The 136,813-nt window shown below is 39.6% G+C and overlaps 4 protein-coding genes across 16 annotated transcripts in view; 1 reads left to right on the forward strand and 3 right to left on the reverse strand.

The window, feature by feature from the left end:
- Nucleotides 1-16,751: 16,751 nt before the first annotated feature.
- ly6pge (lymphocyte antigen 6 family member pge) lies at nucleotides 16,752-21,248 on the reverse strand. Its single transcript, XM_074676347.1, has 3 exons — nucleotides 21,009-21,248; nucleotides 19,296-19,412; nucleotides 16,752-17,381 (listed from the first exon to the last, which is right to left on the reverse strand). The coding sequence occupies exons 1-3, from the start codon at nucleotides 21,067-21,069 to the stop codon at nucleotides 17,188-17,190; spliced, it is 372 nt and encodes a 123-aa protein (XP_074532448.1). The 5' UTR covers nucleotides 21,070-21,248; the 3' UTR covers nucleotides 16,752-17,187.
- Nucleotides 21,249-24,111: 2,863 nt separating this feature from the next.
- Nucleotides 24,112-91,982, reverse strand: tacc2 (transforming, acidic coiled-coil containing protein 2). 9 transcript variants are annotated; one of them, XM_074675751.1, is made up of 21 exons: nucleotides 88,402-91,982; nucleotides 81,541-82,590; nucleotides 70,438-70,737; nucleotides 47,470-47,576; nucleotides 45,750-47,160; nucleotides 45,563-45,598; nucleotides 43,111-43,168; nucleotides 42,808-43,012; nucleotides 42,456-42,505; nucleotides 42,263-42,372; nucleotides 40,516-40,666; nucleotides 38,506-38,652; nucleotides 37,478-37,537; nucleotides 35,960-36,025; nucleotides 35,340-35,486; nucleotides 32,608-32,684; nucleotides 30,603-30,646; nucleotides 27,347-27,507; nucleotides 27,137-27,243; nucleotides 26,793-26,913; nucleotides 24,112-25,057 (listed from the first exon to the last, which is right to left on the reverse strand). In XM_074675751.1, exons 1-21 carry the CDS (start codon nucleotides 91,965-91,967, stop codon nucleotides 24,992-24,994), a joined length of 8,040 nt encoding a protein of 2,679 aa, XP_074531852.1. In that variant the 5' UTR covers nucleotides 91,968-91,982; the 3' UTR covers nucleotides 24,112-24,991. The 9 variants fall into 9 exon arrangements, with proteins under 9 accessions (XP_074531852.1, XP_074531861.1, XP_074531855.1 ...); XM_074675760.1 differs by lacking the exon at nucleotides 70,438-70,737; XM_074675754.1 differs by lacking the exon at nucleotides 45,563-45,598 and having other exon boundaries at nucleotides 43,111-43,156.
- Nucleotides 91,983-127,198: 35,216 nt separating this feature from the next.
- Nucleotides 127,199-132,991, reverse strand: nsmce4a (NSE4 homolog A, SMC5-SMC6 complex component). Of its 5 annotated transcripts, none has more exons than XM_074675939.1 (11): nucleotides 132,911-132,991; nucleotides 131,893-132,129; nucleotides 131,723-131,803; nucleotides 131,419-131,549; nucleotides 131,153-131,301; nucleotides 128,406-128,505; nucleotides 128,208-128,298; nucleotides 128,030-128,124; nucleotides 127,729-127,777; nucleotides 127,548-127,633; nucleotides 127,199-127,437 (listed from the first exon to the last, which is right to left on the reverse strand). In XM_074675939.1, the coding sequence occupies exons 2-11, from the start codon at nucleotides 132,092-132,094 to the stop codon at nucleotides 127,375-127,377; spliced, it is 1,047 nt and encodes a 348-aa protein (XP_074532040.1). In that variant the 5' UTR covers nucleotides 132,095-132,129; nucleotides 132,911-132,991; the 3' UTR covers nucleotides 127,199-127,374. The 5 variants fall into 5 exon arrangements, with proteins under 5 accessions (XP_074532040.1, XP_074532043.1, XP_074532042.1 ...); XM_074675942.1 differs by lacking the exon at nucleotides 132,911-132,991 and adding an exon at nucleotides 132,626-132,749; XM_074675941.1 differs by lacking the exon at nucleotides 132,911-132,991 and adding an exon at nucleotides 132,393-132,484.
- Nucleotides 132,992-134,962: 1,971 nt separating this feature from the next.
- LOC141795397 (uncharacterized) overlaps nucleotides 134,963-136,813 on the forward strand; it is a 2,159-nt gene continuing 308 nt past the window's right edge. The window contains exon 1 of the mRNA XM_074676250.1: nucleotides 134,963-136,813. This exon is cut by the window's right edge and continues 308 nt beyond it. Within this exon, the coding sequence (XP_074532351.1) occupies nucleotides 135,106-136,785 (1,680 nt within the window). The 5' untranslated portion in view covers nucleotides 134,963-135,105 and the 3' untranslated portion in view covers nucleotides 136,786-136,813.

Consider the following 136,813-nt stretch of genomic DNA (forward strand, 5'->3'; position numbering starts at 1 on the left):
ATTTAGTTTTGGACCTCTTCAGTTTTCATATCCTCCACACACATTTTCCCACGATGGAAGGTCTGTCTCCTGAAAGCCTCAGAAGTGAAGTCTTTAGTTTCGTTAGTTCATGTAAAATTAGATAAACACTGCAAAACTGAAATCTTATCGAGTGTTTTTGTCTTATTTTCAGTAGGAAATGACTTTTTCGACTTAATTTGAGCCACATTCACCTGGTCAGTCCAGAAAAATGTGTGATTTAAGTTGTTTAAAGACAAAAATGAGATCTGAATTGCTGTAACAAGTAAGAAAAATCTGCCAATGGAACAAGAGAAATCTACTAGAAAAAATTGCTTGAAACTAGAATAATGTCTGAATACAAGTAGCTTTTCTCTTCTTCCATTGGAAGATTTTTTTAACTTGTTTGAAGCAATTCAGACCTTATTTTTGTCTTTAAATAACTTAAAACAAGACATTTTTCCCAACTAGTCACGTGAATTTGGCTTATTTTGAGTCTAAAAAGATATTTTTTACTGAAAATAAGACAAAAATACTTGTTAAGATTTCCATTTTTGCAGTATGTTCAGACTCCTTGACCCATTCATTTCAATGGGGCATTCCTTAGTGGTACAGTGTCAGAAAACATTTGGACATGAAATCTTTAAGAAATAGGTTTTTTTTTTTTTTAGTTTTTACACTTTTTGTGGCATGAATTGTAAAGTGTTGAGACCATCAAGTATTATACATGTGTTTTTGAAGAAAATGTGTCGGAATATTAAAAAATTACTCACATTTCTGACCATTATGGTACAGTGTTGTCTCAGGGTAACAAACCCCCCAAGAATATCTTTTTTTTTTTTTTTCATTTTTTGGATTTTTTTTTAAAGATTATGTTTATTTATCCTTTTTGAGACAAACATTATTATTATTATTATTATTATTATTATTATTATTATTATTATTATTATTATTATTATTATTATTGTTATTATTATTATTATTATTAATTATAATAATAATAATAATTTTTATTGTTTATATTTATATTTATCATTTTTTCAGTATTAACAAGTACATTTTTTCTTCTTTAACTTGTTTAAAGCAATTCAGACCTCATGTTTGTCTTTTTATAATTTCAAACAAGACATTTTTCTGGACTGGTCAGGTGAATGTGGCTCATATTAAGTCTAAAAAGGCATTTACTCCTGAAAATAAGACAAAACCATACAATAGGATTTCAGATTTTTGCAGTGTAAAGCTCATTTTCTCCTCCACCATCTCTTTCTTCACTGCGTCGCCCCCTGTGGGCCGGACAGTAGCATCAGCTCTGTTCCTCGGGCTCTTCGAGGTCACCAGCAGGCCCCGTGTTTTGGCTCAGGTCCCTCCCCTCACCCTGCTCCTGAATGGTTCCCCTGATTATCTCATAGTTTTGCTGGATATTCCCTCATCTCCCCTTTAAAAGGACTTCATTACTTCCAGCTCCCCAAACTTGTCAAAACCAATTTGCTTTCCTATTATTCCCTCAACTGATTCCACCCCGACCCCTCCTCTCAGCCCTCCCTCCACAAATCCTCGACCCTCTGCTTCCCTCAATCGAAACTCCCGACGCGACCTGTGCAACCTCTAAACCCGCTCTACCCCCATCCTGTGGACTCCTGTGATTCCTCCAGGCCCCGCCCCCTTCTGTGCCACTCTTATCTGTCCAAACTGCAGCACCTTGTCCTTTCATCTCCCGGCAGAGGAACAAGCAGACGTGGACGAGCCGGTCACAAACACGCTGACGAGCCTTTGTGTGAGTGAAAGCAGACAGTGAGTCACTGACGACTAAATAAAACCTGAGATCAACCGACCTGAAAACGTTTGGGTTGCCAGCTCTGGCAGCACTTCCACCATCATATCCTGCACAGCCTCTCAGCCCCCGCCTGCACCCACCCAATCCATCCCTTTCCCGTCAATTAGCGCCTCACCAGTGACAACACAGAGGATCTTCATTAGCGGAGAATGCTCAATTATATCAGTTGATATTCCTTTCCAAAACTAATTATCCCAGTTGAATGGCACGGCTGACTGAGCCTGCCCTCACCCCGGGGCGCAGCGGTTACTGATGTGATTTGGTTTTGGCTCCGAGCTCTGCTTTCCTCTCCTCTCTTTTGTTAACCTCTTTTCCCTCTGCACTCATTCAGCTCAGTCTGTGCTGCCCTCTCAGAAGAGACTCTTTATCTTCCTCCTCATCAGTTTCCTTCACTGTATGTGAATCTTTACACATCAGCTCCCAAAGATGTCCTTTCCTCTATGGTAAAATTTACAAACTTTAAAACCCAAGTAGCTGCAGGACCCAGGGCGTCTAAACTCAGGCTGAAGTTTTGATTTTACTCAAATAACCAAACAACGAGGGTCTGGGTTGTTCAACTTTGGAAAGCCAAAAGCAGCAAATCATGTAACTCGATGTCACTTTCCTCTCTCTGCTCCGGACGCACATCGATGATGCCCCGAGATAAATAATGTGATTGTTTTGTTTGAAGCTCGCTTTGGGCGAGACGGGACATAGAGGAGGACTTTGCTCTCAAAATGAAGCTTATGCTTCAAAACCACAAGCTTAGAGGAAAATATTGTGAAGTATCAGGTTTTGGGTGATTTTAAAACTTGTGCATGCAAGTTTTTTTGTACTTTAACTATTTTATTTGGGGATTTCTTGTTGTTTAATGCGCCCATAAGGGGATTTCATGTGCATGGGAATAAATATAGGTGTTTAGAGAGCGTTGTGCCCTTAGCTCTTATTTTGCAGTTCAACGAAAGATAAGAAAAACTTGTTCCCAATAAAAAAGTTGTAAAATGCAAGAATAGAATCTGTGTTTAAAGATGCTGTGAGGAGGATCTGTTTTAATGTGACTTCCTCGCCCCCTTCTGGCCTGGAGTCTCACACACACTGTCGTAAATGACTCTTAGCGACGTGTGTGTTTTTTTAGAATTAAATGGAGATCACAGTGAAACAAATTTTCTTTGTTCTAGACAACTTTTACTGGATACAACACGCCGAGGTAAGGTATTTATCAGTACAGTTACGTAACGCTGTTGTTTGAAACGTGACAACAAGCAAATGTTGTAGTAGTCGGCTATATGTAGTGCTATCGGTAGCCTGCGCTCCGACGTATCTGTAGGCTAACTTGACAACAAGTAAGCACTGTTAGCTAGCTGGAGTGATCATTATCACAAACAGATTAGCCCTTTTAGCCTTGAACTCGTGCTCTATCTCTCTCCTGTTTCTCTTTCTTCTGCTCTTCTGTCCTTTTTCTGTCTGACAGTTAGGCTCCAGTGTCCACCATCACTACAAAATTAATCACAGAAATCGTTTTCAGCATAGAAAAACACAGATCTCTCTTCTCTCTACCAAACTTGCGTGTTTCCACCAAGCAGACCGGTTCGGTTTGTCTCGGTACAGAGCAAATTTTGTGGTGTTTCCACCGACTTATCCCGGGACAGATCCCCAAATAACCCAGACGAGCCGTCCCACTTTTTGGGACCCTTTCGTATGGGTGCCAGACTGAACCGATCCGCTCTCAGAAGGTGGAGCTACAACATTGCAGACCGTTGATTGGTCAAAAGAATCGTCAGCAGATGCAGCTTTCTGCATCTGGCTTACACTCCGCCTACCACAAGAGGGCACAGTTTGCTGTACCAAACTGTGCCAAACTGTACTGAACCGAACCGGACTGCTTGGTGGAAACGCGGCCTTATACGTGCTGTGGATCAATCCAGTCCTGCTTGACCCAATTGGGAAGCTAAGAAGTAGCATTTGGGAATAACCTATATTGGCGCTGATAATCTCATTGTGGATTAGGATAAGGCAGATATCTAGAAGAGAGACTTTTTCAAGACCACTTGGAAACTCCTCACAGAAACTTTAAATATATTAAAAACTGAAATATAGAAACCTCTAATCTTGTTGTTGGTCAGTTTTAGGTCAATTAAAAACTTCTCACATGAGTTTTAGAGTAAAAATCTCTCGAAATGGAGCGCAAATGGCCCAGTGGTTTCAGTGATGATGATGTTCACCCTTATGGTGGTGACCCAGGTTCGAATCCAGCCTGTGGCCTCTTTCCTGCATGTCCCTCCCCACTATCACCCTGTTTCCTCCACTATCCACTGTCCTCTCTCCTATCCAACTAAAGGCATAAAAAAGCCCCAAAATTACTTTAAAAAAAATAATAAAACTTTCGTAGTGTAGGCGAAAAAAGTAACGATAACAATGTCTAAAAGGAAAGTTAAAAACAAAAAAAAAGGCATACCAGACTCAAATGTTAATTTAAGAGAGTAGGAATAAAGCCCAAGTCTCTTCGGAAGTAAGAAATAATTACAGGCTCTTGTTTAACTAAAAATAAAAGAAGAGAAAAAAGAAAGAAAAAATATTCGCAGCCTCTGTCCTGCTCTGAAACGAGGAACATGGATCATTTTCATTCACTCAAACTCAAAAACAGTTTGCAGAGACATCTGAAAACAGCCGCCAAAAGTAAAAGATCTTCTTTTGGCATTTTTAGCGCTAGACTTCTTTGAAAATCTACTTCTTGGGTTCTGTTCATCGTTACTTAGCCTGGTCTCCTCTTGTCGAACGCTAAATTAGCAGACCTGCTGTAATCCCACAAACAGACGTCCTCTCCATTCAGCCCTGCTCCTGTTCATCCTGCGGGGATAACAAAAATAGGTTTCCTGTGAAAAGCTTAAGCTGAAAGAGAAAAAGCCGTAAACACTTTCTTCACAGGAGAGAGGAAACTGGGAAGGAGGCGAAAACTGCCGAGAACATATGGTGGAGACGCAAGATGCTGTACGTTGGCGCGGAGCGTGTTTACTTGGAATCGATCCACTAATAATTAGCTATGACATCTGAAATGTGTTGTTTATTGGGAACATTGCTCACATTGTTTATGAGATCTGCTGGCAGCGCCGTGTTGTTACCAACTTTCTTTCATTTCTGGAGTACTTAAAAGTTAAGACGTGTAAACAAGTTGCAAATAAATAAGCACTTTGTCAGAGGTTACAGCTGAAGTAATTACAGGAGAAAATGGAGCAAAGGGTGCATCGTCGTTGTTGTGATGATCAATTTAAAAAGCTTCATTTTTCTCTCATCCCCAGCTCATAACTTTCACACCTATCAGTTTTCTTCATCTCCTCTCTGAGGCGCTTCAGGGGGAACATTACTCGCCGGTCTAAACACGCTGTAAACTCTCCGAGTGGATGAACTGTTCCCTGTCAGCGCCGCGCTCTGCGAGCTCCTCTCTGCCCTCGAGCCAGGGACCGGCCTCACAGAAGGTGGGCCATTTAGTCACATTTCAAAGTAGCTCAGGCAGAGGAACACACTCATTAAACATAATTCTTCTTCTCCTCTTTCCCCCCGGCTCCCTCTTCGTCCTCCCCCTGCCCTCCCCTTCCCTCCCTCTGCATCTCTCCTCTTCCCCGCTACAAAGACCCAAAAGCCCTCATGGTTCTCCGTCCGGAGTCCGGAGGTAGATCACTTTAATTCTGCTTCACAGATCTTTTTCAAAAAGACCTGAGACCCGGGGACCTCAGAACCGGTGACCGTTGGATGAACCCGGGCGGACCAGCCAGGACCCGGCGCTTGTAAACACAGCCAACGTCTCACACGCTCTCATTCCCCCCGAGCGCTTTTGTTCCCTCCCCACAATGGCACAAGCATTTGATGTTGGGCGGTGTGCGTTCTTTTAGCCGGGATGTGTTTGTTTGTTTTCAACCACTGCTCACCGTGTCCACTCCAATCAGAGCTATCGGCTGTCACTCGGCTGGGAGCAGCTGATCGATGGTTTTAAAGCAGATTTCTGGCCTGAAAACACAACTTGTTCAGTTCGTTTTTTTTTCAGGGTTTGTTTCTCTGGGGACTGAGTCCAAAGCTCGGCGCTGCCAAGACAGTCTGACTCGTCTTGGGACAAATGCTGCTTCTCCAATGAGGGTTGTGTCCAAGATGAACAGAGGGGTGTACACTACAAATCAAAGCCAACATACCCAGGCTTTCTTTGAGTTTGCTGGCTCAGCACAACCTAAAATCCCAGCCAAAGCCATTGTGGTCATCGACTTTCTGCGCTAACCCCAGGCTTTCCTTTCAGGATCTGTGTGTAGTCCCATTAAAGGGCTGCTAGGACGATAGGACGCGCCATTTGACAGATATCCTGCAGAACGAGGAGCAAGTGAGTCAGATTTTCATGATGAACTCGCTCAACAATAAAAAGAGCCGACACTGCTGCTGCATTTTGAGCCAAGGAAAAACTTCTGTCTGCATGAATGTGCAGGTTTTTAGGATGTAGGTTTTTGTGTTTTCTCCTTTTTGTCTGTATATATGTGGACAGAAGAAAGGAACGCTTTGAAAAACATAAACCACCTGTGAAAAACATTTTTTGTATCCATGTATCATAACATCACGACAAACAGATATTACTGCACAACTCTGCGTACACTGTTTACCATCCCATCTCTCAAGAAGACGCTCAACACAGTCACTCAGTTTTCTCCAGGCCTTGCATGCTAGAGCGAAAGTTTTGGACTTTTCAATTTTGTCTTTTAGGAACAGAATGAAAATAATCATTTGTTCATTCATTTTCCAAACCGCTTATCCTGTTCAGGATCCCCGATGGCTGGAGCCTATCTCAGCTGTCAATGGGCGAGAGGCGGGGATGTCCCAATCAGATCACGTGATCAGAAATCGGGGCGGATCATGAAGTTACAGACTTGATCAGAATCGGACATTATATCTTGATCAGGATCGGTTTTATAGAATAGAATAGAATAGAAAGAAGTCTGTTCAGTCTCTGTCTCCTGGATCCTGTCTGCTCTGTTAGCCATGTTTGTGAATAGCTTGATGCTACTTTACCTTCTGGTATTCCCTCTGTTGCTGGGTTAGCACAGCTAGCTCGTCCATCTTACTGGAGATAGATCTTACATTCCCAATAACGATGGATGGAAGGACAGGTCCATGTCGTCACTTCTTAGCTCACACCTGAGAACCAGCACGTCATCCTCACCTTCTTCTCCTTACCTTGTGGGAAACATTCGGCCATGCACCAGTTAGCACTGACATGCTACAGGCTGCTAACAGCTGATTTCACATGTAAACAATGCAGCCATGGTTACATGTAGGATCTCCAGACAAACACAGGAGAAACAGTAGTAAAAGTATCACTGAAGACGAAACCAGTTTGGTGTCCATGACCAACAAATGAACAATACAAAGTAATGATCCACTCCAAATACAAAGACAACAAAAAAGAGACGTAAAAGTAGCCTTAAAGCCCATATCCCTGCCATCTCCACAACCTTTTGCATAAGCCTTTTTCTTCTTTCTTTTTTTCTCAAAATTTGCAAGTCCGAAAACAAACTTTTTGCTTTTTCCCGTACGTGTGTCATGTTTGTTTGCACCAAAGTCACATTTTACTACGCGAGATTTGGACCACACACTGTAAGATCAGGAGAGAGAAATCTTTTGCGATGTGTCTTTTGCTATCATCAAGTGTGTGCTTTCTAAATGTGTGAAGTTTTGAAGAATCCTGTAATGTGTACCAGCCTTAAGTCACATGACTTGAGTCCACACCTCTGGTTGTCTGCACACGTGGCTGTAGCTAAAGTCATGCAAATTCCTGCATTTTTTTTTTTTCTTTTTTATGTCTTGTTTTGGTCTAAAGTGGCTCTCTACCTCAAAATCTACCTCAAATCTGACCCAGATTCATCCACAAAAACCAGCACTGAGACTCACTGAAGTTATCCTACATAATGAATAAAATCATGAAACAAGGATCTCAGTATGAAAAGCACAGAGTCCTCCCTCCAGGTGCTTTTCCTCTCAGAGGCCTGTTCTGAACTTTCAGACTCTCTTTCAAGACCAGGTGCATCTCAGCATCACCTGCAGAGCTAAAGATACCAGAAAGTTCTGCAGCCTCCATAGCTTCATCAGTTTTAATGTGTGTTCCTGCTCTGCAGTGAGAAACCAAAGGTGTGACCAGGTGCAAATATGAAACAATGAGGGGAGGAGAGCTGCAGAGGATGTCACATTCTCTGCATCTCTCACTAAACGTGTTGAAGTTCCTGTGATCAGACACATCACGGGTTTAGCATCATGTCAGCTGGGACTCGATATGATGTCTTTCAAAGAGAATATCAGGAGAAGTTCTCCATCAGTCAGAAGTGATGGAGGCACAAACATGTGGCAGGGAGACTCAAACAACCATTAACATGTTTTATTATGTTTTCTGCTTTTTTAGTCTGTTTTTTTTAATGTGTGTGCACCTTTAATTCAATATGCGATGCTGTGAAAACACGTCCAACAAAGAGCGCAGCCTGATGGAAAGCAGTCCAGAATGTTCTGTATGTTAAGAGCCTGGAGATTACATCTATTATAAGCCTGAGCTGTACAATAAAAAATGATTGATAGATAAAAAGGAGTGTAAGGCTGTGATTGACAGCTCTGCAGAGAAATGCAGCTCCTGTGGCGCTGTGTGCACCAGATAAGCCGAGTAGAGGAGGATCAGCACGAGAAAACAACAAACACCAACATGAGGATCATCGAGTCTTCTATTAACTTCAGGGCCTTCTGCTCTGCTGTGGTCAGTACCATCCTGAGTGATCGCTGAAGTTTTGTCAGTCAGTTAAATGTCTGCTGATTTGCAGAAGGCCAAAGATCTTGAAACAGTCTCACTTTTCTATATTTGCCTTGATTTAAAATGAGATTATCAGCAGGATCAGTTTTTTTCTGAATGCTGGTTCTGAGTCTCTGTGGTTTGGTCAGATTTCCCCAGAAGAACAGGAATCCATTAACAGCACGTAGTCTGATCGTCCCTACAATGACACGATGCCAGTCTGGAAAGTTTAGTGGTGAGAAGAGAGATCTGTCCCTTAACTCTGTTGAAAACGGTTTCTGTGGGGAAATTTGTAGAAGTGGTTGACACTAGGGCTGGACTAGTAAAAAAAAAAGGCAGTCAGAGCAGGAGAAAGTGAAACAGGACGTGATAGAGCACAGGCTAAAAGCTAAAACACAAGCTGAAGGTTAAAAAATAAGCTAAAGGCTAAAACATAAGGTAAAACTTAAAACACAAGTCAAAGGCTAAAAAACAGGCCAAAGGCTAAAACACAAGCTGAAGGCTAAAACATGGGTTGAAGAATAAAACATGAGCTAATGTCTTAAACATGAACTACAGGCTAAACACAAGCTAAAGGCTAAAACACAGGCTGACACACTTGCTTAAGACCTAAACATGAACTTAAGGCTGAAACACCGGTAAAAAACACTAGCTTAAGTCTTGAACACGAGCTAAAGGTTAAAAGGGCTAAACTGTATGTGCTAATGTTTGTGCTAAAAGCTAAAACACAAGCTGAAGGTTAAAACATAAGCAAAAGGCTAAAACCAAGGCTAAAGGCTAAAACTCTAGCTAAAGGCTAAAAACAAGCTAAAGGCTGAAACAAAAGCTTAAACACAAAACAGTAGTCAAAGGCCAAAAAACAGGCTAAAGGCTAAAATACAAATTTAAGGCTGAAACATGGATTGAAAGATGAAACAAAAGCTAAAGTCTTAAAAGTGAGCTACAGGCTTAAAACAAGCTAAGGCTAAAACAACGGCTGGAACGCTTGCTAAAGGTTTAAATACAGGCTAAAGGCTAATACACTAGCTAAAGACTTCTACATGAGCTAAAGGCTTGAACACAAGTTTAAGGCTAAAACACAATCTAATGCTAATATGCTAGCTCAAGGCTAAAACACAAGCTAAAGACTAAAACATAAGCTGAAGGCTAAAACACTAGCTAAAGACTTGTACATGAGCTAAAGGCTTGAACACAAGCTAAAGGCTAAAACACTAGCTTAAGGCTGAAACACAATCTAAGGCTAATACACTAACAAAGGCTAAAACATAAGCTAATGCTTAAACATGAACTAAATGCTGAAACACAATCTAAGGCTTAAACACAAGCTAAAAGGCTAGCTAAAGACATAGAACTAAGCGGAAGGCTAAAACATAAGCTAAAGGCTTCAATATGAGCTAAAGGCTGAAACATGAGCTAAAGGCTGAAACATGAGCTAAAGGCTGAAACACAGGCAAAAAAACCCACTAGCTTAAGTCTTGAACACGAGCTAAAGACTAAAGGGCTAATCTGTTTGTGCTAACGTTGCCTCCAACCCACAGTCAGCAGTTATTCTGCAGTGGTCTGTTCAAACTTGAGTCTATCAATTAAATGAAGAGTGAGGTTACGTTAGCTCTGATTGGTAGATGGGCTGTTTGTATGATCTATTCTTAATTTTTGCTTAATGCGCAACTTTGCAAGAGTCAAAGTCTAACGGAGAGGAAGTGGAATTAGAGTTGCTGTGGGAGTCCTTCCAGTGGCTTTTCGTGGAAAATTTGCACCCCTTGTTTACTTATTGGAGTGTAGACAAGTAAAATAAAGGAGACTCCCTGTCGCACACATCAACTGTCGTCACAAGCTAGTGAAACAGCCAACACAGCATGGATGTAGATATAAGGCTAATACATTGACCAAAAATAAAAAAGACAACCTCTGGACAACTCATGGAAGCATTTCTGCCGGAGAGTCTGTCAATAAGTCTGCAATCTCTCCAGGACACCGAAAAAACAACAACAACAAGTGATTAGTTCTTCCTGATAGCAGCAGAACACACTTTCCTGCACAGCACACACACACACAGTGTATGGGACATCCAGTGAGCCCTGTCAGGTGGACTTTACAAACCGCCGTAGAAACAAGTTTTCTGCAGCTTCCCGTAAAGGGCAGACAGCTCATCGCTTTGATGACTTGAGGTGGGATTTGTGGTGATAATGTCTTCAGGTGCCAGAGGATTGGGATTAAACATACTCCAATTTAAACAGCAAAGTCGCCATGGAGATGACCTTCAGTTGGAGCTCAGATAGCGTGTTCGTGGGGGAACACGGTGACCGGTGTTGTTGTCCTGAGACGCTGCGTCTCAGCGGGGGGCTTTGGCAATGATTGCAGTTTCAAATCCTTCATCAAGTTTTAAACTCTGTCCAAGAGCTCGTCTGTGGGAGGAATTTACAGGTGACATTTCACTTAACGATCACACAGGAGGGACATCACACAGTGCAGCAGCAGGTCCTCTCAGGAGAGCCATGAGCATAACACTGTTGAACAGTCTGAAGTGAACTGCGTGCCCCAAAAGACAAACTGCAGACACCCCCACCCACACCTCAGCACCACCTTAACCCTTTGTCCCTGCATCAAGCCTTCAAGTTCCAGCACCTCTGCTCCTCTTCCACCAATTACGGTGAAAGAATCCTCTCAAATAAAGCTGATGAGGCCTGACGTGGGGCCGCTCTCCCGGCTGTCTGCGGACGTGATCACCCACAACAGGCTCCGGCCGATCGGGCCCACGGACTCACGGTTTGGGGTCAGTGTCTACCCCCGTCCGGGGCAGCACGTTCACACTCTCACACCTGCCTGTCAAAGGAGAGAGCCGCAGGAACAAAGCAGACAGAGAAAATCCAGAGAAGGCTGAGTCTGAGCACAAACAGACAAAGAGAAAAAGAACAATTTTAAATAAAGTACAAACCCCGGCAGACATCATTAAAACAGAACAATTATTATTATCTGTATTGACTCGAGCCAATCTGAGCTGTACCCTCGAGGCGTAGTTGGTAAATATGAATTGAAACAGTCTCCTGGATTTGACTGCAGTTCCTGTCATTGGTGTGTCAACACTGCCTCACAGTGGCAGCTGGGTGAACTGCAAGAGCTGAAACAGGAGAAAGAGGGTTCACTTGATCAGATTTTCCTGATTTTAAGAAAGAAAAAAAAAATTGATTCTTCAAGAAAGCCAGTAAAGTTGTGTCTGATGGTTAATGGTTTGAAATCAGGATCTTTAAATTTTTATAACAGCAAGAACTCCAGAGTTAACACTCTGAGTCACTGAACAGAGTTTATTTGTGACACCATCAACTAAATATGCAAGTGCAGTGTTTTCAAGGGGATTTGAAAATTATTTTTCGATAGCCTCATTCTTTAAATAAGGCCTTTTTTATGACTTACAAGAATAGAATATTAGAGACAAGATGAGTTATTTCAGTATTCAGGTCAGATTTGTTCAAAGATAATGAGTAGATTTGAGCAGTGAGACATAATTTACAAAGTAGAAGTGTTTCCTTTTCTTTCGATCAGGGTTCTTCAACGTTTATAAGATCAAGGACCCCCCTACTGATGGGGTTAGAGCAGGGACCTCCATTTTATTTCCCTTTATTCATTTATTTTTTGATTATTTTTATTTATCTATTATTTGTATTAAATTTTATGTGTTTATTTATTAATTTTGATTTTTTTTAATGTATTTATTTATTAAATTTAATTAATTTATTTTGATATTTTTATTTATTTTTATTAAATTTATTTATTTTGAAAATTTAATATTTTTATTTATTTATTTATTAATATTCTTTGTATTTTTAAAGTTGTATTGGGGGGGGGGCTTTTCATGCCTTTAATGATAGATTTTTTTGAATAGTTTTTGTATCTTCAACGTAGTGTTTTTTTTTGTCTCATGTTAGCTGCTTTGTGTTTTATTTTGTTTCATATTTTCCTGTGCAGCACTATGGTCAACAGTGCCTGTTTTTAAAGTCGGAGTGGATTAACAGATAGATGAATTATTATCACTGATTGTTAAAGAGTAAAGGGAAAGTAAAGGGAATGTACCTTTACTCACACATACTCAATTTAATCCGTTTTTTCTTTGTGGTTGAAAAAACACGAAAAGGAAAGTTTACATACTCACATAGATGAGTTGCGCTGCATGAAAAGTAGCATCCTGCTGATGAAATATTCAATATGTTTATGTTTTCACACTGATCCTTCTCACTTTGGCTCTGCTAACTTCATTTCCTGTGAACTGCTGCGTCTGAGCTGATCTGTAAGCACAGAGTGTGCTCGCTCCAACAGATGTCAGTCTGATGTCTTCAGGTCTGATCATAAATGTTAACACGGCTCATCCTGTGAGCAGCTGCTGTTTCCCACCTGTTGTTTTTCTGTTTGCAAATATGGGACTCGTGTCAAGATTCATGTATTTCAACAGCCGCTTGCGACAAATATGAAACATGTTTCTGTTTTTATGGTTTGATGAACATATTTAATCAGGAACACGGAGGATTTTGACAGTGCTGATTTTGTTTTGGGTGACATCCTGTAACAAGGGACCATAAAATCAGTTTTAGCTTCAATATACAAACAAAATCATCTTTTTATAACCGTAGTTATATGTATCTTATCGTTACTCTACACGGTCACATTTTAGGGTTTCAACACTTGCATTTAGTTCAGTGTAACAACAATGACTCTTCTTCTCCTTTAAATGCTGAGGCATGTTTTAACTTTTTTATATGTTTAAATTACGATGAGTAAATTTTTAATTATTTACTTTACTTGACTTCCAGTCTGTGATGTATGGAAGCCCAATTCCACCAGTTCAAATAATAATAATAATAATAATAATAATAATAATAATAATAATAATAATAATAATAATAATAATAATAATAATAATAGTTAAACATATTAGATGATAAAATCATAATTATGATATAAAAAATCAAAATTGTTAGATTAAAAGAACATAATTATGAGATAAAAAAAAGTTGAAATTATCAGAAAAAGAAGTTGAAACTATGATATAAAAAAAAAAAAATATAAGATACAGAAGTCATGATTATGATATAGCAGAAAGGAAGACTTTCTGACTTTATTATCTCGTAATTGTGACTTTTTTATTGTTTTTGGCTTTTTTTAACTGGTGGAAATGGGTCTCTGTAGTGATGAGTTAATGAAAAACAAACAGGCAATATTAGAATAACAATTGAAAATCTGTTCAGCTGTCACTGTGATATCTCGAACACAACAAGTGGACGACCGTGACGTACCACTGACCTCGACCTTTGACCCACATCCTCTAATAAGTTCATGCTCAGTTCAAAGCCATTTAAAAGCTTCGTTATGTCACGTACAGGAAGTGGGACTTGAAGTTAAAGTGGTCTTGACCTGACCGCCAAAATATAATCTGTTAGTCCTTTCCTGTCACTGGATCTTGAAGCAAATGTAAACTCCCTTAAGGAGAAGGCTGATACTACGTGATGTTTTCAGGTGTTTGGTCCCAAATCAAAGTTGCGCCTTCTACAAAATGTCAATTTCACTGAAAAACTGAAGTCTTACTGAGCCTGTTTGTCAAATTATTTCTTAACACCAGGAATAAATCTCCTTTCAAGCCTCTCAAAGCCTGAAATAAAGCCCACGCTGCTTGTAGTAATTAATAACGCTAAAATGAAAAGATCCAAAAATTGAAAAATGATATTCTACTTTCTTTTGATCACTTTTATGTGTGTTTCAGTTTTATTTGTTGATGATGCTGTGTATGGAATAGTTAAAAGTAGAGTCTGCAAGATTTCCTTAAAAATGAAAAATGAACTTTTACAGGAATAATCCTGTTCAGTAGTCTCCTCTGGTCCTCCATGTGTGTCAGTGGCAGTGTCTTCCTCTAACCCCCTCCTCTGCCTGGATGTTGATGTTTTGGTTATGTCGTGACATTTCTGGGCGGAGAGTGGCTGTGCTTACCTCAGCCAATCACAGCGCATCTAGTGCACAAGTAACTTTGTAGATTAGCCAGTGGTAGAAGCTAATCAGAGCAGCTACGATAGCGGACGTAGCACAGAGAAAGAAAAACAACCGAAGTGAAAAAAAACACCAAACAGACAAAGCTTTTTCCGAAACTAGAGTTATCTCTTCTTTCACTCACTTTCAGGAGCTTGGAGAGCAGCACGGGATGAAGAGCCACGTGAGTTAGCTTTCTGCTAACAAGGTATATGTTAAATACTTGTGATTAGCTTGTGCCAACATGCTAAGTCAGGCGCGTGGCTCTTGAGTCTCTCCCACGTAGAAAAGCACCTGCAACAGGTGGTTGCTGGGCTAGTGAGTGTGTTCACATAGTCATGTTCGGAGGCTGTGGGTGTGGGCTGCTGCTGGCACTGAGCCAAGGAGGAGGAGCCTAGTTGGAATGTTATGTTAATAAGAAAATGACTATTGGATGGTTGTATTTACATTTAATATAGAACATTTTAATACTTTTCTCTGTACATCCAGGACTATAACTTACACCCTATGCCATTGAAAAATACATTTCACCTTTATGTGAAAAATCTCTAGCTGCTGAGATAATGTGATACATAAAAATGCGACTGCATTCAAATTATATCCACGTACATAACAAAATGAACAAAAGTAAACATAAAAGACAGAATTGTGATAGATTTATGTGTGATGTGAGAATAGACTGCACAAAAAGAACCACCATCTGTCCTCAGCTGTTGAGATTAACTTCACAGGATTACCCACATTGCTCATGTTGGTGGAGGCGGTCGGCGACTATCTGTGAATTATCTATAATTAGGGGAACATTTCGAGTCCATAGGGTATACTTATCAGTTTTACTAAATATTAATTTCAAGCAAATGGGTCATTTGGCTGATATTTCACTTTTATTTAATATAGGAAGTTAACAGGATCCGTTATTTATTTAACAAAAAATACAAATCATGTGTAGGAATTTGCAGTTTTTAGGTGTGTCTGAGAAATCTGTGCCAACTGTGTTACCCATTGATTAAAAAAAAAAACTATAAATCAGCAATCACCAAAGTCACATGACCCAAATCAGCTGAGGTCCCATCCTTTTTGGTGTGAACCTTGAAGAAAGTGTGTCATGTTTCAGCTCCTCCTCATCAATATTTCATCAGAATGATTGTCTGTACATGGGGCGCATTAACTGTTCATCAACTGTGTTACCAACATTTTCTGCTCTTCTTACTATAGATGTTATAAAGACCAAACTGTGAAGAAAAGGAGCAGAAATATGAGCTGATGGAGGTCGAAACTTATGTCGATAACACAGTTGACAAAATAAGGAAACAACTTCTTTTTTATTACTTAAATATTCAAGAATACAATGGTTAATAAATTCAGTATATTTCAAGTGTATAGTTTGCAAACAAATGGAATATAGAGCAAAAAATAGAATACGGAGCAAAAAAAAAAGTTGTTTTTTTTATTTTCTTTTGCTCCGTATTCTATTTTTTCCTCTGTTTTTTTTCCTCTAAAAAAAAATGTATTTTTTTATTTTTTAAAACTTTTTTGTAACCTAAAATGTTCCCCTAATTATAGACTATTGTTTTGAAAATATTTTCCACCCTGATGAAATAATTTCTGCTTCCAAGAAACAGGACAGTAACAACCAAGGTGACAAAGCCAAGCCATGAAAGGTGAATTTCCAAATCAACAGGTGTCAAAACAGTGGCTCTACCCTCTTTTTAATCCAGTCTATCGATAGCGGTAACAATAAATTAAAATGTAACATCTCCTAACGTGAGTTCCAGTGAAAGACTCCATAAATAACGTGCGCTATCGGTCACGTAATCCTCTCTTTGTACAGTATTCACAGCAGCCCCTGACAGGCGACCCTCAGGGCTCAGTTTAGAAACACGGTAATTCTCTAAGAGACTTCAAACACAGCAGATTAACCTCATCGGCACCTGACCACATGCATGTAAAAGGCTTACACGGATTTGCAGCGTGTGAGAAGTGTTTTCTCGCCATGTTCCAGAATATCTCTCACGGCTCGTCAGATGTGTGACTGACAGGTAGCGGGCTAAAGATGTGACGGCACAGCAGCTGATCGAACGCTGGGAGCCATTTTTAGCCTCAGTGACATCTGCTGCCACGCTGAAATAATTGGGTAAAGGTGGGATGGGTGAAAGAGGAAGAGCTGTAAAACTTCAATTTGAAAGTGATCAGAAAAACACACACTGAGTTTTGTTCCTATTATCCAAAAGTTTCACACTCTTTGCTCTGAGCAGTAAAGTAGAAATCCAAGAGCTACAACACGTCCTTTCAGCCCAGCTCTTCCCTCATCACACTACTCGTTATTGGCTTAGACAAATCTGTTACAAGATGCATCTACTCGAGCACAACTCTGTGAATCCCGTCCCGAAACTGTTGGTTCATTCCTCACAGTCACACCTTGGGCTCCTCTGCTGCAATATCAAAGTAAAACCAAAGCAGAGGGGACGCTGTGGGAAATCAGGCGGGATTATTTGGCATAATTGGAGTAAGCACTGAAGTTGGCGTGGATGGAAACTTCCAGGCATGGTTTGACTGAGCTGGACGTCTACTTAAAGAAGCACTGGATCAGCAGCGGCAGGAGCAGCAGCAGATAATTGAGTCCTGGCAGCGGGCAGGCGAGGCTCGTCACATTGCAGTCGTCGTTGTAGCAGCAGTGGACTCGAACGCCTGGCGATCTGTAGCCCTGACTGTTGGCCTGACTGCAGAAGGACTTGTAGGAGCACGACTTCATCACACCACCTGACAATCAGACGGAGGGAGGTGACAGTTATGATGGGTTAGCAGCTGGTTCATGTGATCTAATGGTGAAGCAGCTGCCCTGACTGATGCTCTCCAACGCTGTTTTTGATTGTTTTTGATTGTTCAAACCACCTACAGTCAGATTTTAATCCAAAACGGCAAGGTTGATGATCAGAAAATTTTACGTTTTCTGCTTTTTGCATGGTCCTGAAAAGCGATTGGTATTGATAAGATTTTATCAATAACAGTCCCCTTATCAGTTCCTCCTGTGAATTTTCTCTGTAGCTTTAATAACATATAAATTGGTTTATAAGTAAAAAAATATGAGATTGGTCACTGGATCTGGACATCTTTGGATGTAAATATGTAGAAATAAGTAAAAACCTCATGTCACATTAGCAGTAGTTTAAGCTGTTTGGAACCTTGCTGTAGTTATAAAGTCAGCTATGAGCCTGTACTTAACATTTCTGTCATTTGCCTGTAAATGTTTTGACCCTGTGTTATTTACAAAGAGTAACTGTGAAATGTTTCTGTAATGAAAGTTGAAATTCTATTCTTAGGGGCCCTCAACAACAACGGTTTTAAGGTGAAGCGCAAAAGTTTTGTTGCGTTTCAGCCTCCCGTTTACACGGAAACAGTGTTTCAGTCAACTTGTGTTTTAGCCTTTTCAGATGAAACCTTGTTCTGTAAACAGGGCCTGAAGCTGAAGTTATATCAATGTATGCTAACTGCTAGCATATCAATGCAATTCCCCGTATACAATAGCATCAAGATAGCACTATTTTGTTCACATCGTTTTTGGTAAATGAGCATTTCTCTGTGAGCCCAGTCCTTCAGTAAAACTTCAAGCTTGAAATCTTGAATCAGATTTTCTCGGGGAACTGTTAGCTAGCTGTTAAGCTAAGTTAGCTGTGGCAGACTAGTCCACACAAGGTCCAGCAGCTTTGGGATAATGTAGAGAACTGATGAGGGGATTGTTTAGCATAAAGGCTAACGGTATCGATGGATTCAAACATTTCTTATCAACTCTTAACAGGAAATTATTATGAAATAAGTGCTAGTGACAAACTCAGCATATAATTCTAACAAATCAAACTTACTAAATAAATACACAACATTAAAAATGCAAAATTTGCGACATTTATAGAGACTTGGTACAAGACATTGAATATATGCATACAATATTTATTTTGCACATCTGTCACACTGCAAAAAACTGACATTTTATCAAGTGTTTTTGTCTTATTTTCAGTAGAAAATATCTTTTTCGACTAAATAGGAGCCACATTCACCTGACCAGTCCAGAAAAATGTCTTAATTCAAGTCATTTAAAGACAAAAATGAGGTCTGATAAGTTGAATGTGGCTCATATCGGATAATTTCAGACAATTTTTACTTAAATTAAGACAAAAACACTTGACAAAATTTCAGGTTTTGCAGTTTATTTTAAAATAAATAAGATTTTTTTTATTAGACAGAGTAGCCAGTTTCACTTTGATTGAAGCGCTTCAGTTTTTCTCTCATTCAGACTTCTCTTTGTTATCACACCTGACATGAGCGAGGGAAATCTGCTGCATCCACAGCCTGGCTTCTCAGTCATTATGATAAATAATTACAGTATGTTTCATTACAGGAGTTAATTAAGTGGACTTGATTTGGAAACAGGAGTCGTCTCTGTACTCTGAACACATGGTGTCCTAATTAAAGTTATCGATCGAGAACAAGGAGCAAGCAAAGCTCTTCATTTCCTTAAAAGCCTCAGGACCCCCCACTGACTGTGCTGTGTCTCCAGACAGAAGCCTACCTCCATTAAACACACACACGCACACACACACACACAGTTTCAAACACAAACAACAGACTCTTATCTTTCTATCTTTTCGCTGTGGAGCAGATAAACTCATCTGGACTCACTGTTGTGACCGACCACCACGGCGCAGGCGTCAGAGTAGCTGGGGCAGGATTTGGAGCCTTGCCGGTTGCAGTCTTCGTTGTTGGAGCCCATGCAGGTGAAACATTGCAGAGCTTCACCTGCAGGAAACAGACACAAAGCAGACTTTAATACACCGACAACAGATTTTATATTGAAGGATGTTTTTGTACAGAATCTGTCAAAAATTCTGTCTCCTCTTTAAAAGTTTTTAAAATGTGATTTTATGATAGAAAAGTTATTATAAACTTCACAGAAAAGAAATCTTCACGTCAGACTGAGTTGTAACTGCAGCTCATTACAGGAGACACACGTCCCTGAGGTTTTAAAGGTCAGACCTCTGATATTTTCCAAGTGGACAGATGAAATTACCCATGTGAGTTCTTTTAAAATACGTCTGTGACATTAAGAAGAAAAACACCTTCTCTCAGACCCACACACTTAGCAGAAATGCTGCAAATGATACCGCTGACAGGTTTGTCCTTTGAAACACAAATTTAGACCTCGGTATAAGACAGCGAGCTGCTGCAGCTCCTCCATGGAAAAATACTCGATATCTTGTTCTTTACTCAAGCATTTAAGATAATCTTGAGTTTATTTCATGCAGTTTTATTCCTGACATCCATACGCTTTATTAAAATTAGTCAAAGGCTGACAAAGCCACACCTGGGCAGCTCTGAGGTGTGACTAAATGAAGAGAAAGCCCTCCCTAAATCGAGCAAATAACAAAAAAGAGAGCCCTCTGCTTTAAAAATAAATCTTCCTAACCTTCAGCCAAAGCTCCAGGAGTCCACTTCAGCGAATAAACGACTCAGATGTCTCCTTAAAGCCTTCCAGAGGAAGGAGCGGCTCTTTTAGAAGTCGCTGACCTTTGAAACATCACTTTAACACTTCCTTTTGAAAAAGCATCATCCGCCTGGGAAATTGTAAAAACGGCTTTTCAGAAAGTGCCTTTAAGAGGATCAAACAGAGCTGCTCTTATAGGAACCACGACAGCTTCAGGCATCTTTTTGTAGACGTGCACGTCTTGTCTTACACGTCAAAAACAACCTGCATGAGCTCCAGACGTTTGTTTCAGCGCTCAGGTGTGACGGGGAAGGAGGGAAACATGTTTTTAAAGAGCTGTAGACGAGCAGAGGTGAATGTTTGTCATCAAATCACCAAAACAGCCCCATGATGCTTCAGTTAACTTCATATTTATCAGCTGCTCTGGAAATAAGAGCTGATCTGTTTCTTCTTCTTGTGTTGACATGGCACGGCAAATGCCCCCTGCTGTTTTGGAGTTGACCCCATTCTATCCCTGCAGCACAGCCGATCTACTCACATGCTGTAAGCATTAGCCTCCAGGCCTATTAAGGGATTAGCTGCCCGGATTGCATGCTCGTTACAGAGAAGGATGGCGGATTGAAGGGAAGCAAAACTCAATAACAGAGAAATTAGCAGCAATGAGCAAAACCAGATCCTGACTTCTTGGAAAAGTCTTCCTGCAAGGCATCGTCTTACAAACCCAGATGTTAGTTTTTCTGGGTTTTAAGAGGGATTCATGTAAAAGATTCACCATCAGGACTGAAACTAATCCCAAGAGTTGTCAGGGAAACATCCAGGCTGCTGCAAATGACAGGCTGACAACAGATGGAGCAAAGATTTCCAGGAAAGAGAAGACAATGAAGGTTATAAACCACAAAATGAGTCCTTACTGTGAGTCGCCAGCAGAATCAGAGAAAGCAGCAGTAGTGGAGAATACCCGACAGCCCTCATGGTCCCTGGTGGTCCCTGGTGGTCCTCTGTGGTCCTGATCTTACAAAGAAAAGCAGGTTGTTTGCTTCAGAAGCCCTTTGAGCTTAATCTGAGGTATCTGATAAGTTAATGTCCCTCCTTCACCAAGCGGTAGATTAGCAGCCCTCCACAGAGGCCTTCAGCTGGTGGAGCTGCTTCTTCAGCCTGGATGGAGGAATACACACACACCAGGGTTCATCCTGCACCTTTCACCTCTGGTCTGACCACGCCCCCCTTCAGGGACCAGCCCTATCTGGTCTCTGTCTCCGCCTGCTCCACGTTACATCATGCTGCTGCAGGAGTGGACGCTAAGAAAGTCACCTCTGAACTGTGGATGGCTCCCTGACCCCGCAGGTGTCAATCCAGTCTCTGTAATGCCCACTGAGATTATAGAAGAAGAAGTGTTATTTTAATTTATAAAATTGTATATGTAATAGCTCAGTTTTTTTTTTAAATAAATTTGCAAATATTTAAAAAAGAAATAAAGAAAGAAAAGTTTTTTTAAAAAATTGCAAAACTTTTAAAAACTTGAAATTTCAAATATTTGAAAAAGATTTCAAGCAATTTTAAAAATTCAAAAAAGTTTTGAAAAATGTTGAACAAATTTGAAATGGCAATTTGCAAAACTTTCCCCAAAATTAAAAAATAAAAAAATTGCAAATGAATAAATAAAATTGGAATTTCAAAAAAATTTGCAAAGTTTGCTATAAAAAATTAAAAATAAAATAAAATAAAATAAAATAAAAACTGCCAAAATTTCAAACAAATTTGTTATTTCAATTTTTTTCCTAAATAAAAAAAAATGGATTTAAAAAAACTGCAACAATTTCCAACAACTTTTATTGAGGGTGAAATATAAATGATCCCTGAGCTCACTTCCCTAGAGAGTAAAGTTTGTTCCTGTATTCATCCAGCCCCTAGCATGGCCCTGAAGTCTTTATCTCCCTCTGAGTCTCTCCCCATCAGTGATCTATGTCCCCCTGCCTGCCTACTAATTAACCAGTTCCCACACGTTCAGCGGTCCAGTTGGTACTGAGGCATATCTGCTGATGTGTGATGCAGTTTATTGGTGATTGTGGCAGTAATTAAACTCCAGATGAGCAGCTTTTGCAGTTTTAATTGTTTGGCTCTTCCTGAGGATGTGAAGTTAAAGCTTCGTCTCTGAGAACATCCGCAACTAATGTTATTAAAGCAGATGATGATGATGATGATGATGATGATGATGATGATGATGACGATGATGAGACTAAGGATGTTGCTGATGTTAATTAGGATCTCCATGGTGATGATGATGATGATGATAAGGCTGGTGATGTTGCTGTTAATTAAAATGAAAACACACACACACACACACACACACACACACACACACACACACACCAGTTTCCATCAGCGTCTTTGCAGCACTTGCGCTTGTTGTTTTCTTCTTTTAAGATCTTTGCTCGAGCTAAACTAACTTTCACCTTCTTGTAACTTTGTATGAACACGTCAGTAAACTCCTAACTCTGTATTAAACAGACTGAGAAATATTTAATTTATCTATAATTTACCGATTTTTAAAAATTGTCTGTTTTCTGTTATTCAGACAGAGTAAAAGTATAAACACATATAAACAGAACTAAAAAAACTCTTTTTTTTTCTTTTTTTTCCTCATTCTCCTAAAAAAACGTTCATGCATTTCTAACCACACAGCAAAACCTAAAACTTAGCATTTTTCTCTTATTTGAAGTCAATTTATGTCAATAATACAATAAAACCCAAATAATACAAACTACATTCCCCAGATTAAATAATTTTAAATAAGATTAAATAAATCTCAGTTCAAGAGCTGTGAAACAAAAATCAGGGCCTACATTTCTCATGAGAGTACAAAATATATCAGCTAATGGTGTACGCAAAGTGAGCTTTCTTTTTGTGGAATGATAGTATTTTTATTTAATTTGCGTACATTGTCTGCAGTTTCTTTTTACATCATGTTAATGTAAACTCAGGAATCCAAACTATTTTATCTTTGTTTCTGCTGGCCCTGACTTGAATACTTTTATTCTTTATTTCTACTCTTTGTGTTGTTTGATGCTGATACGGGCGTGGGTCCTAAGTGGAATTTAAAGGATAAAAAAAATTCTTTATTTGTTTATTGTATCTTTTTGTGGTCAATGATGAACAGACAATAAACATCATAATAATATTTTTCCTAAGACTTGGTAATCACACAATTAATAATATATAATTTCAATAATGAGTCTTGTATCTTTCTAAAAACTAAATTCTTTCACAAGTGTTTGATATTTTTTATTCTTTTTATTATTGGTGATTACTGTGGACACTTTATGGTGGGTTTAAACAAATAGGAGTATATCTGGGATTTAATCCTTGATAAATCTTGTGGTTTGGAGTAAAACAACTCATGAAACTGCACACTATAAAACCCCAAAGATATACAAATTATATAAATTAAAACAACAAATTGACGTAAAATAAAATATATAAGGCCTTTAATTTAATTAAAAAAGGCAATATTATTATGAAATATTTATTATTATTTTTTTAATATCAAATACCAAGTCATTATGATGAAAAATGACACTATGAAACAAAACTTTACTTTGTAATTTTTTTTATTATTTCATAAAAGCATGGAAATGAATAAAAAATAATTATTTTGAAAAACATGATTTAAAAAAAAATGTTATGAAATATTCGATTGTAATAATTAAATATCAAATAATAACAAAAAAAATCAGAATAATATTGCTTTTTTTTAAATTTATTCCAATTTAATGGTCATATTATATTTTTTAAATCTGTTATTTAGCTGTTTTTTTTCAAATTTGTATTCATTTTAAAATGTTTATTTATTTAACTATTAACCTTATGGGGGATCGATAATCAGCAGGGTCATTGCTCAACATGAGTAAATTTTACATTTTCTGATCATGAGAGCATGAGATATCACGAGCATTAGCCTTTCTTATTATGAAGGAGAAAATTGTGTGCATTGAAAAAAACCATCCCAGACCATCAGGCTGTATTGCCATCTTTTATTGCACTTTGTAAGCAGATGCTGTACAGGAGCTGTGCAGAGGAGTTTCTCCTCAGTGTGACACAACGACCATAGCAGGACTCGGACATCCAAAATTAAATAACTCCAGGTCACAACGGGATACAGTCACAATTAGTTTGCTTTATATCAAAATAAAATCCAAAATATAGTCCCACAATTTCATCCAGAAAGCTATGATAAAGAATGACGATTATCTACAAGGTTACAGGAGGAGCGCGTGGAGGACGACAGATTAACTATCAAAAAAGATGCAGAGGATCCGCTTCATACTGGGATTATGCTACAGTACTCTATATACAAACATTAACAGTATAAGTTGTCTTACATGCAGTAAGGTACGGTGTGGATGGTGTTTTCTGGGTGGTGCGAGGATATTTGTGACTGATCTGAAGTGTTTGTTACTCGTTTTCAAAGTCTCCGTCTCTCAGATTAGGAGGAAACAACAACAGGAGCAGGTAAACAGTCTTCTCCCTCAGTGGCTGTCATGGCAACATCTCATAGATAATTTAACCCACGAACAATGCTCACACTCTCACACACTCACACACACTCTCACTCACACACACATTTATAAGTGATATGATACATTTTCTAAAACTTGAAACCAGACCCCTGATACAGAACGAAACACTGACACATCAAAAAATGTACAGAGTGATTCAGAGGAGCCGCTCCGGTGGATCCTGTTCACACAGAGTCAGAGTCAGTAGGAAATCATGGTGAAGACGGCTTCGTCTCTCAGAGTCCATCGGTCCTTTACAGAGTGGGAAATGTTACTTCGTGGTGTGTAAACGTCCACTTCTCGTCTCTGTGGGGTTTGGCCTTGGTGAGCTGTGGACGCTAACTCTTCCCCATCTTTGCGATCAGCTCGTCACAGATCTTCGTCAGCTCCTCAATCTCTTTGTTCTGGAAAACAGACGCAATACACACAGTTAAAACATTTCAGAGCAGATTTCTTTTCACCTTAAGCCAAGCAAACACTGTGCGACTGTCGGCTTCTTTTGAGCTAATCTGACTCTCGTGTATCTATTTTTTGGATTGGGCTGAGGGATTAACACCTCATGACATGCTCCTGATCACAAATCCGTTGATCGCAAGAAAATCAAACATGTTTGAAACCCTGGGCGCTCCTCGGGAAGGTATCGCAGTGGAAGCAGCGCCTCGAGCCGACCGGCCTCAGCCTCTCGCACAGAGCATGCACCATCTCTGAAGTGACGTCAAAACAAGAAACAAGAAAATAAAAAAGCAGGAGTATCAAAAGTTACGCTTAAGTAGTTACATACATGCCTTCTTTTTCTTTGTTGTTGTCTCTCTGCACAAATTGGCACAAATTACCAAGGCAGCGCGTTTGTTTTTGTTGAGCATCTTCTGTATGTGTCTCCCACTTCCTGGTTCCTCTTTTGTCTTCTTCTTCTCCTCTTTTTGACGTAGCGGTCACAGATACAAGAGTCCAGCTTCTTGAAACTTCTTTAAAATAATGTCCAGATTCATTGTCGCAAGTCACAATTGGTAGGTTACTGTTTTTTTTCCAGTTCCTTTGAAATTTACTCCGAATTTCAAGGTAAGAAGGTGACAATTAGCAAATAATTCATGTGAAATTAAATCACAACCCACCACAAAATGTTTTTGGAAGTATCTCAATGTTTCTGCTGTTTCCAGAGAAGCAGGTGATAAATAGCTGCTCAGTTCTTGAAAACAGAAGTTAGCTTCATTGTTTCCTCTGATAATTCCCTTTGAAATGTTCAGTGAATAATTCAGTTTCCCAATAAACAGTTGATAGTTATTTATTCAATTTCACCAAGTTCTTTAGTACCCAGTTTGTTGAAATGCATAATTGAGATCACATGCAAAGTGATTTACCTTTATGATTAGGCCTATAATGTTTGACAACTGAAGACTTCAGATGAGATATTCACCCAGAGTGGGGTTGTAAATCAGCCTTCCCTGATTGTGATAGACACTGCGAGTACAGGCGAATCTGGCCAGAAGTTATGAGCTAATTTTCACGAAATTCTCATGAAATTTCAAAGAAATAAGAAAAAACTTTGTCTTATTTTGACCTAAGTGGGATGAAATTTGCAGACCTCTAAAGTTAAGTGTTACCGAAGAAGAATACGGAGTCTGATGTGTGGTTTATGGACGTATAGTATGAGAACCATGGACTGGAAAAAAAATGGACGCCATCTTGCTCTGCTTGAAGTGAGGTCTCGCTGAAAACTGCTCCCCCTGGTGGCTGGCTGCAGTATAGGTTACAAAATCCATCTCCCCAGTCATTCCAGATGGGCTGTGGTCAAACTTTAAAAAATTAATTCACCTGGTAGAAATGTTTCTCACGTCTGATTGTTGTGGTGATTTGAAGATATTATTTGGCTGCCTTGTATTCAAGTCCTTTTTTTCTGAAAGGTTTCGTTTTCATTAGTTATACGAGGTTAAAAATGAGGTTTCACGTCACATTTAACGATGATTGACAGCTGACGCTCTTGTGTAATTTTGGGGAGGTCAAAAAATGTCACACAGTGTATGCCCAGCTTTATATTTTTACACATTTTTATAGATATTGAATAATAATAATATAAATAATAAGTTTTAAAATTAGCTGATACTATAGAAACACTGTCTGTGAACAAAGCCTTAGACTGACCTTCTGTTCCAAAGTGCGCTCCAGTGAGTCCACCTTCATCTGCTCCTTCCTCATGCTGGCCTGGTAGGCGGCCTGCTCCTGTTTGGCTTTGGCTCGCACCTGAGCGATGTCTGAATTGGCCCTGAAATAAAACAAATGAAGCAAAGACATCTCAGCCACCTCAGTGTAACTGAATGTGCGTGGACAGTCTTAGGAACCAGAGGAGGAGAGATAACGAGAGTTTCTGAAAGGATTTAATCATAAACTGAGACTCTGAGTTACTGGACGCTTCGTTTCCTCGCAGGGAAAGATAAAACCGTCATGGACGGATAAAGATGAGATAACCAGAGTGTGATTAAACTCACTTGTCGAGTTTCTCCTCGGCGTGGATCTTCAGGGCCTGATAGCGCTGCTCCTCCTTACGGACCCTGGACAGATACTCCTGAGCGCACTTCTTCAGGACCTCTTCATTCTAAAGACGACGAGAGACACTTTAATTACTCGCCAGAAGGGACGAAAGCGGTTTGAGGAGACTTTCAGGGCCGATCGCTCTGAGTAATACGAGCGTTAGTCACCTTTCTGTAGCCCTCCAGGACATCTTTCATCTTCTCGTAGCGTCTGAAGAGGTCGGCCAGAGACTTCTCCACCGAGTTGAGGTCGGCCAGCGCCTGGTCCTTCTCCATGATGAGCTGCTGGATGGTGTGATGAGACAGAGACTTCTCCTTCTGGTCGTCCTCTGACGGACACATACAGAAAAGGTCGGGTCTGTGAGCTGAGAGGCTGATTCACATGTTATACACTGTTTAAACACCGACACACACACACAGATACAACCAAACTATCTCTGACAGTTTAACAGAATGGATTTGTGGGTTAGTGTGATTACACAGCTTTTAAACGACGCTCTATGAGCAGATCTGCATGCAAACAAACACTGAACAATGGTCAAGTTTAAAGAGATCTGCAGAGATGAGGAGCAACAAAGCACCAACACTTAGTTACTTTGCTTCAGTAGATATTTCACACACTCCTCACACACATATCTACTGTACTCAACCCTCTCTGTGTGGACTATTATTACATGTGTTGACAGAAAAGCCACAGAGACAGGGCAGCTTCGCCTGGAGTGACTCCTAGATCCCAGTTATGAGATTGTGAAGCTCCCACAGGACTTCAGACCCCTCCTCACTTTCTCTTTCCTTTCCTGTCACAAGCTTAGACGTGCAACCTGCTTATCTCACTAATGCTGCAGGGGGACTGCTGACAGCGTGAACGCTGCAGGAACGTAAGCACAGATATGCACGTGAAGGTTTCCACGATGCTTGAAACTGGAATTGTTTTGGTTTTAAAGAAGTGTAAATATAAAAAAAAGTGAAAGTGTGCAGCTATTTTTTTTATAAAGGCATCTAAGATACAATTGTTCCCTTTTTTTATTTTTTAATTCACATGCAAACTAAACATGCATTAGAAAATACAACATTAGGATCATGAATGTAGTTAATCATATGTTAAAAAAATGTCTGTATCACTTTAAATGAGAATCAATCTTTATGGGGCTACTATTCAGATTACATGAAACAAAAACAAAAAAAAAAACACTCACAAAAAAGTTTTGTTTTTTCATTTTAGGAATCTCATTTTATTTTTTAGTAAATATCTACAATAGACTTAAAGATGCTGTGTGGAGGATCTGGCCAAGAGTCTTACACACACTGTTATAAAGATGTGACTTTTAGTGAGGCGTGTGTTTGTTTTGGGACTAAATAGAGATCGGATCTAAACAAATTTTCTTTGTTAAAGACAAATTTTTACTGGATACAACGCCATGAGGTAAGGTATTTATCAGTATGATGTATTAGCTGGCTTTATGTAGTGCTATCGGCAGCCCGGTGTTATGACGTGTCTATAGGCTAACGTGACTACAAGTAAACACTGTCAGTTTGTACCGTAGTTAAGTAGCTGGTATGAACATTATCACAAATAGTTTAGCCCTTTTAGCCTTTAGCTTGTGTTTTAGCCTTTAGCTCATGCTCTATCTCTCTCCTGTTTCTCTTTCTTCTGCTCTTCTGTCCTTTTTCTGTCTGACAGTTAGACTCCAGTGTCCACCATCACTACAAAATTAATCACAGAAATCATTTTCAGCAGAAAAAAACACAGATCTCTTTTCTCTCTACTAAACTTCATCAGCCGGCGTGGTGTTGTCATAGAGACTTAGACACGTCGCAAATCAATCCAGTCCGGAAGCTAGGAAGTATCATTTTAAATAACCTGTAATCTGTAATATTGGTGCTGATAATCTCATTTTAAAGTTTGAAATAGGATCAGGCAGATATCTAGAAAGGAAACTTTTTCAAGATCACTTTGAAACTCCTCACAGTCTCTTTAAGAGAGGGCAAAAGGAAAAAGAATAGATACATACATAAGAGTAAATAAATTAAAAAAATAAAATAAAATAAAATATTAATAAAAATAAATTAACAAATAAATAATAATAATAATAATAATCATAATAATCATAATAATAATAATTTTATTATTAATAAGAATAATATTTTTATTATTATTATTGTTATTATTATTAAAAATAACACAATAGTGATAGTTAAAAATTAACTTAAGACTTAATAATCATAAAATAATATATATACATATATACATAAATACACACATATATATGTGTATTTATTTATATATATGTGTGTGTATATATATATATATATATATATATATATATATATATATACAAATTTTATTTTCATTTATTTTTTTTATTTTTTTTTATAAATATTGAACATTTCCTAAATAAATCGATTGTAATAATAATGACATTAATCAAAGTAAAGAAAGTTAAAAAAATAAAAAATAAAAGTTTGCAGCTTTTGTAATGACAGACTATTGTGCTCAGATTTGTAAAAACCCTTTCAAAATAAAGCGACATTAAGGTGTCTTTTTGAATCATTTCATCAAACTGCTGTCAGTGACTTTGGTTTGTGTTTGTTTTGGTGTTTTGTTTTACCGTCCTACTTTCTTAAAATAACCAAATGTGTAACTTGAAACTTCCTAAGTTGGTGCACAGATCTCTGGGAAATGTACAATAACTGTTTCCACCTTTAACCAAACTACAAACTCTTGACAAACAGGATGAAATGAAACAACTGCACAAACAAATGTCATTGGATGAGATGAAGGAAGGGGGCACGTCTGCTCCCCTCCCTGACGGACGAATGGAGAGATGCGAGCGGACACAAGTGAAGGACAACGCCGCGTTACTCACCTGGCATGCCTGTCAGGGTTATCAAACAGTGAGGGGGCAAAGATGGGAGCAGAACAGAAAAGAAGGGACTGTGTTAAGTCAAGCTGGGAGGGCAGGACAGGTGACAGAGCCGAGTGTTAGACAGAAGCAGAGACAGACCGTTCCTTTCTGTGACGGTGCATTAATGAGAGTAAGCAATCAAATCAAGACGGCTGCAGAAATCAAATTTTCAGAGATGTCCAGAGGTGGTGACGTGGATGACGGTGAACCTGCAGCGAGATTTTAATGAGCCCAGAGAAGCTGGACGGGAGCGTGCAGAGGTGAGCGCCGCCCTCTGGAGTTATCAGTTCTTATCAACCAAACATGAAAGCAAGCACGAAGCAGAGCGAGCCGGAAAAAACGTCTCACAGGAAGACCTCTGTACGGGATATTTGGCTCAGTTTGCAAATCAACAAGTGCAGCGAACAGCTGGGTGAAATTAAGAGAAAAATAACATGTGCTGCAAACTCAGCGGGTCCAAACACCTGGGATAAATGTTTGGGTCTAAGGCGACGAAGAAAGATGAACACTGAACTCACCGATCATCTGAGCGATCGTCTTCTCGTACTCTGCAACTATTTTCCTGTGGAGGAGAAGAGGAAGATGATCAGAAAAGGAGCTCATCACTGTAATTATTATACTACACTGCAGAAAAACTTAAATCTTATCAAGTTTTATCGTCTTATTTTAATAAAAATTGTCTTATTACACTCTGTATGAGCCACTTTTAACTAATCAGTCCAGAAAAATGTCTTTTTTTTTTTTACTTATGTAAAGACTAAAATGAGGTCTGAATTGCTTGTGACGAGTAAAAATAATTCAGCCAATGGAACAAGAAAAAATTGCTGGAAAATTTGCTTAAAACTAGAATAATGTCTTGTTACAAGAAATGTTTCCCTTGTTCCATTGGCAGACTTTGTTTTTACTTGTTACAAACAATTCAGACCTCATTTTTGTCTTTTAATAACTTGAAATCAGACATTTTTCTGGACTGGTCAGGTGAATGTGGCTCTAACTACGCCTAAAAAGACATTTGCTATACTGAAAATAAGACAAAAACACTTGGTAAGATTTCTGTTTTGAAATATTTGTTTAACCTTGCACCTGTAATGGAAAAAAAAAACCAAAAAATAAATTTAAAAAAATTCAAAATAATAAAACTATTACCACTTAGATCAAGAAAGGGTTTCTTTTGATTCTTTTCTTTTTTTTATTGTACTTTTTTCATTTTACGATTAAGGGTTGCCTTTCTCATCATCATTCGGTACAAAAAAATAAAAAAATAAAATTAAAACATGAAAATAAATTTTTTATATATATATATATATATATATATATATATATATATATATATATATATATATATATATATATATATATATATATATATATATATATATATATATACATATATATACATATATATGTATATATATACATATTTTTTTTTGTATATTTATATTTTTTTATGTTAAGAAAAATGAAGTAATGACAAATTAAACTAAACTAATGAAAAAGTTATGTGTCTGACTTTTTTTTTTAACTCCTAAAACAGTTTGATGTTCTACTTCTATTATTTTACAGATGGAGATAGAGTGTGAAAAGATATGGGATTTACATGAAATGAAACTTGCAGTTAATCTGTATATCTCGATATATTTATAAGAATATTGTACAAGACTATATTTTACAACTGAAATTTAATCATTGAAAAATATTTAATCATTGAAAGTTGATTGCAGAAAACATCCTGCAATTTTAAGAAATGTTCTCAGAATTTATGTCATCCTGCAGAATTTTGCCTTCCTGAGAACACAGAGTTTTAATCACCCTCAAATATTGACTTTTCATTAATCAACTTGGACTCTGCATCGAGTCTTTCTCCAGAAGTTCCCCGCTCCCCGAGCCAATAGCCGTCACGGTCCAATCGGACGCCTAGTTTGGGTAAAAGCAGGTTGCCAGGGGTAAGAGGATTGATTAGCCGTGCCTGCCCCTTAGCCTCTTAGCTCCTCCTTATCCTGAGCCCAATCAGTCAAATGAAGTAAGCTCTTTCTTATCCACACTATCTGAGCTGCAGCCAGCTGGCCCACACCCACCACCTGCCGAATAAAAACAGGGTTTGGGTGGCTCGCGTGGCGGCCTCTGTGAACCTGAACGAGCAGCTGTTTGTTGGATTCATTGATCATCTGTCGACATAAATAAAAACTAAAGATGAGATTATCTTCTTGACTGGGTGTGTTTACAGGAAGCAGACGGAGTGTAACCAAACTTCACACTGAGCGTTTCTTGATGAAACTCATCGACTCTTATCAACCACATCCATCCTCTGTTTTTCCACCGCAGTCTGAAACCAGGAATCAACTCTTCCTCCGCTCTGATCGTAAAGCGAGTTAAACCATTAAGAGGTTAAACGGTGACACCAGGAGCAGTCTTAAAAAAGAGCCTGGGCATTAACTCAGAGTACGATCCAGCAGACACACATGCAGGTGTTAAATCCGTGCTGCTGTGTCCTCGATTCGTCATCGAGAGATGTTTACTCCTCACCTCATCTCCACCACCTCCTGTCGGCTGTCTTCGTACTTCCTCTGCCACTCCAGCACTTCTTTCTCCTTCGACACGATCTGAGGACAGAGCAGGTTAGAGAGTGGGAGTTAGAGGAACCGTTAACAGAAAAATACAGGATCATCTCACTTAGTGAGCTCTAAGAAAACTATGACTCATCACAACCAGCGACTGAGACTCAACCTTTACCGCCTCAAATGTCAAAAGCATTTTCCACTCTCCAGTGCAGATTTGTAAGATTATACTCTTCATCTTCTGAGAAAGTCTGACACTGTACCAGTCATCTAGTCATTCTGAAAAAATAACTTTAAAGACACATTTTCAAATTGCAGTGAAAACCATTTTCCAGACTCACTGTTATTTAATGTCATATTTAAGAAGCTATTTTTCTGCAAAAGACAAGTGTTTTTGTCTCATTTTAAGTAAAAATTGTCATTATACTCAACATGAGCTACATTTAGTTGATCAGTCCAGAACAAGAGAAATTTGCTCGAAAATTTGCTGAAAAAAAGAATAATAAAAATAATAAATAAAAAGATTAAAATATATATAAATAAGTATTTTAAAAAATGTTAAAAAATAAAAAATAAAAGAATATTTAAAAAAAAATCTAGAAAATGTCTTTATACAAGAAACTTTTCTCTTGTTCCACTGACAGATTTTTTTTAACCAAATGATGGTTAAAAATAAAATAAATAAATAAATAAATAAATAAATAAATAAATAAAGTAAAATAAAATAAAATAAAAATAAATAAATAAATTAATAAATAGAAAATTTAAAATTAAAATTAAAATTAAAAAATTATAATTCAGACCTTTTTTTGTCTTTAAATAACTTGAAATAAGACATTTTTTTGGACTGGTCAGGTGAATATGGCTCACATTAAGTCTAAAAAGACAATTTTTGCTGAAAATAAGACAAAAACACTTGATAAGGTTTAAGTTTTTTGCAGTGTAATTGTTTTGCTATAAGGTGCCTTTATGATTGAACAGCTGATGAAAGATAACAAAGAGTTGTTGCAATGAGGACGACTCCCTTTGTACATCAGGGCCCGTATGCATGTTCAGTCATTACACAAACCGGTCCATTAGTCCATTGGACTGCAGCCAGCCAGCCAGTGTTAGCCCTTGGGCTAACGCTGGCTGCAGTGTTAGCCAGTGGGGCAACATCCAGTCAGTAAAAATGGAGCCAGTGCAGAAATGCTAAAAGTTGCTGTTTGTCTTAACTGCTGATTTCACTATCCGCACAGTACAGTGAGTGATTTCTTTTTTTAATCTCTGCAATTTAGAAGTTATTAGGATCATTTGATTTTCCAATCAGTGGTCACGTGACCACTGGGCGCCCTGTAGCTGCTCTAAGAAACACTCACGACCTGCGTCATATCAAATGTGGCTGCGTTTACAGATTGGCTTCACTTCATGGTTTTAGGAACAGACGGGTGACGTCGTGGATGCTTCATCCAGTCTATGATTTAGCCCCATGCACAACTGCAAATAACTGTCTAGTTGAGTAATAACACAATGAAAGAGACGCAGGTGCAAATTTTGCATAATTCAGGGGAACTTCCTGAAAAACCCCATCAAACAAACTCATATTGTGCATGGCTACCAAAGACAATCAGAACCAGAATCAGAACAGCCTTTATTCACCAAGTATCTTCATGAGGTAGGAATTTGACTCTGGTGTGAACTTCACTCACTCCGTACAGTTAGTTGTGAACACTAAATATTACAAAAAGAGAAAAAATAGAGCACAAATAGTGTGAAAAAAATAAAAATAAAAAAAATAAACAATTACGATATTAATAAGAATAATAGCAAAAAACTACTAGCAATAAACCTTGGGAGTGGTAACGGTGTGCTGAGAGAAGATCAGTAAAAAAAACAAAAAAAAAACATTTTTTAGCAGAAAAATTGGGAATTTAATCAGAGAGCCAATCAGAGAATAAACAAAGAGAAAGAGAAAGTTTGGTGATCTTAAACACAGTAAATGCACTATTTCTGAGCGCAAAAATAAAATATAAAATATACTTCCTATTCTTTTTTTGACTCTTTGAATAACACTACAGGCAGTCTATGAACTCCAACATTTCACCACACACATCTATGGAAGGACCCAGGTGTACAAAAGCAAAGAGTGAATCCTGTATTGTCTCCCTTATCATATCTGTTCACTGAAAAATGTTGTGTCACCAAAATCTAAATTTGCTGTGTGGCTACACATCCACCTTTCCAAAGGATTTTCCACTGTTTTTGCAGGTTTGTCTTAAACAGTAGCGCATTGATTGCACGATGTCTGACTTTAAACAGTCGAACAGGTGCACCATTACAAGCTGCTGTTAGCGCTGGTAATGTTTTCTTTTTTTTGCCAGTTCTACAAACAGTCTGTTTTCCTCACTTGGACGTGCATACAGGTGTGCATCTTCAACATCAACAAACCTTTCACTGCTCTGTTCTAGCTAATTTAGCCTTGGTGCATCACCTTTTTAGCTGTTATATCATGTTTTCTAATGGTACCTGAGTGGTAAAGCTTTGCCTTCACTTTTCCTCTTCACATCAGCTGTTTTTATTTGACTCGCTAACCCAGGGAGCATCTTACCGTGGAGCCACCAGTTTTTATGTCTTTAAACTTTTTTATTAGAGGTTTTATCTTTGAATCATCACAGATAATATCTCAGTATTTATTTCTCAGAGTGAAAATCTCTGGGGTACCTCCTCTCGTGCGATCCCCAGCGAGTGGTCCAGCTCTCTGGGCAGGTGGGGGCTCTCTCCTTCGATGTAGCTGCTGCTGTTGTTGGTCCGCGCGTACAGCGAGGTCTTGGACACGCTGCAGTCCGTGGGCGAGGACAGGTCTCTGTGCTGCTTCCAGGAAACAAAGGACAGGAGGGACATGAAAGGAAACATAATCAGTAAAAAACCAGACCGAGCTTCAGACGGGACGCCCTCGCCCGTCTCACATCCTGAACCAAATCCCAGCGCAGCATCAGACTCTGTTAAAAAGTCCCACACAGCAAAAACTCAGTATGTAAATGAGGCAGGCCAGGGATGCTCCTGAAGACTCGGTCAGCCGCCACATGATTGGATGAAACCGTCTTCATCGCCACAGTATTAGCCAGCTAATTTGGCTGATGCTGCCCCCAGCTGAGCGCTCATGATGGCCTGCTCATGGCGGGAGCACGGATGAGATCGGGGTCCAGGCAAGGCAGAGGGAAGGGGAGGGGAGGCAGCGGCTGATAACGGGATCACTGCATCTTTTAGAGAGGAGCGAGGGCAGCGACTAACTGATGTTAGTTTGTGTTAGAGCGGATCAGGACAGAGGAAACTGGTCTTACCTGCTGTGGCATTATCTGAAGTTTACCCTGCAGCATTTTCCCAAATCTCTTACAACTATCAAGACCCTGACGTGAGGGGAAACCATTGGACAGTTTCAGACTTTGTTTCTCAGACGATCACATTAAACATCGCTGTAAAAAACAAGAGCAGTCCTCATTCTTTCACCATTTTTGTTTGGCTAAAACTCTGCTCTGAAGGGGGTTTAGTCATCCTTAAAAGAGCTGGATTACAGGAGGATTTGGTAAGATGGTGGGGGGCACACAGAGGACATGTGGACTAAGATGGACTGATATAAAAGAGAGTGGATTGAGGCTGGGTGGATCAGTCTTTTCTAATATTCCACTTAAGATTCAAACTCTGGGTTTAGGGACAGACACTGATTGGTTTCCTCCACACCTCAGGTTTCAGACTTAATGCACAGCTTTCCTGCAATAAGATCTTACCAAGAAACTTAAAGAAAATCTCCAAAGAGATTTAAAAATAAAGTTTGAAGCAGATTGGAATCCTACACATATAAAAAAGTGTTTCGTAAGTCACGGCGTCTTAAGGTTAAAAGTCTAAATCTGCGCTGACGGGGTCTGATGAGTTTAATTTTCTGCAGCATTGTGTTCAGGACTATCACCCAGAACAGGTGCAGCTGTGACATAATAACAACCTGGAGCAAAATGTGCAAAGACGATAGGAAACTGGATTCTCTATCAGGGTCGGCTAGGTCGGGCAGGAAATGTGGGACGATCTGAAATAAGGAGGGGGTCTGCTCTCTGTTCTGGACTTTAGGGGTCTACGGGAGTTACTGTGTGCAATGCAGTCACCAGGTATTCAGATAACTGTCTCAGTTCTGCATTCAGCCACTAGGAGGCGCAGAAGTCTGCTTTAATTTGAGGATGTTGCACCAAAACTGGATCAACAGCAGAATTTCTGCACTGCAAAGAAACTGATTGCAGTATTTTAGGGATTTGGTGTTTGCATTTGGGTGAAAAACTAAGTCTTCACTGCAAAAATCTGAAATCTTATCAAGTGTATTTGTCTTGTTTTCAGCAGAAAATGTCTTTTTAGACTCATATTAGCCACATTCACCTGACCAGTCCATTAAAAAATGTCTCATTTCAAGTTATTTAAAGACAAAATGAGCTCTGAATTGTTTGTAACAAGCAAAAAATCTGCCAGTGAAAGAAGAGAAAAGTTACTTGTATGCAGACATTATTTAAGTTTTAAGCAAACTTTTCTTGTTTCATTGGAAGATTTTTTTTGCTTGGTACAAGCAATTAAGACCTCATTTTGTCCTTAAATAACCTGAAACAAGACATTTTTCTGAACTGACCAGTTGAATGTGGCTCATATCAAGTATAATAAGACATTTTTTTTAAATAAGACAAAAACACTTGATAAGATTTTGTTTTTTTTTGCTGTGCAGGTTTGAAAACAATGGTGGAAAAAGTGTCTAAAGCCAAATACCTGGACTGCAGTGTGTTGGATTAGGATGAGGGGATATCTCAGAGGTTAAATGTTACTCTTACTTTGAGCAAAGGTGAACCGTTGATATTCCATCTCCGGTTGCTGGGTTTCTTGAGTCGAGACTGTGAAGTGTGCGGTACAACAGAATGAGATACAGAAAAAAGAAGCAGGACGCTGCTGAGCTGATCCAGATCTGAGTGTCTGCAGCTTGTGTGGTGTCTGGAGTTCCTCCTTTAGTCTAAACCAAACCGATACCCACCTGATGTAGCTGTTAGTGGGATTAGTCTGGGGGAAGGACTAAACCGCAAAACAGGAATGTGACTGGGATCAGAGCAGATCCATTTCTGATTGGTTCAGTTGAGGGTGTGAAGTTTCCCAGTCACATTCATGCTCATGTAAGCCTCTCAGGGACAGGCAACATGCATGTTGCCCAACATGCATCATAAAGGCAAAGGGCAAAGGAGCCTGAAGGGCTCTCTGCTGGTCTGGGTGGGAGCTGGGCGCGTTAAGCCATGTTAGAGACTGACAATGAGGGGCTGAGGAGGAGGAGGCAGGACTGCAGATGCAGAGAGTCAGCCGCCATGAGGTCACACACACACACACACACACACGCTCTGGATGTGTGTTCAGGGGGAGGAAGCTGAGACACTCATGCTTGCTCACACACACCTGCTTTCCTTCACACACACACGTTCTCAGAGCAGGTGCAGGACTCAACGCAGTACCTGGGGGGTTACAGTGGAGAGGGAGGGGCTCTGAGAGATCATTTTGGCTACCTGCAGTGCCTCTATCCTCAGGGCAGCAAGCACCAGCTCCTCCTGGGCCGCGCACGTGGAGGGGTGGGGGGGTTTGAGGGGGGGTCATGGGTTTCACAGGAAGGGGGAGAGGGTGGCGGCCCGAGGATGAGAGAGCAAAGGGAAAACAGAGACTTCACAATTTGCTGCTTTCTACATTTCACCAAATAAAGCTTGAAAAAGTGCAACTGAGGAGAAGAAGATGAGGATGAAGATGTGACACAACGGGACAACACACAGTCACATGTGAACTGACAGAAGCCCTGAGAGCTTTGGAGGCTCACGTGTTAACACACCTGTAGTTTCTGGGCGAACGCGGTGGGGTTGGTCTCGGCCAGGTCGGGCTCCAGGTACTGCAGGGGGTCATCGCACTCAGACAGCCTGTCTAACGGGGGCATGGCCGGGGCTGGAGCAGGGGCCTCCGCGGGGCCCTGGCTAGGGGGCTACAGGGGGGCGACGGGAGGATTAGGCAGAGGGCAGGGAGGAGGGGAGGGTCAGGGGTCAGCAAGGCAAAGCAAGCGCTGAGTGTTTGAGTGGCAGCAGAGGGAGCTGAGTCACCGTCACTGGCTACGTGTGATCAGTGACGAGGCTCTAATGAGAATCTCTGTGACTGATGGTGCTCAGGACATGATTACGATGAGAGGATGTTAATGTTACAAAATAAAAACTGACAGATTCTCTTACACCGCAAAAAACAGGAATCTTATCAAGTGTTTATCTTTTATTTTCAGTAAAAATTGTCTTATTATACTTGATATGAGCCACATTCACCTGGTCAATCCAGAAAAATGTCTTAATACAAATTATTTAAAAACAAAAATGACATCTAAACTGAACAGTATATTCACTGAAAAAACTTCCTGGTTTTACAACATACCTATCTCACAAAATTATGTTTACTTTATTCATTTTTTTTAAATTTCCTGTTTTATGCCATCCAATGCCGTAAAAAAAAAAAAAATAAATATTTTTGGTTTTGCAAACAAGCAATAACTCATAGACCTCTTATACAACTACAGCTTGTCTGCTCCTCTCACACAGTTTTTTTTGTTTTGTTTTGTTTTGTTTTTTGTTTTTTTGTTTGTTTTGTTTTTTAATCACCAGACCATATGGAGAAGATAAATGATGGGGAGGATCTGACTTCTCAACTTTTTCCAATTCAGCTATTAAACAAAGACAAAAATTGAAAATTTCTTGACATCCTTTCAACGCACTATTTTGTAATTTTGTTATTTAAAACTTTAATTTCAATTTTGTGAATATATTCTTTATATGTATTTCATATGTTCATATATATTTAGATATATTTTTATTCTCCTCTGCACAAAGCTCTTTATTATTAAATTTATTATCATTGTTATTATCATTGTTAGTATTATTATTATTATTATTATTATTATTATTATTATTATTATTAATAATAAATTATTAATAATATAATAATAATAATAATAATAATAATAATAATAATAATAATAATAATAATAATTATTATTATTATTATTATTATTATTATTAATAATATTATGATTATTATTATTATTATTATTATTATTATTATTATTATTATTATTATTATTATTATTATTATTATTAATATATTACTATTATTATTAATAATAATATTATTATTGTTTCTTCTAGAAATATTCTTTATTTTTCATTTAATTTTATTTTTCCATATGTTTTTTGTCTATTTGTATATGGTATATGTTATATTTTGATTTTCTCTACATTCTATTTTACAGAGTGTAAATCTAGTTATTGTGTATTATTTTTTCTGTTTAAGTTATTTCCTTGATAATTGTTGCACCAACACACCAAGTCAAATTCCTTGTATCTGCAGATGTACTCGGCAATAAAACTTGGTTCTGATTCTAAAATCCTGTTTTTCGAGACAGTATCTCATAAAATCAGAAAAATATAATATAAATACATTTCTGGTTTCAGAAGCTAGTTCTGTCATAACAGGAGGATTTTATTTTGAAAAGAAAAATTTGCTTGAAACTAGAATTATGTCTTATTTTGACTTACTTTTCTCCTGTCCCATTGGCATATTTTTTTACTTGTTACAAACGGTTCAGACCTCATTTTTGTCTTTAAATAACTTGAAATAAGACATTTTTCTGGACTGGTCAGGTGAATGTGGCTCATATTGAGTCTAAAAAGACATTTTCGACTAAATATTAAAAAAAAAAAACTTGATAAGATTTCAGTTTTTTGCAGTGTTTGTGACAGTGAGGACACACAGAAATGACTGACTCATCTTACAGCTCGTCATGTTTACGATCAAAGTGTGGGCTCACCTGTTCATCCCTCTCTGCGCTCTGAGTTCGGCTGAGGACTTCACTTTCTCTCTTTCTGCCTTTATCAGCAGAACCTTCAGGACCGGGCCGTGGACTCAGCACCGGTGTCTTCATACCAGCTGTAATCTGAGCCTCCATCTCCTCAAAACTCCTGCACAGAGTTAAAGAAGGAGACGAGAGAGAGCCACACTATGTAACAAACTGTGAGACTGATAAAAGCAATAAAAAGAACAGGTAAACAAAACACCAGACACAGATGGTAATATGACTTCAAATATTCATGTTTTACTCATGTGGAATAATATTTGTGTTAAAACACTGATCAGGTGTTTTTTTTTTTACTGAAACAAAGGAAAAAAGTTCACCACAAAAACAGAAATAAAAGCGAGGGTTTATGTCTTATTTCCTATTGAAAACATCTTTTCAGACTCTGTATAAGTTGCAATCAGCAGAAACATTTAGAATAAGTCTTAAATCAAGAAAATTAAGGACAAAAGTGATTCAGACCTCATTTTGTCTTTAAATAACTTAAAACTAGACATTTTCTGGTCTGGTCAGGTGAATGTGGCTCATATTAAGTCTAAAAATACATTTGCTACTGAAAATAAGAAAAAAACACTTGATAAGATTTCATTTTCTGCAGTGTACTGGTTTGGTTTCTTGAATTTAGGCATTTTTATTACATTAAACTTGACAGCTTGATTTTTCTTTTAGCCAAAAGAAAGAATATTTCTTTTATTCATTCACTTTAAGAAATTCAGGCATCACTTTTTCGTTAATTAATGAAGGTATTTTAAAAAGAAATAAGTCATAAACCTTTCAACTGATTTTATTTTCTTAACAATGCTTTTTTTTTTTTTTTTTTTTTTTTGTCAGGTGACCTTGGGTGACTGGAAAAGCACCTAAATATAAAATGTATTATTATTATTATTACTATTACTATTATTATTATTATTATTATTATTATTATTATTATTATTATTATTATTATTATTATTATTATTATTATTATTATTATTTTATAATCAATATCATTATTGTGTGTGATGGCATCCAACAAAAATACCAGTAAACCTTTTTTTTTCATTTTTTATAATTTTAAGTTAAGCTTAGTCAAAGAAGAGAAAAAATGCTAATACAGATTTTTTAAAAAGTCATAAATCACAATCCAATAAAAACAACAAATTTCATCAAATTCAAACTTGAGTTCTTTGGTGTTCTGCTCACACTTGTCTTTACATTAATTAATTAACTTGAATTAATTATATTAATGTAGATTCATGTGTACAGAAGGTATTAAAGATCCCGATTAAATTGAGCATTTAATAAAATAGAAATGAAATAATGTATTCCTATTTATACATTTTAACCAGTGAATTATTATTTTATATTATTATTTTACGCATGGTGTATCTCTCCTATCTTTTTTCATAAACAGAGAGCTGGTTTCTGATTTTCACTGTAATTTTTCCATTTCATAAATTTCATTTACGAGGTCCCAACATTTTGTAATAAAAGTGTTTTATCCCATCAAACTGTGACAGCGCTGACTCTTACTCTTACTCTTACTGATGTTAGGTAATGTCTCACCACTGTGTCTTTCACAACAACTTCTGCACAAACTTTGAATATTTGTTGTTAAGCTGAGGCTGAAAAAGCATAAAGGCGTGTGGAAAACCTTAACTTGAGAATAATACATTGAAGAATGAAACATATTCCTGTAAAGAGGAACCTCAGTGTGTCGTACCCTGTGCACGGAGAGCTGGGCTGAGATCCCTGTTCGTTTGCGTTCTTTGTTAAGTTGTCAGTGACTGAGTCCAGCTTCAGGTACAAAGATGGTTTCTTCACAGACAGCGGCTGCAAAACACCCAGAGTCAAACTGGAGGATAAATTCTGCTAATTACTCATTTTAACACTGAAGCACAGAAAAATCAACTTACAGGTGAAGCTGAGCCGATCTTCTCCATGTACTCGATTTCATAGTCTTGCACTGTCAGAGAGACAAAAAGAGGAAGATGCTGAGGAAGATTAAAGAGACGTTTCAGCTGGAGGTGGATGTCAGACGAATGGGAGCAGAGTTTGAGTCAGAGCGCTCTTTTCTCTTTTTCATATCTGACCCAGTCATCACTCATCGCTGGAGGCTGGAGGTCAAAGGGCAGCGGGGAACTGGGCCAACAGGCCGCAGAGAAAATCAATGAGCAGCTTGGTGAAAAAACATGAAATAGCTGCTGAGTTCGCTCTGATCTCTGCTGCGTGACAGTACGAGAAAAGAGTCGAACAGCTGAGCCTCACCTGGGGCCTGGAGAGGAAGACTGCTTTCATTCACAAAGGACGTGAGGTCGCTGGGCTGAGGGAAGTCTTGTTGGTCGGAGTTCAAGTCTGCATCCATGTCGTGCAGGTTCCACTTATGACCCGTGGAGGACGCCAGCTTCTCCTCATCTGTGGCGTGGTCGTCCTGTGTGTGGAGGGAGGACGCTTCATCTGCAGGAGCAAGTTCCTGCAGCACAGAGGAGACAACGGCGGGAGAGTCAGAGACGGAGACAGGAGGGGGGAAATAAAGTCCTACAGATGGGCGAGGTTTGACGAGGCACTCACCTGACACACCTCTGACAGCGGAGACTTCTTTGGCGACCTCTTCACTCTGAAAGTATTACTGAGGAAAAGAGAAAAGGAATCAGCCATAGATCCAGAGATCTCCATCACATGGTTAAAGAGTTAGTCAGGTCTCATTTCGCAGTAACTGAAAACACAGTTAGCATTTTAGAGCTGCTACAGAGTCTACCAGGACTACTCACTGTGCTTTATGTGAGGCTGAAATGAATGACACAGAGGAATGTTGGAAAGAGGATTAAATCTTTTGTTAGTAGCTGCAAAGTCCGGCGTCTTGGTGGATGATTGTGTTATGAACATTTTTCATTTTCACATGGAGACAGGGCTGTTTGCTGGGATGAATGTGGTGGAAATGCAGCAGGTTTGTTGGGATTGTAACATGAACGTTCTCAGTAGAAAACATTTTTTTGATCTCCTCTATTTTCTTTTTGGCTTTTCTTTTGTTTATTTTTGTTTAAAAGTCTTTGGAGAACATCTGTGACATCCTTCAGGAGAGCTTCTCCTCTTTAATCTCCTAAACTGAATGACGTTGATCTAAACTGGTGCAAAGAGTTGGAAAGTGGTGGGAATTTTATTTTTTTTTTCAATTTGTTTAAAGAATGTTTTTTTCCATGGGAATTTGGGTTCAAAAATTGGTGGCCATTTTTAGGATTTTGCTGTTGTCAAAACTGAACTTTTCTTAAGAATTTCTTGCTAAAAAATATTTAAATTTCACAATTCATGATTTTTGTTCTGTCAAAGAAACTATCTTGTGACTCTTAAGTCCCCTATTGTTTCTTTTCTCTTGCCCATTATTGTATCATCACTTTTATTACCGTTATTTAATTACTTCATTACTCTATTAACACTCTTAATATTGTTTTTTTTTTTATATTTGCTGTCCCGTTTTCCGCTCTCAACCTCTTTTTATTGTCTTTTCTTGCTGATTGATATTTTTTTAGCTTTTATTTTGGTCTCATTTTATACAGCCCATGGTTCTTGTATTGTCTGGGTTCATATGTCAAATGAAACTTAAGTATTTCTAATTCTGTCTTGACTGAACTGAGCTTTTTTATTTTATTTCTTTGTGAGGATTCTTGTATTCCTTTTTTATGTTCTGACTATTTGTCAAAAAACTTTGTAAATGTTTGTTTTTAAATGTGCTATACAAATAAAGTCATTATTATTATTGTATTTTTATTATTATTATTGTTTATTTTTATTTATTTTTTAATTTATCATCATTATTATTTATTCATTTATTTTATTATTCATTTTTTTATCATTTTTATTATTATTATTATTATTATTATTATTATTATTATTATTATTGCCATTTTTGTTTTTCAGTGAAAGAAACCATTTAACGTCTCCAGTTCCTAAAACTGATGACTGTCACTAGAAACGTTGTATGAGGAATATTAGCATGTGTTTGGTCCCGACAAATATTTATGCCAATATTTATGACAGTTAGACTCAGAGAAAATTCCTGAAAAATCATTAATAACGTCATTTAAAAAATACATATTCATAGACGTGTTCTCATGCATATCTGCTCATAACAAACCAATGTGTTTCATATTTATACACGTCTATTGCCAGGGTCAATGCAGTTAATATAAATTCCCCAAAATTACCACGTTAATCCTTCTAATACCGTGTTCATTTTCTGAAAATTTCCATTGAAAGTTTCCAGTTTTGTAAATTCCCAGGTTGGTTTGGATGGTTTGGATAAAACTTATGATGTTAAACACCCCACCCTTATCCCCCTGCAAAGCAAACACTGTCACTGCATGGGGTTGTTTAATTACCTTCCATTGAACCATTGTTCGTTAATGTGAGGTAAAATATTCCCCTTTGTAGATAAATACGCCTCATTAAAAAAAAAAACTGTTCATCTACAAACACCAGCAGAAACATATTCTGGCTGCTGTTATAATGACTTTGATGTAGTGTCCAAACATGAAACGCTGCACGCTGGGCTGTTGCGCGAAGTTGCTCTAAAAGTGGAAATTGAAGCCTGTACTAAGTCTTTTTTAGGTAAAATAACTTTCATTTACCAGGTTTTCTTCTTCACTTTTGTTTTTTTTCCTCATTCTCTGCTTGATCATTTCAGTACTTTGTCCCTTCAATTTTCAAAGTTCATTTCTTTGCCTTTTGAACATAAATTCCCTTTGCACCATTCCTCTTTGTTGATATTTGTTAAATAGATAAACAAACAGTACGTTCAATGGTATCACAGTTTGGAGTTTGTCATCTTCATAATCCATAATTTGGAAAAAAACGCAGAATTTGCTGTCCCTCTAATCTAACTGGATCTGGATTCGATGTAACTGATTGAAAGTGAAGCGGGGGGTGTGAGGTTTCTGTTAATAGAGGAGGGGCCACATTCTGCCTCATAAAGAGTGACGTGAAGTTAAGGGTGAGAAAGATGAACGGTTGTTGTCTCTGTACTTACAACAGACAACACAGAGAAGACACACCCTTGGACTTCCTGTGACATATGAGAACACACAGACACAGGTGACAGAGAGACAGACAAAGAGCAGCAGACAGAGGACCTGGTGCAGACACAGACTGACCTCAGAAAGCCCCCCCCACAGAGACGCTAACACCCCCACAGAGAAAAACAGCAGTGAACTCACGATTTGATGGGCGTCTTCTTCTTCTTGGCGGGTTTGTTCTGGTTTTGGTCCCCCAGCTCTGCGATGTTGTCGTTCTCGTTCTCGTCCAAATCATTGGACGACAGCTCGAATGAGGCGGAGGCTTTGGGAGGGGAGTTGGCCATCCTATTGGAGGACTTGAACGGGTCTATAGAGTCGTCAAAGTTATCCGTGTCAAAGCCATAAGAGGGCCTGGACAGCGTGGGGGAGTTGGAGATGCCCTTCTTGGACTTGAAAGGGTTAAAGTTCGGATCGTCCCACTTGTCGGGTTCGAAGTTGTACGAAGCTTTGTGGATGGGGATTTCTTCGTCGTTCCCGTTGTAAGGCTCTGGAGGGTTGTTGTCCAGCTGCTCCGTCTGCGCTGGAGGGGCCTTCTTCAGCCCCAGCTTCGGTTTCCTCAGAGGCATCTTGGCACCCGGCTTCTTGCCCACTTTCTTGGGTGGGGGAGAGGCCTGGGGTGGCGCCTCGCTGGTCTCCTCAGAGTAGTCAAACTCCAGCCTTACGGGCTGGCGTTTGGGGAGGATGGGCTGCTCTTCTGGGTTGGTGGTTGGCTCCTTGGGAGGAGCTGGGGGGCTCGGCTCAAAGGCAGGGGCCGGAGGGTTTTCTAGAGAGTCCGTAAAGGGGGCACTCAGCAGATCTTTACGGCCCAGAACTGGGGAATTGGCGATTTTGCTACCTCCGGTTTTGAAAGGGTTGATGTTCTCGAAGTTATCCGGATCCCATTGGTAGGACCCGCTGGGGGGGATGGGGGATTCGTCTCTGCCCGGTGAACTACCAGGGAGCGGAGTCTCCTCCTGGCACAGGGGCAAAGCGAGGGTGTCCCCTTGGGTCTGATTATTTGTCTCCTCCGGCAGAGGTGGAGGGGTCACCACCCGGCTCTTCCTGGTCTTGCGGAGGGTTCCTCCCGGGCTCGGGGTTGCGGATCCTCCCTCTGCTTCCTGCTGAGTCTGGAAAGAGTTGGAAGTCTGCGGCTTTGCCCGTCGGTTGATCTCAGGGGTGTTGCTGGACGAGGACGGCCTTGGACTCTCTGGGTTGGAATTCTGTCTGAGGAAAGGTTTCTTTTTCAGAGATCCAGGACGGACTTTCTTTGGTCTGTGGAGCGTGCCGGGTGCACTCCCGCTGCCCACGCTGAAGGATTCAGAATGTGGACGAAAACCTCCTGCAGCTGATCCTTCGGACTGATCGGCGCCTTCAAGTTCTCCTCCCTGGAGGCTTTGCGATCGGGTGAGAGTGGGACTGGATAAATCTGAAGCCAAAAGTTCAAAGTTGTAGGTGCCGCTGGCTGCGATGGGCTTGTCCTCATCGAAGACGATCGACGGGGATCTGCAGGGTCTTTCAGCCGAGGTCAGGTCAGAGTCAGCGCCGGAAGCTGAGACGTCTCCTACGGCAAAAGCTGAAAGAGAGACATTAAGAAGTTTAAAGCTGCTGCTTAAAATATAAAATCAGATGAAGCTCAATTGGGATTATCATATTTTAGCAGGGATTGAGAATCAGGGAGGAAGGAGCTGCAGCTGACTCCTGACGTGAGCAATTACAGAGATAAATGTGCTTTAACGACTCAATAAGAGTTTCACAGCGGGACTGAAGCCGTGACAAACGACCACACCTCCTAGATACCAGTCTTCAGATAAGGTAGTTCCATCTTTTCTCCACTAGATGGAGCCACAGGACTCTCCGCTGTAAAACGACCATCATCATTTACCTTTGTCATGTGACAGCAGTTGCTGGGTTTGAGGCTCTGTTGGAGAAGCGGCCTTCACTGGAGTCGTGGATTCAGGGGTCTCGAAGGCTCCATCAGAGTCTGAGCTCCTGTGAGAGGAACAGAAAAGGAGACATGGAGTCAAAGCTGCTCTGAGTCAGACTGAGATCACTCGGACTGCGGGTGTTTCAGGATTACGGACGCTGACGTCATGAGAGGATGAGCTCAGACACAGAAAGTCGTGAATTGACAGAAATGATATCATAGTCCTGGGGTATGTGGCGTCAGTTGTAATGCTTGGATTCTCTCTAAGATAATTTCTTTGGTGGGACTTATTTAAAATTTATAAATCCAGGAAATGAAACCTTGACACACTAATAGAAGAGAAGGTTAAATCCTTGACTCTGTGTTAATCAATCACAAGAGTCCAGGTTAATGAGCTTATCAGTGAGACTAATCCTTACTGTCTTTTTCAGTTCAACTTAAAGTGAAATTTCAGAATTTCCAAGAAAAGACGAAAGCTAGTTGAAGATTAAAAAATATTAAGACCTATTGTTGGGGCCAAAATAAAGTTTTCAGTTTGTTTCATTTCTTATTCCTTTTTTTAAGAAACATTCACAGTATATTTTGTTTTGAGGTAAACTTAGGTAATGAGCCAGGTGTGTGTGTAGAAGGAGGCAAAAAACAGGTTTTGACCATGTCAGCGTGGCAGCGTGAGAACAATTTTCTTGTGTTAAATTAAAACGTTTGATTTTAGATTTATATGGACTTAAACATCCCTTCAAGAAGAGAAGTATGTGAAAGCAAAACTATGGTCATTTTGTGGCACCTACATGTTTATCAAAAAGGGCGTCAATGCTGTTTTAAACAGGGTTAAATTATCTCATATCATGAATTGAATAGATAATATTTGGACAAAAACGTTATGATCCCAAACTCAGTGAGGCGATAGATAAACGATTGATTGGGCGAATGATGCCGCCTCTGCCTCATGGCCACGAGCCTGGACTCGCATAAATATTGGACCAGCTTTCACTCACTGGCGTGAGCTGAAACAAGAAAAGGGCCTCAAAACTAAGGGCCTCCTAGCTTTGGAGCTTCTGGATTTGTAAGTAATATTATACCAAACCGAATCGCACGTTTCAACTCACGAAAGCAGAGTTATGTTTTCAAACTTAGCATAAACATTCATTCACTGGTTTATTACCACACCAGCTTTATTTATAGAGCACTTAGATGTACTTAGCTGTAGACAAAGTGCTGTACAGGTAGATCAAAATAAAATGATAAAAACATACAAATAAAAGAAAAACATTGTAAAAACAATAAAAGCATTGCTTGTGGTCTACTCAATAGGTTACAAATGAAACACCGCTAGCATGCTAATTTCCAGTAAACAATGTTTTCAATAGGCTTTTGTTTACTTGTAATGGTAGCATGGTAGGTAGTTGCTGTTGTGCTACCAAAGTTCTTGGTGGTTGGTGCATTAAACAAAAAGTAAATTTGCGATGATTTTTTAAAGTAATTTATATGGGCCAGTGCAATCACGATAACAAACTCAGAATTTGAAAATGATTCGAGCGTGTTTCGATGCTCGTTGAACCTCCACATTATGCGCTAACGCTAGCTAGCCAAATCAGACTTGTTGGTACTCCATTGAAGGTTTTTCATAAAATTGTGTAACCCTGCCAGCCAAGAATTTACCCTTCATATTATGCAATTTATGTTTTGTTTTGTGGCAGATTACCATAAACATTATTATTTATATTCATCTGTAAATTTAACCACGGGTCACATTTGACCTGCTAACACTAAAGACGACAGCAGCTTTCTAACATATTACAAGAGTTAAGATAACAATTCATATATTAAGTGAGTTTGAAGTACAATATGTCTTCTGCTCCTCCACTGCAGTAGACGGCACCAGAGAGCTACTCCACTGTATGTTACCCATAAACTGAATAATGAATATAATCTCAAAATATTTTATTCCTAAACTTGATGATGTGGGTTTTGATACTGTAAATCAATTTTTTCTCTCTCTTTTTAGGGTCAGTTAGTTTAAAAGTATTTTGAGTTTATTTTTTACAGTGTAGCAGACTGATAAAATAGCAATTAAAGTCATGTTTTGTGCAATATCAGATTTTTTATATGTAAAATTGTGGACACCAACTGACCGTAGTTCAAGAGACAAACTTGACACTAGGGCTGAACAATTTATCGTTTTCAGATCGAAATCGCAATTTTAGACAATGCAATTTTGAGATCGCCAAAGCAGCAATTTTTTGCAGCGCTCCTGACTGACTCAGGATCTGTTGTGTCAAGTATGATACACATTCTGTTTTACAAATTTGTAGACAATCTATATGTTAAAAGTGCTGGTAAGCAGGTCAACAACACAAAGCCTCTGTTTAGGAGTAGAAGTTGATGAAAACAGATTATTTATCATCACTATTGATGATTAAAAAATCGTCAACTGCAATATCTGCCAGAAAAATTAGATCTTTTCCTAAAGTCGTTCAGCCCTACGTGTGAATATCCCAAAGCTTGATTTGAAGAAAATCCTGAATCGAATTGAAATCACAATATCCGCCAGAAAAATCACATTTCAATCTTTTCTTAAAATCGTTCAGCCCTACTCGACACACTTTATGTTTTTTAAGTAGTAGTATCAAAAACTGCTTCTGACTTTCACTAATTCCAACACAATGAGATAGAAAAGCTATTTTCAATTAAATAGTTAACTCTGCAGAATATTGCGATATATCACAACATTGTGATATCGTGATATTATTGTATCGTTACCAAAGTATCGTGATGCGTAACGTATTATTAGGTTCGTGCCAATACTCACCCCTACCCCTACATATCTCAACCTGACAGCCAATCATTTCATCCTGCATATTTCCTTGAGTGTTTCTTTCCATCTAAGGGTTGTTACAGACTCTATCCTGGCCTGTTTTCCTGTGTTATGTCTCATCATAAGCTGGTAATAAAAGTAACAAGTCCCGCTCATTGTACACGTCTTCAAAAAGCCTCAGGGAACAGTTTGTGTTATGGTCCATTTCTCCTCCTCTGCCTCAAATGAAAACGCTGAATCTGCAGCGAGGTGACAGATAACTGCACATCTGGGACACAGAATGACACACAAGCTTCTTTTACACACAAGACCAGCTCCAGATCTGAAGCAGAAACCAAGACGTTGAAGAGAAACTCAAACAAAAATCAGGCTGGTTTCTCCATCAGCTGTAAAACAAAGCAGAACGGTCTCACCCTCCTGAGCAAAAAGAAATATTGATTTTTCTTCCTGGATACACACGCGTGCACAAAGCCGGCTCACCACGCAGCCGGACTCCCAGCCTCCCCGCTCCATTCATCACGTCTCATCTGACCGTACCCAGCCCCAGCCGCCCGTCCTGTCTCACCTCTGTCTGACCGGCTCCCCGGCCTCCTTCAGCAGGTTGTCATGACGCGAGCCCCAGGAGAGACTCCGCAGGAGCCCCAGAGCCGGATCGGAGCCCGGGCTGTCCCCGTCCCCGGCCCCTCCCAGCAGACTGTCCCAGCCCCAGCGAGCCCACTGCAGTGGAGACAGAGCCTGCCACGCACTCACTGCCATGGCTGCCAGTGGGCTGAGCCTCGCCGCACCACGACGCCGCTGCCTGACGCGCAGGTAGACGACCAGCAGATCACACCTCTCCTCTGCCTCCTCTCTGTTCCTCCTCTCTTTTCCTCCTCTCCTCAGATCCTCAGATGCTTTTGTCTCAGATCTACAGCATCACTCCTCTCAGGCTGCTCCTTTTGTCATGCACGGCCACATCAGCCGGTCTCCTCTCCTCTCCTCTCCTCTCGACCAGGAGCTGGAGCCTCCTAATCTAAATGAGACAGGCTGCAGAAGACCACCGCCTCCCCTGCATACTGTAGATACTCCCTCTGTCTCCTCCCTCCCTCCACCTCCCTCTCTTGCTCCTGAGCATCTTTGCTGTATCAACAAAGACGATCTGGAGGAACCTTTTCTGAAACAGCTCACACATTCCTCACATTTACACGGCACACAGCTACAGCTGCAACGATCTGCAGGAAATAACAGAAACTGATTTGTTGCAAAAAAGAATTTGCAAATTAACTGCTTACGAGAGAAACCACAAAAAATGATCAACAATGTGTTTTCTGCATTAATAGTAAGGAAAAGACTACCAAGGCCTCTTTACTCAACACCTTGAACTGAGCAACATCATTTTATAGCTACTAAAACAAGGGGAACACTGTAAAAAATTAAAATCTTATCAAGTTTTTTTCGTCTGATTCTCAGTAGAAAATGTCTTTTTAGATTTAATATGGGCCACATTCACCTGGCCGGTTCAGAAAAATGTCTTATTTCAAGTTATTTAAAGACAAAAATGTGGTCCTAATTGGTTGTAACATGCAAAAAAAAAAAAAAAAAATCATGGGACAAGAGAAAAGTATTTCTATTAAGACATAATCTCAGTTTCAAGCAAATTTTTCTTGTTCCTTTGGCAGATTTTTCTTTACTTGTTGCAGCAATTCAGACTTTAATTTGTCTTTAAACAACTTGAAACAAGACTTTTTTTACGTAAAGTAAGACAAAACCACTTGATTAGATTTTGTTTTTTTGCAGTGTAAGATGGGAAAAAAGCAAAGCTTTGGTCATTTTATGACACAAATGTATCTAAAGGGGCTTTAATGTTGTTTAATCAGGATAAAATAATCTGAAATTAATAAATTGAATTTGTAATGAAGGAATTACACCCAATTCACATACTTTTGCAAGCATTTTTTGTGCTTTTTGGCTTTTTTAGACTTTGTATCTCAACCTGCCAGCCAATCATTTTTAGAGGGCGACCGATATGGGCTTTTTGGGGGGCGATGCCGATGCCAATGCTTTCCAAATTTGGGCAGCCGATGCCAATATGCATAGCCGATTTTTCCAATTTGATATTCAGGCCGATTGTTAAATAAATATTTATTTATCACATTTTTGTGAAACGCAGCAATTTCTGAGCAACTAAAAGAAATCTATTACAACAATTCGTGTCCAGTCCTCTGAACATTTATTCAGCTTTCAAAACAATGAAATATTTTGTCTGAGTAAACACACAATGTAACAAGCAGTAGTAAACATTCACACTCTTCTTGAAATGTCAAAAAAGAAATTTAAACTTATTAATATAATTTGAACAAAAGTATGTAATGTATCCAAGTGGTTCCACAAGTTTGAGGTGCTCATCTTTTTTGTGCCTGATCAAAAATTGCGTCATTTTCTACAACGGATCAAAAATCGGCTTTTTAAAAGAAAATACGGCCGATGGCCGATAGAGACAAATGTCCAAATATCAGCCCGATATATCGGCCGGCCGATATATCGGGCTACCTCTAATCATTTTATCCTGCATATTTCCTTGGGTGTTTCTTTTTATCTAAAGGTTGTTAAAGGCAGGGTTGGCAGTCCTGAAAAACTGAGTTTGAAAGTAGCATCTCGTCAGGACTCCGCCTAGCCCCTCCCCCCCCTCCCCTTGAAGCTCCTCCAAAGCAACGCCCCCCGCTCACATGTACGAGCGCCGCTGATTGGCGACTGATTGTTAATGACTGAAAGACGGACTCAGCTCATCATTTTATGTTTGGCACGACGTAGAGTCATGTTTCATTTAGAGGTAAGGAAACATCAAAACGTTAAAACATAAAGCTAAAAAACAAATAAACAAACATGACTTTTGTTAGTACACCCAACTGTCATGCTAGTATTATCCACTTTTACAGTGCGGCAGTGTTCACCGGTGAAATGTACGCACAGGAGGAGGGCAAAACGTCACGTTTGGGATTTGATTGGTTAAACAGATAGAATCCCAAGAGATATGATTGGCTGATGTTTTCCTGGGTTTTCTCCTGCTGTAGACAGTGGATATTATTCACTCTCATTCAAGAACACATCATGTAGTGCTTGCCATCAAGACATATGGATTATTTTGACCAGTATAACAAAAAGTGTATCAACTATTCCTTTAAAGACTCTAACCTGGCCCATTTCCCTGTGTTATGTTGTGTTTTAACTCTTTTAGTTTTTGCAAAGACAACTTATAGGAAAAACCTGACATGCACGGGTGTTCATATTTCCATTTGCATGCTTCTTATTATCAGCAAATTCAAGACTAACCACAATGGTTCCTCACTTACACTGCAAAAATCTTATCAAGTGTTTCTGTCTTATTTTAAGAAACATTGTCTTGTTATACTTGATCTGAGCCATATTCACCTGACCAGTTCAGAAAATGTCTTGTTTCAAGTTATTTAAAGACAAAAATGAGGTCTGAATTGTTTGGGGCGAGTGAAAAAATCTGCCAATGGAACAAGAGAAAAGATAAATAACTTGAAATAAGACATTCTTCTGGACTGGTCAGGTGAATGTGGCTCAGATTTAGTCTAAAAAGACGTTTTTTTACTAAAAATGAGACAAAAACACCTGATAAGATTTCAGTTTTTGCAGTGTAGATTACAGAAACCCAGTCTATACAATGTATTGATCCAGCTTATCCCCATGGCAGCGCTGAAGCTTTCCTGCATCCTGTGTGTCAGCTTTGCATCACATCCACACACATGAATCAAATGAAAACCTGAGATATGACTGTCACCAGACAAAACCCACTCAGATCAATAAGGCTGAAATATGCAGCAGCATATTTATCAAAGACTGTGTAAAACATTTTGCATCAGGATAAGACGTCAGCTCCGACAGGATTCTCAGTGAAAAGCGTAAACTGCTTTCTCCATGATTTAAATATCAATAATCAGCCTTTTAATTGCCTTTATTTCGTGATGCAAAAACCAGACGGCACATGGCGGAGAGAGGAGCCAGAGCTGTAATCTCAGCGAGGGACCAGCGAGTCCCAGCAGGATCAGACTGGTCTGACTGAAGATCCATCTGGATCTGTCACTGGGACACAGGATCACAGTGTCAGAGTGTCAGACGGTCAGGTGAGCACTGACAGTAAGAAGAAAAGCTGGGACTGTGATTCTACAATATTTCAGATTTTTGTGATTTCTAGACATGCAACGATCGATTGGTGCCGATTTCTTTAATTTTGGGGGATCGGTGATCTGCCCATTCTTACATATGAAACTGATCTTATAAACCTCCAGGAAGGTCTGACGGCCAGCCATTGATGTTTTTTGCTCTGAGACCTGAAACTCAGGACACTTTATTGGATGTTTAAGTTAAAACATAAAGATTTCATTGTTTCACAAGTATTGTTCAATGATTTTCAATAAAATAACATTGGAGTTTTTAGGAATAGGTGAAGAGGTAGGATTAAATAAGCTGATGCTTCTTCCCACTCCTTTTTCGATCATGTCAAAATTGATTTATTTGTTTTGAGGGTTCGTTTTGCTGTTGCTGTTGTTTTGTTTTCCCTGGTTGCTTTTTTTCTATTTTTTTTCTCTATTATTATTTATTTTTGTGTTTTCATTTGTTCTTTTCCCTGTTGATTTTCTTTTATTTCTTTTTGTATTATCTTCACATGTTCGAAATAAAGCATTCATTTATTATTTAAGGATTTATTCAGGGGATCTGACAGCTCAACTCTTTTCCAACCCAAATTTTAAACAAAGACTAAGATGAAGGATTGAAAAAAAAATCAAAGAAAACACAATTTAAAATTGTTAAACAAAAAATCTGAATACTACGATACATAAATTTTTTCTCCCATCCTTAGAAAGGAGGCTTCGAGGAAGGAAAGGTTACAAAGAGGAGTTCATCAACAGGTAAGGTACACTTTGGAGTCTGCTTGTGGATAAGATTTTATCAATAGGAGGGAAAATAGTGCACAGAGGTTTATAGCAGTTCATTTCCATCCTCTCTTCTGCCAGCTGGAGGCGCTATAGAGTCCTGATGAGTTTTAGGAGTCATTCATCCCAAATGGGATAAAGATCCTGATCCCAAAGACTGACTGATGAGATCTGATCCCTGACACGACATGAACCGCTGTCAGCGTGTTAATCTGATGCTCTGTTTGTTATACTGAGCGAATGTTCAACAGGGCTTTTTATATTTTTGGTGGGCTCAAGACAAATTTATTTATCTATTTTCTCTTATTATTAAAAATAGGATCATTCAGTGGCTGTGAAATTAAAATGAAAAGAGCTTTTCATAAGTTTTGTCTTATAAAAAACATTTGATATGGAGGTGAATCCGACTCATTTGTGGACTAATCATCCAAAAAATAAATTTTATAAAATTTCCTCCACAAGTAACCAAGTTGGCTGAATTGTGGCGCATTACATTTTCAAGTTATTTAAATCCTTCAGAGATCTGTAAAATAAAATAAAAATAATCTTCTTCATTTATGTTCCCTATGCAAGATCCATAGAAATAAAACTCCTCATTAAAATCTTTCTATTAAGATTCCTCGTTAGGCGTTGAACACAGATTTAGCTTGGACGAGTAAAAAAAAAAAAAAACCTGCTAATTTGACAATAGGAGGTAATTAAACTGGAAACAATGAAACAATAAGGTAATCAGGGCTGGTTTCAGCGCCACGTTTCTGTCCCTGCAGAGATTTTTTTAATGTGGCTGCAAACAGTGTGTTGCTATGGTAACAGGAGGTTGCTCCCGCCATATGTTCCACAGCGATAGATGCTAACGGGGGGAAGAAAAAAAAAACCACACACACAGAAGCTGGATGCACAAAGTCCAACACAAACACACACTGAGGCTGAGCTAACACAGAATGAAAACACCAAGAGGAATAAAAAGATATTTAAGGTTTATGAAGCAACATCTGAAGCATCAGCATCGCTCTGCTCACAGTTTATCAAAAGGTTTAATTTAAAAATATAAATTAAATTCACAAATCTGTTCCTCTAAGCTGGTTAAATCCTGGGCAGGTTTTGTGTTACCTGCATACAGACTAAACCTAGAAAGAGGAAAGACATCGTGTGGGTGGGCAGTCAGGATCCGGGGGCAGATAAAGACAAAGACAGAGCAGAAATGAACAGCGTCGTCGTCTCGCAGGCAGAGATAGCTGCCTGGAGACAGAGGCTCTGCAGCGTGAAGCAGCTCAGACCGCCAGACGCGTCTGTGCTCTCAGCCGAATCCAACTCAGCCTGTCTAAACAGCTTTCAGAGAGCAGGAGGGGGACTAACACGAACCCCCCTGGGGAGGGGGTGGAAACTGGGCTGCACCGGCACGTGAAGCAAACGCCATCTCTCTGACCTGTTAGCTTCACACTCCTCCAAAAAAAACAAGAAATAAAACAACGAATGTGGCTGAAAACGACGGCTCTCGTGTGTTCTTTGGAAAAATGTAGGAGTGATGAGGGAGCATCACTGATTGGATGAGAGCTGATGGGAGGCTGGTGACTCTGCTGCTTCATATTTCCTCCATCTTTTCCCGCTGAACACCCTCTAAACCCTCTCTGCAAAGATACAGTCATCCTCCTTTCTCCTATTTACTCCTCTTTTCCTTCATTCCTCCTCGTCTGCTCCATCACCACAGCTCATCCTCCCTTCATCACCTCCTCAATCAGCTCACCTTCCCCTCTCAGCTGAGTCAGGTATCTCATCTTTTTGTTTCAGGTTTAGGATCTTCACTTTTTATTTTTTAGGTAGAAAAATCAGCAGAATGTCAGCCTCTTCCTGGTCAACCAAAGGATTTAATATACAGGAAATATCTTTTTTATCCTTTCAAGACTTGTGCTTAGGAGAGTCTTTTTTTGAGGAGTGGGTCTCAAAGTTTCAAGAGGATTTGAACCAAGAACTAATTTGCGTTCTCCTTTTCTCTCCCTCTTATCAGAGAGACCTGATTAGGGATGGGTACCTTTCACATCTGAAATGATACGGTACCAATGCCCAATATCTGGCAATCAATATCAGTGCTCAACGGTACAAATTTTCAGTACTCTTGGGTGTGTTTTTGTGATAATATATATAAATTTGTTTAAAAATAAAATCAAAGTTTTTCAATTTAACATATTTATTTCTCAATATTAGACCTTGTAATGCTGGGTTCATGTCCCACATGGAAAATCTCCTACTCTTCCACTACTTCACAGTCACAAGGATGTGTTAAGGTACCGCTGGCGTACTTGGCGTAACATGGCACCGTTTGATTTTATTCAGTTGGTACCAAGCGGCAACCTCTGGTCTGAGAATATGAGACAATGCTGAAGTGCTAAAATCTGCTGTTTCTCCAGTGTCCGCTTGAGGCTGGCTCTGGAAGTACAGGAAGTCACAAACACACCAAGCAAAAAAAGCTGTTTTCAAAGCAGAAATTAACCTATTTACAGCCTGGTTCAAAAAAGGTCTCCTGTCTGAGTCGCTAACTTTACTATCAGCACACACTGTACGGGGGTGAATTTTTTTCTAACTAAGGATATTAAGATCGCAAGCTCCTCCAATCAGAGGCACAGCTCAGGTCACGTGACCGACAGGCGCCCTATGGTTGTACGCAAAGCCCTTGTCACTACCAATATGGCCGCTATAGCCGATCTGCTTCATTTTCTGTTTCAGAAACAGACGGGGGACGTCAGGGAGACTACGTCCGTGTTTATACAGTCTATGGTTGGTACCTTTAAAAGTACCTAATTCAGTACCCACCCCTAATTTGGATCCTCTCATAATGCTACAATACTCTACTACCTGGATGTAAACAAGCACTGATGACTCAAACTGCACAAACTGGAATTTTAATATTAATCAAAGGAGATGAAGTCGTATGAAGAGCAATGTTTAATTTGCACCAATATGTGGACTTTAACCTGCAAAGAGGACTGAAGGCTAGTGATGCTAGTTCTGCTAGTGTTAGCCACACTTAGGAAATAAATGAGACATTATTTACCTGCAGACTCTGTGATCCTGTGTTTAGTTGTATTAACACATTGGGTACAATTATGACTATTACCAAGTCTGGAGGTGATCTGAGAAAAAACCCAGGACTAGTTTGTTTAAATATGTAACCTATAAATCGTCAAAATCTGATGTTTACGTCCAAATTGCAAACTTCCTGTTAGGAATTCACGATAGTCGAATGACACTTTTTTGTAGGTCTAGACATGGTAGTTATGCACTAAAAAATTCAGGCCTGTAGATGAAAGTAGCTGAAGGGGCTGCAGTTTTGAGCCACTGTGGGGCGCTCTGGTGCACGTATTTTCATGCAAATACCTGAGTCTTAAATTTTCTTCTGTGACTGAATTTTAAATCTCGAGGCAATTTGAGCTTAATGAGAGAGAAGAATAACAAACCAACGGGCTTTAAGAGAGCCTTTTCCTGTTTTCAGAGCTTGAATTTTATGTTTTGTATCGCAAAAGAAGATGTAATACTTCCCCTGCTTGAGGCAGACAAGAATAAAAAAAAACTTTTTTGTGTTATTGTTTCCCTGAGCTGCATTTTGGATCTTAAATAGAAACTTAAAACAGTCAATAAAGAGGCTTTCCCAAAAAGAAACATCTACATTAATGCATGAATCTCTGTAAATCAAGATAGAAATGTCACCAAACTTTGGGTGATTCTTCACAGACAGTTTGGACTCGGTAAAAAGCAAAAAGCCGAATGACAAAATTGGAAAAAGGACAAAAAACATGTCTTTTCTTAAAGCATGTTATTGGACTCCTCAGCTCATCCCCTGCTGTGATACGATCAAACAGACCAACAGAGGGAGCTCCTGCTCTTCTCTCCCTCTGAAGAATTATGATGAAGTATTACATCATACACACTGAAATTACATTTTACAAGAGCCTCTCCAGTTCAACACTGACGTGAGGAGGAGAGCAGGGAGCAACAACGAGAGGTTTGTAGAAGAAAAAGAGCACAACATCCTCTGAAAATAACACCTCAGATACAGGAAGTCTGACGGAGAATCCTCCTGAACCTGGAGCTCAGTCTGAGCCGGTCATCCCTTTGTCTGGGAAACCCAAAACAAAGGAGCCATGGAGGACAAAAAGAGTGTCAGACCAAGATAATCCCTGAGTGTAATACTTCATCTAACCTAATCTGAGACTTTAACTGTAAACAGATGGCACATTTAACAACAACAGGTCGTGTCTGGGAGTCAGAGCCACCGTGAGGAGGGGGTAAAAATCAGAGTTTAGACACCAGGCTCTCTGGGATTACTGCAAGGGATTAACAAGAAGACCCCCTATAAATACAGTCAGGAACATAAAATAAGAGAAAAATTCAGAACAGGTCCGTTGGGTTACATTTCAGCTCAGATTAGAGCTGACAGGAAGTGCATCCAGTAAAAGCCGTGTTAGTGACGGTTCAGGTGGCGGCAGCGAGCACACCTGGACCAAAACATCTTACACAACCCTCAGCAGGAAGGGTTTGTACTCTGACAGTTTGATGCTTTACATCATTGATGTAAACTTTACGGAGGCACACACACTCCCTCCACCTCTCCTCCTCCTCCTCCTCCTCCTGCTGCTCCCCTGTGCAGTCGTGTGTCTGGGATATAAATAAAACACAGCAAAGTGGAGCACTCCTGCTCAGTCACTAACTTCTCCTTCCTCCCCCGCACACACAGTGTGATCTATTTCCACACCATCACCAGCTCCTGCTCCTGCTCCCACCGCGACCGACACGTCACAGCAAAACATCACCCCACCAGCCTCCCAGCGGCTTCACGGCGGCTTCACGGCGGTACCCACTGCGCTCGTTGCCTAATTCTGGCTCCCCTGCAGGACTGTTGTGTTTCATCTTTACACGTACTGTACTGTGACGATGACACATTGAAGCACACGTGTCTGTGCACACGCGCGGAGAATCTCGTTCTTATTTACATCACAAAGACAACAACAACAAAGATGACAAATGCAGCATGTTGCACAAGGTTTTGTAGTGTGAAAATGTCTGGAAGCAGTTTGCACGGAAGGATTTATGACATGAATGATAAAAAATCACCAAACTGAGCGAGATGATGACTGCAACCTGCATCGTAAACATTGCAACCATCATTCAGATTTCTTTCCATGCAGGGGGAATTAAAGCCACAGCAGGAAAGCAACAGCGTGCAGAGCTGCTGCACAACAAAGAGATCCCTCTCTGCTTTTACGATCACATCACCTCTGACGTGAAGTTCGACTCACATGTGTTCCTGAGAGGGACAGTGGCTCTGTCCTTGCTCCATGGACTCGTTGGCTCCCATCCTCGACTAGCTCTGCCCCCCCTGCCCCCCCCTGCCTGCTGCTGCTCTCCAGCCACCCTCCACATCCACCTGCTCCCTCCTTGGAAACACCTTCTCCTCTCGTCCTGCTCAGAGTCAGAGGCGGCGAGCGGCGGCCGGGCTTCCTGTGCTGCAGTGCAGAGGATGAGCGTCTCCTGCTCGCATCAGGAGCAGAGCGGCGGATGATTCAGGGCTCCTGACTTTACGCACAGCATTGCTCAGCCTCTGCTCCTCTACAGACGGCGGATGATCCTGCTCCTCAAACGATGCACCACGCAAATGTCCACCGAAAATGTCACAAAGAAGAATCCAAAGCAGAGAGGATGAAAACACAACCCTGCTGTCTTGCAGCCTTCATGTGTCTGTGAGGTTCCTCCTCCTCTGTTTGGCTGCTGATATCGCTGAGCTGTGCCGCTGCTCTCCTCCCCCCTCTCCCTCCTGACTCCAGCCTCCTGCGCCTTTAAAAAGACGAGCAGCTCTTTCTTGCCTCTGTGCAGGGGAGCCAAACAATAGCAGACCCCTCAGACGACAACGTTTCACAGACGTTTTCCTCCCGCAGCCCGTCAGTCCCTGCATCTCCACATTCCTCTCCTCTCTGACGCTTTCCTGCAGGGATCCCCCCTTTTCTCACCCCGTGCCTCTGCAAACTCTCTGCAAACTGGAAATGTCATTTCTGTGCCTCCGTCTCACACAATGGAAGCTTCCAGCTCTGAGCGTGGCCAACCAGAGTGATGCCTGAGGTAAACAATAGACTCTGGGAAACTATGTGTGCATTATTCAACTCTGACCCTGTTATATCCTCTTTCATTCAGGCGACATCACCAGAAACTCTGTGGGAAGGCACACACTCCCAGAGTGGACACTAAGACTGCAAAAAGCAGAAATATCTTTATCCTGTCCAATCCGCTTTATTTATACAGCACATTTACAAAAAAACTATCACTTTTACCAAAGTGCTGCACAGTAAAAATCAAAGAACATCAATAAAATAAAACAACACACAGAAACTAATAAGATAAATAAAACACAGGGGTTAAGACCATAAAAGACATAGAAGGACAGAGATCACACAACTCCCGTGCTAAATTAAAAACCAAAGAATGAAAATAAGTTTCAAGACGCGATTTGAAAGTCAGTAGGGTGGAGGATGTTATTGTGAGATTTGAAACATCCAGAGGGAAAACAGCTTGTTTAAACAATGCAAATTTGATGCAGAGAATTTTTAAAGCGTCATCCCCTGAGTTTGGATCATCTCTGCCAAAAGAAATCTGAGAAAACTGTTCTTTTCTCAAAGATCATGACCAGGGGTCTGAAAACTTCACTTTCAAAGGAGCCAATTTGCCTCAGCTCACCTGGATTTAAGTCATTCGGGAGCAAAAAAAATCTGTTTTTGTGTTCACAAAAAAGACAAAATAGTAAAATAAAGAATTTAGTGAAATTTAGTGAATAATTAACAATACAAGTTTTATTTATTTATTTATTTTATTTATTTATTTGATAGGGACAGCGCACATTAATGAACATCTATTCAAAGAACAATAGATAAAGATATGCCGGGTTATAGCATCAGTGCTAATTTACATCTGTAGTCCCTAGGCAGGTAACACTTAAACAGTTAACAGTTAAGATATATGTTTTAATTTATAAAATTGTACATGTGAAAAAAGACATAAAAAATGTACAAAACTTCTGAAAAGTTTTGAAATAAAAAAAAATAAAAATAAATAAAAATTTAATGCATTTGCAAAAAATGTGGAAAATGCTGAAAGTACAAAAAATTAGAGAAATTAAAAAAATGAAATGAAATTAATTTTCAAAAATTTAAAAAAGTCAAATATTTAAGAAAAAGAAATTTCAGACATTTTTTTAAAAAATGCAAAAAAAATATTTGGAAAAGTTGAAATGGTTAAAAAAAAGGGATTTTTAAATTTCAAAACGTCAAACATTGAAAATAAAAAAAGATTTTTTTGCCACATCTCAAGCTTGTATATTAAGCTGGCACGTTGTCAGTTTAATGAATCCACCCACACAGAATTAAAATCAGTATTTTCTTCCAGATTAGTCTTTTTGTAGATGTAGTTATCTTCCCAGGGCTGTAAAACTTGAGGTTAGCCACAGGTGCATGGAAAGTTGGTGGGCTGTTGATGTTGTAGGAGGTGAAGTAGAGCGTTGGCAGGCTTTATTGACAGATGGGATGAAGGTTTAGATCAACTAAATGTTAGCGTAGGATTTTATTTAGTGTCAGAGTCTTTAATCATCAATACCCTCTGTAAGGAAAATAAAAATTCTTTATTTCAATAATATTTTTTAAAACTACAAGGAGCCACTGCAGAGGAGTCAAAGAGCCACTGGTTGAGGACCCGTGATCTAAGCTCAGAGAAATCATCTGCATGTTTCATTTTGTTGACTTAAGTTGTGATCTATGCGGCTGTTTAAGGCTTGGCACATTATTTATGCATCAAAAATTATGAACTGAAATGAAATCATCCTCCAGACGTGTCATTTTAAGCTTCAGAGACAGGGACATATGCTTCCTGACAAAGAGCGTCCACATTTCTTCATGAACGCAGCCTCAGACGGAGCCCCGAGCCGGCTGAGCTGCTGATCTAATTTACTGGCACTCTCATCACAACCTCGAGCTGCATCAACGACAGTAAAAGCAGCAACGATATTCTGTCTGGACACGCGTGACACGGTGAAAGAGTCCTGTGGGATGCACGCAGACGCAGGAACTGCTCTGACAAATTTTGCATTGATTGTCTGAGAGAGTGAAGCGTTGGAAATATGAGAGGAGTGAATCTACTGTAGACTCATGGGAAAGTGAGGAAACCGGGGCTCACAACAATAGTGAAAGCAGCCCAGAGCGGTTGTATTCACACGGATTCACAGGTTTCAGGTGTCGAGTCTCAGCCTAAAGACCTGAGGCTGAAAAGACGAACCAAACAAAGGACACAGAGCGGCAGTGTTCACGACCGTCCTGACGCCAGGTTTAAAAAGAGCGTGTTTGCATGTAAACATGAGTCCATTATCTGATGAACATTGATGTGATCCTGGTCCCTGCTGGGGTCAGTGGTCGATGTTTCCCAGCCTGAGGGGATACGCAAAAATCCCACCCACTCACAGACCCCTCGCTAAAGCCCAGATATTGATTGGACGCCACAAAGACCCTCGTTTCAGGTTCAGAGATGAATGTAGGGCAGCAAAGGGTGTGTGTGAACTTGCCTTTGTGCTGAAACAAACATCCTCTCTGCCTTAAAGAGTCTGGCCCTGCTCTCGTCTCCTTTCTGCTGTAGGCTGAAGAAAATGATGAAATAAAAAATTCAACATGGCTCAGGCGCTGGAAGATATGGCTGTGGCAGTTTGCTTAAAGATTCATAACAGCGCTCGAGAGGAATCAGGGTCACCCACCAGCTGCTCGTATGAAACCTGCAGAGGTAGAATGAGATTTCTTTGTTTGACGAATTATTCCTTTAAAAATTGTCTGATTCATTCATGCCAGTAACACAGGCGTAATTAAATGGCAAAAGCTTTTAAACAGGTTGCAAAACCACTAATGGTTTCACAAGATGGCTGCAGCTTAAACTCTATAAGGAGTTTCAAATGATCATTAGACTAAAGAGAATTAAAGGTACAGTCTGCAGGATTTCCTATACGTGCGTGTCAGTGTCTGTGTCAGCCTCAAACCTCCTCCTCTGCCTGGATGTTGATGTTTTTGGTTGTTTCAGGATGTTTCTGGGTGGAGAGTAAGCGTGGTTACCTCAGCCAATCACAGTACAGCCAGTGAGAAAGTGACTTAAGGTATTGATGATAGCGAGTGGAAGAAGCTAATCAGAGCAGCTACGATGGCGGACGTAGCACGGAGGAAGAAAAACAACCAACAAGTGAAACAAAACGCCAAACAGAAAAAGCTTTTTCCTAAAAAAGTGGCTCCACTTTCACTTGCTTTCACTCGAGCAGCATAGGATAAATAGCGACGTGAGTTAGCTTTCTGCTAACCAGGTACGTGTCAAATACCTGTGATTAGCTTGTGCTAACATGCTAAGTCAGGTGCACGGCTCTCAAGTCTCTCCCACGTAGTAACACAAAGCTACAGGTGGTTGCTGGGCTAGTGAGTGTGTTCACAACATGGTCTGAAGCTAAAGGTGTGGGCTGCAGCTGGCACTGAGCCAAGGAGGAGGAGCCAAGTTTAAACGTTGTGTTTACTAACAAGTTACGAAAATTCCTGCAGATTTTACCTTCTAAGGAGGAAAATATGGTCATGTTCAACCCGACTATCTTATTTTTGATTGTCATTTTTTATTTCTTGTGTTAGGGTAGGTGTCAGATTAGCGTGCAGATTTTTTTCAGTGTTTTCAGTGATAAATTTGACTGCAAAAAGTGGGTTTGACCAAAAAAGATTACTAGCACATGTGAAGAATAAGATTGTTAGTGCAGGAAGAGGTATTACTTTGTCCAGAGGGGGCGCTAAAATCAGCATACACAAAAAGTTTAGCAAAGGAGCTTTAATTTGAGGCTTGGCAACTTTGTTTTTTAAAAAATAAAATGCACCACTAATTGATTTTGATTTGATATCCGAAACTTACCGTCAAAAACAAAATCAGTAGCATCAGGAGTCATGAGGAGTCAGGTTAAATATTTACGTTTGACTACAAGCACAGACTCAAATATTGCCTCAGGCTCGAATAAATTCATAAACCAAACCATTTACGCCCTAATACAGAATGTGACGGCTTCAGAAAGAAACACAGGATCATCCCAGAAAGGTAAAACAAACCATCAGCTAAGCCTTCAGAGCTGGAAACAAACACGAGGATGTTTGAAGCTTATTGACGCCAAAACTAAATGGTTCGTTAAGAAAGACAAAGTTTATGATGAGCACAGAAATTAATTAGAGTAGTGCTGAAATAAATTACGTGCATCTATTTAGCACTTTGCAATAAAACAAAATCTGCTATCTCCTCACTTGGCTGCATCGCTCCAATAAAAAATCACCACGAGATCAATTCCCTGATGCTGTGTCTGCAAACAGACGTCATCGGTGAACATTTACTGCTCTGCAATCATGAAACTATACGCAGTGAGGAGTAGTCAGGGAACTTTGCTAAGAAACCCCTAAAAGACAGATCCAGGATCCCAAAGGGGACCCTACAACAACAACAACAAGAGAAGAATGGATGGATGGACATCACTAACGGCCCTGTTATGATTAAATCAGTCTCTAACTGCAGATTTTTGGAGCTCTCCTTCGTTGGATTTATATTAAAAGGTGGAAATCCCCCCTGAGGTGGAAATACTTAAAAACATTTTGTATTATCAAACAGAATAAAGTGCTCCTCTAGCTCTGAACAGACCGAGCAGGGAGGAGCTCAGAGCTTTGTTTATGTGAGCAATGCAGCTTTTTCTTCACACGTAAGAAACAATCACTCCTGGGATTAGAGTCCTCAGGCTGTGTCTGAAAAACAGGGTTCATCTGTCTGCATCTGCAGGGAAACCTCTGTAAAGCTGTTTAATCCAGCAGCATTTCTTCACTTTGAGGGAGATATGGATGCATAGAAGTCAGAGCAAAGCATCACTGAGAAATGGGCAGCCTACTTTCAGATTTTCGGAGGGATTCTATGATTAGGGAACATTTCAGGTGTGCAAGTGCAAATTTCGAATCATTCAACATTTCTATGTCAGCCTACGCTCTCTAGAAATGTCCCTCATCATTTTTAACACAGTTTAGACAAAATTTAGAAGAATTATGTCTCAAAAATCCCAGTAACCAGCTGACAGGACAAGAAAAGAGAAACCTGTCTCTACATCTCTACATTTAGCAATGCTAACACAGTCGACATATCAGTGTCCCCCCTGTCTCTGTGTGTTAGCTTCAGGATGCTAACTTTAGCTGCAGTTAGCCTGTTGTTTTAGCCTGTAATGTTACGGTAAACGAGCTTCTCTGTTTTCTAAACATTGTGCACTCGGAGCTCGTGGCGCCGCTCTCAGTGACGTGGAAGAGCGGGGCGGTATCAGCGGTGGCTCATTTACATATGAAGGCCACGCCCACTAAATCAGAGCGTTCTGAACAGAGGGGCTATGAGAGCCTGGAAACAATGCTGCTGTGCTTGATTTATTGGCTTTTTGGACCAAAACATGTTACAACCATTTCATGAAGACATCAATGATCCAGATTACACTGCAGGAAAGGAGCAGGAGATGGGAGCTTTAAATAGTTTTTCTTGAAATGATGACTTGAAATGTTCCCCTAATTACAAAATCACTCCTCACCATCTAACCATCTAAACTGTGCAGGGAGATCCACTAAGCAATAAAAGTCAATGTTTGGTTCACAATGAAAAGAAAGATACAAAGAAAAATTAGGAAAAATAACCAGAAGAGCAAAACAGATCATGGTTAAATGAGGACGACAAGCTGTTTAAATTTGCTGCTCCAAAAAAAGCACTAAATGAAATCCAGAGTAGACACGAGCAGCTGATTAAATCCGTAGTTTTAAAAAGGGGAGTCTTCAATTTTTAACCATCAGGGACTTCCTTCGTAGCAGAGAGTACGAGGGAGGCACCAGACGGGTTCATTATGTACAATAAATATTAATTAATGGAAGGGAAAGAGTGTGTTTTATTATCTTTAAAGAAGATTGAGTTTTCAGCTAAAGGAATCAGAATCAAGATGTTTCACCGATATCGTCTGTAAAGATCGTGAGTTTCAGTTTTATACCAGACTCCAGTTAGTGTTCATGTCTGTGCATATGTTGGCATCATAACTGCCTCTGTGCTGTCGTCCAATCAGAACACTCAGTCCATGTTACCGTCCCCTTCAGAGCAATGAAACAGTTCTTTCAGATATCATAAATAATGTAGGAACACTTTGCTGCTTCGCCTGATAAAAATTCTGGTGTTCACTGAGCATGAGAGGCATTCAGAGACAAACCAGAGGACAGTCTGCAGTTTTTTCAACTGGACGCTGTTTTGAAGAGGTGTTTGAGTTGAGTTTTTTAATCTAATTTGGTTTAATGTGAAGGTGGTGTATCTAAATTCCTCCTTTTTGTCGTTCAGTAGCTGCAGACTCTGAGTAAAGAAGCAAAAACCAGTCAAAGTGGTGGATTTTCAGTCACACAGGGTTGAAACATTGGTGCACACTGGAAACTATGAGAGCTGGTGTTTCTCCGGATGATGCATTCAGACAGCAGAGAGCACACACAGGCTGTGAGAGCAGCTTACACTCTGTGATCTGTGAGGGGAAAACTCCCCCTGCTGGCTGGAAGTGTAAGTGCTCTGTGAAAGTGGCTGAGTCATTCCCTCTTCAAAGTCTTTCTAGTAAACTGCAGCTGAGGAGGACTCTGGAGGAGTGACGTGTGAAGGGTGAGGAGACCGGGCTCCTGGAGTCATAATGACGAGTGTTCAGATGTAATCAGCAGCAGAGTTATGAATGAAAATCATTGTGTTGGTGCCGTTACCAGGGTGCTCCACTCAGCTCCAGCTCCCAAACATCAGTCAGAAAGCTGTGAGTGGTTATAAAGAGGCCGGCTCTCTCTGACTCTTTAAGTTTTAGAGACACAAAGAATCAAATTTCTCTGCTTCTGTCTCTATATCCACCATGAACAAGCCACAATTACACAGTATACATTTAAGTTTCCACGACCACTAAGTTCATACATTAGCAAATCCTTCCTCCGTCTCCATGTGGTGGACGAGCATAGCAGAGTTAATCTGTAATGTTATGAGGAGGTACGAAGAGGTTTGGAGGAATTCACAGAGTTACTTTTTAAACATGCTGAAAAGTAGTCTGCAGGTCAGACTCTGAACACTCATCTGTCACTGAGCGAGCTTTACTTTTCATTATTTTTTAACACTGATTTAAAGGAAATGTGGAAAAAAAGGTTGTGGTTGTGATGTTTTCTAAGACCAGGCCGATATTCAGCATTTTGAAGCATATCGGCATCAGCCTTTCCAACCCCACCTCTCTGTGTCTAGCATCATCCCACCCACGGTACCATCTGACTGGTGACACGCAACAACATTCTTTGGCAAACTTAACTTCCTATAGAAAACTTCAGGGAGCTATTTGTTTTTTTAAGTTTTCATTTAACTTTATAATACAGCTGCTGAGCCTGGGAGCTGGTTAATAAACATAAGCTTAAAGGCTTTAAACAAAGTCTAGAGTTGGAGTTTGTTTTATCCCAAATTTTGACACCAATATTTTCACTTTTACTGCAAATAAATAGTGGTCCCAAATATTGGCTTCCTTGACCACCGATTATCTGTATTGGTATTGGCCCTGAAAAAAAAAAAATCAGTCTATCTGTAGTGATGTCCATATCATGAAGAGACCAGGACAGAGGACTGCAACCTTTACTTTCACAGAAGCCATTTTGCCTCAGCTGACCTTGATTAAAGTCACTATGGAGCCACAAAATCGACTGTATTTTCAGAATAACATCTAGAAAATAATTATTAAAAAAAAAAATTAAACATGTATGAAACTGTACATGTGATGTCACAGTTTTTGGTTACAATAAAGTTGCAGATATTTCATAAAAGTCTGCAAAATATTCAAAATAAACAGAAACTTTAAAAATTAGCAAAACTTTCAAAAAACTTGAACTTTCAAATTACGGAAAACTTTCAACAATTTGAACTTTAAAAACTTTGCAAAATTTTTCAAAATGGAATAAAATTGTAGATAATTTTAAAGTGTCAAAAATTTGCAAACTTTTTATTAAAATTTTGAAATAAAAAAAGTCAAAAAACATTTTTTTTGATTAACTCTGTAGATTTCTAAAAGTTTGTAAAAATTTCAAAAAATTTTTGAACTTTCAAAAATTTGCAAAAAATAAAAAAAATGAACTTTTGAAACTTTGGAAATTTTTTCTAAATGACACAGAATTAAAAAAAATTAAAATGTCCAAAATTTGCAAACATTTTTTGAAGTTTTGAAATGAAAATTTCAAAATTTATTTCTTCCTTTATATATTTTTTTAAATATTTCTAAAATTTTGTCCAAATTTTCAAAACAATTTTGAGCTTTTAAAAATTGGAGAAAATATCAAAAATTTCCAAATTGTAAAAAATTTGCATCAATAAAAAAAAAATTAAATTTGCAAAAATAAAAAAATGAACATTTCAAATTCAGCAAAATATCTGAAATGTCACAAAATTGTAAATTTTTAAAAATAATTTTGAAATGTCAAACAAAAAAAAGAATTAAAAAGAAATTTAATTAATTTTCTGAAATTTTGAAAGAATATGTGAATTTGTGTACATATGTTGACACATTTGGGACAAACTGCTGATTTAGTCTGAACTTTTTGAAGAGCACGAACTCAAATGATTTTAAAATACACATCCACCATGTGCTTCAAGTGTGGTCTCTTCTTGTTCCGCAATCCCATGACAGAGATCACCAGGATTTCCAGAGTAACACAAACCAATGGGTGACTTTTCTGTGGCTTTGTCTGCTCCCTTTAGCCTCCTGAAATAGCTTCTAGATTAACTCTTAAAAAGAGAACAAAAATATTTCCCTGAACCATGCTTTAGAGGTGAAATAAGGAGACAGACTCCGTGTTTACTAGAGCTCTGTGAATCAACATCTAAAGGTGTGTCAGTGTGCCAGATGTCCATTTAATGCCCTAATTTGGCTGATCTGGGGTTGAAAGGATAAGGACATGACCAGTTTTCATCACGGAGGCTAAGGAGACTAGAGCCAGTACCAGACAAATCTGCTGTACCGTTTCAAAAAGCAGAGAAGAAGAAGAAGAATGAAAGATGTGTGTCACATTTCAACAACAAAGAAGTTCTTCATGTTCATACCTTAGAGGGGGGATGCAGGGTGCAGAGGCAGGGAGGTGGTCCTCACACTGGTTAGCAGACGGTAGAGGAGGGGAGGCAGGAGCAGGAGGTGAAGGAGGAGGAGGTGAAGTGGGGGATGCAGGTGGGGTTGGTAGATTCTCGAGCGCGTGCCTCTCTGGGGGAGTGGGAGGAGGAGTGGGGAACTCTGTGCTGATGGGGAGGTGAGGTGGGAGGGCGGGCAGGAAGCTGGAGTCGGAGGTTGGAGGTGGGGGGGAGGCAGGGGCACGGTCACCCCTCTCTGCCTGCTCAGCGAGGGAGGGCCTGCGGGGAGACAAGCATCGACAAACATCAACACACAGTCAGGAAGAAGATCTCCAGCCACTCAGGAACCCACTGTGACAGAAACTCACCCAAACGCAGAGAAAGTCGGAGCGCCCTGCTCAGCGCCCTCACCTAGACCTAACAGCGACTTAAAAAACAGGAAGCTCACTCCCACCATCCTAAGAACGCGTCGTCGTTTAAAACACACCAAACTGAAACAGAAACCTCTCTCATGTCACAGTCCATGTTTCCCTCGCGTGCTCCTCTCGTCCTCTGCGGTGAAGACGCCTGTCCGTCCGTCTCAGGGCGTCTGGCTCTGTCATCACAGGCCACCTGGTGGAGTGGATTTGGCCCTGATCCAGACCCTTCTTATCAGGAGTGGGAGCTCTCTAATCTGACAGGCAACGCCACGGACACCCGTGCAGCTGCTCCCCGCTCGGGGCATGCCTCCTGTTATGCACTAAAAATACCCAGCAGCCTCTTCAGCAGGACAGAGCCTCACAGGATCCCGGTCCGCTGGAGTTTATTCAGAAAGTTTCAGCATCAGGCCGGCTGTCTGAGCTGAACTTTCCAAACACTCCTCCAGCACGAGGAAAGTCAGCTTAATAACATTTAATGAGGGAGTGTGCTTTTCTTCAGGGCGTAGAAACTCAGAGTTTACATCCAACACTCTCCTGATGCTTTTCATTCCAGAGGAAGAAGTACATCTGAACAAGTAATCCAGCTGAAACTGACATCCCAATGTAATAAAACGCAATTTACAAATCGCAAAGGCTGCAAGAAACAAAAAAAGTCTTAAGTTCTTGTTTTTCTTGTTCCCTTTTGTCTGTGTGGTCTGTTACTCTGACGACTGGAGTTTAGTAAAATTTCACAGCGTTTCTTTTTCTTTTTTAATTAAAAAGTGCAAACAACACTTTGTTCTTATTTATATTTCTGTACGTTAGTTTGGGTTTTGTTGCTGACGAGAGATTAGTCAGATTTTAATACATTTAATTTTCATATTTACGTTAGTGTTTCTTTTATAAAAGAGTGCATTCTTCATGTTGACTGGGGATGTCCCAATCCGATACAGTATCAGCGCCCCCTATGGAGGATATGTAGCATGACTGGGATCAATCCAGTTTTCAGATGTTTTCAGCACCATCATGCTTTACGACTGCTGTAAATCAAACCACGTTGCAAACCTGTCCGCTGTGCAGGACGACTTCTCTTTGGAAAGCAATGATAGTAAATCAGCGTCTGCCAACATTTGTAAAGTAAGTGTTCTTCGAGGATGTACCAACAGGGCTCACTTTAATACAACAAATATGATTCATAATTTACAACGAAATCACCCAATGGAGTACGGGATTAATCAGAGAAAGGTATCGGTATCAGCAAAACATACCATGAAAGGGTAGCGATGGGTACCAAATTAGGTACTTTTATAGGTACTGACCGAATTCTGCCAGAAGAACTGAGTACTGACTCATGTAAAATCAAAAGTGATGAGTACCACATTAGGTACTTTTAAAGGAACTGACTGAACTCTGTCTGTAGTACCAAGAGCCAATTCATGTTATATCAAATGGTCCCACGTTTAGGTACCTAAACACATCCTTGTGACTGTGAAGGAGTGGAAGAGAAGGAGATTTTCCATGCTGAACATGAACACAGCATTGCAAGTTTAAATATTGAAGAATAAAAATCTTAAATTTTAAAAAACATATACTTTATCATTAAATAAATTAATATTTTTCACAAAAAAGTACAAAGTACCAGTACCGTTGAGTACAGGTACCAATTGCCAGGTACAAGGCATTGGTACCATATCGTTTTTAAATGTGAAAGGTACCCATCTCTAGAAAAGAGTGCGGAGGATGGACTCAGTGCCCACCTTTGATCTGTGACTGGGAGAAATGGTGAACATTCTGCATCTTGAGAGCCTGAGGCTCCACAATGAAGACAGGGAAGATTCAGGACCCTATGCTCAACTTTCTTCATTGCAAAGAATAATTTTATATGTGTTTGCTGCAAGTAAGTGCTGTAGGTTTTTTTTTTTTTTTTAATTATTACTTCATTTTTTTTTTCAAGTAGAAACTGCTTAAGTCAAGATTTCAACATGATTTAACATGTTACTATTGCAATAGACTTGCTTTATTTGTTACTTAGTTTTTTTTTTTGTTTGTTTTTTTTCCCTGTTTCTGGGTGGGGTGGGTGATAGGCTTCTTTCTTTCATCTTTGCTGTTTTTTCTTTATTTTTTTATTTTCTATGCCCATTAAACACATGTATATATATATATATATATATATATATATATATATATATATATATATATGTGTGTGTGTGTGTGTGTGTGTGTGTATATATATATATATATATATATATATATATATATATATATATATATATATATATATATATATACATATATATATATATATATATATATATATATATTTTTTTTTTTTTTTTTTTTTTTTTTTTTTGAGCGGAGATTTGGTCTTATTTACATTCCTGTTCTTTATTTAGTGTGAGAGTCAAAGAAGAGAGATTTGAGAGTTCTGCAGCTCTTTGTTCCTTTCTCTGATTTAATTTAAAGTCATTAATGATAATCATATAACACATCTATAAGGCTTGTAGTTAAATCAGTCAGTATTCTTCTGTGATTGTAATAGACATAGAGATATGTTACCTATATCAATTCATGCATCAATTTATCTTATTTCATCATAATACAGAATGATTTATTGCTTGTGTTTAGTGAATAATGCTGAAGATATCATGATAAATCATTTAGCCCTAGAAAGAAAGAAGGCTTTTCTAAACAAAGAACCTAAAAGCGTAAACATCCGGACAACTCAACACATGAATTTTTATTTGGTTGCTTTACAAATCCTCAGCAAGGCCAAAGCTATACATACGTCTGCATCTGTGGCCGGCTCAGCACATGCTGCCTGGAAATAGAAAGTCACAACACAGGGCTGAGGGATCGTCGTGCTGCCTCCAAAGATGGGCACAAACAGCTCTGAGCTGATAGAAAAAGAGTCAATCAGGCCATTAAAGAGGAGCCAATTTGGAGGAAATGGGATTAACCTGCAGAGTGGAGCAGTGTGGAGCATTCAGGAGCGTTAATGTGGATTTAACGTGGACTGACACACTCAGGTCCACAGCTGGAGTTTCCTGAATTCTTCTAATATGAAGTGTGTGAATGCAACAACTTAATCTGAGCGCAGAAACACACATAGAGCCGTCAGTGTACTTTAACTGTTGGCATTAACACCTGGAGGTGGTCCAGGACAGTTTTTATGGTCGGTTTTTCAGCAGCGTGCAGGGCGTTGCTGAACGGCACCTCATCAGCAGATTTTTACACTCCAGTCCAGGCCGAGGGTACTTTCATTTTCCATCAAAGTCCAGATAACAGTGGATTTTAATTCCTCCATTTTCATGCCTGAGACTTAAATAAACAGAGGTGACTTTGTCTGTGAAGAATTTAAGCCAAGTCTGCACATTTGGGTGTAATCTACGGGAAACAGCTGGACGTGAGCGACGCAGAGTCCAGGCCGAGTGTTTGATGATAAACAGAGAGAAATAAACTAACGCAGCTGACGGGACGCAGAGATGGGGTTTTTAAAGGAGCCAGCAGCTACCTCACACTATATAAAACACACACACACACACATCCAGGACAGAACACACTGCATGGATCACAAACACTGCCCACGTAGAAACACATCGAGAGGAGAGGAGTTATTATTCAAAGGCAGTTGAGTATAGTTGAATGGATAACAGACGTGGGATTATTCACTCCACTTACGCCAGCAAAGTCATACGGACCTACGTCACCATGGCAACCAGTCTATTTACAGTACAATGTGGGATATAGTACATCCTGCTTTCTTTTCACTCGGATGAGAAAGAAACTACACGACAGGTTCAAGGCGAGCGCGCAGTGTTTCTAAAAGATGTTTGACATTTAGAAAACAGATTTTTCATTTCGATGCTGTAAAGAATCAGTCAGGAGGAAACTACAGGCTGTGCTCACAGTAAATGTGTTTATGTTCCTCTGCAATGATGCGTCTGCATCACGTTACATGGTGGTGACTTAAAGGGAAGCATGATAGCACACATGGGACTTCTGTAGGTACATATCGGATCTGTTTATTCATATCTACGTGTGTTTTCTGAGCTGCAAATAAAACGTCAGTGTGGAGGTGTGAAGGGCTGGCTTCTGAAGCTAATGAAACAATCTTCTCTAATCTTTTCTTATTCAGTGTTTGGGAGCTGATTATTTCATGACACATTGTCTAAGACAGGACAAATGATAGGGGTTAAACATGAAGTTGCTCTGTTGTGGGTAAGGATGAGTTAATCGACAGGTGTTGGTGGTAAAGATGTCTACCTCCGCTCCAGCTCTTTGCCAATTTTTATATTCACATGGAGTTAGATCGAAAACATTGAGTCCTTGTTTATAAATTCTTCAAATAAATCAGATTAGAGTTAGGGATGGGTACCTTTCACTGATACCTGGTACCTGGCAATTGGTATCGGTACTCGATGGTACCAGTTTTCGGTACTTCTGTGGGTGTTCAAACATTAATTGTTTGATAATAAGATCTCAAAGTTTTTCAGTTTAACATATTTATTCTTCAATATATAACCTTGCAATGCTGCGTTCATGTCCAGCATGGAAAATCTCCTACTCTTCCACTCTGTCAGTCACAAGGATACGTTTAGGTACCTAAACATGGTACCGTTGGATTTAATGCAAATCGGCTCTTGGTGCTACAGACTAGGGCTGGGTATTGCTAAGAACTTTGGATATGATTTTGAATCTTTAGGTTCTGATTCGATTCGATATCTATTTGATTCAATGTCGATTAAAACGCTTGGATTATCGATTTTCATGCCTTATGCGAACATATGTGCTCTATCACCTCACCTTTAGGAGCAATAAAACAACCATAACGTCAGACTTTAAAGCTGAAGGATCTGGCTTTGTGCGGCTAGGCAATATTTCGATGCATCGATTCATCAATATTTTTACCCACCCCTACTACAGGCAGAGCTCAGTCAGTACCTTTAAAAGTACCTAATTTGGTACCCATCCCTAATTAGAGCCCAGCTAAATTGATCATATTACAGCCTCGGGTTATGTTTATTAAACGAGTGGAAACATCCGGTTTAGCACAATGTAACCTATGCTAAAAGTTGCTGTTCATCAAGGATCGGCTTGAGTCGTAAAGAACTGACTTCGACAGCATCAAAAACATATTTACAGCCTGGTTCAAAAACAGCTCAGGTCTGAAACACTAATTTTGCTATCACATTGTACGGAGGTGAATTTTCTTTCTGAGTCAGCTCATGTGACTGACGGGCGCCCTGTAGCTGGTAGAAAGGAAGCTCAAAGTCGACGTCATATCAAATGTAGCTACGTCCATAGCCTGTATATAGAGTGGACAGCGTGTTTTTAAGCCCAAATTCCCCCGTCACAGGTGACACCATTGGCAGCCAGAGTCTGCGCAGTAGAGACTGTGAGGGATTCAGAGAGGATCTGAGTGGAGCTGGGCAACAAAAATAATTATTTTTTTCCTTCGAGAGTCTAATCACTTCTTAGCTCCACCTTCTGACATTTTTTACAATCCACGTAAAAAACTACATAAGAACGGTAGCTGTCAATCAATGTTAAACGGGGTATAAAACCACATTTTTAACCTCTAACTAATGAAAATGAAACTTTTCAAAAAAAAGAGGAAGTGAATACAAGGCTGCCAAATAATCACTTCAAATCACCACAAAAATCAATCTGATGTCGATTTGAAAGATACAATCAAAGCCAAGCTAAAGCGGTTCCTGAGATACCAAGAAGACTCTCTAATTTCCGTAGAAGAATGTGATGATCAATAGTGTCAAAAGTGGCACTAAGCTCAAGCAAGACGAGCACAGAAAGACGACCACAGTCCGAAGCCAAAAGTAGATCGTTGGTTACTTTCAGCAGCGCAGTCTCAGTGCTGTGGTGGGCTCTGAACCCAGACTGAAAGACCTCAAAGAGACTGTTGCTATGAAGAAACTCAATCAGATGTGAGACACATTTCTACCAGGTGTACTAATTTTTTAAAATTTGACCACAGCTCATCCGGAATGACTGGGGAGATGGATTTTTTGACCTTTAATGCAGCCAGCCACCAGGGGGAGCAGTTTTCATACTTCAAGCGCAAGAAAGGCTTTGGCCTCACATCTTTCTCCATACGCTGACACTGAAAGCAGTCAATAGTTTCTATCTTAAGTTAGCTTTAGATAAAAAGCCTTGTCTCTTTGCACACTCTTAGCAGTGACAACTTTTTGCACAAGTCATTTATTTCGACGATGCAGCAGCTGCAGGTTTTGCATACTGAGGCAGAGCACACTTTGACTGACAGGCAGACGCAGAGTATGTCACTCAGGAGGCTGAAGGTCTTCCTAAACCCCCCCTCTTTGCTTCATTAGGTCAACAGGAAGTTAGGTTGAGTCAGCAGTCTTAATACGGTCGCCACTCATCCTCAAAGACCAATGTGTGGCATCACAGAGAGTGTCCCAGTGTTTTAGTCTTTGATAAATTGTCCCTGGTTTGTTTATTTCTTGTTCATCCTGCTTTCTGTAATCACTCGATGAAAGGCCGTGCAGTTAATCACTCACAGCTGAGAGTGTCACGCACTAAACTTGACAACATACAAACAGTTGATATTCACGCTGATGCTTTTGTTGTTTCAGTGATTGTTCCTCTAAAAAAAAAAAAAACTCACAAACAGCTCACAAACAGTAGTTAACCCTAAGTCCAACCACTACAGAGACTCCTGCCAACCTTCAATCATGCTGCCTCCTCATCAGGAAGGAGGGGACGACGTGCTCCAACCTGTAACATTTTTTTAGTACATGTTCATTCATTTCGCAACTTTGCTCCTTCTTTTTCTGCCAACTCTCCTCTCGTTTCCTCTCCCCCCGTCTGATGAGGTCAGCAGAGGCAAAGCGTAATTAGCACCATTTACCTACTGACCATCTGCCGCTTCCACCTGGAGGGATTTAAACACCTACTCTGGTTAAAGAAATAGGGCAGCTACTTCTCGTCAACTCACCCAGATTCAAGCCCAGAAGGAATCCATCAGACGGCTTCAGGTTTAACTCCTCTGACTGCTGGGATTCACGTCTCCAAAACACGCAGCGGTTAACTTTCCCGTCCCTCTCCGCTCCGTGTGTGACTCTGACGGACTCTCACACACGCTCACTCACGCCGCAGCACATGCTCGAGTGTTTCCCTGAACTCTGGCTTTTGTTCCACTCTGTCTGCTCCACACAGATGACTTCAGCGGGGCTGAGCGCCGGCACAAATTCCTCCCACTACAGGCTTCAGTTCACAAAGCCGCACAGACGGAGAGGGACTGACAGCTAGGACGGCCTCTGGGGGGGCGGGGAGAAAAACACACTCACACACACTCACACACACACTTCCATGCAGCTCATTCTGCCCTGTACTCAACTGTAAGTTAATCTATAGATAAAAACCTGTGGTGGAGGAACGACTGTCACTCCTCCTCCCTTCAGACTCTGACAAACTTTTACGTCCCAGCAGCGGTGATGGCACATGTGCTGTGACTGACAGGCAGCAAGTGCTGCTGAGGCATGTGGGGTGGCTTCTGGCAGGCAACGAACGGCAGGAGAGAGTGACAAATACAGGAGATAAGAGAGGACGCTGACAAAAGATACAGCTGAGAGAGGAGCAATGAGGTACAATGATTTAACAACTAACTAGAAAATCACTCAGAGAGCGCAGACCTCCACCAAGCATATTGTGAATGTCACCAACACTTCAGTCCTACTTTAATGTTATACTCCCTGTCAGCAGACTGTCTGCTACAATTTGGTGAATGTTGCCAGGATCTGGATCATACTTTAACATCTGTCAGAAATTATGGTGACCTTGTCTTGTATTGTTTTGCAAAGCAATCCAACATTTATGGTGGAGTTATATACACATGTGGTGAAAACAGCCCTATATCACAATGATTAAGAATCCTTTAAAAAAGTCCTGGATCCAGACAGTGAGCCAGATCACCTCCAAAATTTAATCACGTCCTCCTTATCCCATTTTGAACATTTCCTGAAAATTTCATCAAGATCCGTTTGTAACTTTTTGAGTTATGTTGTTCACAGACAAACAGACAAACTCCCCTAAAAACATAACCTCCTTGGTGGAGGTAAAAAGACAAATAACACCAAAAAAACTCTGACGCTCAATCGAAAATCTTGATGCATGCAAACCACCAACACTTTATCATCAAAAATAGTAGAAACTTCATGAATCTGCACTCTACAAGCTTATATATTTATCTTGCATCTTGCAAAACTCGACATTAGGGATACACAATATTTTTGGCACGTTATCGAAATCGTCCGATATTGGCTTCAAAAGAAAATACCTGATGTCAACACACCAAATTCTACCAATATAAAAAACCGATTAATACTGGGCTGAAGCCGGAGATATTTTTCTTAACTTTTTGTGGTTTTGTTTGCACAGTTCAGATTGAGCAGTCCCATATTTAGCTCCTGTTTTAAGTCAAACTTAAGCAGCAGTCTGTACGGTACATGTATCTGACTCATTTAGGCACATTTAGTATTTACCAAAGTAAATTATTTTGTTCAATTTAGGTTTAATTGCTGTACAGTTGCACTTCTCACATGTTTCCTGTAAACAGAGGTTGTGTTTACTGACTGTAAATTATGAAATTGGCCAAATTTTCCCTGGTTGTTGGTATTGTTATGATTTACCAAGAAGAGCGTCCTCCAGCTTTCAGGTAGGATTTCTCTTTCTGAATTTTTTTTTGTTTTTAAAGCAATTGTCACAAATAAATATACAGTTTAAAGTTTATATTTTTCTGGTTCTGCACAAGAAATGAATATAACATATATATATTGTCGTCATTATTGTTGATGTTATTTTTACTGTTGATTTTATTGTGGTTGTTTTCAATCTTGTTCAGCGTCCTTGAGTGTCCTGAAAGGCGGTTTTAAATAAAATGCATTATTATTATTATTATTATTAAATGCGGTAAGAGTATGCACCATAATGCAATATGCTACTTCCAACACAGAAGACAGTTGGTGATCTCTGCAGCTATGTGCGCAGAAAAAATACCGTCATTGGCTAAATGAGTTGTTAAATATCGGCAAAAAATCCAGTATCCTATATCCCTACCATACATTACCGCACAATATATGAAATTTAAGTAGCACCTCTAATTTTTGCACTTTGTGTGTTCAAAAATCTTACACTATCTACTTTCAATAAATTCATAACAGATTTTTTCCCTGTTAATAGGTTTTTGTCTTAATTGACAGGTTTTTTTCCTCAACAGTTTTTCCCTTAGTTGTTTAAAGGTCCGTGTTTTGAAACTGATTGACAATCTTATTCTTATTTTGCATGAGCTATGAACTTTCAATGTATTTTATTAATCTATTTTTCTATCCATAAATAGGCATGTGGAAGGGGGGAATCAGTCCTCAGGGCTAATTTGTAACTATATTTCATTTCATGTTTGTCTTGAAAGCGCTACTGTATGCCTTAAATTTCCCTAGGTATAAATAAATTATCTATCAATTTTGTAAAATCATTGACCAGTTATGACATTTCAGACTTTATAATAAAAATTTAATTACATTTTGGCTAACGAGGCTGATCATAAAGTTTTTAGTTTTTAGCTAGAACTGAACGCTGCCTTCTAGACCAATTTCAACCTAACGAGAAGCTCAGAAAGGATTCCCATTTCCATCAGTGTTTGACATAAAGTTACAAATGTCAAAAGCTTTGTTGAAAGGTTATGGAGAAAAAAAGACAAGAGGGGATAACTGATCTTTGTAGGGAAGACAGTGTTAAAGCTTACACTGTCAGCTTATGACTTCTTTTAATTAAAAAGTTTGTTTGGTTTGAGATTCTTTAAAGAAAGATGAGATTTTGTTAGACTGTAAAGAAGCTTGCAGAAGGATCCTTTTGAGGTTTATTTTTATACTTTTTTTTACGTTTTAGAAGCTTAACTTTTAGATATAATCCACAAAAAATGGAAACCAATTTTACCCTCCTTGGGCTTCTTGGAGGGACTGTTTACTCTGACACCTCAGGTAAAGTGTGAGTCCAGCTAAAGCTGCTGAAATGCTTAAACAAACACGGCCTGCCCTCTCAGAGGACCAGCTGAGTGAAACTCTCCTTCAGTGTGTGTGTATCTAACTTAGTCAGAAGTTTCAGCGCAATTACTGCTACAAATCTATGAGACTCCTCCTCATTCACCCAGTTACACACTGTGAAACCACCGCAGACAGCAGCAACCGCCCAGACGCCGTGGAGGTGTCCGAAAACCAAACAAAGCCACCGAGCCGACTCTCCTCTGTGGAAATCCATCTTTAAAGTGTGACGGGCAAAGCTCACAGCCCGCTGAGATTCCTCCTTTCTGCAAATAAGTCAGCTGCAGTGGACTGGAAGAGGAACGTTTGGAGAAACTACCAGATTCAAACAATAACTGAGGCGTCTGGTTTGTTTTTGGAAACCTAGTTAACCACAAAACGACCAGTCTACCTGTTAACTTGTTGATCTCTGTGAGATTTCGGACAATAGAGGCTCACAGAGACATGATCAGTTTGATCCAGACTGAGGAAGACTGTCTCTTGGCAGTCTCAAGGGAAAATATGACTTGGAGGTTTATTCGAACCAGGTATTTCTTTAGTTTCACTGGTTCCTTTAAACATTCAAACACAACCGAAGCCTTAAAACCAGGATCTGAAGAAGAAACACTCACCCGCTGTACTCAAGCTCCTCAGCTGGGACTTTCCAGGTGGACTCCTCAGGTGAGGTCTCTGCAGGCTCCTCTGTCTCCTCACTGATCTGATGTGGTTCCTGTTCAAGAATCTCTGTTGAGGTCTTTACTGGTTCTGGTTCTTCATTCTTTGTTGGATCTGGGAACTCTTCTGTGCTTTCTGTTGCTTTGAGGAACTCCTGTGCCGTTTCTGGGAATGGTTCCTGGTCCCTCTCCGGCTCTTGGAGCTCGACTTGAGGCTCTGATGTCTTCGTCTCCTCTGAGAGATCAACCTTAGTGCCCTGAGTTAGATCTGAAAGCTCCTCTTTAGGCTCCTCTTTCGTCTCAGTTGAGGGCTCTACTGTTTTTGCGTCGTCTGGGAGCTCGTCTTTTGTGCTCTGCTTTGGCTCTGGAAACTCTTGAGGCTCTTCTCTCTCGACTGGTTCTGTCTTTGCTTCAACCTGAGAAATTTCTTGAGACTCTTCTTTCTCAGCTGGTTCGAGCTTTACTTCCTCTCTTGTAGGCTCTATCTTTGTGCTCTGAAACTCTTCTCTGGACTCTTCGTCTTTCTTGATTGGGTCTTTGAACTCTACCGTCGTCGATACACCAGGGAAAGTTTCTTTTGTGCTCGGCCTTGGCTCTGGAAACTCTTGAGGCTCTTCTCTCTTTATTGGTTGTTCTGTCCTTACGTCTACTTTGAAGATTTCTTGAGACTCTTCTTTCTCAGCTGGTTCGAGCTTCACTTCCTCTCTTGGAGGCTCTACCTTTGTGCTCTGAAACTCTTCTCTGGACTCTTCGTCTTCCTTGACCAGTTCTTTGAGCTCTACCGTCTTTGTCACTCCAGAGGACGTTTCTTTTGTGCTCGGTCTCGGCTCTGGCAGATCTGTGGTCTTCTTTAAAGGTTCAGGAAGATCCACCGGCTTCTTCAACCGACCTGGGGGTGAGGTCTCAGTCGCCCTCTCTTCTTCTTTCACCTCCTGCCTCAGAGGAGCATCTCCGTCCTCCGTTGGAGTGAGAAACTCTTGCTGAGGAGAGTCCAGGGATGGGAGAGGTCTGGAAAAGCAACATACGAGAAGAGGGGGTGAGAAGAGTTTACCACAGGATTGACTGACAAATGACAAATGTGTGTGTTTGTCCTCATCAGGGGGGGCTTGTGTCCCTGGAGGAGTGTGTGTGTGTGTTTCTGTGTGTTTGTGTAGTTGTTTCATTGTGTCGAGGAGCGCGAGAAAAGGTTCATTCTTGCCCTGGAGAGCAGGGACGATGTCACAGCTGATGTCACCCTCTGAATATAAAGAGCTGCATTTCTTCCTTTAGACTCAAACACACGCAGTCATCTGACTGAGCTGGAGTCCACACAAAGTGCAGCTCTGTGTTTACCTCCTCATTCATATTCACTGTCTGACAGCTCTGTGTTACAAACAAACCCTCAATCTGCTCAGACTAAAGAGCAGAGAGGAAAAAAACTGCAGACATACTCAAATGACAACCATGAAGAAAATGATTTATAAACTAAAGTATGAAAATATAAGTTCCTCTCACAGTGACCTCTGACCAGTGACTCAAACCATCACAGAAACATATGTGATATGTGTATGGCTAAGGAGCATATGATAAATCAGAGTTCCTCTACGCTCTTTAAAATCCAAACTAAAACTTTATAAGACCTAAAAAAATAATTAAGTGAAACTTTTTTGCACACAGTTACAAGTCATTACAGATGCTACAAGGAGGAGCTGTTCTAATTGGACTGCAGCGGCACCTTCTGGCTGGGGTTTTACGTACGTTTACGTCATAACAAAAAAATAGCGAGGTGTGTGTTTGTTTTGGAATTAATTAGACATTGACTGGATACAACGCGTCTAGGTAAGGTATTTATCAGTACAGTTACGTAGCGCTACAGTTTGAATGATGTAGTAGCAGGCTATATGTAGTGCTATCGGCAGCCCAGTGCTCAGATGTCAGCCGGCGTTAGCCATGCCATAAATTAATCCAGTCCTGCTCAATCTGATCAGGGAGCTAAGAAGTAGCATTAAGAAAAAACCTTTGCTGGTGCTAATGATCTCATTTTGAAGTGCTGATTACAATCAGGCAGATATCTAGAAAGGAGACTTTTTCAAGATCATGTACACTGGAAAAAAATGATAAATAAAAAACATAAATATTTATTAAATGATTATAATAAATAAAATATTGATAAACATAAAATAATAAAAAAATAATAATAAAAAAATAAAACAATAATATTAGAATTATATATATATATATATATATATATATATATATATATATATATATATATAAATAATGATAAAAATAAAATAAAAAAATATATATAATAATAATAAAAATAATAAAATAATGATAATAAAAATTAAATAAAATAAATTATATATAATAATAATAAAATAATTATATTAAAAGTTAAAAAAATAAATTATATATAATAATGCAATATAATAAATAATAATGATAACAAAAAATCTGCTAATGGAACAAAAGAAATGTTGTATGAAGACATTATTCGAGTTTAAAGCAAATTTTGTTGTAAATTTCTCTTGTTCCATTGGCAGATTTTTTTTACTTGTTACAATCAATTCAGACCTTATTTTTGTCTTTAAACAACTTGAAATAAGACATTTTTCCTGGACTGGTCAGGTGATATGTGGCTCATATTACGTCTAAAAAGACATTTTCAACTTAAAATAAGAAGAAAACACTTGCTAAGATTTCCGTTTTTTCCCAGTGTAGAAACTCCTCACAGAGACTTTAAAGTGTATTTTTCTGAATACTTTTACCACTTCACATCACCAACAGTTTGATAAATCCCTTTGCTTCCTGTTGCTAACATATTAAAATCTGTATTCTTCAGCTGCTCAGGTCACTGGTATATTAAGATTTATATTCATTAAAAAGATAATGTAGGAAATACGAAAAACATAAAATCACACAGTGTAAACTAACATGATGAGTGAATGAGGGATAAGAGTAAAAATTATTCCTTACAACAGAAAAGCAAAGAAAGAAAATGATTTAAGTGTGAAAAGTAGAAAAGTAACAGCACTGCTCAAAGAATTGGCAGATAAAGGGATGAAAGTCCCTCTGATGGACAGTTAAGACTTGACGCAAGACTCTTAAACCAGAACAGCTGATTTTAGCATCACATGAGCAGGAACACGGACACTTCAGGGTTAAAATATTATCCAGCAAATGGAAAACTCTCTCTGCTGGCAGGGGGATGTGGTGAAAATATCCATCTGACAAAACTTTTTTTTCTGTTTTATTTTTAGGACAGAGTTTTTAACAGGCAGGAGAACGTTGTCTCCAAACTTCATCCGGAGCTTTCATGGCTCAGAGTCTGTGATGGTTCTCCATCTGGCCTCAGACACCAGGTGCTGTGTCGACTTCAAACAACTGATGGAAAAACACGGACTTTTTAAACCTCCATGGTAGTGATGCCAGCTAGAAAAATAATCTTTGGGGTGTTTTTTGTCTTAAAATAGATAAAATAAACATAATCTAAAGAAATTTTCAACAACAAAAAAAAGACTAATTTCTTTGAGGTTTGTTACTTTGAGGCAACCAGAGGTGTCATAAGTTTTTCACATTTATTACTCAAGTAGAAGTATAGATACTAGGGTTTTAGAAGACTTTTCTAGAAGTGTAAAAATACTGGTTTCAAAACTACTTAAAGTATTAAAATAAAAGTAATTAAAGGGGTAAAAATGCCATTAAGGTCAAAAGCTGAGGCTGTGCCACAGGGGCCGATAGTTTATACAGTTCATCCCCCTCCTGAGTCTTTGCCATAGACATCTTCATACTTTGCTACATACTGCTGGTTCCAGTCCTATCTCAAAGGCCACACCCAGTTCAAACAGCTTCAGTCCTTCTTATCTGATCCCTCTTTAGTAACTACAGGTGTTCCCCAGGGCTCCGTCCTGGGGCCCCTCCTCTTCATCACTTACCTCCTCCCCCTTGGTCATATTTTCTGCAAATTCAATATTTCTTTCCACTGCTATGTGGATGACTCCCAGCTCTACTTTTCGTGTATTCCCTATTTCCCACTCCCACCCCCTCTCTCACCTCCTGCCTCACTGAAATAAAACACTGGTTCACCTCAAATTTCCTTTAAAATGTGATAAATTTAAACTCTTTTTAATCAGCACTAAATCCACACTTTCAAAAGTTGACACCTTCTCTCACAATCCATAGCTCCTCTGTCTTTACCTCCCCTTAGGTTAAGGGTCTAGGTGTCATCCTCGACAGCACACTCTCTTTTCAATCTCACATAAATAACATCACCCTGTTCCTTACTTCCACCTTCGTAATATCAACCAACTCCATCCCTTTCCTCACTTCTCACAGCACCTCCATTCTTGTCTATAGCCTTGTCACCTCCTGTCTAGACTTCTGTAACTAACGCTTCAACCATCCACAATCAAAGTGACTCTTTCCAGATGACGTGATGTCAGTGATTTTAAGATAAGAGTTTTACTTTTTTTGGTGTGTGTCTTTTTGAATGAGGAAAGGCGGAGCCGCTGTTTTTAAAACATGTGGAGTAGAAAGTTCAGAAATTTGGCTAAACTGTAGGAAGTAGAAGTAAAAAGCTGCTGTTTTTACTTGGTTACTTGACACCTCTAGAGGCAACACTGTACCATAATGGTCAGTCATGAAAAAAGAGTTTTTTATTTATACTTCAACACATTTTTTTCAAAAACTCATGGATAATACTTGAAAGACCTTAACTAATTTACAAACAACTCTTTTTATAAGACTTTAGGCTGAGCGTTTCCTGCAGGCAACACTGTACCATTGAGGAACGTCCCATTGAAATGAATGGGTCAAGAAGTCTAATCACATTTTATCCAACTTTGCATGATCTATTAAACCAAAGGCTTCACTTCTTTGCTTTCAGGAGACAGACTTTTCATTGTAGAGGATATGAGCCTGTGCTCTGTGAAGAAGGATCACAAAGTTCGCTTTATTGGACCGGGGCCTACAGGGTGAGTCTGATCTTTACTGGGGCCTGGATCACATGTATATGGTTATTTTTTTTGACCCGATATCTTTGTCCTTGTTTAAAAAAAATTCTGCCCACACCACAGAAATATCTCTGTCCATACGAAGAGGCAAAACTGAAAACTATCGTCTCTGAAGCCTGCAATGCCATGCCTGGCCTGTAGGTGGCAGGTTGGCAAAATATGAAAACCATAGAAGAAGAACGCTACACAGATCCTCTCAACCGGATATTTTTCTTATTTCTTCACTTTTTTATCTCTGTTTATTAGGGCTGCCACGATTAGTCGACATAATCGACTACGTCAATGATAAAAATTCATCTACGCAAATTTTAATAGTTGACGCGTCGTATTATTGTTTTCATTGTCGTTGTCACATGGTGAAATCAAATACCAGGGGGTAATACTCATTCATAACTTCAGTTCACAGCATGAGGTGCTGTGTAATTGGATACTTTTATGGGAAAAGATCACAAAGTTCATACGTGAGGAATATTGATGAGGAAAAATCTCCACTCCCAGAGAGCGCTGTGCGCTGACGGAGTCTCTGCATCTCCGACTTGGACAGCCTGACAGCTCCCGGAGTTTAGCGTCTGATAACGTGATTTAGAGAGTCTCCTTCACTCTCTGTTACAGACAGATTTTCAGGATCTGAGCCACAAACTAGTGTCAAAACTCCCCTAACTTTTTTAAAGAGAGGACATTTATCTGATGGAGCTCTCACTCTCAAGCTCACACTGCACTGGTAACACTCAGCGGGGAGGAGGAGGGGCGGAGTGCGCATGAGCGAAATAGCGCATGTAGAGAAACGAAACCAAACGTGTTGTCATGGAGAGCTGGGAGAGAGTCAGGCGGGATCATACAGAGGGCAAAGCAAGCCCAAATAAACAGATAAACATTAAAAAACAAGCCCAAAGTCACTAATAAGCGGTCTGTCCAACACTGCGTACAACTTCATTTCCCTGTCACCTGCTTCATTCATTTTGAGATTTTTTTGTATAGTCGGCTACTCATATTTTTTTATGTCATCATGAATGAAATAAAGATAAACAAACAAACATGACACAGGGCTGACCAATCAGAGGAGAGAACCTAACTCTGGATAAATGCAGTGAAAATGCAACACACAGGTTGAATTATAAAGGTCTGCACATTTTAAAGGCCAAATTAAGTTGAAACACGAAATAATCGAGATTAATCGACTAATCGAAAAAATTATTGATAGATTAGTTGACTATATAAATAATCGTTAGTAGCAGCCCTACTGTTTATGTGGGTGAAAACGCCGTGTTTGTGTGGTTGAAAGGCCAAAAATGTGCGTTTAGGAGTATATCCATATTCCTGTGGTCCAGGCCTAAAAATGACACCAAATTTTTCCAGGTAAAAACTGTTAAGGTGTTTCCTTTAATTAATTAGCAAATAAGTAAATAAGTTATATGCATGTTGGTAAATTGCATGGTAAATTTTTGCTCACCTTGTGCCAAAAATTCAATAAAAAAGAATGTTGAAAAAAAAAAGAAATTAAGCTTTAATTGTCTAATATGAACATATTTTTTCTAGATTGACAAAGGCCTGATAAAAAAAAAGTTATTGAACAATTTTGAGGCGAGAAAGTCTGCGAAACAGGGATTCAGCCTGACCGCCAGAGGGTCACATGACAAATTTAAACACTGCTATTGGCTACTTAAGGTCTCTTATATTTTTTAAAGTTTTTCATGAAAACTGGGATGTGTGTGTGTGAGTGTAAAAGGCCAAAACTGGGTGTGTTGCCTGGAGCCAACCATGACTCCACCTTTGAGGCCTTTCTCTGATTTGTTCATGTCAAACACACACATGCGCTGGTGTTTACCTTGACGTCTCCTCTTTGTTTTCTTGTTTACTCTGAGAACTGGCTGCAGCTTCTTTCAGAGCTCGTATCCAGTCCGTTCCAGAGGAGGCCGTCTCTGAAACGAGGGCTGCTTTGGGTGGTGTCTCAGGAAGACCAAAACCCCCCTCAGAGCTACAGACACTGTCCCTGATCTGTGACATCTCAGCTGAGTCTTTAACGTCAGCTCCTTTGGTCACTTTTACGACCTCCTGTTTCTTTGTTGCTTCTTTGTTTATTGCTTTTCTCCCACTTTGCTGCGTCCCCTGGGTGCTAGCTTTCTCATTTTCCAAAGCTGCTTTATCTTCCTGTGCGATCTCCTCCACATCAGGGCCTTTTATGGCTCTTTCTGCTACTGTGCTGCTTTCTGTGTCGGGGGTTACACCAGAGCTCAGCGGCTCAAGAGGCCCACACTCTGTATCTTTGACGTTACACTCCTCGCTTTCAGCGCTGAGGCTTTTCCCTTTCTGGGCAGCTCTGTTTTCTGTTTGCAGAGTCGCTTCTGTCAGTCGACTATCCGCGCTGACCTTTGATGAAACAGGAATTTGGAAAGGTGAAGTCTCGTGTCCTTGTGATGAAGGCTCAACAGACACAGCAGTGTTCTCCGGCGCTTTCTGACAGGCGGTTGATAGACGGCTTTCCTGCTGACCTTTCCCGCCCAGAAACGCGCTTTCAGTCTCATCTATTCTTTCTACCTCTATGTTTCTCTCGGTTACACCTCCAGGAAGGTGAGACGCCACATTGACCCGGTCACCTGCTGAATCCATCACTCGCTTTTCGCTGCCATCACCTGTCGAGCCATCCCTGCTTCCCGCTGCCTCAGTGTTAGCCTCTTTTTCTGTCGGGTGTTTGGACGCCAGATCCTTCTGCTCGCCAAATCCTGCACCTGAATCTTGCGCCCCATCGCAGCGGGTCTCAGGAGTTGTCTGCGTTATTGGTGATTCAGCGTCTTGCAGGTCTCCTCTTTCCTCCACGGACTCTTTATCTGCCTCGTCGCTCTGCTGTGGTGTTGTTCCCTTCCTTCCTGTGTGCGTCTCACCGCCGTCTCCTGTTTCCTTCTGATTATCCTTTGTTGTCTCTTCCTTTTCGCGCAGAATAAAGGTCTCACTCCCCACGTTTTGTTTCTCTTTGCTGGGTATAATTTCTTCACTGGAGCTGAGTGGGCAGCTGACATTAATAAGATCATCCTTAATGGATGATTCAGGAATCACAGGTTTGATGCCAGGGGAGTCTGGAGAAATTACATTATCAGATGTTTTTTTCGGATGAACCCCATCGACTCTGATGTTATCCAGCGCCGGAGTCTTTCGTGCCAGTTTCCCGTCCTTGTCGCCGTCTCCAGAGACTTCAGTGCCATCGCTGCTCTCCGTCGGCTCAGGAGGAGAGATATCGCCGTCTCTAATGATCTCAAAGTGACTCAACATGGGGCCAGGAGGCCGCAGCACAAAAGCGGGATTACTGACGCTTTGCTCGTCAGAGGCGGCGGCTGCTTCTGATCTCACGGATTCACCAGAGTCAAAGGCGTTCGTTTGATCCGTTTGAGGAAGGGTTGGATCTGGTTTTGCTGGGGCTGTGCAGGTCGAGGTCACGGTTTCAGGCTGGGAGGGGACATCATGCATGGGAGGTGGCTCTTTCGCAGAATGACTCATTAAAGACGACTCCTGAAGCTGAATCTGAGTCTTTTCCGTCTCTGTCTCTGTCTCCTTCGATTCACGCTGATTCAAAACATCCTTCTCTGTTTCCGTCACCTTTCCCGACACCTGCTCATCAGCCGGACGATCAGCTTCCTCTGTTGTTCGTGAAAGGTCAAAACTTTCCTCAACAGGACAGGAGACGTTATTTTCTGACTGAGCGCTCTCTTTAGCATCTTTAGCGTCCACGCCCTGCTTCTCAAAGACGACTTCTTTCTCCGTGTTGTCGTCCTTGGTGAGGATTTCTGGTTTCTTCAAGCCGAGGAAGTCCGGGAAGATGAAGCTGGCCTCGACGACAGGATGGTGCAAACTCTCGTGCACGGTCACGGGAGGTAAGGACGCAAACTCCATGATCCTGCTTTCCTCCTTCACGGTGTCCTCAAAGTGAACTCTGACGTTGCGTCCCTTGCTGCCACATGCGAGGACGCCTCCTCCTCCTCCAGACGCAGCAGAGCTGACACAAACGCTCTGAGTCTGGGGCTGAACTTTGGTTGCACCTTCTGTTTGGCGACTCTCAGGCTGTACCTGTTGATCGCTGCTCTCGTCTTGCTTGGCTGAGGTTTGTGGTGAAGAAGGCTGCGGTGAAGGGGGAACTTGGCTGGAGTTTGTCTCGGTGCAAATGTGTCCTAAAGCAAGAGCTCCTTCCAAAACCAGCTCCTGTGTGAGCTGGTGTCGTCCCCCGGTGTTTGTGTTGCTGGAGCTCCCCTCAGGCTGAGCCGGGGAAAGTGCTGCGCCACGCTGATCCTGGCAGGAGGGAGAGACGCGGTCCCGTTCGGTGCAGATGCTCTCAGAGATGGAAGCAGCCGGCTCCCTCCAGCTCTGTGATTTCAGCTGTGACTCGGCAACATTGGTGGGCGGACACGTCTCGGTCTCAGCTGATGACTCCCCACAAGCAAAGCCTCCTGGCTGGCCGGATGAACTGTGCTCTTTATTCAGCCCTCCTTCCTCCTCCTCTCCTCCTCCTCCTCCTCCCTCCACTCCTGCAGCAGCGTGATCCAGAAAACCAGGAGCAGTGAGCAGCCCAAAGGGAGAAGTATTGATACAAGCTCCTGAGCGATGTGGCTCCTTCTCTCTGTCTCCCTCTTCAGCCGGGGAGATCTCTGCACTGCGAACGCTCGTCGCCGTCAGTCCCTTCGCTCCGGTCTCTGCTGAGTTTTGTGGCATTTTGCTGCTACAGCTTTCCTGTCCCTCTTTGGCAGAGGATGCAAGTGAGCATTTTTCCTCAGAGCAGATTAACGAGCGCTGGGGAAGCCGGTCCAAGACTCCCAGACCGCTCTCCCCGTTTGCTTCCTCACTCTCTGCGCCTCCTCCAGCATCCACTCTCTCCACTGAATCACGCCTCACGCTTCCTCCCTCTCCCTCGCTTTCTATCACTTCTGGCATCGTGGGTGTTGTCAGTGGCAACGCAGCTACCACCACTAAAGCCTCTTCAAGGGCACTCTGCACGCCGCTCGCTCCCACACAAGTCCTGCTGCTGGAGAGTGGGCTCTGTTTCTCCTGCGTGAGTGAAACTGCAGCGTCTGATCGCTCATCAGCAGTTTGGACGTTTGTCATGCATGTGCGTTGGTTATCGACGGCCTCTCCGGTTGCAGGGCGGTGATTCGTGCCACATGAGGTTTCATGTTTGTGGTTTTCTGACTGATGAGGCCTGTGGTGCGGTGCAGGTGAACAGGCCGGGTCGGTAACTCGATCCAGCTGGGTATGAGAGGATGAAAGCGGAGAGCTGGAGTCGAGCTCTCCCCTGGGACTCAGCTGTTGCTTGTAGTCGAACCCATTATCAGGCTGTTCCTCGTAAATCACAGCCTCATCGTCCGCCTGTGGTTGTTTCTCTGCGCTTTCACTCTCATTGTTCCTCTCCATCTTTTTCTTTTTTCTTTGCTTCTTTTTGTCTTTCTTCTTTGACTTTTTCTCAGTCCCTTTCTCTGTTTTTGCCTCCTGTATCTCTGACTGCGCCTCTGCTAATGCATCTTTATCCCTGCTCTCTGTAATCATAACCTTTCCGGATCCTTCTTCCTGAGCCTCATTTTCTTTCTTCCTATCATTTATTTCTGTTTTTCCATCAGTGCATTTTTCCCTCATCGTAGTTTTTAGATCTAAAGATTCGACTTGTTTCTGCCCGTCTTTTTGTGCCTCTGTAAATGAATCAGTTGCTGTTTCTAATTGTGCATGCGTAGGTGTTTCCTTCTGCTCCTCTCCTCTTTTAATCCCTGAACATTCACCCAGACTCGGTGTTGTTGTTTTTTCTCTCTCCGGCCCTCCTGCTTTGTCACTTCTCTCCGTTCCCAGAATATAATCTCTGAAGCTAAACACGACTGTATCCTTGCGCCTGTTTGCAGCCTCACTGTTTCCGTTTGTGCTCTTGTTGCCGTGGCCTGCGTTGCTATGTCCCGGGAGTGACGGTGACTCACTGGGTTTGTTAACCATCGCTTCTCCAGTTTGCTTCCCTTCGCCAGGCGTGGTGTTTGCAGGCTTCGGGGGTTTATCTCTCCCCAGTGAGGCCATTTGTTCCTCACATTCCTGTAAAGCTTCTCGCAGCTCCTGGTCGAGGAGCGCAGACAGGGGCGGGGTCAGGGGTCGGGGTGTGGCGGGAGGCCAAGGTGAAGGCCGGGCGTCTGAGGGAAGTAGGTCGCTGTCATGAGGCCTGCGACGAGGGTTGGGTGACAGAGTTAGGAGAGTGAGCTGGCAACAGGACAGCTGGTCATTCCATGCTGGTTTTAGCAGAGCACACACTCATGCTTAGACACACACACCACACACACAGCTGTATGCACGACGCCTACACAGCAGAAAGTGATGCTCAAACCTGCCAATTTTTCATTTCTCTCAATTTTCTCCTGAATTTTCACAATGATACTGTAACTGACTGAACAGTGCAAATGTAACTTTAAGATTTTATTTTGTGTTTGAGAATTACGAGGCTCATTGAATGCATCACCCGCGAGGGATGGGTACCAAGTAGAGGTGGGCGATACTTGGAACTTTGGTGTCCGATACCGATACTTATACCAATACTTTTTTAATATTTAAAGTTGATGTTTCATCAAACTGCTGACCTTAAGTTGTTTTTGTGATTTTTTTCTTTTGATTATGTTGTTACAATCTAGGACAGAATTAGGGCAAAGTTTAAAGGTGACTACAAATTACTTTAGTGTCATCATAAACATTTATGTTCAGACACAATACAACAATAATAAATAAATAAATAAATAAATAAATAATTAATTAAATAAATAAATAAATAGAAATCCACAAAACATTTTGTGTGGAATTCTTTTCTTAAGAAAAAGTGCCAAAAAAAAGTTTTCTTTTTTTTTTTTTTTTTTTGAGGTATAGAGCTGAAGACTATGATAAAAATAAATAAATAAATGAAAAAATAAAAGTTCTCCCATTACTAAACTCATTTTTTAAATAGTTAAGTATAAAGAATTATCACACCAGAACAAATGTTATAAAAAAAAAACTTAAAAAAAAAAAATACTTTTTTTTTTGGAGTCTGCTCGCTTGTTTCGCTAGCGCCGCTGAGCCACGTGACGTGACACGGACACAGGCAGGGCGCCACTTTTATAAAACCACAGCAGTCAGTGCATGCAGGAGCGAAAAAGAATAGAGTATCGATCTTTTTACACTGGTATCATTCGATATCAATACCAACATTGGTATCGATATTATCCATATTTGTATCGATCCACCCACCTCTGGTACCAAGTTAGGTATTTTTAAAGGTACCAACTATGGATGTAAAGATGCACCACATGATAGTGGCAGTTAAAAATCAATACAATTGTGTGAAGATTCAAATCGGCTGACATAAAAAATTAACTTGTAATGCCTTATTTAAACAGCAGGGGGCAGCTTTTCCTTAAAAAATATGTAAATCCTAAACTAGGAGGCACATGCAAACCTGAGATTGTTTATTTGAAGAGATTTTATTTATTTGTATTATTGAGTTATTTTGATGTGAGATTTGTTTTATTATTGTTCATTTTTTGTTTTTTAAGATAAAATATAATTTCGCTGTTTTACCTCAGATAATTAAAAAAGGAATTCTCTTCAATTTGTTAAAAATAAGAGAAAAAAAATGTTTATGTGTGTTTTCAATTTTGCATTCACTGCATGGTTTGTGTTTTGCAGTTGCAGAAATAATTTAAAGAATTTTTCCCGGTCATATTTTGTCTGCAAGCTCATGCTGCTAAAAAGAAAAAAAACTGAGAGAAAACCGCATCATTAATTCAGTAAATCGTATCGAAATCGTTACATAACAACTGAATTTCGTCTGTGAAATCAAACATGTTTTGGTACCTAAACGCATCCTTGTGACTGTGAGGGATCGGAAAAGTAGGCTATTTTCCATGCTGGACATGAATGCAGCATTACAAGTTTTTATTAATTGAGAAATAAATCTGTTAAATTGAAAACTTATATCTTATTATTAACAAATTAATCTCTACTACCAGATAGACATGAGTACCGACACTAATTGACAGGCACTGGTGAACTGGTACTGTATCATTTCAAATGTGAAAGGTTCCCATCCTTATCACCTGCTTTCTGCAGTTCAGCAGCTCACGTCTGTGTGTTTTCTGAGAGAGTTGGAGCCAGTTGTTGTTTTTTGTCATGGTTACAGTAGCTGGTGTTGAGTTGTCAAATGATCCGTTAACATCAGAACGTGGATTAGGTCTGAAGGTCTCTTTTACAGATGCTACAACACTGATTAAAGGCTCTTTTATAAATACTGTGGAGGACACACAGACCTCAGACCTGGTGATTTCATATGGCAGCTTCAAGCATTCACAGGTTACAGCGTCAAACACAGAGGTCAGAAAGCAGGTTAATGCACACACCTCATTAAGTCTGCTGTGATTGTTTTTAGATGTTAATTTCTTCTGAACTTGATTTCAGAATAGTTTTTATTGCTTTATTTCTAAAACTTATCTTTGTTTCTAGGGGTGAGTATTGGCAAGAGCCTCACGATGCGATACACATCACGATACTCGGGTCGTGATAATATCAAGATATTGTGATATATTGTGATATTCTGCCCAGTTTACTATTTGATCGAAAACAGCTTTTCTATTTTATTGTGTTTAAAATCAAGAAATCAAATGCAGTGTTTCAGACAAACACTTAACTTAAAAACATAAAGTGCATCAAATTTTTCACTTAAACTACTGTGACATTAAACTGATGCTACAAAGAAATGATTAAGTGAAAGACGTGGTCAGTTGGTGAAACTGATAAACGTCACTTGGTGTAAAAAATATAACTCATAAAAAATCTGATATTGCACAAAACATGACTCTGATTACTGTTTTATCAGTCTGCTACGCTGTAAAAAACTAACTTCAAATGATTTTAAACAAACTGACCCAAGAATGGAGAAAAAACATTGAAATTAACGGCATCAAAACCCACATCATCCAGTTAAGAAATAAAATATTTTGAGATTATATTTATTATACAGTTTATGGGCAAAATACAGTGAAGTAGCTCTTCGGCGCCATCTACTGCAGTGGAGGTGCAGAGGGTGTATTGTACTTTCAACTCATCTAAAGTTCTTATTGTGACAAAAAAAGCCCGATTAAGAGTTGAAATATCAATATTTTTCACACCTCTGTTTCTTTTTATATAAAAACATTACTTGTGGAGATAGTTAATATGATTTTCTGTACACTATTAAACGCATGTTTTCCATATTCTCTGTCTCTTTTTAGTTGTGCCATCCTGTAAAGGCAAAAAAAGCTAAAGATTTTAATTTAAAAATGATTAGGTATATTAATAATAATGGAAATTTGGCTCAGATTTGGACTCAGTTATTTGGGACTAAATATTAAATCCAGACTTTAAATCTCATTGAGGAATAACATCACTGTATGGGACTGGTTCATACATTTTCCTTTGTCTTTTCCTTCTTTTTCACAGCTGCTGGCCTGACGTCACGTTACTCTCACCTCCTGTACCTGCCTGTCAGGCTCCTCTGTGACTCACTTGGCGCTCCTTTCTAAAAGATGATGCTGGGAGAAAATCAACTGTTTACAGCCAGAGGGTTTTCTATAAAAGGAAACACCTCGCTGCACAGTCTCAGGCAGATTTACTGTACCCTGATGCTTTTTAAACTGTGTGAAGTTCCTACTTTTTCTAGTTTGTTCAGTTTTATTAGTAAAGGTAAACTTGGTGCTTGTTTTAGAGAAAACCTGGAAATGAATAACTCTGTAACTCTTCAGGCAGAATATGAAGTCAGTCTGCATATTATTCACCGAGCATGACAAAAGCAGAGCAGCAAACCAACAACAACATCCATCCTGTTCTACGTTAAATCAGCCGTAGAAGCATCCGAACGTCCCGTCTTCATCCTGTTATTTCTGTTTAGCATCATGCTCCCTGCTTTCACACAGCACACGCTCTAAAAACTCCACCATGCTGAGTCTACCTGGTTCCTAGCACCGACTGTGGTGGACTGGCTTCGGTGTGATGCTGCTGGCCCACCAGCAGAGGGGTCACCTGCTCCCCTGAATGAGCTCTGCATTCACACACACACATCACACACACACATAAACCAAAGAAACATAAAAATCGGATTACCGGGCTGATGTGTATAAATGTGATCTCCTGAGGCCATAAAACAAACTTGGATATAACCAACATGTCATTATGAAGTTATGTAATAATAACATGATGGAGAGCGTATGATTCAGGGATAAAATCCTGTTTGATGTGTAAATATTTCCTCAGTAAATATAAAAGAGAAGGATCCCAAACCGTCTATCGCCAAGATTCTTTTTTGAGTTCACAGATACATGAAGGTGACATTTCTGACTCGTTGCAAATAAAAACATTCTTTGCAGCTTTAAAATTTCTGAAAAAAACTATACAAGAAAAACTTCTTTACATTTGAAAGTGCTGTTAAAGAATAAGTGGAGCATGAAACAGGATGAGACAAGAAGAAGAGCTGATGAACATTTAACTGAAGTCATGTGAAGCTGCAGACAGAGTCTTTTCTGTTGAGAGAAACCTCTAAAAGGAGGTGTCAGCTGTTTTTTTTGCAGGATCACAGCCTGAGTCATGATCTGTCAGGACTTCAGACTTCAGAGCTGAAATAATGAGCTCATCTGCTTCATTGTTGCTGTGTGGGTGTGGTTTGTTTGACAACAACTGTCCCAGGCGTACCTGAAGTGATCCCCTCCCTAATGAGCCAAACCCACTTTAAACCAGTCACAAAGAGCGGCTGGGGAAGACGCTCTCAGGTAAATTCAGGAAACAAACAACTTCACTTTTCAACATGATTCACATTTCCTCAAAACTGTAAAATCTCCTTAAGTCAACTATTTTCTAATATGGTTGAAAATGTTGCAGATTTTTTTTTGTGTGTGTGTGAATGTTTTTAATTTTGTGCACTTTTCTGATTAAAAAAGTTTGTCAGTCTCTGCCATTTTCTCTAGGAATGTCCCGATCAGCATTTTTTGCCCCTGATAATCTAAAGCCGCGTTTCCACCAAGCAGACCAGTTCGGTTCGTCTTTCTACGGCGCGCCCGGGACAGATCCTCAAATATTCAGAGGAGCTGTCCCACTTTTTTGAGACCCTTTCGTATGGGTGCCAGACTGAACCGATCCGCTCTCAGAAGGTGGAGCTACAACACTGCAGACCGTTGATCGATCGAAAGAATCGTCACTTCCTGTGTGACAGCGGCTGCTTTTCTCTTGGCGGCTCACAGACTTCTCTGAAACAAAGCTTGATTGTTCTTTGTATCAAAGAGCTACACAATCACAGAGAGGAGGAAATGCTGCATGTCTTCATCGTTGCTCTTTGTTTACTGTGTCGCGTTTTTCTTCTTCGTTGGATTTATTAGCGAGGTAAACTGTGTCGTGCTGCTACGGCGTCACGCTATTGTTAAACAGCAACGGCTTTCGGCATCCGGCGTACAGGCTGCCTACCACAAGAGGGCACAGTTTGCTGAGGAAACGCAAACAGGATCAGGCTTAACTGTACCAAACTGTGCCAAACCGTACTGAACCGACCCGGACTGCTTGGCGGAAATGCGGCGTAATATTGAGTTTCAGCCGATTTCAAGCCCAGATCCGACTTTTGGGTTTGAACTTTGCTGAAGAAGAGAGAAAGTGGAGCAGCACAAGTTTTTTGTTTTGTGGGTTAACAAAACTGGGTAGTAAAAAATAATAGTTAGGGCGTATTAACTCCATTTAACTTAATCCAGCTAGTTTTGAAGTTAAAACCCTCTGGATCCCAAACCTGTTGGTGGGATCAAAATACCACTTGTTTTTAAATGACATATATGCATTAATATGTCCCATTTTCTTCATTTTTCTCATGAACACTGTCTTTGCACAAATAAAATTAAACAATTAAAAAGAAGATGGGCTGATGAGAAAAAAGGAAGTTTGCAGGAAAGGTCAAAGTCTATTCCCTCTGAATTTCAGAGCCAGTTTTTTGTGTTTGATTCATTGAAGATTGATCAGATCTCTTATCTACTTCTACCTGAGTGAAGAATGTTTGCACTTCTGCCACCTCTGATTTCCGTTCTCTCAGGTTGAACTTTGATCAGACAAAGAGTGACTGTCACTTCCTCCATGGTTGAACTCACCCCAGCGAGGACTCCCAGATGTTGAGCTCGGAGCTGAAATCTAGACTCGGCAGCAGGTCGTGAGGAAACTCCAGCTCCTCCTTGTCCTCCTGGTCTCCGGCGTCGCTCCAGCTCTCCTCCTCCACTCCTGAGATGACTGGGACCTCTGGGAGCACTGGTGCAGTCAGCAGACTCTGTTGGCTGCTGGAGGGTCGGGTCAGCGGCGCTCTGTCGTCTGCCTTCGTTAAACCCTCGGTCTGTGAAGGATTGGGACAGACAGACTGTGAGCTCAGAGCTGGATCCTCTGCTGGGTGATCCATGACGGAGCGTGGATCCAAACAGGTCTGAGCGTGTTGTAGGCGAACATGATTTAATAATCACAGCCAACAAAACAAACAATTAACTCCACCCATGGGTTACACCATAAAGTCCCTGTAAAGTGAAACAAGCTCATGTTGGAGCTGAATCTCTGCTTCTTCCTTCTCAAGTCTCACTCCAGCTTCATTCAGCCACTAATCTGTCAGAAATTAATCAGCTATAGATTTAATCTATGACTATTTCCCACCTTATAAATGCCTCAGGAGGAAGTGCTATAATTATTTTTCCAGGGTGTGAAAAAATGTAACACAGGGTGTTAGAAAATCATTACAGACAAACTGGTCCAGCTTCAATCCGACACTTGACATGTGGTTTAATCATTGTCTCGAGTTGTTGAACTACATGACACCTTCAGACTTAATTTATTGCTCTTATCCTGAGTAAATATCGTCACGTGGTCTCTGACGATCAAAGGGATTCAAATACAGTGAAACAGAAATGAAATCACGACTGCACCCAAAATTCAACATGAATAAACAAAACTCTTTTGACAAGGCCAAAAGTGAGAAAACACTAAAAATTAGAGCTGATGGTAATTATAATTTGATAGATTTCTGAGAATCTGTGCTCGATTAATCATCCTCAGAGACAGAAAGTGAGAAGAAATAAAATCAAATTAAAAACTAAATAGAAATTCTGCAAACTGAGATTAAAAACTAACTTTTCTCAATTTTATGATTAACAGAAAGTTAAATTTTCTAGAAGGTCAAAGTAAACTTTTAAAGCAAAATTTAGTGAAAAAAAAAATTTTTAAAAAAAGAAAAAAAAGAAGAAAAAAGAAAAAGTCATGGAGCTGTTTGCCCGGATCAGCACCATGGATTGGCCACTTCCCACCAATACCTGCTCCACCTTAAATTATTAGATTAAAATAATAACTTAAATTATTTTAATCTAATAATTTAATTAAAAATCAAATTTAATATTAATTATCAATTATTTGGAAAATATTTTTAAATTAAAAAATAAAGTCAATAAAAAATATCATAAAAAATAATATATATTAATATAAAAATATGTAAATATAATATAATAAATAATAATAAATATAATTTAGTACATAGTATATTGTATAAAAATATATATAACAAGAATGATAAATTATTATAAAAATATTATACATATTAAATTATGATTTTAATTAAATTGTAATTTAATTTAATATTTTCATTAAACATAAGGGGATGGATCAGACTGATACTCAATTCCAGGATCGATATATCTGTGAATACCTGTTCATGGGAGGCCATTAGTTTTCTAGATGCTAAGATTGAAGTATAAATCCCAACCAGAGTAATCCAAGTGAAAAACACTAAAAAACTAGTTGAAGTTGATAATTGTTTACAAAGTTCTGAGAATCTGTGCTCGATTAATTCTCCTCAGAGACAGGAAGTGAGTCTTGCCCAAATGAACACAATCAAATAAATTAAATCTAGATTCTGCAAAACTGAAAATCTATTTTCATTTTTTGAATTTTAAGGAGCACAGAAAGCTTAATATTCTAGAAAGTTGAAATACAATTTTAAAGCAAGCATTTTGAAGTATTTTTTATAATATTAAGTTTGATTGTAAATCATGAGAATTGACGTTTCAAACATCAAACAGCACATAAAGAGGACTCAGCTCCTCATTGAGTTTTATAACTAACTGAAACAGTCTGACCTGTTTAAAACATTTTTCCTGCTATTTCCTGGAAAGTATCGTTTGCTTTGCTAAGGCCTGTTAGCTTTCGTTTTTTGTTTTTCATACGGACTAAAGATGAGTGTTTCTCTCAGGTCTTTACAGACAGAGTTGGTATCCAGGAGTTAAATATAGACAAAGCTTGTCTCGCCTAGAAATATTCTGGCAAATCTGAGCAACCTGGGACAAAACATGGAGAGCCCCGCCTAAGGTGTTTTTCCTCTCTGTCTGCTCCACTGGTTTACACTCAACCACAGCCGAAAATCACAACACTCCACTGTGGCATCATGTTGCAGAGACTCAGCCTTTAAAACACTCAGCACTGGACTGTGGATCCTCATCTGATGGGATTCCTCCTTCACTGACTGCTCCAGTTCCCAGGGACAGTTTCCCTCATGCCACTGACCTGGGTATAAACAGAGGCGAGCAGGTGCAGGATCACAGCTCTCATTTGGTAAACAGAGCCATGTGCAGGCAGAGCACATCTTTATGTTTGGGACATGTGCATCAGCAGACATTTACAATCTGATTTTGTCTGACAGTGTGAGCAGAGAGATGAAACCTGCCTCTGCAAACACTGGGAGACACTGCTGAGATTCAGAACTGAATCCATTCATTCATTATTGATGAGCCAGGAGTAGACAGCACGGCTGCACACAGGCTGAGGTTAACAACACGACAAGCTGAAACCATCGAGAATCCTGGAGAGCACTCAAGAGAGATAACAACAGCTACATCTAGGTTTCTGAGCATAAAAACTCTGCAGGGTGGTGTTTTAATTTGCTGTATTAACACGATTACACTGCCATGCATGAAACTCCAGTGATGAATTTTGCAGCTTTCTTCCTGATGGACTAGTTTAGAAAAGAATACTGAAACACCTGGACACACATACATTTCCTGCAATCATCACTATTTATTCCAAAATGTAATTCTGTATTTTAAATGGCTTTTTCAGAAACTACAGGCAGAGTAAATAACGTTTTGGGCACAATCAGTTTGCAATTGTTAGAGTTTAAGATCTACAAAAAGCCTTTAACACAGCTGATGGTGATTGTTTGCAACATAAACCACACCAAATCTGAATTCGGTGTACATCAAGGATCCACATTCTGCCTTTTATTTAACGTCAGTGGTTTGGTTTCGTAATCTTTGTATTTGGAGTGGATCATCACTTTGTATGGCTCATCTGTTGGTCGTGGACACCAAACTGGTTTTCTCCTGTGTTTGTCTGGAGATCCTACATGTAACCATGGCTGCATTGTTGACATGTGAAATCAGCTGTTAGCAGCCTGTAGCATGTCAATGCTAACTGGTGCAAGGCCGGATGTTTCCCCACAAGGTGAGGAGAAGGAGGTGAAGACGACGTGTGCACTAAGAAGTGACGACATGGACCTGTCCTTCCATCCATCGTTATTGGGAACGTAAGATCTATCTCCAATAAGATGGACGAGCTAGCTGTGCTAACCCAGCAACAGAGGGAATACCAGAGGGCAGAGTAGCATCATGCTATTCACAGACATGGCTAACAGAGCTAACAGCAGACACCAAGGCCACATGTGAAGAGCTTCACCTGCTGTGAGCAGACAGGATCCAGGAGACAGAGACTGAACAGACTGCTGAAGAAGCTCAGTCCTGGACCCTGTGGAGGTGGAGGCTGGCTGACTGGACAATGATGGACAAGCTGTCAGCATCTATTTTCTTATGGAGCTTTTTGCACTTTCTGTACACTTTCCTACTTTTGTTTTCTTGATTGCTGCTGTGACTTCAATTTCGTTGTACTTGTTAAAATGACAATAAAGTTCTACTCTACTCTATTTCCAAGAAAAAAAAAAAAAAATTTTAAGGCCTAGGTTGAAGAAGTTATGGAAAAAATAGCTTTGTCTCAGTGGTTATATTTTAATACTTTTTCTGCGTGTTCAAAATTCAAATGTGCAAGAATTTCACTTTTGGGCTCGTCCCCAATCCAGGTATTTTAACATTTCCTCTAAAATAAAGCAATAAAAGTGCTGAATTCATCTAAATCTTTATTTACATTTCCTCATAACAAATTAAAAAGACATTTTTCAAATTAAAATCATATAGTTTATATTTGTTCAACTTGCAATTTATTTATGGTTAAATATTGCAGAGGTAAAGTATTAAAACATCAACATTGAGACACAGTTATTTCTTGTTGCTTCTTCAACCTAACCCTTACAAATGTTTTTTTTCTTTTGAAATCTTTTAGCTAACAACATCTTCATATCAGTCAAAACAGACTTTATAATTTGAAGGAGCTGGTAGCACCCTAAAGGTGAACCCACTGGTTCACAGAAGGACGATATAAAGGTGAAGTTATGACTGATGCGGCTCTGAGTCACTGACCTCACCTGTGTCAACACCGCAGAGAGCCTCTTTGTGTCAGGCATTCAGCTCAGACGAGGATCTCTTTGGTTTCTCCACAAAGACCTGAATGAATTCAGCTCACATGAACACAAAGATAAAGGTAGTCTCTGTCTTTCTCTCTCCTCGTTTTCTGCCTGATGATTTGCTCTGGGAATGACGACCTACTATTCCAGCATTCCTGAAGTTTTCCATAAACAACTTCAGCCATGACTTCCTGTTCTGTGATCTGCATTGTTTACAGTGCATTTAGCAGCTTAAGAGTGACCGATCAAAAACATTCATAAAATCCCTTTGAGTAGCGCCAGTTAATGTGATTCTGGTGAGTCTCAGTTTCACCGTAAATAGGAAGTTACTCAGAGGCTTCCCTCAAGCTTACTCAAGCAGTAGTTTACTCACAGATACAGACACTTACAGATGCCAACAACAAGGGCTAGGACGTCATTACCGTGGATTGTGTTCTGCCTGCTTTTGCTCTCTATACCAGGGATGGAGCCAGAATTTCAGTTCTGGGTGAGCAAGACAACTTTCGCCAGGGCCTTCAGTCACAAAAGTTTATAGATCATCAATTTAATAACTAAAAATGACTGTCCTGTTTTAATGTGTGGTTTCAAAGCAGATTTAGTCGTTTTTTCACCTTGAATTGCATTTTTATAAAAAAAAAACCATCAACCTGCAATTGCTCTTCATGGTACTGACCAAAGAGTGGCGCTCTAACGCACCAGTAGGCAGCACTGCAATGGTGTTATGTTTATTATAAGCTGTAAGAGCAGGAACATTAACCACAAGGGCTTGGGCGATATGCTAATCTCGCAATTTAACTCTTTTAAGATTTTTGGGGTCCTGATTTGATTTTAATTGTGATTCTTCAAAGTTTACGATTTTTGCAATTTTTTTTTGTTTTTTTTTAACACCAGACCATGTGAAAAATATAAATGATGATGTCTACAGACTATATCAGGAGCCATATTGTTGATAAAATACACATCACGTGAGTCAGAGAGAAACAATTCGCCCTCTGCTGGGGAAAAGTGGGAACTTTTTTCCGATTCAGTTTAAAAACAAAGACTGATATGAAGAATTTGAATTTGAAAATATTGTGGACCCGGCAGAGTTAGTTTGAGGTGCTCTTTGGAAAGGGATTGAAAAGGTTCTTGAAACAAAAAGAAGAGACTCCAAGGCACTCTCTTAAGACTTTTTTTTTTAAGGTCCACATGACCATGCCGTTAAAATAAAGGCATTTTAATAGTCTTAAGAGAGTGCCTTGGAGTCTCTTCATTTTGTTTCAAGAAAATAAAAAAAATATTTGACAAAGAATCCAGATTTTGATACTGTCAGACAAAAAAATCCAATAAATTGATTTTCAATTTTTTTCCCCACTCCTACTAACCACAGGAAAATAAATAAATAAATAAATAAATAAAAATCTATAGTCCTTTTAAAAATAATACTATGATAAAGTTAAATGTTTTTTTTTCCCCAACAGGCTTTTAAACATGTCTTATTTTACAAAAACAGCATCTTACTAACACTAACAATCACTAATCTTTAACAAAAGGAACATAAAGTGACAAAACTTAACACTTTTAAACCATTTTTTTCAAATAAATAAGAATTAAAAGAAAAGTTTTGGGTGGGCCTTTCAAAAAGTGGGTGGGCCTGGGACCCTCAGGCCCACCCATGACACTGCCCCTGCTCTAAACAGATTGATGTTTGTGCAAAGCCTACTAATGTGTAAACAGTAAACACTACTCAGACAACAAATATATCCTGATGAGATGCCAGAAGACTTCCTGTGCTTAAAGCACAGACGGATCTGAGTTTTATAAATATTGATGGAAGAATATCTAAGCAGTAGATCAACTTATCGACCGTACCCAGACACTTAAAATATAAAAAATGCAAGTCAATAATACTCCTCTCTCCAGAACCAAGTTTGAAAAGCTGGAGCGGTATTAGTTATTTTTAAATCGTCTAATTTCAACTCCTGATGTGCAAGAAGAAAACAACAGGAGAGCATGAAACATTAAAGAAGAACAAAGAGAGTGTGTGTGATCTCCCTGCTGATATTTCCTCTGACACAAGATTTAAAAACACCTTGACAGCGCTGCATGCAGGGATGAACACGCATGTATCATGTGATATGACGGAGTCTGACATTCTTGGGTTTCCTGTTTCCTGCCTCAGCGCTCACCTTGTCATCAAAGACCGGCTAATGTCACACAAACCGACTCATCCTCTGAAATCAGCTCAGAGCAGCTGAAACAGGAAAACAAAGCTCAACAACAGCCTGAACTGCACATCAACGTTTACGACCACTGCTCATTCAGTCATTTATCAGCTGTTGTCAGGAGATGTAAACGCTCGGTGAGGTGGAAAGCACGTCTTGTTTCAGTTAGCCCGACCCACACGCAGAGAGAAACGGAGCCTGTTATTAATTAACCCACAGGAACACAACAGAGAGCTGCCTGGAAACTGCTGCTTGTCAAACAACCAGCGATACTCACTGCTAATCCAACGTGTCAGAGCCCATGTGCTAACACAACTTTAATGCGTCACACATGACAGCTGTAAACACAGAGAGGGTGGTGCTGAAGCAGAAACAGGCCCTTACTTACACACCAAGTCACAACAGATTGGGCCTCCATCGGCACAAACCCCCCTCAGACTTCTGCTGTTCAAACACGCTAATTTGGTCTTTTAGCCGTTGATTAGCAAACAAAGAGCAGTCCACAAAGCAAACATCTGATGGATGCACAAATGTTAACTCTGAGGCAATTGGCTGTCAGAGCTTGACCTTTAAAAGACGGGAAAGTTTTTGGTATCATATCCGTAAATGACGACTGAAACATCTCAAACAAACTGTCTCCACTGGTTTCTTTGAGGCTCAGCTGTGACATTCAGGATTTAAATAGCAAATCTGAGTTTCCCTGAATGTTTTTACATCTCGAGCAAAAACTCCTGAACCCCATGTTTTTACATATACAGCCTGAGTTTTGTTCATTTCTTTCCAATCTTGGTCAGTTCAGCCTTGGAAAGAGATTTCTAAAACTAGCCCAGCTCAACTGATGTTAAATAAGAATAAAATGTGTATCTTGCACAGTAAAGTTTGAGCTTTAACACACTAAAGTTTGGTTTTAAAATAATAAAGCTCTGTGTTACTTTAGTGTGGGACAAAACGTGAGTTCATCTATTTGCTGTCCTGACTCTATCAGCGTATTCAGACCTGGACTGTTTGGTCCACTTTAAACGGACCAGGGTTCGTTTCCCACGCTGGTGCGGACTTTTCATGCAGGTGTGAATAACACGAACGAACCCTGGTGCGGACCAAACAACCGGACCCAGACCCACTTTTTGAGGTGGTCTTGGTCTGCTTCCAAACGAACTCTGGTGCAGTTCGTGGTTCTCCGGTGCAGGTCTGAATACAAACCAAGGTCCATCCGAACTAACTACAGGATACATGCACCTTTTGGGCCTATAGAGCCACCGTAACCTAACCGTCTTTGGTTCATACCTGATCCTCCGTCTTCTGTTTAGCCACGCTGTTGCTAGCATGTTGTGGGTCAGGACACGCAGAGCATAGCGCCTCCTTGCTGCGATCATTGGTCTTCCTGTTCCTAAATTGTAAACGGTGTTGTTAAGCTGCTTTGAAGGAGCTGCTCTTGAAACTGAAAATGATTTAGCAGCTCTAATAAGAGCACAAACACACATGTTTACCTCCATTTCCAGGTCTGTACTCTGTGTGCCGCCCTTTGTCAGTGCTGTCCAATGAGAGCACTGATCCTCACACACCTGGATGTGTTTACAGAATATAGTCCACTTGCAAAAAGTATAATCTGAATACCAACCGCACCAAACGAAAAAAATAAAGTCCGCTTTTGGTCCGGACCAAACAAGTGGACCAAAGGACTTTTCTGGTCTGAATACAGCCTAAGTATCATATAACTTGCCAAAACAATCATCAATCAATCCTGAACTTTATCTCTTCAGGGTGTTTTGTCTCCTGTAATTCATAAATCGTGATGTTGCTATCAGTTTCTGATTGTCTTGTAATTTAGGATCACAATGATATCATCACTATCATTTAGTGATATCAGACGTGTCCCATGGAAGATTGAGCCCCGTTTCCAACAAGCGGTTCAGGTCCGGTTGTCTCAGTATGGCACAAATTTTGTAGTGTTTCCTCTGACTAATCCTGGGACAGATCCTCACTTTCTGGGACCCTAAAATCTGATCCTGTATGTAGTTCCATGCTAACCCTGCTCTTCATGCTAGGCGGCGTGCAAGCCAGTTGCTGTTAGCCGCCTCAGCTACATAATAGCGTAACGCCATAGCAGCCCGACTGTACCTGGCTAATAAATCCAACAAAGAAGAAAAACATGGAGCAACAATGAAGAAATCCAGCAATTTGTGTCTCTTTGTTACAAAGATCAATCAAGCTTTGTTTCAGAGAAGGCTGTGAGCGGCCAGGACAAATACAGCAGCCGCTGTCACACAGGAAGTGACCATTCTTTACACCAATCAACAGATTGGGTTGGATTGGTTTAGTTGGCACCCCAATGGAAGGAAACCAAAAAGTGGGACTGCTTGTCTCGATTATTAGGTCAGTGGAAAAGCTGTCGAATGCGTGCTGTACTGAGACGAACCAAACTGAACCGCTTGGTGGAAACGAGGTTATATAGCCGTTTATACGACAACGCTTTTAGGGTTGAGACGCAAGAGTTTTGTTGTGTTTCAGCCTCATGTTTACACAGAAAAGGCGTTTCAACCAACCTGAAACGCAAACTTTTGAAAACGGCCTCCAGAGTGGGATTTTTCTGAAACGCTGCTGACACCATTGCCGAGTAAACATTAAGCCGGCGTTTTCAGTGGAAACACTGACGTCACACTCCCCTTCGTGCTAGTGCATACAACAGGATAACAGTACCATTGTTACGATTGTAGTGAACAACCGTGTTTAGCTTGTGCTGCTAAATCTGCTGAATCTGTGACTGTCTTTAACAAAATGAGCATCTGTGTCTCCATTTCTGCTCTTAATATTCACCAATACACCAGATGATCAGCATAACTCTACTTCAGTGGAGATCTACCAAAAGCTGCTTCTGGACAAGACAGTTATAGCACCACCTACAGGTCTAGGATGATTACTACAGCATTTTCAGTCCCTCTGAGTTTCCGTGCAAATGCAGATTTCTTTCACAGCATTTTGGCGTTTTCAGATGAAACGTCCTCATGTAAACGGGACCTCAGAGAAGTCTGTGTGCCACCAGGAGAAATACAGCAGCTGCTGTCGCACAGGAAGTGACCATTCTTTCCACCAATCAAAAGACTTCAGTGTTGTAGCTCCACCTTCTGGGGTTGGATCGGTTTAGTCTGGCACCCCATTGGAAGGGAACCAAAAAGTGGGACGGCTCGTCTCGGTTATTTGGTTAGTGGAAAAGCTGTAAAATGCATGCAAGACAAACATACGATTCGGCTTTACTGATCCAACCCGTACCAAAAGCCGCGTCTCGATGCGCATTTTGTGGCGTTTCCACTGACTTATCCCGAGACAGATCCCCAAATAACCAAGACGGGCTGTCCCATTTTTTGGGACCCTTCCGTATGGGTGCCAGACCTGCAAACCGATCTGCAAACCAAAGGTGGAGCTACAACACTGCAGACCGTTGATTGGTCAAAAGAATCATCACTTCCTGTGTGACAGCAGCTGTATTTCTCCTGGCGGCTCACAGACTTCTCTGAAACAAAGCTTGATTGTTCTTTGTATCAAAGAGCTACATGACAATCACAGAGAGGACGAAATGCTGCATGTCTTCATCGTTGCTCTTTGTTTAGTGTGACACGTTTTTCTTCATCGTTGGATTTATTAGCGGGGTAAACTGCGCTTACATCCAGCTTACACGCGCCCTACCACGAGGGGGCACAGTTGGCTGTGGAAACCCAAACGGGATCAGGCTTAACTGATCCAACCTGTACCAAATTATACTGATCCGTACCAGACCGCTTGGTGGAAACGGGGCTTTGGAAGTCTATTCCTGCTCATTATCTCATCATATCTTTTAGAAGAGGCGTTCATCTTCATAAGTACTTAGTATTTTGTAATTTCCATAAATCTAACCCCAATAAATTCAACCCAAGTGGGCATTTACGACGTAACGTGAAAAATGATCAGGGATGGTAATTAGTAACTTAATATTTCAGGAAAAAATATCCTATGTGCTCTCTTTAACAGTTTAATTTATACTCATTAAAAGTGTGTTCCATTGAAGAAATGTTGTATCAGTTGCAATCATGTAGTCTGACGCTTACCCCCCGCCAGCAGTTTTAGACACTGATATTTTCTTTCTAGAATTAAGCTTGTTGGTTTTTTATTATCTTGTTTGTTTTGTAAGGATTTTTAAGAAGCATCACTGATCATTTCAGTCTGTTTAATAACAACCACAAAACTCCACACAGGAGCTTTAAGAAAGTTAGCAAAAGAGCTTTAACTGAGGGGGAAACACCTGAAATACCACTAAAATGGACAATTATGGCTCATTTCTGCAAAGTTGAACACTCACATAATAAACCATGAAATACTAGAATTAAAGAAAAATATCAAGTGGGTCTAAATAAACTTACAAAGCTGAAATCCGGACCATGTGGTTCCAACAGTCCCCCTTCAAAGAGCCATACCTAAAGAAAAGAAGGGTTTTGCTTTCGGTTTAAGGACAGGAGGGAGCCTGGAGGAGGCACACTAACTCCCACAGTGGGTGCATGAAGGCAGAGGCCACCCATCCACTCTCTGCCCCGCAGCCTGCCCCGTGGAAACCCCCACGACCCTTCCTGTCCCCCAGCAGCATCTCTGAGTGACTCACCGAGCAGTGAAGGTGACTCTCGGTGCAGCGCAGCTACCTCCTCCTCTCTGCAGGGCTCCGTGTTGTGAAGGGGCCAGAGGACGACACAAACACGCTGCAACACATGCTGCTGACGCTCCCCCTCCTCCTCCTCCTCCTCCTCCTCCTCCTCCTCCTGCTCAGACTGACTCAGCTAACTTCCTCCTCCTGTCCTGTCTCCTTCTGCTGCTGCTGTCGCCCCCTTGTTAGATTTCCATGAGCCTCCTGCTCCTGCAGAGTGTGTTTTGGTGAGTGTGTGTGGAGTCTGCTGAGGATGACTGTCCAGACTGGGCAGCGCACAGGGAAGTGCTGAGGAAGCTCCTCCCCCTTTACTGTAAACTCTTTCCACTCCTTATACTCCCTCCTCCTCCTCCTCCTCCTCCTCCTCCTCTCTGACTCCCTTCCCTCTTTCCTTTCTTCCTCCTTCCTTTATCCACCTCTGCTCCAGCCCCTCCCTCCTCCTATCCTCCCTCCTCTTTCTTTTTCTGCTGTGTTTTCTGGCTGGATGCACTCACCGCCTGATTGGCTGACAGTGCCTCTGCAGGTGAATGCTGGGAATTAGGCCAAGGGTCGGGCCTGCAGTGACCCTCTGAGGGGGGATCAGGTTTCACTTCAAGAAGCTTTGGTTACAGCTGCACACACAGAGTTCTCCTGCATAATAAATGCTCCTGCTCCAGCCAGGGTTGACCTGCTGTAGGAGTGACATCATCTGTAAACACGCCGTGGACATGGCCGTGCTTTTCCCTGACACCTTTGGTCCACTCATCACTCTGTGCTCTTCTTAAAATACAAAAACACATCTGTCTTTTTTTTTTCTTTTTTTTTCAGTTGGCTGATGGATTTCTCATGAGACTCATTGACTCTTTACGCAAGACCTACCAGAGAAGAAAGGATTACTTTATGCTCTTTTTTTACCTCTATGTGAAAAACAACAGATGCAGTCGATTTATCTGAAGCTTTCAGGTTTGCAAAATGACTTCGGATTGGAAGAACTATACAAAAAGCAGCACAGCACAGGAAGCGAGAGCCTGTGAGCAACATTCAGAATGCTAAAAGCTTTTGATTTTGATCTTTTTTTTTGACTCAGTATATTCTAGTATCTCCCATTTTTGTCTAGTCCAGTGTGGATGGATTCATTAAACTGCAAACGGGTCAGCCTAATATTCATGCGTGTGGTAGGAGAAAAAAAAAAAAAAAAGTCAAGTTAAGCAATAGATTTTTTTTAAATGATCATAAAATTCAAGTATTATTTCAAAATCCAGTTTAATTTTTTGCATTTTTTTTATATTTTTTTTTTTACTTTTTTTGCCATTTTTTAAAAAAAGGGAATAATTTCAGAATTTTTGCAGATTTTTGACTTCAATTTTTATAAAAAAATTCAAACTTTAGATTTATTTAAAAAAATGTATAATTTTTTTTAAATAAAAAAATATCATGTTCCTATGTTTTAACTTAAATTTTAACCTTTTTTTAAAAAAACTGCAAATTTTCATATTTTTTAAAATTTATTTTTTAACAATTTTTAAATTAAAAAAATATATATGTTTATTGTTTTAACTTAAATTTTTACATTTAAAAAAATTGCAAATTTTTAATTAAAAAAATTGCAAATTTTTAATTTAAAAAAATGCAAATTTTCAAATTAAAAAATGTTGTTTTTTTAACTATTTTAGAAAAAATTTCAAACTATTCTAAAATTTGATTTATATAATAAAAAACTAGCAAGATGCTACAAAAGTTGTGCTTATTGCATTACCTGTAGATCTTTACTCACTTATTCTGGCAAACTACAGCAGACTTAAGGTTAAAGGAACAAAGATTCTCATATTTGTGGTTTGCCATGCACATTTCACTGTCTCTTTCTGTCTCTTAAAATGAATAAATAAATAAATAAAATAGAATAAAATAAAATAAAATAAAATAAAAAAATCTATGTAGATCATCACATCTAGAAAAAAATCAGTAATAGCTGTTGGCTGATGTGATTGTAAGATGTTTTGCACGCTGGTCTTACGTTTGCTTTTGTTAATTAAAAAGTTTTTATCTACAGACTCAGTTAATTAACTCAGTGATTCGCTGCATGATCATGATGCATGAGCCTTTCTGAAGAGTTTCCTGTTTCAGAGTCTAAAGCAGACAGAAAATCTGAAAGCATCCAGGACACTTTTAAGAACCTTTAGAAAAAACAGAGTAAAGTTTCATAGTTTCCATGAAAAGCTGTTTCAAACACATGCAGACACATGCAGATCCTCTACCTGCAGGGACTCATTCTGATTTCCCTGGGGTGGATAAAGAAGAACATTTTCTGGAGCGCCCTCTTCTGGCTGTAACAGGGAGTGAAAGAATTCAGCAGAGAACCCTCACACAGGTACAGAGCAGTGGAATGCACTAATGAACTGAAAGCAGATTGTGTTCAGGAGGCAGCGACGTTAAACCCACACTGCAGACACTTAAAAAACTAAAGACACAAACTTTTACTTAATCCTATTACAGTAATCCTGCATTCCTCTGCTGAGAAACATGAGAAGTTAAACTCCTCGGTGTGACATTAAACAACAGGCTAAAGCAGTCCAAGCAAATTCAGAAACCTGTTAAAGTTAGAGGTCTGGCTGTTATAAAGCTATACATGAAGTTTTTTCTACAACATTGTTTGTTTAGAGAAAAACAAATATCTTGTCTAATCAATTGTTTTATTTTTGTTGTGTTTTGTTATTTTGTTTTAATTTTGTTGTTTTTCAATACCAGACACTCTTCATGAGGTTGTTTTTACTCGTCAGACATTACTAGTTTTAAGAGAACTGTTTTTAAATAGAAAAAAATATATATATATCTAGTGTCCAGTCTTACAGCCCTGGTAAGATACGTGAATCTACAAAAAGACAAATCTAGAAGAAAAGAATGATTTTAATTCTCTGAGTGGATTTATTTAACTTCCAATGGGCCGGCTTAGTATACATGCATGTGGTAAGACATTAGCAAAAAAAAAAAAAACAGAAAAAATGATGAGCTGAGTTATATTAAAAAAAAATTTAAATCTTCAAATTCCTGTATTATTTGATTTTTTTTAATTGGCAACTTTATTTATTTATTTATCTATTTATTTATTCAGTTATTTGTGACATTTCTGAAATTTGTAAATCTTTTGAATTTTTTTTGCCAATTTTAAAGTTTCAAAAGTTTGTGAAATTTCTGCAATTTTTTTAAATAAGAATTTTTGAAACTTTTGCGATTTTTAAAATTTTCTTTTGTTTGGTTTTTTTTTCAATTATTTCAAATATTTTATCTTTTTTTAATTTTCTGCATTTTTTATATTTCTTTTAAATTTAATTTTAATTTTAAAAACAATATTCTTGAAAATATTTGAAATTTCCGGAAATTAATTTTTAAAAAAGTCTAAAGAAGTATCTGGTGATATATCTAGTGTTACTGAGAGGGAAATTAATTTCAGATTTTTGATAGATTTTTTTTTAAATTTTGGCTCTTGAATTTCCACCTGCTTGTTATTGTGCTGCTACTTATTTCCATTTTTGCCTTTCTTTTTTGGTCTTGGACTGTTCTTGTTATGAATTAATTTGTGTGTATTTTAAGGTAATCTTTGTATAAGTGGACCCCTGGAATAGTAGTTGCTACTGTGGTAGTGACTAACAGGGATCCAAATAAACAATAAACAAGTCACTTGTGGAAATCAATGTATTCTTAAAACAAGCAAACTGCAAAAATGACCACAAGCAAGTTATTGGAAACCGTCAAAATATCATGAGAGCAAAGACAGATTGTCAAGATGCAGAGAAAACCAGCTTGGACGTGTGAGCAGAAACCGTCCTCTGGGCACAGACTGGGCTTCAACAGCTCATTTCTATTTTTATATTTGCTCCAGAAAAATCAAACACAAGATCCAAAAGAGCCATGCATCAAAAAACAAGTCAATTTGAAACATGTATGGATGTTCTCAAATATTACGTTTTGAAAACTAAATATTCATAATTTTTTTCCCCCTTGAATATCTAATTTCTTGGCAAATCAACAAAACACTCTGTTAAACTCAGCATAAAGGTTAAAAAAGGATAATAACACAAGTTGCATCCTTATCAGATTCCCAATTTCCCTTTGTATCTCCAGCTTCCAGCTCATGAATTCAGATTTTAATGTGACTTTAAATAAAAAAACTTTAACACAAGAGTAAAACAAGCTGATGCGGAACGTCAGGTTTTATCTCAAGTTGAAAGATGAAGAAAAACAGGAGCCCAGACTGTGATACACAGAGCCAGCAGTTAATAACCAGGCATGTTGGTGTTAGTTTTGTTAGTTAGTTAATTTTCTACCCATGAAAGCGTTAAACCAGCACAGGAAGCAGCATGTAGTGACCCAGCCAGACTCCCCTTACCAACGCCTCGGCCGTGCTGCTCTCGTTCCCCATGGCTCAACCAGCTGCAGGGCCACAACCGCCCAAACTGCCGCCTCTCACATCAACCGGCTGAAAGACGCCAGCTCAGAGGGCCCGTCAGCGTGCTCCTGCTCCTGCTCCTGCTCCTGCTCCTACAGCCGTTCACAGAGGGAGACACAGGAGCTCAGGGTCTGAGGGGCTCAGCGGTCACACTCTCCTGCTCCTACAGGATTACACCTCTGTGGTATGAGGCAGAAGGAGCAGGGAAAGTGTGTGTGTGGGTTGTTTGGGGGATTAGAAGCCTGTGTGGTGAGACCTCCTTCTCCTCCTCCTCCTCTGGGAGCAAAGTGCAGAGGCTCAATCAGCTGCTGTGGGCTTAAGAGCAACAAGAAGACTCTTCATTAAAGGAAGAATCAGAAAAATAAGTTCATCCTGAAGTTAAATCACAGCAGAGCAACATTTCCAGGTGGACTGAGGGGTGTCACCAATCCTTGAGTTATAAAAGTGATGAAACTATGATCTGTGGGACAACGGGAATTTTAAAACATCTGAATCCCCAAGAAGTCAAAATAAAACATCCCTCAAAGACTTTTTAAGAATTTACAAGTCAAACGTTATGTGCAAATAAAAATGGGTGCTCTTTGAGAAGACCATTTTTGTGTTTTGTTTGAAATTGTGCCAATTTCAGCTTTTTTATGTTTTTCCAATGTGTATCAAGGGAATAAACACATTTATACCAAAAAAAAGTTGTACTTACAATGATTTCTGGGAGAAATTGTTTATTTTCTGGAACCAATACTTTCTTCCATGACTGTACCTCCATTTATTTATAGTAAATTCACATCAGGAGTTTCTCCAAATCGCCTGAAATGTATAAAACAATATTGGGGTCAAGTGTTCACTGTCTCTGGGGATGTAAAGAAACTGAGTTATTTTGGTGATATGTGCAGAGACAGAGCAGCATTTTCAGACCAACTCCAGACTCTCTGAAGATTAAAATAAGAGATTATTAAGTTTCGTTTAATGTTACTGAGGAAGGCCATCATGATTAAGCGGGTTGGTGCTGACCCTTCTTTTGCCCAGTTGTGGAAATTTCTGGTATCTGATGTTATCACGTTGGAGTGGTTGAGGTATTAACGGAAGTAGACACCTGTTTGTGTCACTGAGGGAAAGAATCTGGAAACTCTTGAAAATTAAGTTCACTTGAAACTTGGGTTAAGTGTGTGAATGTATTTTGCATCGTTTATGCTTCTGAATGCAGCACTGCAAAAAACTGAAATCTTAACAAGTGATTATATCTTATTTTCATTGAAAAATGTCTTTTTAGGCCTAATCTGAGCCACATTCGCCCGATAAGTCCAGAAAAAAAATCTTATCTCAAGTTATTTAAAGACAATAATGAGGTCTGAATTGTACAGAAGAGGATTAAGGCCACTGAAAAAAAAAATTATGTTTGACCTTTTTTTTGAATTACTATTTTTTTTCTGAGAAAAAAAGTCAGAATTCTGGCTGTGGTAGATTTGAAGCTGTAACAGGTTGAAGAGATTAAAATAAATCTTTTGTAGAAGAGTATGACAGTTGTTTGTGTGTTCAGTGATGAAAGCTGAAATTTTGCTTGAAAACTGAAGTTTTATCGTTGGATGCTAGCCGCTAGCATAAATCTTGTGAGAGAAATATCTATGACTTGGTTCTAAAGGGAGATCTCTTGTTGCCCTGTTTTTACCTCATAAGTCCAAACACAAGAAGTCATAGGTTTAAACAAATGATTAAACTGACTTTAAAGTCTGATTGACCTGAAGCGCTCAACTTTAAACACAAAAGCAAGTCGTCTAGCTCAGGCTAGCTACTGTTAGCAAATTACCTTCAAAGCTCCAAAGAAATAAAAACACATTTTAAAGCCTTTATACAACTTGCGCAAAGGCTGGTTTTCATTTGACAAACTTTCCAATAAAATGATTTTTTAAAGAAAATAATAAAATTAGCCTTGCTTTTTTGACATGATTCAAAGACCCTTTTACGCTTCCAACAAACAAACTTCATCACTGATCAAACAGTATCCTTCTTAAGGACACTTTGATAAATGTGTTTTTTAAATCCCAGCAGCTCTGTGCTTCTGTTTCAATAATGTTTCACTCATTCGGCTGTTTCATTTCGCACCTTAAGTCCATCCTGTTCAAACCTGCAGCAGCTGATGTACAGATCACTGCGCCCTGCAGCTACCTGACATATACTGATGGTAAAATCTGAACAGTTTTTATTTTAATTTATGTCTGCATGGTTTCACTTCTTGGTGGAGGCTGGCAGCGTTAGATATGACAACATAAGTCATGTGACATGTTTCTGGATGTGTCGTGTCGTCCCATTGGACGCCTGATTTTCCCTCAGGATCAGTGAAGTATCTGTCCTCCTGTCTGTTTCTGTTCCAAGCATCATAACAGAGAAACGTCCTGTTTTTGTCTCTGCCTGGTAAAAATTAAAGGCACAGTGGGCAGTTTTCAGCACATGGACGCATCAAACACCTGCAGCCCTTGCAGGTTCCCTTTGGTCCAGATTACTTCACAGAAACGACAGCAGCTCCCAGAATAAACCCTTTCCATTTTCAGTCCTTTGCTGTTTGTGTTTGAACTGATACGATGACTAAGGCTTCGTGACGACTTCCTCATGTGGTAAAAAACAGATTGTGATGTCTCCAGTGTCTGTTTAAGACTCGGGTATATTTCACCAACGCAGGCCAAATGTCAGACATACACTGAAAAAATAATCAGATACGTCCAAGAGGAGTCTTTGAATCATTGTTTGGTGTCTTATTTTGTTATCGGGGAGTTTCTTTGTTGTGTGACTTGCAGCTGAGCAGTAAACACTCGTGCCACAGACGCCTGTTTGTGCTTCCTCCTATGACTGCAGGGACTCTACGTTAGCTTAGTCAGAAAGCACTGACCTGAATATACCAGACTTTATAAATAGATATCTGTCCTGTCCACTGCTGTTAGACTTTATTCCAGCCTTCTGCACAATTTGTTTCGCACACTTTGTCTCTATGCGAGAGGAGGTCGCTCATTCCAGTTAAATTCGTCCATCTTTCTGTTTTAATTTCAGCTCCCACGTGTCTTCTTCTCTAATCTCACGGGGAAGTTAATATCTGAGAATCCCCACAGATTAATTCACACTTGTGTGATGTGGCAGCTCCTCTCCCTCCTCTGCCTCTTTGCTATTTGTGTGAATGGGGTGTAATTTCAGCCCTCACACTGTGGCCTGTCGGAGCGCGCGCTTTAATTGGCGTTGGTGTTTGGAGGCTTTATGGCGGCAGAGAAAGCAGCGAGGAAAATCATATGATCTGAGCACTGCCAGGTCTGTTTTCACCTCATCACGGACATGTCGGTCACTCAACAAGAGCAGCGTGTGTTTTAGGAGGGACGAAGATGAGGTTTCAGTTTCCTGTCCCGTACATGACCCCAGGTCTGCACCGGAGCAAAAACCAAACGTAGTTCTTACAGAAAGATGCATTTCTACAATTTAGATTCAGGTGTCTTTTTATTTTCTTATAAATTATCATTTTTATGTGTTTTGTGGGATTTTTTGCATTTTTTTTCTTTAATTTTAGCAAATTTTTAAAATTTGTCTTTTATTTCTGCATTTTTTTATTTTATCTTTTTTTTTTTAATTTCTTTTTTTATTTCTGCAATTTTTACATTTTGTTTTTGATGGAATTTTTGCAATTTAAAAAAAATTCAACTTATTTGAAATTTTCACATATTAGTAAAAATAAAAAAATTATTATTACATTTTTGCAAATGTTTTTAAATATTACATTTTCTAAAAAAAATATATCGCAAATTTATTATTATTTATTAATTAATTTTGCAAGTTTATTGGGAAATGAAATGAATACATCACATGTACAATTTTATAAATTCAAAAAAACTTCCTGTTTGAATAAATATTCTGTAATTTCTACTTTGCATCGAACTTTATATACTCTGTGGTTTTTATTGTGAGGATAAGGTAGATTTTGTGGCTCTGCAAAAAGGCTCCAATGAAAGCAAAAGGTTGCAGACCCCTGGTCTAATGCTATATTTTTTCGATGTTTTTAGTTAGTGTGCTTTTGTTTTTGCATTTATTTATTTATTTATTATTATTATTTTTTTAATATATAATTCTGTATTTGCTCCATGATTCTTTATCCAATTTTATCACTTGAGTCCAACAACAAAAAAAATAAATATCTTATAATTTCTTGTAGGGGTGGGAGAAATATTAATTTTATTTGATTTATTCATTTTTTTATATATTTTTTATTATATTCTTTTGTTTGTTTTTTGTTTGTTTTTTTGTTTAACAACTTTAAATCCTGTTTTTTATATTTATTTAGTTAGTTAGTTCTGTTTATGTATTTATTAATTTTCATTTATTTATTGGTTTATTTTGTTAAAAATGATTTTTTTAAATTTATTTATTTATTTATTTTGTTTAAAAAAAAAATTCAAATTTATTTATTTATTTATTTTGCTAAAAAAATTGATTTTCTTTTTTAATTTATAAATTTATCTTTTTTTTCTTGAATTTAAATCCTTTATTTTAGTCCTTGTTTATAAGCTTGGTTGAAGAAAAAAAAAGTTGAGATGTCAGATCCCCTGTATAAATCCTGAAAACTAACTTACATATGATGTTCATTATGGGAGAAAAATAAGCTCCAGACATAGTCTGTAGACCTCATCATTCAACTTTTACACTTGGTCTGGTGTTCAAAACTGAATTTAGATCAAATCGGCACCCTAAAAATCATTAAAGACTCAAATTGGAGAAAATCATATCGTCCCAGCCCTAAATTCTTGCAGTGAGAGCGACCAACACTTGTTGTGAGATTGAGGATTTGATGAAGGGGCTAAATACACAACCTTCAGACCAACTGATGATTATTTATAAATTGTATATATTATATTATATATAAAGAGCACAGTGAGTTGACCTGACTGCTGAAAGCAGGTGACACACACACTGAGTCCAAACAAACACCCAACAAGATGTAACTCAAAGCAGGACTCAGTCACACAAGTTCAACACCAGCTGGAGAATTTCCCACCTCCAACCCACTGTCACACCAGATTCATAATCTCTATCTGAGGAACTTCCACAACCCAAACAGATAATCCACAGTCTGCTCATGAACTCACCTCTACAAACTTTTCCTCACAGTGTCACCTCAAGCTTTCACCGCTCCTCCGCTCTGTGTTTACTGTCCCTCTCAGAGCCGTGTTTGTTTCTGTCCCTCTCCTGAGGAGGTCCCTGGAGCTATTTTTGCTCTGCACACTGAGTGGGAGGAGAGGACGGAGGGTGGGCACAGGACAGGGGGCAGAAGTGGGCGGAGGGGGCTGAACTGGAGCCGGGGGAGCCATGTCTGTTGTGAGTGGCAGTTTGAGAGGTGCGGTGTAGGGTGGAGGGGGTCACCTGCTCTGAGAGGCTCAGGAGGGGACGCCAGCTCTACGACAACCAGTGTCAACAAACAGACCGTCTGTACGGACAGGATGAGGGGACAGAAATGAGGATTTACAGTCAGAAACCTGAACCTTCCAGCTCTGTGATGTTTACTCTGGCCCCACGTCACCAAGGAAATCATTTCAAAGTCTGCTGCTGGTTCGAAAATAACCTTCATCTCCTCCTTTGTGTCTGATTAGTCGTCTGCTCTGCACTTTCTGCTTATTTCACATTTTATCCATCTTTACATCATTCTTCTTTTATGCTTTGCTTCAATTTTACAGATTAATCGTCTTGGAATCTGTATACAACTGATACTCGTATTGTGACGATGACAGCCAACGCGCTCTGTCAATAAACTGCAGCTCGCCAAAAGCAGACAGCAAAGCTATTTGTGAGGCTTGTGAAGTAGAGGTGATTAAAATAGCAGCAACAAAACATAACTGCCATCCTTAACACAAAATATATGTTTAAAAATGATAAATATACGCTTTTATGGGGATTCACCAACTAGTGATGTCACAAAGTGGGGGCAAACCCTGTCCTGATCTCTCAAAACTCACATCCTGGAAATTAGCCAACATATGTTTACCTCACTTCCTGAAACTTTGGCCTCATTTAGTATCAATATTCAACATTTTAAAGATGCTGTGAGGAAGAGCTGTTTTAATGTGACCGCAGCGCCACCTTCTGGCCCGAAGTCTCACACACACTGCCGTGAAGACATGACTTTCAACTTGATGCAACGTCATGAGGTAAGATATTTATCAGTACAGTTACAGCGCTGTTTTTTGAGACATGACAACAGGCAAACGTTGTCAGCTTGTACCGTACATCAGTAGCCGGCTATATGTAGCACTACTAGCAGCCTGGTGTTACGACGTATCTGTTGGCTAACTTTACAACAAGCTAACTGTCAGTTTGTACCATAGTTTAGTAGCCGTCCATATGTAGTGCTATCAGCAGCCCAGTGCTCTAAGACGTGTCTGTAATGTGTAACGTTAGTGAATCTTGGTTCTGTCCTACCAGTCATCGACCAATCAGAGCTAACGTAACCTCACTCTTCATTTTATTGATAGACTCTCAAGTTTGAACAGACCACTGCAGAATAACTGCTGACTGTGGGTTGGAATAAACATTAGCACAAACAGATTAGCCCTTTTAGCCTTTAGCTCGTGCTCTATCTCTCTCCTGTTTATCTGTCCTCTGGTCTTCTGTCCTTTTTCTGTCTGACAGTTAGGCTGATTTATGCTTGACGCGTCTGGCGGGTTCGTGCGGATGAATGACATCATTTTCGCACCTACTCCCCCTTGCGCAGTCCCTTTCATGCATTAAATTTCCATACCACGCACACTCCAAGATTTTTAACCTGCCGGACGGAGACACACGGACAAGATGGAGGAAGAACAGGGTCTCCTAGTGGCCGAAGTGCAGAAATACAGGCATCTGTATGACTCTTTACACTGAGTGGTAAATTATTCATGCCGTGAAATTGCAGCCACGCTCAGCAGAGAAGAGATATCAGTCAAAAGAGTCTGGAAAAATTTCCAGAGGAGATTTTTAAATGAGTTGAAAACAAAGGCAAACCTCTTTGACTCTTCTTTAGTGCCCTGGTAGAGGTATGTTTGTGATACACCGCCACCTGCAGTTTGGGGATGGACACCAACAGACATTGCACAAGTTGTTGAGTAGCATAAAAGCCTCATGTGTTCTCTTGCGTGGATCATGTGCGTCTCATTTCTGCAAGTCACGTTCGTGCAGAAAGCATAACACAGCCTTTAGGCTCCAGTGTCCACCATCACTACAAAATTAATCACAGAAATCATTTTCAGCAGAGAAAAACACAGATCTCTCTTCTCACTACTAAACTTCATCAGCCTGCGTGGTGTTGTCATAGAGACTTAGACGTGCCATAAATCAATCCAGTCCTGCTCGACCCGGTCAGGAAGCTAGGAAGTAGCTTTTGAAATAACTTGTATTTATGCTGATAATTTCATTTTAAAGTGTGGATTAGGATCAGGCAGATATCTGGAAGGGAGACTTTTTCAAGATCACTTAGTAACTCCTCACAGAAACTTTAAACATTTTGAAAAAGATAAATCATTATTTTTTAAAACAGCATCTCTTTAAGTGTATGTGTTTAAAGTCTTGTTTCTTAGCATTTAGTGATAAAGCAGCTAAAGGAGCATTTGAAGCTTTTTTTTTCTTTAATGTAAAAAAAGAATTAATTTGTTGATTTAGTTTTGTTTAAATCTTTTTTTTTTTGCCCAATTAAAGGTTGTATTATTAACGCCCACTATTTTTTTTAACTAATTTGATATTTTTACGTTAGACTTGCCTTTTGTTCATCCAGCTTGTGCATCCTTCATTAATTCAAATTCAAAATAAACTTTATTAGCATGAAGTTTTTTTTTTTTGTTGTTGTTTTTGTATGTTGCCAAAGCCAAAGTTAAAATACAATGTTTAAAAAACACATCAACAATCAAACACATATTAGGAGAAAAAAAGAGTAATAAAATCAATCAGAAATAAATCTAATAAGATTGATAATAATCTAAAATAAGATCTCATTACTCATTATTTTAACGGCGAGATTTTAAACAGTCTGTATTTAATGAGTGTCTGTCTCTTTAAGGGCTTTTTTTTTATAACTGTTAAATAATCTGCCAATTTACGTTTTCTGTAAAATTTATAACGTTATACATATTATCATTATTATCATTATTATTAATAATAATATTAATGTGATTATTATGATTATTATTATTTTCAGTATTATTATTGTTATTATTATTATTATTATTTTTATCATTATTATTATTTTTTTTTTAATATTATTACAATTAAAACCTCCTTATTATCGCAGTCACTATTAATCATCAATGTTCATTTCCAGTTAAAACGCCTCTGATCTTCATCTGCCTGTCTTGGCTTCACTGTAATCTAATCTTCATCCCACCTGTGGCTTTCTCTGTAAACTTCCTGCATGAATTCCCCCACACAAGTCCAATGAGACAACACTTTCCCCCCGTCTCCACAGAAAAGCCACAGACTGAGTAAGAACTGTAAAAACACTCAGAGACACAGTCTGCTGCAACAAAGCCCCGAGCAGCAGGAGCCAGATTCGTATCGACTTCAGAGGACTTCAGGAGGTTATTTTGGGTCGTTTTCTACCTGCAGTCATCACAGGCCGTCTTCAGCTGAGAGCCCAGTCTGTGGCCACAGCAGGTTTATTATTATTTCTCTATAAATAACTGATCTGATCATTTCTGCTTCTGCAGCCATCACAGCAGAGTCTGGACACTTTCCCCTCCCATCCAGTCTTTGTCTGACCAAACGTGATGCATGTGCACAATCTTCCTCCCAGCTTCTGTTACCCTGGCTCCCATCACTCGTATACTCCTACTCTCCTTCTCCCAGCTGCTGTTGCCCCTCCTCTCCCTGCATCTGCATGGTCAAACACTCAGCTCCTGTCTGATAAAATTCACACTTCATGCTCTCCTCCTCCTCCTCCTCCTCCTCCTCCTCCAGTGATGCTGCAGACTGCTCCTGTCCTCACCTGTCGTCGTGAAATTCCAATGCAGCTCCCCATCTTGTATTCCATGTCCTCCTCCGGTGAAGTGACTCGAGCACTACACGGCTTGCAGAGCACCTTCCTGCAGAACTGCATCCTCCCCAGTCAGACTCAGCATCGCCGGAGCAGGGAGCTCTCTGCTGGAGCAACAGAGTGACAGCGTGCACGCCTCTGTGTCTGTGCCAGAGAGTGCATCAGAGACTAACAAACGCTCTGCTCTGCATCCGCCAGTGGTCCTCTTGTGACATACATTTTCAAGGCACTGTTAAATAAAAATATCCAGGTTATATAAGCACATTACACATGAAAAAGGTGGCTCCCCTTTCCCGCCTCATCTATCCTCCCAGCTCTGCTTCAGAGGGAAAAAATCTCTGGAAGGGGAGAGGAGGAGAGGGGAGGCAGAAAAAGGGAGCCTGTCTCTTTAAAAGACCCAGGAGGAGAGCAGATGATGGTGGTACATCATGATGAAGAGCGCACGATGATATCACTGTGAAGTTCACTCAGCCAAAATAGAGCAGGAGGAGAAAATGGGGCAAAAACAAGATGAATCATTTCATGTTTTCTCTTCCTGCACTCTGAGGATTTACTCAAGACATTTCTGTGCAATATAAAGAGGAAAGATCAGAGTTAAAATGACACAAAGTGTGAAATATCTGGACTTTCTTTCAGGAGTAAAAGAGGAACAGCTTGTGATTTTTTAGACGACAGACTGGGTCTTATGTTAGCCAAATTTCTGAGAAAAATGAGACAGTGAGATGTCCTTTTTGTTCATACACTCAAGATTTTTGAGTCCGTGTACAATAAACATATCACTGACCTGGTGAATCTTTTCTTAAATAAAAAATAACTCCTCTGGAGCCTCATGCGGCTCTTTGACTCGTTTGCAGTGGTGCCTTGTAGCCTTAATAAAATATTATTGAAATGAAACAATTTTTATTTTTCTTACAGAGGGAATTAATGATTAAAGACACTGACACTAAATAAAATCATGCATAAAAAATGTGTTGAAATTTTTTAATTTAATTAAAATTCTTTCTATAAATTCAAATTTTTGAAATTTCAAAACTGTTTGAGATTGTTGCATTTTTTTTGCTTTTTTATTTTTGCATTTTTAATTTTTAAAATTAATTTCTATTGCTTCATTTTTTTTGCTAATTTTTGAAATTATATTTTTTTTAAATTTTTGTACAGTTCAGAATTTTTTTTAAATAAGGTATTAAAGAAATTTTTGACATTTTTTGACATTGCAACTTTTTGCAATTTCATTTTTTTAAATTGCCATTTATAATTTCATATTTTATTTTTATTAATAATAAAAATTTCAAATTTTAAAATCAAATTTTTAAGAAATTTTGAAAATTTCCCTTTTTTATGTTGCCATTTTAATTTCTTTTTTTTTTGCAAATAATATATATATTTTTTATAATTGCATTTTTAATTTTAAAATTATCGAAATTGATGCATTTTTAAAATTCTTATCTTTTTCTTTATATATATTTTTTAATTTCTGTGTAGTTTGGGATTTTATAAATAAAGTTTTTAAGAATTTTTGAAAGTTACGCAAGATTTTTGCAATTTCATTTTTTTAAACTGACATCTGTAATCTCCTTTTTTATTTTTGCAAATAATATAATTTTTTTTAATTTTTGCATTTTTTTATTTCAAAATGTGAAATATTTGCAAATTTATTTAATGCATAAAAATAAGACATTACATGTTTTATTTAATAAATTAAAAAAATTCTCATTTAGATTATTATTCACTAGATTTAACTATTTTGAATTTACTCTTTATCGTCTGTATAGTGAAGGTAAAGTAGATTTTGTGGCTCTGCTGAGCTAAAGCAAAACAGCTTCTTTGAAAGTAAAGTTTGCAGACCCCTGCTTCAGATTCATCAGGGTTAAAGGAACAAATGACAAAACTTTGTTTTGACCTCTTAAAGCTGAAAATCTTAAACTGAACCAAATATGTTGATTTATGGAAAATTAGCAGTGATGAGTCCAAACATTCAGATTTTTAAAGTCATGTTTGAGGCATTTTGCTGACTTGTAAACCCACAGTGAAAAGATTTCAGCTGACTCTGAAAGAGACTTAATTAAATATTGATGTTTCTGACTGACCTACAACAGCAAATTAAACTGTCATGAATATGATTGATTTGCCTCTTTGGTTATTGCTAATGTCTGATAATGCTGACTCTCTGAAAACAACAAGATCTGTACAAGGAGACGATGTTTATGTTTGCAGAAGGAGCCAAATTTGCAGATACAACGTGGGGCAGCTGCTTTCAGATTTTGGAGTGTAAACATCATTAACTCCACCTGTCCGTGTGAAACCTTTGAGATCTAGAAACTGACGTCGTTCTGTGAAGATGACGCTTATGCTTCAGTCTTTTCATATTTCAGTTAAATTTTTTTCTCTTTTTATAAAACTAGTGTGTAAACATGAGAACATTGCTCACCTCCCCATCAGTGAAGGGACGATTACACCAGCAGCAGCAGCCTGAACCATTGATACAAGGCAGGATGGATCCATGCTTTCATGTTGTTGAGGCCAAATTCTGACCCTACCATCTGAATGTGGAGCAGAAATCCAGACTCATCAGACCAGGCAACGTTTCTCCAATCTTCTATTGTCCAGTTTTGGTGTTGCTGTGTGAATTGTAGCCTCAGTTTCCTGTTCTTAGCTGACAGGAGGGTCACCCGGTGTGGTCTTCTGCTGCTGTAGCCCATCTGCCTCAAGGTTGGACGTGTTGTGTGTTCAGAGATGCTCTTCTGCAGACCTTGGTTGTAACCAGTGGTTATTTGAGTTACTGTTGCCTTTCTATCAGCTCCAACCAGTCTGTCCATTCTCCTCTGACCTCTGGCATCAACAAGGCATTTTGTCCCACAGAACTGCTGCTCACTGGATATTTTCTCTTTTTGGGACCATTCTCTGTAAACCCTAGAGATGTTTGTGGGTTAAAATCCCAGATCAGCAGTTTCTGAAATACTCAGACCAACAACCATGCCACGTTCAAAGTCCCTTAAATCACCTTTCTTCCTCATTCTGATGCTCGCTGTGAACAGCAGCAGATCGTCCTCACCATGTCTACATGACTAAATGCACTGAGTTGCTGCCATGTGATTGGCTGATTTGAAATTTGCGTTAACGAGCAGTTGGACAGGTGTGCCTAATAAAGTGGCCAGTGAGTGTAGTTTGTCCAATCTGGGCTACTGTAGAAACCCAGTGAGGCTAAAAGCTTTTCCGTAAATATGAGAGACTTTAAATTTGCAAAAACAAGGGATGGGTAACTTTCACATTTGAAATGATATGGTACCGATGCCCAGTGCCTGGCAATTGGTATCGGTAGTGAATGGTACCAATTTTTCGGTACTTTAGTGTGTGTTAATCTCAAAGTTTTCAAATAAACGTTTATTTCTCATTATTAATTTTTAGACAACTATCCACTAATTCAAACTTTCTGATTAATCTTATCAAATATTTTCTTTCCTTGGCTTTTAACCCAGCTTGAGACTCTGCTCATGTTTTGGTGTTTGATGGTTTGTTTAGTTTTTAGTATTTTTTTTTTATTGTTCCTAAATAGTTTTAAGAAAAATAAAGCAGTTATTTTAGTACCTGCACATTTGTTTCAGCTGCAGTTGTTTTTAAAGTGCTTTATACATTAAGTTGAGTTGAGTTATCGTCAGTTTGGCACCTTTAAATGATCTACTACAATAATCAAACGACTCTAAGCGTGGTAAAGGTCGACGTCAGTAATGTCTTACAACAGATGAAATCAGCTTCTTCTCTTTATTTTTTAAACTTCTAAAAACATTAAAAAATTAAAATAAAAAGTGAATATAAAGTCATGACTTCAGACTTGGACATTGCTTTTGTAAGTATTAACAATTCTGAAATGTAAAAAAACAGGGATACACCTAAAAAAACGATCCGGCAGCAGGTCCGTTTACTCATCCTGAGTGTTTGGCTGAATCATCGTGTCCGTGATGTCGAAGGCCTCTATGAGCTCCTGGAGGAAGAACAGAGAGGTGACAGTAAAGATTTAACCCAAACAGACAGAAAACAACATTTAACAGCTGTAGTTTTTATATTTTTAGTGGTTAAAGGAAATGTGCTGACCTTCCATATCTTTGGGCTGATGGAGACGATGCCCTGTTTCCTGCTGCTTGAGCCTTCAGCTTCCACCTCTCCCTCCTCTATCGGAGCTGAAATTTAAAAACACACAACACTGGTAAAACCATCACAGTGGAGTATATTCCTGAATATCTCCACAAAAAATAAATGAAAAATCAACCCTTACCTAAACATGGTAATTTAGATTCATCCAGATACATCCGAGCCAAACCGTCCTGTGACACAAACAACAGTCATGTTAACAGACGGCCACTAGAGGGCAGACATGCTGCACTGAAGAGTAAACAGTGATACAGATGTATATAAGGTTTTTATGTACAGTTTATCAACCTGACTGTGGATGAGATGAAAAAAACATCCGTACATAACTCAAAAATTATTCAAAGCTGCAGATTTTTTTTAAATAACATCCACTACAAATATTATGATATATATCTAAATCTTCTTTTCAGGCATACACAGCTCACCCTGATCAGGAACGATGTGTGGAAAATGTTCTCCACCGTCCGGGAGAAAGAGTTGGGGTCGATGACAAACTCGTAATATAATATCGGTGTTGTTGCTGTGTTGAAATAAGAGAGACATTCACAACTTAAATAAACAGATTTATAATCTTAAAGTCTTAGAGGCTGACTGTCAACTCACGGTCCATCTGATGATATCTCCTCAGATATCCCAGGATCCTCTCCACCTCTCTAACTGTCGCATCTTGATGAGAGTCCTCCATTTTCTTCAGCTAGGAGGGAAATGGGCGATAGTCTTTGGGTTAGTTTTCTAAAATGAAAAAAGATTTTTCTCAGATTTTTTGGGGAGTCAAAGAAAGAGAAATTTCAGCTCAGTTACTTCAGTTGGCATGATCCTCTTCGCCTCCTTGGTTGGCGCCTTCCTCTGCCGTTCTATCCTTTGTTTTGGAGGAGGCGGTTCAGCATGAAACGAGCCTCTCCTGGTGGAAAAAAAGAGAAAAAAAAACATTATTCCAACTGAGATTAATAAAAACGTAGAAATTCTGGAAGTAGATGTCTTTAGATTTCTGAAGAAGTGTGTGGGGGATACATACTTAATTTTCCTGTCACACTACAGAGGGATTATCAGTCTATGTCATCTTGACCACAGAAGCAGCGCTTAGCTTCATTCATTCAGACGAGTTAGCGTTTTTTTAAACACTAAATTCAGCCTGTTATCAGGATAAAAATGAACGGTTGTTCTGTGGTCAGTTTTTAGAAGCAATACAACAGCAGAGGCAACGTCTGTCAAGTTTGGACGGTTACAGAGCAGTCGGTGTTTTGGAGTTAATAGCGACCATGCTAACTGGTGACTCTCGGCCGACAGAATCAGTGTAAAACAAGGGGCAACATCCGGTTAGTAAAAAGTAAGATATCTTCGCTAAAAACATCTGTCCACTTACTGCTATTTCACAAACCGAAGGGCTGTTTAACATCTGTCAAAGTGATGATATTGAGTTTAAAATGGGGCTGGGGATATATCGAATATACTCGATGTATCGCGGGCTTTTGTTTGTGAGATCTATAAAATGAGTATATCGCAATCATCGAGTACAAACAGTTACCTAAATGTTTTCTGACGTCACAACGTAAATCTCTTTGGTGATTCGCTTGTTTCACTCTCTGTTGCTCAGCCGGCGCTCCTCTCACAGCGAGCACCACGCTTCCCCCGCCCACCCAGAAATTTTCCTGTGCATGTGTGTTTTGGTGTTAGGAGAGGAGAGAAGAAAGTCGCTTACACGTAGGGATGGGTACCGAATTAGGTACTTTTGTAGATACTGACCGAATTCTGTCAAAGTACCAGTACTGATTCACGTAAAATCAAAAGGTACCATGTTTAGGTAGCTAAATGCATCTTTGTGACTGTGAGGGAGTGGAAGAGTAGCTGATATTCCATGCTGGATATGAACACAGTGTTGCAAGGTTATATATTGACAAATAAATATGTTAAATTGAAAAAATATAAATTTTATTATTTCACAAATTTATATTTCTTACCACATAAACACAAAAAAGTACCGAAAATTAGTACTGTTGAGTACCGGTACTGATTGCCAGGTACCATTGCATTGGTTAAAGGTACCCATCCCTAGTTACGCGTCTCATCAGTCGTGTGTTGCTGGTTTCCAGGGCTTGTTTTCTAGAGTGTAGTTGCTTATTTGGGCTTACTAAGGTGTCCGTATGATCCCTGAATCTCTCCCAACTCTCCACGAGAAAAAAACGCGACATGTTTTTGAGTCTCACATTCGTTTGTCTGCGCACTCTGCCCCCCCCCTTTACTGGAACTAAAAACATGTGAATACATTAAGTTAAGTTTGAAATAAAAGGTTTGCTCAACTTACCCTGATTGAGATTTACCCCTTTTTGAATTCAAGTTTTAAAAATACAACTGAAAGGCAACGTTATAAAAGTTAACTAAAATGAAACTAAAAAGGAAAACTAAAATTTAAAATACATTGCAGTTAACTCAAACTAATAAACACTAGAAAAGAAAACAAAAACGATAAGTAAATTAATCTGACACATTTTCCCAACCAATTTTACGACGGTTTTCGGCAGTTTTCAGCGCTGTACGGCACCATCACAGCGACGTACCGGGACGTGCTTGTTTACTGCACTGACTGGCTGTGCGCTGTGCTGCGACGAAATTTTGTGGAGCAATGAATCAGAGCATCTGTAATAGTTTAATTTCATGTGAGTCTGTCTTTATTGTTACAGAGTCCAAGTATCTAATTATTAAAGCTCATATTATATTGTTTTATATAATTTATGTTTATATTATTTCAATTTAATTCATGTTAATATTTTTTTATACGATTTATGTTTATATTTTTATATTAAGTTTATATTATTTTCTTGTGTTTAAGGCAGCAGCCAACATTTCGGTATGAGCATTGACTGAGCAGTGAGCACTATGTTGGACTGGAAAATAAACTGTATTACAAAATGTTTACTCTGAATTTTTGGCAAATAAGGTATGAAAAAACTAAAAGTAAACTGAAACTAAACTAAAACTAAACAAAAACTAAGCCTTGTTGCAAAAATTAAAACTAAATAAAAAACTAGAATGCCTGCTCCAAAACTAATTAAAACTAAACTGTAATGGAAAAAGAAAATGTCAAAACTAACTAAAACTAAACTATAATGACAAATCCAAAACTATTTTAACCTTGCTGAAAGGTCTGCTTGAATCATTATACTGTCATTTTATGCATCAAAGGGTTGGATTAAACATTAACATAGTGATTTAGAGGAGAAATCAGTATATCAAGCTATATAGCGTGTATCAAGATATAGCCTACAAGTATCGAGATATTGGATTTTGGCCATATCCTGCAGCCCTAGTTAAAAAATGTGTTTTTTGGTGGCTAACTCCTCCACGTCAGTTGTCAAACCATTAAACTCTGCAGTGCTTGTGCACCCAAGTTGCGCGCACATCCAGCATTGTTGATAAACAGATAATCCCTCAATAAGGACACTAACCTGCTCTAAGTTGATGTTGAAGTTTCAACAGATCTGATCCTAAACTTTCACAAGATGTGCAAACTCTTTGGAGCTGTCAAATTATTAGAAAACTGAGGCGCTCACATGAAGTGGAAGGAGGGAGCAGTCCTGAAACAGGACTCTGCTCTCCTGGCCAGCCTGAGCCACGCATCCTGAGGCAGGTAACCATCAACGCCTCCATTCTGCTGCTCCTCATCCCCGTCTTCAAGCCGGTTCAAACCCATGAAGGACAACTGCCAGAGAAGCAGATAGACACTTCTGAGACCATGTTATTATAACATATCAAAATGTCTGTGCCTGCTTAACTTTTAACCAGCAGCTGCAGATTGACAAATCAACATCTCACTTACAAGGTGCTCAGAATAAGCCGTGGGATCGAAAGCAGTGCCCTCCGAAAAAAGACGACTGGCTTTCTCCTTCCCCAGGTCTGTGGCCACAACGAGGAGCTGAGCATCCAGAGCGGCTTCTCTCGCCTGTTTGACTGAAAACACGGGAAAATTAGACAGATACACTAGGTGTGCTAGAAATAAACCACAAAAATCTCCCACTTTAAATTCTTAAAATCAAAACAAACGGATTTATCAACAATTTAATCAACAAAACACAGAAATCTGGTCTGGTTTGACTTTTGCACTACAGAAAACAAACACTCACCATCTTTAAAAAGGTTGTTTGCTTTCTCTAAAACTTCAGTGAGTCTGTTGTTGGAGAGACTCACCATCTCTTCCCTCTCCTCTGGAAAACAAACAAACAAACAGTCAGAATCACAGGAGTGTTTGTAAACAAAACTAAATGATACACCTTCCCCTGTGTGTCCCACTCACGTTGGATTGTGTTAATGAGGTCTCTGTATTTGCTCCGGATTTCTCTCCTGCGCCCCGGGTCGCTGTCTTCGTCCTGCAGGTCACCGGGGCTGAAAGCGACGCCAGCTTCGTCCCCGTTGCCGGCTTGGGATCTCTTTCGGCTGGGAACGCCATTCTGCCGGGGAGCCTCCTCATCGTCACCGCCGCCTTTGGTTCTCTTCATCTTCAGCGTCTGTTAGCTCACCGTTCGTGGATGAGCTGAACAAAATCACATAAACAAAGTGCAGAGACAGCTCCGTGCTATTAAAATGCTGTTACAGAGGAAGAAAAAACAATCTGGTAACTCGTTGGATTCAATCTAAGCGAAAAGTGACAACATTTGTTTCCATGCTGATGCACAGATCTTTAAGCCAAGATAATAACCCGCACTTCTAGCTCACTTGCAAAGCACTTTGAAATTACCTTCTGGTAAAAAGGAGATGGCCCAAATTTTAGTCCCGGGGCGAAAAAATGTAACTTACAGGTGAACTGACTCGTACTTGAACACGGGTTGTCATGTTTTTTCTAATATGAAGGCAGGGGGATGACGACAACACACCGGAAGAACAACTCCTAAAACTGTAAAGCCTACGGATGCTACACACTGTTGAAAATGCCACACCACTAAAAACGATCTAAAATACACTTCATTTTCTGCTAATACAGTCAGTGTAGGGCAGCGAGGGTGGTTAACATCTGTTTAAATATCACAAACCTTTAAAAACACCAGCCAGGCTATGAGGAAACTTTTGCCGGGAAGGCGGCTAATGCTAACACGGAAGTTCTGGTGTTGTGACATCTTGTTTCGCTCTCTTTAATCTTTGAGCAAAGCTAACATTGGTCGATTTTAGCGAAGAAATGAGTGATATTAGCGACAGTAAGAGCCGCTAGAGGAAATAAACATGCTGCTCTAGAGACTTTTAAGCTATAACTTCACCCTTTACATTCCCTTTACCTATTAAATCGTATTTGTATATTTATTCTTGAATCTTAAACGTACCTCTGGCAGTCCGAAGGCGCGCCTTTAGCATTTCATCAACAGTGACGACAACGAAGTCAGTTTCAAGTTAGTGCTTCTGACTTCAGGAATTTTTTAACCTCGAGCTTTTGTATATGTTGTTTATTTATTTTGATGAATTCTGTGATTGTGTAACAGCATTTATCCTGAACATTCTGTAAGAATCTTGCAAATATTTTGTCAATTAAAAAAAAAAATCTTCTGACTTCAAGAAAAGAAAAAAAATCAGTTCAAAAACATGTAGCTGAATCAAAACATGCTATGATTTAAAAAAAACATATAGTTTTATTTAAGCATCTTGGTATTTCAATTGCTTTTACTCATCTTCCACCTTTATCATTATTTTTTATTTAAATTGTACCTAAGGTTATATATTTTGTTGAATTCTGTGATTTTGTAACTGCATTTATCCGGAACATTCTGTAAGAATCTTGCAAATATTTTGTCAATAAAAAAAAAAGAAAATGAAAAAAAATAAATAAATAAATTCTGACTTCAGGAAAAAAAATCAGTTCAAAAACATGTAGCTTAATCAAAACATCCTATGATAAAAAAAATAAAATAAAATAAAATAAAAACAGTTTTTATTCAAGCATCTTGGTATTTCAATTGTTTTTACTTATCTTCCAGCTTTATCATTATTTTTTATTTAACTTGTACCTAAGGTTTATAATATCTTTTTATAATATTGTTACTTTTACTATTTCAACGCTTTAAATTATTTTAAAATTCTGAACAATTTAAATGCATACATTTAACTGAGTGTTGAATAGTCTCTATTGCCTCTGTATTTCCCATTTATGCATTACACCATAATTTTATTTTGATATATTTTAACTTTTTTAACTGCTTGATTCATGAGAAAGACAATATATAAATAATAGTTGACTGCACTTATTTCCTTATTTGGAATAATGTTTGTAGCCTATTTCAAATTTTTCCATTATTAAATTTTATATACATGTTTTCCAGATTCTTTTTTAAGTCTTTACTTTCAATAAATGATGTATATTTCTATTTTTCTAAGATAAGTGACCAATTGAATTCTCGTGAAAAAAAATCCCCAAATTCTTAAACATTTTGTGTGGCGACGAATAGGAAACAAACTTCAGTATCCTTCAAAAGCAGCAGCCTGTTTGACGACAGGCAGGCAGATGGCGCGCTCAAAGTAGGGGGAGTCTTCCTTTCGCGCTCTTTGTTTGGAAGTCGTTGTTTGTTGCCTTGGTGACCAAAAGCGTATTTCCTGTCACGACCAGCTGGGATTCCTTTTTTTTTTTTTTTTTTGACGGTGAACAATCGTGAAACGGTCAGTATCATTTTTTAATCTTGGGTTTTTTTGTGTTTGATTTGATCGAATTCAGGGAAATAATTGTAGGTTTAGGTCCGGATATTTCGGAAACATATATATATTTTTATTTTTTTTATTTTTTAAAGTTTTTCTTTCTTTCTTTCTTTCTTTCTTTCTTTCTTTCTTTCTTTCTTTCTTTCTTTCTTTCTGTCTGTATTTATTTTGTGTCAACAAAACCTATTCTATATTGTATTTATTCTTTTTAAGTCTCAAAGACTTTTAAAATTCCGTAAAATAATAATGATAATAATAATAATAATAATAATAATAATAATAATAATAATAATAGTAAAAAAAAAAAAATTAAAAATATGCTGAGGTCGTTTATTGTTTTCCATGTATTTATATTCGCCGGATATGCAGCATTAACCATCAAAATGTAGTAGTAGTCGGCAGAATAAATCAATTGAGCCATTTTTAAGTCATAATAACATATAATTCGACATCATTTATTCATTTAATTAAACCTATTTATTCAAACACATAGGGAGAGCCCTCATTGCATTGGTGCAGAGGGTCAGACAAGAGACAGACAGAATCAGGCAGTTGCACAAAATAAATTCAAGAAATAATAAATAAAAATAATTTAAAAAAAAAATCTTATTATTTCCCCTCTCTTGTCAGTAAATACTGGATGATAAAAGCTGAATTACACCTGTTGTCACTTCTTACAGACTACAGTGAAGACATGTCTGAAAATCCGCTCTAATCCCTCCATGACCTCACCGGGCTGAGGAGTAGCAAACAGTGTGCATGCGCACAGGAGCACAAACAGCTCCGAGCTCGTGAAAGTTGCGTCTGTGCCGCGAGGACTGTCTGTGATCCCACCATGGAGGAGCACAGATTCACTTCTCCCGGACTCAGTCTGGACCTCAACAACTTTGACTCAGCCGAAGCGGAGAGGAGCCGCTACGTCTTAACGAGCCCCCGGTCTCTGGAGTCCTGCGCACGGCTCGGTATCAAACCGGTGGCCCTGCTGATCAAGTCCCTGAACGAGCTGATGGCTGAACAGCAGCACATGCCCTTTGAAGCGATGAAGGTGATGCATGAGTCCTACGAAAAGGAGAGGATGAAGCTTTTACAAATGTGCAGGGAGGAGAGGGAGAGGATTATCCAGGAGGAGGACAGGTGGCCGCGCAGCAGCAAAGTGTCAGGCCTGAAGGAGGACTCCAGGCTCTCCACAGAAACCATCCCTTACGCTGATCTGTGCTCCAAAAGGAGGTCTGTGAGCAAGTCCACCTGCTCAGCTGCAGGTCACTCCCTCAGGAACAGGAGCACACGGAGCAGCTTCAGCCTGGGAGACCTCCGACACTCCCCCAGAGCTGAGAGGAAGCTGGAGCAGCTCACCAAAGACATCAGGAAGAAGATGAGCGTGATCCTGCCTCAGAGAGACCGCAAGATCGCAGCTCTGATGCTGGTGAAGCACGAGGAGGAGGAGGAAAGCCTGAAACTCTCTCTGAAGGAGGAGCAGGAGCGACAGGAGGCCCGGAGGAGGGAGGAGGCTGAGCAGGCCCAGGCAGAGAAACAGAGGAGGAGGAAGCTGAGGCTGAGCATGAAACACTGGCACCAGGAGCTGCAGGCAAGGAGGAGGCGGAGGGAGAACCAGGAGCAGGAGAAAATTGGGCAACTGAAGCAGGAGGTGCTGCTGCAAGAAGACAGGTGGAGGAGGCTAAAGGAGGAGGTGGAGGCGCTGAGGAGACAGAGGATGGAGACCGCACAGAAGGAGACACAAGGCAGGAAACGCTGCCAGGAGAAGCTGCTGAGAGAGAAAGAGGAGGTGGAGAAAAGGGAGCGGGAGAGGGAGCGACAGGTGGCAGCAGAGAAGGAGCACAAGGCCAGGAGGAGCAGAGCGCTGCAGGATAAGAAGGAGAGGAAGAGGCTGCAGGAGGAGAATCGCAGGGAGCTGCTTCGACACATCCTGTTCAAACAGCAGGTGGAGCAGCAGGAGGAGGAAGAGGAGGCCCAGATGAGGAGCGCTCTGGAGGAGAAGCTGCAGCGCTCCTGCGAGAAGCGCGCTCAGGCTGCGGAGGCTCGGCTGAGGGGGCTGAAGGAGAGGGCGGCCCAGGAGGAGGAGCAGATCCAGAGAGCCCAGCTGAGGGCGGAGCTGCAGAGCGTCCAGGAGCTCACACACAAACAGATCCTGGTCCAGCTGAGCCGGAGACGCATGGAGAGAGCCTCCCTCCACGCCTCCTCCCACCTCCGTGCCAGGGCCCTGCAGACGCAGCAGCGCAACAGACACAGACAGCTCCTCCACCAGAGGCTGAGGGAGCAGATCCAGAGGGAGGAGGAGGAGCTGAGGAAGGTCAGGGAGAGCTGCATGTACATGAAGGAGTGGAGGAGGGAGAGGCTGCGGAAACAGAGGGAGCAGATACAGGAGGAGGCGCACAGGCTGGTCAGAGCCTCCTTTCACATGAGGGAGAGGGTGAGGCAGGAGACGCACAGGCGGACCTTTGACCGGATGGCTCTGGAGGCTCAGCTGAGCGCCTCCATGAGCCACATGAAGATATGACAGCAAGATTAACTCCATATGCCAGCGC

This window comes from Halichoeres trimaculatus, unplaced genomic scaffold (assembly GCF_033239565.1).
Source record: "Halichoeres trimaculatus isolate MK-OKI-2021-1 unplaced genomic scaffold, fHalTri1.1 fHalTri1_scaffold_8, whole genome shotgun sequence".
Taxonomy (NCBI): domain Eukaryota; kingdom Metazoa; phylum Chordata; class Actinopteri; order Labriformes; family Labridae; genus Halichoeres; species Halichoeres trimaculatus.

What these genes read in the sequence shown, in the direction of transcription:
- tacc2 (XM_074675751.1), bottom strand. Translation starts at nt 91,967, where the DNA reads ATGGAGAGGAACAATGAGAGTGAAAGCGCAGAGAAACAACCACAGGCG. An exon ending in TCTTCTCTGTGTTGTCTGTT is followed by an intron (nt 43,169 to 45,562) that starts GTAAGTACAGAG and finishes TCTTTTCCTCAG; the next exon opens with TAATACTTTCAGAGTGAAGA. An exon ending in AGATCGGCTCAGCTTCACCT is followed by an intron (nt 42,373 to 42,455) that starts GTAAGTTGATTT and finishes GGTGTTTTGCAG; the next exon opens with CCGCTGTCTGTGAAGAAACC.
- ly6pge (XM_074676347.1), bottom strand. Translation starts at nt 21,069, where the DNA reads ATGAGGGCTGTCGGGTATTCTCCACTACTGCTGCTTTCTCTGATTCTG. An exon ending in GATTCTGCTGGCGACTCACA is followed by an intron (nt 19,413 to 21,008) that starts GTAAGGACTCAT and finishes TGTTTCCTGCAG; the next exon opens with GTGAAGCTCTGCAATGTTTC. An exon ending in CGTGGTGGTCGGTCACAACA is followed by an intron (nt 17,382 to 19,295) that starts GTGAGTCCAGAT and finishes TCTGATTGTCAG; the next exon opens with GTGGTGTGATGAAGTCGTGC.
- nsmce4a (XM_074675939.1), bottom strand. Translation starts at nt 132,094, where the DNA reads ATGAAGAGAACCAAAGGCGGCGGTGACGATGAGGAGGCTCCCCGGCAG. An exon ending in CCTCATTAACACAATCCAAC is followed by an intron (nt 131,804 to 131,892) that starts GTGAGTGGGACA and finishes TTTGTTTTCCAG; the next exon opens with AGGAGAGGGAAGAGATGGTG. An exon ending in GCTCCCTCCTTCCACTTCAT is followed by an intron (nt 128,506 to 131,152) that starts GTGAGCGCCTCA and finishes TTTTTCCACCAG; the next exon opens with GAGAGGCTCGTTTCATGCTG.